Source organism: Meriones unguiculatus, chromosome 7 (assembly GCF_030254825.1).
Source record: "Meriones unguiculatus strain TT.TT164.6M chromosome 7, Bangor_MerUng_6.1, whole genome shotgun sequence".
NCBI lineage: Eukaryota > Metazoa > Chordata > Mammalia > Rodentia > Muridae > Meriones > Meriones unguiculatus.
Genome location: NC_083355.1, coordinates 22963892 through 23084694, shown reverse-complemented (window position 1 = coordinate 23084694; position 120803 = coordinate 22963892). Strand labels below are relative to the sequence as shown.

At 43.0% G+C, this 120803-nt stretch overlaps 2 protein-coding genes across 7 annotated transcripts; both read right to left on the bottom strand.

Moving 5' to 3' along the window:
• Positions 1-802: 802 nt before the first annotated feature.
• On the bottom strand, positions 803-70464 carry Fbxl20 (F-box and leucine rich repeat protein 20). Of its 2 annotated transcripts, none has more exons than XM_021646823.2 (15): positions 69981-70464; positions 42525-42586; positions 31278-31332; positions 28884-28958; positions 26868-26962; positions 25214-25282; positions 20316-20411; positions 17739-17865; positions 16255-16329; positions 15025-15155; positions 12783-12843; positions 11259-11303; positions 10445-10501; positions 8901-9113; positions 803-7774 (listed from the first exon to the last, which is right to left on the bottom strand). In XM_021646823.2, the coding sequence occupies exons 1-15, from the start codon at positions 70026-70028 to the stop codon at positions 7667-7669; spliced, it is 1317 nt and encodes a 438-aa protein (XP_021502498.1). In that variant the 5' UTR covers positions 70029-70464; the 3' UTR covers positions 803-7666. The 2 variants fall into 2 exon arrangements, with proteins under 2 accessions (XP_021502498.1, XP_060242796.1); XM_060386813.1 differs by lacking the exon at positions 69981-70464 and adding an exon at positions 69482-69747.
• Positions 70465-71824: 1360 nt separating this feature from the next.
• Positions 71825-113974, bottom strand: Med1 (mediator complex subunit 1). Of its 5 annotated transcripts, none has more exons than XM_060386807.1 (18): positions 113728-113974; positions 109634-109740; positions 104123-104201; positions 101052-101106; positions 100815-100947; positions 99866-99894; positions 93324-93395; positions 91730-91804; positions 90787-90860; positions 88666-88755; positions 86290-86401; positions 85220-85344; positions 84608-84726; positions 82767-82968; positions 80356-80451; positions 80144-80249; positions 74813-78117; positions 71825-74536 (listed from the first exon to the last, which is right to left on the bottom strand). In XM_060386807.1, the coding sequence occupies exons 1-17, from the start codon at positions 113750-113752 to the stop codon at positions 74880-74882; spliced, it is 4737 nt and encodes a 1578-aa protein (XP_060242790.1). In that variant the 5' UTR covers positions 113753-113974; the 3' UTR covers positions 71825-74536; positions 74813-74879. The 5 variants fall into 5 exon arrangements, with proteins under 5 accessions (XP_060242790.1, XP_060242791.1, XP_060242792.1 ...); XM_060386808.1 differs by having other exon boundaries at positions 71825-72774; XM_060386809.1 differs by having other exon boundaries at positions 71825-72674.
• Between the last annotated feature and the right edge of the window lie 6829 nt (positions 113975-120803).

Below are 120803 nucleotides of genomic sequence, written 5' to 3'. Positions count from 1 at the left end.
GGTTCCAACTTAAAAAAGGGGACTTAAGCTGGGCAGTGGTGATACATACTTTTAATCCCAGAGTGAGTTCCAGCAGAGAGAGAGAGAGAAACAGAGCGGGAGGGAGATTTATTAAGACCAGGCACGGTGGCATACGCCTTCAATCTCATAACTCAGGAGGCAGAGGTGAGCATTATCTTTTGAATTTGCTGCCAGCCTGGTCCACATATGAAGTTCCAAACCAGTTAAAGCTACAGAGTGAGACTGTCAAAAGGGGGGTGGGGTGGGGCGGGTGAGCTGGAGATGGCTGAGGTTTTGAGTGCTTGCTGCTTCTGCAGAGGACTCACACCAGTTTCTAGCAACCACATCTGGCTGACAACCATCCATACCAAGGCACACACTTGGTGCCCGTGGAGGCCCGAAGAGGGCATCTGATTCCCCTGGGAACGGAGTTACAGGCAGTTGTGAGCCACTATGTGGGTGTGGGAGTTGATCCCTGGTCCTTTCCAAGGGTAGCGAGAGCTCTTACCTGCGGAGCCCCCCGCCGGCCCTCTGGGTGACTAATTAAGGCAGCTGTGACTTATGCCATGTCCTTCATGTCCCTTCAGCTCTGCTGGAGCTGGGACACTACATGAAAGCCATCGGAAGAGCACTGAGTAGAGTTCTAGAGTGAACTGATGAGATCTAAGAGAGTAAACACTGTGAAAAGCAACAACGTGCCCCCAGAAGTCCATTCAGCCCCCAAAAGCCTTTGCAGTTCTAGGATCCACGTTTAGGAATCACAGCTTCGAGTCAGGCTGTTTCCACAGGAAAATAAAAAGTCTTCACAGCTTATTTTCTTTAATTACATCATAAAACAAAATTAGAACATACAGGAAACAATAATAGTTACATAACAATTTACTTTATATATTTATATATATAAAAACATATCTTTAGTCCAAAGATTTTAAAGCAAAAAGAATCGTCTACTGCCTCCTTGAATTTTATTTATTTAAAACAACCCTCCTCACCCCCACACCCTTGGATGCTGGGAGTACGAGGCGCGCGTACAGTCACTCAGCTAATGGAACGTGGTGTTACGTCCCCACTGGGGAACAGTGAGAGGCCTGGGGAGGTGTTGGTGCAGGCCTGGTGAGAAACAAGCAAGCAGCAGCCCCCACGCCACACAGTCCAGGTCAGCCCCAGCAGCCAGGGCACAGGGCTCACACCCGCCCTGCTACCCCGCAGGGAGTCAGCAGGAGTGGGGGTGCAGGGGCGAGGATGAGAGTTCCGCAGACAGCACCGGGTACCAATCCATCTCTGTCCCTGAGCAGCCTGGCAGGAAGGGTCCCCACAGTGCTCTGAGCGCTGCACAGGCCACATCACCCAGGTCTGTGCTCTCAGGGTCACTGGAAGGTGGGCGGCGGTAAACAGCCACCAGGAAATAGTAACTGGAAATAACTCCTGGGAGGAAAAAGGAGGCAGCCAGAGTGGATAAAACGGACGCAGAAAGTAAGCTGGAGCCTCTTCCAGATACCTTTTGGAAGGTGATCACTGATTCCTGGGGTCAGATCACAGGGAGAAAGAGCTGGCTTAAAGATTGGGGGACACGTGACAACAGGATCTAGGAGTTAGTATGCCATGTGTGAGCGTGGTAAGGAAGAAACCAGACTCACCAATTCATGTACTTGTTAGAAATTAACAGTCGTCAGCAATATGGAAGAGACGATCCTGACAAGGGACAAACCTTCCTACGCAAACCCTGAAAGCAGCAAGGTTCCACATACAGAAGCCCTGCTGCAGCATGGGGGGTGGGGTTGTTGTGAGCTAACTAATGAGCCATAGCACTCACAGTTGACTTCAAGTTGATTTCCTAAGACTCTAGAGGTCCCCGTTCTCCAGCGCCACGGAAACTGAGTGGATGAATGTTTTCAGGAGCCAAGAAGAAACACGTGTGAGCAGCAATGTGGGGTCAGATCCCACGTAGCAGTAAGTGGAGCAAAAAGGATGTTAACTTCGAAGATCTCGGATCTCATGGTTCTCGGGATCTGACAGAAGACACCTGTCTCCCATTACCTTTTCCTAGGGAGACTTGCCCACTGTCCCACACTCCTGTCCTGGTACTAGCGCTGTGCCCAGAAGCAGCAAGGAAGCCATTCTTGCCGAGAATGGGTGTGATGTTGATGAGATGAACAGTAAACGTGTCATGTGGGAGGTGACAGTCCTGAGCTCGGGACAGATGCTCTTCCTGAGGCAAAGCATCCCAGTTCTAGCCTGGCCTATCCTTCCTCCACGCCAACTCTTGGGAGAACACAGGAGAAGGGGGTCACTGTGTTTCTGCTTGTTCGTGGTTCTTGTTCTACAAGCCACCCTGGCTGAGAAGCACCAACATGCTTTTGTAAACTCAACTCCACAAAACCTTAGACCAAACACCCATGTGGCAGAGATCAAAGAATTGCAGGTGTATTTTTCTCCAACATTCCATGTGAGATTTGCATAACGAAAGCTTTTTTGCTCTTGAATATTGTACTTTCTTGAACTCACAAGATTCATTTGGACTCAAAAGAGAGGCTTATGACTAAAAGCCTAGGGATCAAAGCCTCCAGAGATGCAGAAATGATGTGCTGAGAAATCACAGTGGAAGGTGGGTAGATCTGGCTCTAATGGGAAGCTGCAGAAGCCCTTCGCATAAAAAAACCTGCCCGCCTCCTAGGGCAGTTTCTGGTAGGTACAAGAAAGAAGGCAGGATCACAGCAGCTGGTGCTTAAATAGCTTATATTCTTTGCTGGAGAATGAAGGTGTGAAGCCAGGACATTTGGATATAGCATTTACAGCCAAATTTTATTCTCAAATCAGCAGGGCTAATCACATCCTATCGATACACTACTTTCTGCATCTTCTGATGCAGATTTAAGATGAAAATAAAGGTGAGCAAGTCTGAGAAACCTACACCCACTCATCCTTAGGATTAGAATTTTTTGTCCCCAGGTCATATAAGGGTTTCTGCTTCAAGACCTCCAAGCTCTTCTCAAGGCTGGACTTATCCCCTGGTCTGTCAGCAGGAACCACAGAACAGAAACCCACCTCTACAACGTGGAAAAGGTCCAACAGGCTCTTTCCATGCCCACCCACTCACTGATGACGAGGTGAGCTGCCTGATCTTAAAAGCAACAAACCTTACTTTTAATAATCTTTTATTACCGTAGTGTATCTGTGTATGCACGTGTGTGCCTGTATGTGCGGCGTGCACAGGAAGCCAGAGAACTACTTCCGGCTGTCAGTTCTGTCCTTTCACCGTCACAACTCAGGTTGTTGGACTTGTCTGGCCAATAGCCTTACGGGCTGAGCCACCTCAACAGCCAAGATCAGTCATGATCTGAGGACTTCAAGTCTCAACACTGTCACCTAAGAGGCTGCCCACAGTCAGGCAGGAAGTCACTCTCGCCTTTCCAGTGACAAGTCACACTTCCTAACTGTCAGGTCAAGACATGCTCCAAACACATTTTACAAGACAACTGAAAAAAAAAAAAAAAAAAATCAAATGGGCTTTAGTGGCTCACAGCTACCACAAACATCCCCAATAGCACAGAATACGCCAAACAAAGCATGGTAAGCTCCTCACCAACTTTCCTTGGAAGCTTCTTAAAACTCCGTTTCTGACTTATGGGTCTGCTAAGTCAATCTAGCAGACACAGACATCGGACCAGAAATTTACAGAATGATTTGAGGGATACTTCTGTATCCAGAAAAGCTGTAGAGGTGAGAGTAGGAGCAGTAAAATACGTTTACAGAAAGGAAACAAATACCGCTAAGCAGCCTTCATATCCCAAATTCCCCGAGGGAAGATGGAAGTTAGGTGCCCTCACTCCTTAGAGCCACCAACTCAGCTTCAAACTCAACTCAAAGCCAAAGCCAAAGCCCAAACTTCAAGGACCATCAACTAACAAGAGCCACTTCCAATCACTGCATACTGAACAGCTCGCTGGGACCAGGGAAAGGAGTCCAAAGCCGCTGGACTGAACATGTCCGACGACGAGACAGCGCTATAAATACAGGGTGTGTGCCAGGAGAACAGGGGCTGTCGGTAACCACCGCCGGAGCGCTAATAACGATGCCGCAGCTAACGGTGGGGGGTGACAGACAGGGGAGGGCTGCCTGCAAATGAGATTACCTGTACTCTCAAGCACTGTCCCCAGACATATTCCAGGGACCTCTCCTGGCCACCCGAAGGCTTGGGACAAGATCCTTGAGGGTGACGTACTCTTCTTAACTTGGCTGGCTGTATAGTCACGAGGCTGACTTCAAACTCAAGAGCCTCTTCATCTCAGACCTGAGACTGTAGGGACCATCTCAACTAGCTCCATCTCGCTCTAGATCTGTATTGTGGTACACTTTCTCCCCCTGCTGTAGAAAGGTGTATTTGGAGTGGGTGTAAAATTAGACAGGCAGACCAACAGGCTTCCCCCCCCTGCCCCCCACAGACAGTCCCCTGCTGTGTATCCTAACCTTGTACTTGCAGCAATCTTCCTGCCTCTACGTCTTCTGTGTTGAGATTACAGGCACAGAACACTATACCTGGCTCCCAGTGTTTTTATTTTCTTCCTAATTTCACATATGCCGCACCTTGTATGGGGGTCAAAGGACAACTTTCTGGAGTCATTCTGTCCTTCCAACCTTGGTGAGGCCTATGTGCTCCGGGATGGCTGCCCTCAAGCTTCTGGTCTACTCTAATGTTTCCCCTCCCATCAGGAGATCTTTTAGGCGGGTTCTGGAGGTCAGACTCTATTAGGATTGCATGGCATGTGCTTTTACCTTCAGAGTAATCTTGGCAGCTCTTAATAGGCTTTTTCAAAGGGGAAGTTTTCATGCTAAGCTTTATGAGGGCTGGAGACACAGGTTGGTAGAGCACTTGCTTAAAGCATGCAAAGACCCCAGGTTCCATCCACAGCCCTAAAACACAAACCCAACCAACCAAACCAAGACCTTTCTGAATCCTTAGAAATGTTCCTCAACATGAGAAAAATCACCTGTTTCCCTCCCGAGCATGGTGGCCTTACTTAACTTGAGAAAAGCTATCTCATGGCTGACCGTAGGGTTGAACACTATGCAGGCCTCCTTTTGACTTGTGATCTTGGCCCAGAAAGGTTGGAATTTGCCTGACCAGCAGGGCTCACCAAGACAAATTCAATGATCGTGCCTGTGGCAATACACTCTGAGGAAGAAGACAGTGGCGTTTTTAAGACGACTGACATACTGGTGAGTATTCAAACTTTCTTGGAAAACAGAAGTACTTGAATGACTCAGGACCAGGGCAATTCAAATCTCTGTTCACTAATTAGTACTCAGGTTTTACTGTCAGCTTGTTAGGCACTTAGGGGGGAGAATCAAACAACATCGTTTGGAGCTGACAGACCCTAGGTTTCTCTTGGTTTTGTTTGAAAGAACCAGGGATCTAAATCTACACACACTTGGAAGCGTGGCTATGTGTGTGTGCTCATTAAGTCTAACTTGTTTGGTGGGGTGGCTCACGCCTATAATCCCAGCGCTTGGAAGGGTGAGGCAGAAGGACAACCCCAAGTCCCAGGCCAGCCAGGGCCACAGAGCAAGCCTCTGTTTGGGGTGCACGGGCACACACATTCTGCCATGTAAAGCAGCATTAGCCACCGCAGTCCCCTTCACTCAGGACGCTGGCTGAGGGGGAGGGCAACTGGGGGCCAGGTGCCGGAGAGAGTCAGCTGGGCAACGTAACAACACGGTCTCAGAGGAAGGAAGAGGAATTTCTTGCAGGGAAATGTGAACATAAAGGGGAGAAGGAATAAAAAACACAAGTAATTTAGCTTTCAAAAGAGCATAATAAAATAAGATTTTAAATAAGTTTAATACGATAAATAAATCTGGTAATATAGAATTCTAGGACCTTTTCATCTGATTGTTTTCTACATTAATGGAGAAATAAATCAGACTATATTCTTACATATTCTGGCAGAACCTGTACCTATCGCATTAAAACAGCCCTTTTAACATCCTGGCTTGCATACCCATGTTCTAAAAGCCCCTTCACCCCACAACCCTAATAAATATTACACAAGGCTTCTACCATTGGGGTTTAGGAATATGCTTTAGAAACTCATTTGATCGCTCTCATTTTCTGCTTCTCTGAAGAGGCCTTTTCTTGACTAAGCCATGGTACCCGTACCCTCAGCTGTGTCAGGTGTGCAGGCTTGGCACAGATGCTGAGCCGCCCGCTGCTCCCTCCCTGGGCTCTCTGGCTGCCCCAGCGCCCCTACCTGGCTGCCTTCATATCCCATTCAGGGGAAGTCTGCAGAGCGTCGGCTGACGCGCTCAGGTCTTGTGAAGCGCCAACACTATAACCCTGTCAGCACGCGGGCAGTCAGCCACCGCAAGCTCCTCTCTGCCCCGGACGGGCCTGAATGTGGGAGGGGCTGGAGACACTAACTGCTGCAGAGCAAGTAGGTCAAGTAACGTCAGACCCGGGCAGAGAACACAGCCGCGCCCGTCAGCGCAGGGCAGCGCTGCTCACCTGTGCTCGAGCTTGGGTGGGGACGACACCCCGGCTCAGTGGGGATTCGTCACCCACTACACACTAATAATGCACTCACTTCTCTTAGTAAGCTCAGGGAACTGGGAAAAAGGGACCGTGCAGGGCGCACGCACTGCGCACGCCGTGCAAACGGGCGTAAGACACAACAGAAACCAAAAGGCCAAGGTTTTTTGTTTTTGCTTTTCATCCAAAGCGTTCAACTATCTTATCATAACTTTCCTGCTTTTGTTAACATTTCCTTCCAGACTGGCAAAGATTCAGGCAGGGTCCCCTAATGGCAAAATTTAGATTAAAAAAATATTTATTGATGCTTCTTTTAAAAATGTTTGGTAACCCCAACTAATCATCCAAAATTCAAACTGTAAACACAACCGCAGAGGAGTAACAACTGAGCGTGAGCAGCAGACGACGACCAGGGACAGACTCAACGAGAGTGCAGTAGTGAGCAAGAGAATGGAAGACGGGTGCACAGTGACACACAGTGACAAACTGAGCAGACAAGAAAGAGCCATCGCATTCGGACCCCAGTGATTTCAGTGCAGCAACTGAGAAAACCCCTGGGCCAAATACTGCAACACCAGATGAATGGACAAACGTTCTCTGTGAGCATGCTCAGCACGTCGGCATGGAAACAAGGAAGCACAGAAACTGTGTAGGCATCTCCCAATGGATGGCTACCATTTCTAGGATGCGAAGAAATTTTCTTTCTGGTCCCTGGATACATCATACATTGTTTTTCCATGCTACCGTTCACCCCGGAGGACTGCAGGTACTGTCTCAAATCCCCACAGAAACCCCTTAATAAGTAAGGAAACCACAGTAGCAGAAACGCTGGGTTTTGCTGGAATGTCCCTTCCCTCAACATGGCGTACGATTTCTTCTGGGCATGTCCAACAGGAATGGTTAAATTTTACCAATCCACTTGTTACAGCTGATATGAACTTCAGTGCCACGGTCACAGATCTACAGCGAATGGGGGTGAGGGCGTGTGTGTGCCTGTGTATGTGTGGCTCTGGGGATCTGGGCGCTGCCCTCGCTTTGTAACCACTGCCCAGAATGCTGGGGTCGCTTCCACTGGAGAGACTCCACGGCAAGTCTAGAAGTGTCATTAAATACTCAGTTCACCGGCGGCTACCTCCACTGTCATAGGATGATGCAGCATCTGCAGAAGCGCTGTCTGCTGCCCCCTACTGACGGGGGTGGAGTGACAGGTGCGAAGTAGGCGTGGACTTTAATATTGGGCAAATGGGTCTGAAACAAGACAGAGACATTACTAAGAATGCGCTTACACAGAAAGAGCAGCGCTGCTTCTCTGAGAAAGCAGCGGGGGTGGGTGGTTAAATGACGGGAGAGCAGAGCCAGGGTGCTCAGCACCTAGGATGTGTAGAGGCCCAGGTTTCTAATCTGTTCTATGGAGGGATTCCCAACTGGAATCCCATAGCTGGAAGAAGCTAGACAAGTTTAAAATAATTACTTTTTTGAATTAAAACACGTTCCTACTCTGAATACTTTAATGCAGCATGTTCCTTGTTAAGTGAGAGGTTACAAAGATGGGGATCCTATCTTTAGGACCTCATTATCTTCAGACACCTATCAAGAGCTAAGTAAAAGGGAAAATTGTTACTTGACCCGAACAATGGATCAATCTCCTGAAGACTATCTCTCAAGATAGTCAGGTCTAGGAACCATACACAGCAGGCCACGTAAGAGGCTCTTAGACAGGCATGAGGTGTAATCTGTAATCTCAGCACTAAGAGGAAGAGGCAGGACAGTTATGAGTTCAAGGCCATCTTCTACTACACACTGAATTCAAAACACCTGTAAACAAAGATGCTCTAGCTAGCTGGTGACCGTCTGAACTGGTGATGCCAAGTCCCCACTACTCTACTGAGGCACCCATCTGTGGAGCAGTGCCGTCTCCCGTATCCGTCTCCCCCTCTCAAGCCCCACCTCTCCCCCGTGTGTGCAGGGTAAGCTCTCTACCCCTGAACTACATCCTCCACCCAGCCTTTCTGGACTCTGGATGGGGAGTTCACTCTACAGTCCAGGTTGGTGTCACACTTTGGACTCTCCTCTCAGCCTCGTGATCACCAGGAGGCCTGCCGTGTCCTGCCAGGCATTTTCTCTGTCATGCCTCTCTTTCCCTTAGAACCAAATTTTGGCCTGGGTCTTTTTCAGTTGTTAGTGGGCACCATCCTGCTGCGTCCACCTCAAGTAGGGGTGGCGTCTACCCTCAGGCCTGCTTGCTAAATAGCCACGTAAATTAAAACAGAGAAACCATGAGAACTGAAATCTGGAAAAAAGAACAGAACAGGTGAGACAGAACGGGATGAAAGGAGAGACGGGGCAGGGCAGGGCTGGCGGGGTGCAGCTTTACCCTGAGCCTCTTGATCCCAGCCCGCGTGATCTGCTGGCAGTCATAGAGTTCTATCCGCTCCAGGCTGTGACAGCTCTTCAAGTGCTCCAGGGACGCGTCGGTGATTAGGGGGCAGTTGTCCAGCTCAATCACCTCCAGCTGGTCATGGGCGCAGGCCCCGTTCCCTAGGTGACGAATCCCATCATCTGTGATGAGCTCACAGTGAGAAAGACTCTGAAACCAAAGACAGCAAAGATGGGCAACCAAGTGGCTTCCGGCGTTCCTCTTATGTCAAATCTGAGTGAAGACCTTTCTGGTTGATCTTGCTAAATACAAGCCATCTTGAGTGACTCATGATTAAACAATGCAAACAAGAGTTGACGGCCTTCTGCTTTCAGCATCTATGATTGACATTTTTTTTTGTAGAATTCCAAATTTATTTCGTGAATTCATAAATGACTACGAACTATTTCAGAAAGACAGCCTTAAATTTTACCCACCCCAAAAAGTTACAGTGACATACCCCTTTAATTCCAGCAGAGGCAGGAGGAATTTTTGTGAGTTCAAGGCCTACATAGCAAGTTCTGGAGAGCCAGAGCTACATAGTGGGATCATGTAGCTGAGACAAAAAACAAAACAAAACAAAATAAAGAACCATTCCCCAAATTGGAACTTTTCTTATCTAAGGCAAAATAGGGCTCAAGCTTTTCATATCCAGAGTTTTAGAAAATCGGAACTAAAGTGAGTATCTGATTCAGGACCCAATCGCCCATTAGCTAGGATGATTTTTACAGCTATCAGGTATTAGTGTCTCGCAGACAGACAATCTGACCAATTTTCCTTACACCTTAGTTCTGGGAACTCAGAACACCTGACCCAGTTTTGCATAGTACCGAGCCACTAAACATTAAAGTGTTCTGTTCTGGACAGAGAACCATCAACCAAAACACTGTCTATAGAGTCACCCAAAGCAGGAGCCTGAGGAACTTGTCCTATAAAACAGCAGTTGATTCTAGGCATTCCGCAAACGCACACACTCTATGATCCAGGCTGGCCTCAAACTCCAGGTTATCCTCTTGAGTCCTGGGATTACAGGCGTGTACGATCACACCTGGTTAGCAATGTCTTAATTAAATATAATAAGCCATAAACAACAACACATAAAATACTCTTAAGTTGGGGATAGGGTGATGGCTCAGTGGGTAAAAGAATTTGCCTCCAAGCCTGGTGACCTGAGTTTGTTCCCCAGAACCCACAGAGGTGACAGGAGGAAATTAACTACAGAAAGTTCTCTTCTGACCACGCATCCACATACACATTATACACACACACACACACACACAAATAGATGGAAGAGAGCTTGGAGTCAATCCCCGGCACCCACATGGCTTACGACCAACCCTAACCCGAGTTCCAGGGGATCCAACAGGAACAAACACAAATGGTGCACATCCATGTGTGCATGCAAAAAAATACGTAAATAGACACAAAAAGTAAAATAAATCAACCTAATTTTTTGAATAAATAAATAAACTTAAAAGCAAAACAGTGAAAGTCAAACTCACCAATACTTGAAGTCGAGGACAGTGTATAGAAAGCTGGATTAATGTGCTATCTGTGATCTAAAAAAACAAGTACATTTGTTGTAGGTAAAATTTTATCAATTTAGATGCAATTTACAAATTATACTCTATGCAACTATATTTCTAGTTCAGGTACCATTGAGTAACAGGCTCTTAGGATTGAAGTCCCACAAGCTACTCCCGTTGGTAAGAAAACAGAGATGATGCTCAATCACCCCCAGGACTAACCTTCAGCTTTATTCAAAATTCAGTAGAAGCACAAGTCAGAGTATGTGGGCCACGAAGAAACTAACATCAAAGCACCCTTAAAATTTTAGGTATCTGGGGACCCACAAGGTATACCACCACATAGGACAACTGGAGTCACTTTTGTAACCTTGGTGGCGTATGAAAGGAACAGGAGGACACTGGTCTTTCAGAATGATCTTTGTTACGCACTCCTCTCCAACCTTTACTTCTTACACACGGCTTGAGAGGCTCTGAAGACAGGCGAGTGTAGAGGGCAGACTACTGACTCAGGGGGACTCACACTAGAAAGACCACAGAGCGCACCAGGGCGCGAGCAACAAGTGAAGAGATGGGCAGGTAACAAGTTAACAGCAAATAGGAGCTGCTACGCAGTGTCCAGCCAATGGTTCTCTTCTGCAAACACCACTCCCTGGCGAGCCTGGAAGACACCCGAGTGGAAGACAGGGCCACCGCCAGGTGCTTGGACGCTCTACACTGCGAGGCTTGCGCATTCTGCAACATGCATGGTGTTTCTGTCACAAACTCGCTGTCAATGAAACAGTCTTACCTGAACACACTCCTCCAGGTCCATCTTCTCAAGCTCATGGCAATTCTACGAAGGGCAATGCCACAGAGTTCAGTACAAACTTCCAAAACACTGGTAAATTACAGAAGCAAACAAAACCCCCAAAAAACAAAACCCCTGAGAGACTGCATTAAACACACTTGATCAAGTCATGATGTTTCAGAATTGCTGTTAGCCCAGTGCTCCTTTCTATGAGACTTTTTGGTTTTTGAAATAGGATCTTGCTCTGTGGCCCAGGCTGTCTTCACACCCATAATCCACCTGCCTCAGCTTCCCAAGGGCTGAGAATGATTATGTCATCCCTGGGATTTAGTCAGACATTTAAAAAGGCTTTGGTTGCTATAATGATTCTCAGTTATTTCACACTTACACATTGAACATTCTATAAATCCAAAGGAGGAATTTTGCTAAAAATTAATTTTAGGATAAATCAAAGATCTTTTAACTGGAAAATAATTCAATGAAAATTGTGGTTTTGGAACAGAGAATGTTTTATTCCTTCTTTTAGTTGGGTATGCCGGCCTTCACCTTATTAGTCCTTCATGGATCAGCCTGAAAGTAAATTATATTCCCTTTATATTCTTTAATACTTGCCAGAGTCAATATAATTTAAAATGTTGTTACTGAGCCAGGCTGATCTCTGAGTTTGAAGCCAGCTTGATCTACAGATGAAGTTTAGGACAACCAGGGCTACACAGAGAAACCCTGTCTCAAAAAAAGGAAAGAAAATGCTGTTATTCTACAGTGATTTATATAAACCACTGGAAGTATTAAAAACATCTAGAAATATCAAAGTCTGTTATGGCTGGTACATTATTATTTTTTTAAGTAAACTGCTTTGTTTTATTTTTTAAGATTTATTTTATGAATATGAACGCTCTGATTTCGCACACACCAGAAGAGGAAATCAGATTCCATTACAGATGGTCGTGAGCCACCACGTAGGTGCTGGGAATTGAACTCAGGACCTCTGGAAGAGCAGTCAGTGCTCTTAACCGCTAAGCCATCTCTCCAGCCCATTATTAGCAGGCCTGCATCTCTCTGAACATTTCTTTTGCTCAGTCACATACCAAATACTTGTTTTGAGATAAGGTTTCTCTGCGTAGTCTTGGCTGTCCTGGACTCACTTTGCAGACCAACCTGGCTCTGAACTCACAGAGATTCACTTGTCTCTGTCTCCCAAGTGCTGGGATTACAAGTGTAAGCCACTGTATCCAGCTTGGTGTAATTCGCTATCTTAATGAAACTGTGGGGAACTCAAACCTCCCCAAGGAGTAAGTACCACACTCACCGGCCAATGTCTGCACTTCCAAAGCTGCCTGCTGCTTCTGCAGGCACCAGGTCAGGAGGCTCAGCTGGCCACAGGTCTCCCTGTCTCACACCTTTTCTTTTTTTCCTATGCTAAGTTTCTCTTTTTGCTGCTTCCTCTGAAATACGCTGGGCACACCCCCAGCCCCACAAAAACAACCTATGAAAATCAACTAAGGAACCTAGTGAAGCACTTACCCTGGCCAGGGTAGTGAAGCCCACATCTGTTAACTGGGAACATCTGGCCACTTCTAATATTCTGTTAAAAGAACAAAGTGAAAAGCAAGTTAGGTTCTTGGTTCCTGAACCTGGTTTTATTAAAACAGCAATAATTCCAGAAAGAAACCTTTTATTCCCTATCAGCTCATAATATGGAGCGGCATTAATAACTACACAAGTTTGTACACAGATCTTGCTGTTTGTTTTCACATAGTTATCATAAAGTGGTCTGTCAATACCACATTTCAGGGTGATGCAATCAAAGAATATAGAGGAATTGTAGTCAATGCTAAATTGCATTAAAAGCCTTCTTGATGGCATACTGCTTACCCACAGAGGGTAGCCTGCTCCTAGAAAACAAAGGAAATGGAGATAAATACTGGGTTTCAAATGCTGCTGAAGTAACTGTTTTCCTTCTCTCATGTGGGTCTGTGCAGAAGAGGAGTGCTGGAGTACAGGACTGTCTCAATACGAAACCCTATGCTGGAAGATGCCTGTCGCTTCCCACGGCTCTTGGGGCATGCGAAGGAAGCCAGGATGGCAATCATTCTACTATTCAGCAACTGCCAACCTCTGACCTCATACCACCCACCGGACTGGGAGACCAAAAGTTGCTGTCTGTGTACAATCTAGGGCTGTGCTATATATGATGGCACCAAAGATTATTTCCTTAAAATCCTTACAACCAGAGTTAAAAAGTAAAGTCAAAACACAATAAGTAGGGGGCTGGAGAAATGGCTCTTCCAAAGGACCCAGGTTCAATTCTCAGCACCCACATGGCAGCTCACAACTGTCTATAACTTCAGTTCTAGGGATTCTAATACCTTTGTACCAATACACAGAAAATAAAATTAAATAAATTCTTTAAAAAAAAACAATAAATCATAATCAAATATCCAGAAATTAAGGCCACAGGGAGAACATGGTCTGACAAGACAGCCTCTGACCACCAAAGCTGAGCCTTGACAGTCTCACAATAGAAGGAGCACACAGGAATCGCAGCTGGAGCCCTGGCTTTAAAGGGAGCGCTAACACAGACTGACTGTCTCCTGGAGATCTGATCACTTCTTTGCTCCCCGAGAACTCTCTCTGGGCTGACGGCTTTCTGGTGAAGAACCTCCACACTTTCAGCCACTGTGGTCAGCCCATACTAACAAACGGTCTTTAGAGCTGCTGCTTTGCAGTTGGTATTCTGTGCAAGAGAGTGCCAGGGTGCCTGTCTCAGAACTCTTGCTCACGCACTTACTGGCCGTGGGACTTGGAGCAGGTCACCTCACCCCCTTGGACCTCGGCTTTCTCTTTTATGAAATGAAGACAGAAATGGTGCTTTATGGTAAAAAACAGTATTTGTAAAGCACCTAAAACAATTCCTGTCATTGTAAGTCACATGGGGATAGTCCACACTCACTATAAAACAGCATTACACAGCCTCTTCCCAAGTATCACTAGGCTTTGATACTACGTGCACGCTAACAGGAAATTCTGCGGGAACGTCCAGACACTCCCATAGTCAAGCAGCAAAGGCCTACGGAGTAACAAAATGTTCTTCAAGACGATGAACATGGTTGACCAGGGTGGCACATGCCTTTAATCCCGGCACTCCGGAGGCATGGGCAGGTAAATCTCTGAGAGTGAGGCCAGCCTGGTCTACAGACTGAGTTCCAGGACAGGCCGGGCTACATAGAGACCCTGCCTCAAAACAAACAAACAAACAAACAAACAGCCAGCAAGAAACATAAGATGTTCTGCAGAACTAAGTTAAAAAAAACTTCTCTTCTGTAGATTACAATGGCATAATTGACCTCAGGATGAGATTTTAAAAAGTGGAGAAAGGAATTTTAAGAAAGTATTTTTTTCTACTATGACTAGTAAGATCTCTAAGATTTATTTATTTATTACATATACAATGTTCAGTCTGCATGTGTGCCTGCAGGCCAGAAGATGGCACCAGATCTCATTAGAGATGGTTGCTGGGAACTGAACTCCGAACCTTTGAAAGAGCAGTCGCTGCTCTTAACCTCCCCACCTCTCCAGTCCTGTAAGATCTCTTCTTACTCATGTCAGTTTATAGGTTGTCACAGTACAAAGTAGGTAGTCAGCTAGAAGGGCGGTGGAGCTGCAGTTGAGCTTAAAGTCTCAAAAATTCCAAGGATAAACACGGATGACAGCTTCTTCTCCCCGTGATTTTTTTTTTTTTTTGAGCTAAATAAACAATGCTTACCTAAGCCGAGGGCAGTTCTGACCTAGAGCGTTCAGGATGGCATCTGTGATGTTGGAGCACCCAGAGGCACAGAGGGACTGCAACTTATGACACCCTCTGCAAATAGTGATGAGACCTTCATCTGTGATTTGCTGAAACAGACACAACATTGGGAAAAACCAACATGCATTACTTACAGAAAAACAACACAGACCATTTCTGGGAAGCAGCAGGACTAAGAGCCAGGGCCCGAGCATCCACCGAACACCCGAAGCCCAAGCTCCCTCTCCTCCTCCTGCCCACTCAGGCTGCAGCTGTGCTCACTTTTCTCTCTGGAGGGGAAAAGTTACACTGGGATCTTCCGAACCTAACTGTGCTGAGAACAGCATGGGGCATGTCATGGTCAGGGCGCAATAAAAGTGTTAAAACCTAGAAAATGAATAAGAACAGTTTTTTTTCTTTTTTCTTTTTCTTGAGAAAGGGTTTCTCTGTGTAGCCCCGGCAGCCCTGGAGCTCGCTCTGTAGACCAGGCTGACCACAAGCTCACAGAGATCTGCCTGCCTCTGCCTCCTGAGTGCCACTATGCTCAGCGAGGACAGTGGTCTTTTGACAGGATACATATATTTACAAGCAGAGTCGGGGATTTAGTAGAAAACAAACCGTGGTAATATACTCCTACCACAGCGTGTTTATTTATAGTGTCACAATCTACCTAACTGAACAGATGCGTCTAACTCACATATAAATCAGTATTTTAAATAATTCTGAAAATTTAAAAATGTTACAATTAAATAAAACGTGAGAGTTGGGTGTGTGGGCATACACCAGTATCCAAACACTAGGAGAGAGGCAAGAGGATCTTATTACGTTCAAGGCCGTCCTAGGCCACCTAATCAGACCATGAGGGATGGAGAAACAGCGTGTGGGTCTTAGTATGCCACTAAGGCTTGCTTTGAACTCATGGTAATTCCTCTGCTTCAGGCTTTCCAACGCCAGGACCGCAGGGTCAGTTTTGTCATTATGCCTGTTTCAAACAGGGTTTCACTATGTAGTCTTATCTGGTCTAGAACCTGCTACATAGCAGAGGCTGGCCTTCAATTCATGATCCTCTTGCCAATCAGCATTGGGGTTCAGTCTGGGGATTATAGGTGTGTGTCACTACGCCTGTAAGCCAGTTTTTGATGAAACTTTTATAAAAATGTTACCAGAAGGAATTACTATTACAGAAGCACTATGGGAAGGGATGCTTACTAGGCAAGTTTGCAAGTTCAAAGTCACCAGCTCAGGGCAGTGTGCACCTATGTACTTGAGAGCTTCATCTTCTAGCTGCAAAATTTAAAAAACAAGAGATTACTGATGTTGTTTCAAAGGAGAAAGACTGCACACATTCATCAATACAGTCTCAGTATAGCTAAGCAAGTTGCAAAGGAACAAAAAACAGGAACAAAGACCATGCCTCATTCCTAGCAGTAGCAGTCACCTGGACTTCTAGAAGCCAGTTCTTGCCATACCAAATTTTTATTAATATCAAATGTAGAAAGGCTAACGTTAGGATGTGAAAGGGTCTAACTATAGTCCTGATTATCCTGGACTCCCTATGTAGACCAGGTTGGCCTTGATCTTCACTCCTGAGTGTTGGGGTTACAGGCTTGTGTCATGTTTGGATATGTATTTTATTTCTAACAAATTCTTCACGATATGTTGTGGAAATATTACAAAGGCAAAGCAGTTCTTACACTTCTACAGCCCATATACAGTTTCTGTTTTCTTTTTAAACAAGCTCCTGGGAGGAGGCGCTGAAAATGTAATTCCCCGTGCCTATCTGCTATTGTGGCAAACGTACAGCACTGGGGACAGATGGTAAGAAACTGATCACCGTGATGCATTCCAATCAATATTTTCCAGCATTCCACAAATAACCAAAAGCTCAAGCTGTTGTTTTAAGGCAACCACACATACAAAGTTCTGTTTCAAACAAAGGAACTCTTCTCACCATGATAAAACAGCGTGAGCATTTTTAGTGCCGTAGTTTATCTTTAGCAATCACTAATAAAATGTCAGTCACATCTGACTGCATCCATTCTCTGATCATTTCTTTCTAATGCTATTTAATTAGTTTATTTTTTTTTTACCAGAGAAATTGAGTTCTATTTATTTTTATTATTCCCCTTTTTTTCCCCTTGAGACAGAGTCTTATGATATACCCTAGGCTGGTTTTGAACTCACAAGGAACCTCCTGTTTCAGCCTAAATACTAGGATTACAGAGATGTACCTCCATGCCCGGGTTTGCGACCTTTTTAATGAAAAGAAGTGTTAACTTGTGAGATTACAGCATGAGGTAAACTGAACCCTTTAAAATGCAGTTGCTGTATACTTGGCACGTCTATGAACAACTCCAGCTGGTTGCACAAGTGTAAATTGCCAAGATTGCCTTTTCTGCCTATCCGGCTCAAAGTAACAAGGAATAAAGAAACTTTCTTTTCAGTACAGATAAACTGCACTCTCTCAGACACTTTGTCCCCCTTTCCCTCCACTTTCTCCCTCATTTACATTTTGATCAAATATTAATGCTTCCCATTCTTCAATTCTAAGAGAAACATCAGAACTTTTGGAAGCTCGTGTCTTCAGTTAGCAGTGTCTCCAACTCCCACTTTGCTCATGACAAACATCCTGGGAATACCTACAAAGAGCTCATAGTTCCTCTAGCTTTCACAAGCACTACACGGAGTATTACCTGAGTGCAGCCTTTTAAGAACAAGGCCTTGAGACCCCCACAGCCTCGCACTAGTGCTTGAATGCCATCCTTGGTCACTTGGTCACACCAGGAAATGTTCAACTGCTCCAACAGTGGACACCCCTCACTTAGGATAAAACAAAACGAGACAAGCGTATCACTACCTCCAATCCTAAAGGCGCCACAGCCTCATTTTTGTGGTGGTCATACAGGAGTGAACCACCAGGCAGGGTATTTTAAATCCAGTTTACCCAACAAGCACAGAGCACATAATTGTTTTTCAGATACGGATTGGAAATGGCAATTAAATGACCAAATTAAATGATGCAAATTAGATTAAATTCAGTTTGAATTTACAGAGTAACAGATTCAGATTCAAGCTCAGACTTTCCATCAGGAAATTTTAATAATATCATGGTACTATCATACATTCAATCTTTTATTTAAAAAAAAAAAATCACAATCTGTCTAGTTCCTTATCTGGGACATTTCCAGAGTACTGTTACTGCAAGCCCAAGTAAGGACAGATCGTGTTCAAGTCTCTATACTAGCTTCACCTTTGAGTCTTTCTGCTCTGATTAGTTCAGTGCTACCTGGCTTTCCTGCTGTCTAACCCTGTCAACACTGCTCCAGTGGTTTTCAGTATCCTGCCTGTAGAAAAGTCCCTAACTAAAGCCTAGATTTAGGTTTAAGCTCATCTCCAACATAAATAATCTGACTCCAGCGAAGGTAAGAGGCTTCTCTGAACCTCTCAGTCCAAGATGAGCCACATTCGTCCCAGGTTCACCCAAATGGAGACACTCAGCTCTATTACCAGCTAGCACAGCAATGCAGCGTATGCTTACAAGTGTTTTCCACCATCTACATCTCACGGCTGTTCCAGTAGTACCCAGAGCCTTACAGACATTTAGATTTTTTAAAAGTTGTAAATGCTTGTCCCATCTACTGCTTAAAGACTTGAATAAATGAGAATTGTGTGAAAGTATCTTATAAATGTTAAGTGTTACCGTATCAATGGCCTTATAAGACAAGCAGTTCAGATAGACAGATACAGTGTGTACTCACAATGAAGTTCCAGAAGGAGCCATGTTTCACATCACTTACACGAACTCTTTTTCCCTCTGAGATAGGGTCTTGATAAGCAGCCCTGGCTTAATACTCCACAGCCCAGGCTGGGCCTGAGCTTACAACACAGTTCTTGTCTCCGTCTCCCTTAATGCTGGGATTACTATGTATCACCATAATATTAAGAATTAAACTAGTAGCTTAGTTCTTAATGTATGTAAGCAGGACCAACACACAGTGGCCTAATTATTCAGGAAAGTCTAGTTAAAAAGTAGACTTCCAAAGGCAGTGAGTATTTCACTCTTTTAAAATACATTTTTATTTGGTAACTGAAGGCAGGAGTTTATCAAGTTCAAGGTCATCCACATCTAAAAATTGAGTTCAAGGCCAGCTGGAATATATGACATGCTATCGTAATTTTTTCTTTTCTTAAATCGGGCCTGGCAGCACTCTATAATCCCAGCTACTTGAAAGGCTGAGACAGGAGGATCATAAATTCAAAGCCTTCCTGGACTATAGAGTAAGTTCAAGGCCAGCTGGTCTACACTATCTAAAAAGTAAAAGACAAAAACCAATCATCCAAAAAAAACCCCACAAAAACAAAAAACCAAAAAACAAAAAAACCCACAAAAAAACAAAACAACAACAACAAAAAAACCAAAACCAAAACCAAAAAAACCCAGAGACCCCTGAAGGCAGAGACAGGTGTATCTCTGAGTTCAAGGTCAGCTTTGTCTACACAGTGAGTTCAGAGTGAGACCCTGTCTTTTAAACAAATAAAATGAGAAAGGGGAGAAAAAGCGAAGCTGGGCATTAATTTTGGTGACATCACTTGCTCAGCATGTGAGCAGCCGAAGAGTCAGGTATGGAGAAAATAAAAACCCTTCTACAAAGTACTGTCTCTCCTCTGGACTCTGCTCACTATCAAGTCCAGGCTGGCCTTGAACTAATGATCCTTTTGCCCTAGGCTTCCAAGGGCTGGGATTATTGGTGTGAGCAACCTCTAGCTTTAATGAGCTTAAATGTGAGAACACTGAGACAAAGGACAACATGTTAGGTTAAAGCACATGAAGGTATCCAACCCAAAACGGCTGGAAACAGGCACAATTTTCTGCAGTGCAGGCTGACGGTAAGGTACTGATGTAGTCCTGGTAACAGCACTACACAATTACAAAGAAAAGCTCTTAGGGCCGTGTTCAGATAACCTGGTCCAGACTCCATTTTAACCACTAAGCTGTAACAACATACGGCATCTTCTTTTCTTTTTAAAAAAGCAATCTTTTATCTGACCATTGAAGGATAACCCATACCACTGTGTTCAAAATACTAGTTTTCTCTGGACACTTCACATTGATGGAGCCTGTTGATTTTAATGTGAACAGGGACAAGGAAAGGTCCTGCTGGGAACGATAGGATACAACCTTAAGACATCGCTGTCTTCAATTCTACCTGTATTATCAGTTATTGTTTTCAGGGTATGTATTCACAGGCATACTATTATAAGAAGTTTACCTCAGTGCTTTGAGAGACATGTTTGTTATTGATGTACAGGAAGCCAAGTCAAGGTGCCTGAGTTTGGAGCAGAACTTGCTAAGGCTAGTACAGGTACTGCAAAGAGAGAGAAGAAATAATGAACACACATTTACAACAAGAACATATCTAGGCACTGAGATGGCTCGGCAGAGAGAAGCCCCTATGGCCCACGGAAGCCCTTCTCAAAAGCTGTCTTCTGATCTCACGTGTGCTGTAGCAATCGTGGGCTGTATCCCAGACACATTAAAATAAAATTTAAGTAAGGCACTTGATGATATAGATGGAAGCCAACAACCTGCATATATATCTCAAGTGCCTACTGAATCATACACCTCAATAAACACACGTGTATATCAGAACTGTCAAATTCTCATAGCATACAAAGGCAGTTATAAACCCTAGTATCTCACTGAAAAGGCAGCTAGCAATCATTTACAAAGCAAAAGAAAAGCTGTGCTGTGTATAATCTGCACCAAGATGATGGTCTTCGATTTACATTCGGAAACACTGTGAGCTGGGGACAGGACGCTAAGTGCGTGAGTGATGCTAAGAGGTCTATGTTTGCTCCACAAACCCCAAAACTTTACTTCTGTTTTTCACTCAACCTTTTATTCAGGAAAACTCTTTGCAGAGCAGCAATGAAAGACCTGGACTTTGGCAGGATATACAAAGGAAGGATTGGGACTGCGAGGCAACCAAAGACATGATAGCATTCCTGCACTGTCTTCTGACCTTTGTGTGTGTGGTTCTGGGGACCAAGCCCAGATCTTACATAGGCTAGACAACCCCTCACTGTGGGGGTGTTCCCTATCCCCTAAATGACTGTATCTGATTTGAAAATCTCACTTATCATTATGTGCACATATGATGTAGGTGAGTGCGCACACATGTGTCAGCGCGCACCCTGCAGCCCGGATGTACAGGTTAGAGGACAACTTTCATTAGTTGGTTTTCTCATGGTTTCTGGAGTTCAAGCTCAAGTCATCAGGCCTGCACAGCCATGCTGAGCCCATGAATTTTGTAAAAATATAATCTCAGGACTGAAGAAATGACTCAGCAGTTGAAAGCACTGCCTGTTCTTCTAGAGCACCTGGGTTCAATTCCCAGCACCCACTAACAAAAGTCTGTAATACCAGTTCCAGGGGATCTGATGCCTCCTTCTGGCTTCCACTGGCACCAGGCTTGTGGTACACAGCCATACACACAAGCAAAACACCCATAAAAATAAATACAGGCTAACGATTGTCTTTATAGTAAGACTAGCTTGGAACTGGATCAGATGCTTGCATCTTCTTCTGCTTGTCTTTTGAGACAGTGTTTCTCGACATAGCCCTGGCTGTCCTAGAACTGACCTGTAGACCAGGCTAGCCTCAAACTTAAGAGATCCACTTGCCTGTGCCTTCCAAGCGCTGGGATTAAAGCTTGCATCTTTTAAAAGACACAATTTTCATAGAGCTCTAGTTGGTTCAACACACCCTGGCCTCAGCACAAGTTTCTTTTTGTGGAAAAACATGCTGTTTGCCCACTGTATCCAGTTTCCTGACATGATGCTGCTTTCCCCGGGCATACAGAGAATCCTTGTCCTGATACCGTGCCCCTTCGTGGGGCTGGTGCCTGCCATATTTCTTACAGAGCGTCATGTGGGTTTTAGGAAATGTCACCATGTCTGCAGGTGCACTATCAGCACAGAAAGAAAGAGGATGGGCCAGAATTGGGAACACAGAGAAAATTCTTTCTGAGGCAAGGTCTTATTCTGTAGCCCAGGTTAGCCTTGAACTAATATAATTCTCCTGTCTCGGTCTTCAAGCCCATGCACCACAATAGTGCTGAGAACTTCTTAGAATCAAAGTTCCAGTATTCTTATTCTGTTCTCCTGCTTTGTTACTTGTTTGCTTTGAGACAGTCTTAGACTGGAAGTCCAGCTCCCGAGTCAGCATCCCTTGCAGGGATCATGTCATGCTCAGCACCAGGCTCAACTGGGGAGCTTACCCAGGGGACTAGGCCAGCAGGCCACCAAGTTCCAGGGATCTGTCCCTTCTCCCACAGGGCTGGGTTAAAAGTGCCTGCCACCAAGCCTAGCTTTTTAGTGTGGGTTCTGAGAAACTGAGCTCAGGTGTCGGTACTTAGTGTACTGACTAAGCTAGCTCCCTGTTTTATTTTTTTCCTAGAGACAGCAGGGTCTCATGTAGCACAGGCTGGCCTCAAACTCACTACATAACCAAGGATGGTCTTGATTTCCTGAGTGCCAAGAATACAAGCATGCTTCGTAATTACTGGCTTGGAACTTTTCTTAAATTTCATTTTTGCATTGTATTACTAACATACAGAAACAGAATTTTTTTTTTTTTAAGGTTGATCTTCCATTCAGAGAATTACTATGTAGTTTTGTTTTTTTTTTTAGGCAGGGGCTCACTACATAGTCATGGCTAACCTGGAACTCATTATGTAGACCAGGCTAGCCTCAAACTCAAGAGATTTGCTTGTTTCTGTCTCCTGAGTGCTAGGACTAGTGGTGTGCGCCACCACGTCCTGCCAAAGATGATATTATTATTATTTTGTGTGCAATTACTGAGTGCGGGCACAAATGTACTCCAGCATGCAGTTTTGAGATAGTGCTTCTTTGTGCTGCCCTGGCTGTCCCGAACTCCCTCTGTAGAACTCCTGATCCAATTTTTATCTTTGGCTCTCCAAGTGCTAGGATTGCAGGTGTAGACAAACACCTCTGAATTGGCTTATAACTTTGTTTTTAAATTAAAACAATTGTTTTTGTGTATGTGTGAGAGAGACACACACACAAGAGACAGAGAGACAGAAGAAACAGGCACGCAGGCAGACAAAAGCAGAAAGTTATTTGCACCTAAGTACAGGAGCTTGGAAGCCAGAGGCATCAGATTTCGTGGCGCTGACGTGGTGGTGCTGGAGGTGAACCAAGCCCCCAGCAGCACTTTCTTCCCTGCTGAGCCTTCTTCAGCCCAAGTTTATGATTCTATATGAACAGATTTGTAGGACTATTCACTGCAAATAAAGTTTTACTTCCCTGTTTGTTTGCTTATTTATGTTCCATCTGTCCAAAATGTATTGAAACAAAACAAAACCCCTCAACACTTACTGCAACTGGCTAGAAGCTCCAATGCCATGTGACAAGCAGCAGTGATGAAAGCGCAGACCCTGGTTTACTACCTGAAGCACTCTTCCTGCCCTACTCCCAGCCCTGCCCCCGAAGTAGCACAGTTTTTGCTCTTAACCTTAAGAAGGAAAGAAGTCTTTCACCACCCAGTAAAATGTGACAGGCTAGTACGTGCCTACTTAGCAGAAACACAACAGCACAGTCTTCTTTCCTTTCATAGCCTGGGGATTAAACTAAGGGCCAAACACGTGACAGGCCAGTGCGCTAACACTGACTTATGTCTCTGTAGGTCTAGATATTTTTTATGTGTGTGACAAGGTACCTGTGAGTTACCCACGCTAAGCCTGAGCTCACTCTATAGCTTAAGTAAAACCTGAACTTTCCATTCTCCTGTCTCAGCCTCCTGTGAGTTATGTGGACTCCCTCTTCAGGCATGGCAAGATTTTTACGCATGCATCAAACTGGGAAAATTTCCTAAAATTATTCAACTTAAAATAGTATTTATCTCAATTTTGGGTCAGTAATTCAGGTATTTTAGCAGGATGCCTCCTTGGAGTCTCCTAAGACTGCCCATAAACTAAGAATGGCTTTCTCTCCCCCCCCCCCCCCCCGTCCCCCAAACAGGGTCTCTCTGGCTGTCTTGGAACTCACTACCTAGACCAGGCTGGCCTCTAACTTTTCCTACCTCTTCCTACGTGCTGAGATTAAGGTGTGTACTAATGAAGATCCTTTTCTGATATATGAAAACTGTATTTAGTTGGTATCTTTTTTATTTTGTTCCTCTTTGAGATGGACTCATAGACTCCTATAAGCTGGGCAACACTGTAGCCCAGCTGGCCTCAAACTCCAGGCAATAGTCATGCCTCAGCTTCCTAAATGCAGAGACTATAGGTATGAATCATCATGCCTGGCTATCTTATTTCCAATCAGCTCAAAAGATTAAAAAAAAAAAAAAAAAAGTCTTTAACTTATTTAATTTTTAAGTTGCCCAGTCTCTTCTTAGATTTTCTTCTGTTGAAGACCTTTATTTAGTTCTCTAATAATAAAGAGAGAATACTCAGCTAATTGTTTCAGTCTTAATTTATGAGGCTTGTTTAGTCCCCTGCCTATGGTCTATTCTGGACTATGATCTAAGTGTTTAAATGTCACTTGATTTGCATTTCTACCAATGGATACTCTTGATACATACTTGTGTAGCTCATGCCTGACTGTAAGATTCTCAAAGACGAAGGACTGTTAACTTCTTTTATACTATCAGTGAGAGGCACAGTCATTTTCCTTTAATCGCATTAGCCATTTACATTTGTGGTTAAGATTTTAATCATTTTACAGAATTATCTATCATGTGGCTTTTGACTATCAGCCCTACAGTATATACATTAGCTGCAGGGTTTTTTTCCCCCCTGAGACAAGGTTTCTCTATGTAGCCCTGGCTGCTCTGGACTCATCTTTAGACCAGGCTGGCCTTGAACTCAGATTTGCCTGACTCTGCCTCCAGAGTGCTAGGATTAAAGGCATGTGCCACCACCACCCCGGCTCACTTCTTCCTTTTTAAGAATTTTCTTCTGAAACTGGGGGTGTAGCTCAGAAATACAGTACAAAGGCCTGGGCTCACCTCTAGCACCATAAGACAGAAAAAAAAATCATTCACAGAAGCAAGACAACAGTTCAGTGTTCTCAGTAACCTGCAGTCAAGGCTAGAGCAGGCCAGACTACGGATGGCGCATATCCTCTTAAACCCAATACTCACGCATCTGTCGTCTTTGTACATCCATTGAGGCTCAGTACTTCAATATTCCTACAGTTTTGTGCAAACGTCCTTTATGGAGGAAAAGAAAGTTAAAGTTTATAAATAACTTTGGCAAGATTTCAGATATAAAAACGCATAAAGTAATACTGGCCATGTTATGACATATAACGCCATAATGCATGTAATGCCATAATATGAAAAATACATATTTGGTTTTCAACCTGGTTTCCAGGACAGTGATTCCAAGACCTTTGTAATTTCCAGAGTAACAGGTGACAGGAGTATCACTTGTCCTCATATTTGGTCTTTGTAATATAACCTCCACAAAAACCGCTGAACAATGGGACCAGAGCTTCCAGGTTGGTGTGCTGGGAGGGTGGCATGCCAACTCCACAAGGACAGGGGCTCCTGTCCAGATACTTCTAAACCTTGCCTGTACAGCACTTGCTCTAGATAGTTACTCATGTGCTTTATACTGGCTGTTAACAGTAGGTACAGTTCTTTCCTGACCGTTTGGGGAAGGAACCATGGTAACGCCTGAGTGCATGGGTCGTCCACAGAAGTGCACAGCGATGTAGGAGCTGCAGGCACCACCTGAAGTACAGGGCTGGCTACTGGGACTGAGCTGGCAGCCTGCAGGGTCTGAGCTAACTTTGGACAGCTAGTGTCGGCAGTGAGTGGAAATACCCGGCCAGTATCTGAGAAATCAAAGAACTGGCTGTTGGGAGGAAGACAAACAAACTTAGCTATCTGTTGTGTGAGGTGTAGGCACAAAGCAGCCGGTGTGCCTAAAGAAATTAATTTCCTACAAACTGTTCTTTTTTTCTTATTCTTGGTTTTTCAGGACAGGGTTTCTCTGTGTAGCAGAGGCTGTCTGGATCTTACTCTGTAGAGCAGGCCAGCCATGAATTCACAGATCTGCCTGCCTCTGAGACTAAAGGCATGCACCACCACAGCCAGCTCCACTAACTGTTTTGTTTTAAAGCTGTAAACATTTTCTTTTAGTTCGCAGGAGGGTCTCACTGCTTAGCCCTGGTTGACCCTGAACTTGGAATACTGCCTTAACCTCTCAATTTCTGGGATCAAACACTATTTTTGTGTCAACAAAGCTGAAAATGAATTTATCTTTGAGTTAGCAAAAGTCTAAAAACCAACTTACTCAAGTCTGCAGAAAATACTTTACTATGGAGCATTTTGAAACCTCATCATTTTTCTATTGTACCTGCGATGTAGCCCAGGCTGACTCAGTGTCCTTCCTGAACTTGCTGCATAATAGGATTATCAGGGTATGTTCCCATGTCCCGGGCCCCACTTCCTACTGGATATTTTTGTTATAACCAATGCATATGCTTGCATTTTTAACAGCTCAGAAATTTAAAAGCTTCAGCTGAATGTGCTGATGCATCCCTGTGATCTCAGTGCTCAGGGAGGCAGATCTCTGTGAGTTCAAGGACAGCCTGGTCTACAAATGGAGTCCATGACAGCCAAGGGTTACACAAAGAAACCCTGTTTCAAAACAAAACCAAAAATAAAAAAGACCCACCACCACCACCACCAACAAAAGTATTTTAGTGTCTAGCCTTTTCTGAGTGATATGGCACTGCTTTGTTCTTTACGTCAACCTAAGAGATTAAAAGTTATTTTTTTTTCTTACCTTAATGCATTGTCTCCTACTCCGAGACACCCACGAAGACTTAACTTCCGTAAAAAGCCTCCACATCGTTTTGAAATATTTTCCACTACCCGGCCCTATAGAAACAGTTAAACAAAAGACAGCCTATGTTGCTTGTGAGAAGAATACATCCTCATTTTAAAAACAATTCATAAACAGAGAGAAAGACTTTTAAGTAAGAAAATTCTAAGAAAATTACAGCTTAATCTGAGACAGCCTTTCTGATTAATCCATCTACTAAAAACACTACTACAGTCTATATTCTTTCTTTAATTTGTAGGATAGCCTGTGTTTTAGGAATGGTACTGTCCAGTTCCTGTAAAACTCTTATGTCCATGTATAGGCTTCACCTGGATTAACCAGCTACGGAAGACGTAACCTTCCACATTTACTTTTGTGCCCTTTAAAAGAACTTACTATAATAATCCGCACATAGCAGGAACTCAATGAGTGCTTACCAGCTTGCTGAATAAACTTATGAGTAATGGTTTTTAAGTACATATTCTACGAGATGACAGAATTGTGGGGTAAATGCAGTATAGTATTAGCAAGGTTTTTAAACTTTTATTTTTAAGTGCATGGTTGCTCTTGCTGCATGCATGCCTGTGCGCTACATGTATGCAGAGCCTGGAGGCCAGAGCAGAAAGCCTGGTTTCTTTTTTTTTTTTTTTTGAAGCCTGGTTTCTTGAAACCGGAGTTACAGAGGTTTGTGAGTCGCCACATGGATGCTGGGAATCATACCCGGGTCCTCTGGAAGAGTAGCCAGTGCTCTCAACTGCTGAGCCATTTCTTTAGCTCTATTTTTGTTAATTTTGAGACAAATCTCCTGAATCCAAGGCTATGATTACTATGTAGCTGCGGATGACCTTGAACTTCCGTGTGTATGTGTGTGACGATGCGACAGTGGCAAGAGGCTGTGGTCGGGTGTTTCACTGTGCCTTCTCCCCGACCTCCTCCTCTTCCTTTTTTTAACACAGGGCTTCTCTCTGAACCTAGAGCTTCCACTACAGTGGACTGGTTGGCCAGCAAGCTTCTAGAATACATCTGCCTCCATCTGCCTCCCTCAGTTCTGCGGTTCCTGGGGTACCTCCACTCCTGACTTGTACATGGGTCTGGGATCTGAACTCAGGTCCTCATGCTTGTCTGGCGAGGACTTTATCAGTCCCTGACCTTGCACTTCCTTCTCCTGGGCTCGAGCTCTGTGCGGGGTTACAGGAGCGGGTGTGCCCAGATGCACATTTTCATTACACTTTTCTATTTAGAGAGAACCGGCTACACCAACAGATTAAATGAGGACAAGAACAGAACCCCCCCCAAGAAAATTGCTGCTCATTAGGAAAAACAATTTAGTAATTCTAGTTTTTCCATTCTTCATTTTCCATAAAATTATCTCCATTTTTGTTCCCCAAAGAATCAAAACACACACCAAAAATAAACACAAATACTATTCCAGCAAGTTTAAACCTACTTACTATACAATAAACAAATATAAAACAACCTACTTTACATGAGCAAACACAAATACTACAAAATAAAAGCTCTGGTCTCAGTTCAGGATTAATGTCATTAAAGAATTTAGTGTTATTTCAGGGAACTAATTCCACTTATCCTCAAAAACTAAAGGAAATCAGGGGTGGAGAGGCAGGCCAGTGGTGAGCGCGGCCTAGCGTGTGTAAGGCCCTAGGCTTGAGTCGTAGTTTCTGCTTCCCAAACCTGGAGAAGCACTTTGTTGTTGTGTTCATAATTTTGTTCTGAGCCAGGGTCTCACTGTGTAGCAAGGCTGGCCTCCAGCTCACATTGGTTTGCTTCATTCTACTGAGAGTAAAGGCCGGCGCCACCATGCCTAGCTAAGAAAATCTTCTCTGAGAACACTGGGTCTTCTATGAAGTTCAGCTGTACCAAAATTAGTAACTTCTTCAGTGGAAAATTTACATACGGCTTGCACGAATGCTGTAACTACTAATGAAATAAATGGGACCACACACCACATAATTATACCTCAATATCCCTCTGGAAATCAAACAGGTCAATTCGTTGCCAGTTACTGCCATCCAGAGCTAGGACATTCCAGGCCTATATTGAATAGAAAGAGGTAACAGAATGAACAGAGGTTGAAATGAAAACAGAAACAGTAATATTTAAATTCACAATTCAACCAACAAATACTTGAGGTTGGGCAAGAACGTCCTCAGTCCCCACCACCATCTCCAAGCAACCTGCTGCGTGGCGGTGCGGCACGGGGCGACGCCGCAGCAAGACTGGCGCAGCAAGACTGGCGCACTGTCTTCCTGACGGTGTCTTCCTAGTGTCAGTGCACTCACTCGGCTGTGACTCGTCATCAATCAATATTCTGTCCGACCTGACTCAGCGACAATTGTATTTTATTGTTTGTCTCACTGGGGATCAAGCCCGGGCCTTGTACATGCTAGGCAAGCATTCTACCACTGAGCTGCAGCCCGAGCTGTTCGTTTTAGGAAAGGTCTTACTGTGCAGGCAGGGTCGACCTCCAACTCTTGATCTCCTGCTTCAGCCTCAACAGTCCTAGGATGCCAGGACCAGGACCCAGTGGCAATTTTAAAACTGCAAACTTAAGACTGTTTAAGACGTCTCTTCAATAAACTGGAGGCAGCAAGAAAATTTGTTAAATTTTTCAACATTCAGGACTGGGTGAGTTCAGTAGGAGCTGATTTGCTGTGCATCATTTGGTATTTTAAAGCCCTTGAAAGTTCACCTAATTAAGTAATGAAAGTCACATGTTGTTCAATGTACAGTCTATTGCTTGTGTCTGAGACAAGGTAGTACTGTGTGGTCCTGTCGGTGTCCTCAAATCTAAGATGCTCAGGTGCCAGGATTAAAGGCATGAGCCACTGTATCCAGCTCTAGAGTGTTCTTTATCACAACAAAGTTAAAAAGCAATTTAATGAAGGCTATACTGATAGCCACTTCCCTGAAAAACAATGTTCTCTGAGACATGGTCTCGCTGCACAGCCCTCAGCCTCTGCCTCCCAAGGGTTGGGACTAAGGGCTTGGGTGGCCACGTCTCACTTTTCCCTAAAATTTCCAAAACCAAATTCTGGATATTCTGAGAAACCCCTGGGCAACTGTCATATGATCAGCAAGAAACATGTCAGGGTGTGAAGATGAGCAAGCAGTGACTCTAGTACGTGTCTCACGTGGTCAATGTTACTTTTCCCTTGTGGCTTCTGGTTTTCCTAGCGCTTTGTTTGTTTGTTTGCTTTTTGTCTTTTCTTTTTTTTTCTTTCTTTCTTTTTTTTTTAAATAGCCATGGGAAGTAACAAATAAAACTCTTACAAACCACATGGTTAAGAGATTCCTGGGCTAAATCTATCTTTGATTGTGTGCTAGTCCCTGCCAGGTTCTTCCCTGAGCAGGAAACACACTCAACTCAGCCTAAAATTAGAAACGACAGGTTCCTCCCTAGTGTCTGCATTAAAAAAACAAAACAAAAGAAAAAAACCCTCAAAGTTCTAGCAGGATGGCTCAGTGTCAGCCTGACCCAGCACACACCAGGCACTGTCTCCCTCCCAACACAATCCGTATTAACACAACAGAATACCAAGGCACCAACGCTCCAGATTAATGAGATCTGGCACAGTTCCCTCCCTTTCTTAAGGGAAAATTACAATTAAGGCTCACTTGTGAACAGCCCTGGATGACTTCAGTTTACATGGAGCCAGGGAGAAAAATGTGCTGGCTTGTAAGGATGCTTGCACTTAAAAGACCATACAGTTATTGGGACAAAAACAGCATAAAGAAACCACAACACTGCTGTTTCCAATATGGTGGATGTGCAAATAAGTGTAAAATGGAGAAATTACTTTAAAATTACTTTAGGATGGAGAAATTACTTTAAAATTACCATACATTTCTACACGAAGGTCTTCGGTTTTCTGAGGACAGTGGTAGGAGCAGTTACACTGGTGGCTTGAAAGTACACTTGGCCCACCCAACAAGGAAACTGTACTTTATGGGGTCTTCATGAGTACTGGTCTACCCCATAGCCTTCTCTTCCCCTCCTGTCATTTCTTAACTAAAGGCTAGACTACGTGGAGATAACGTGGGAATTAGATGCTCAAGAGCCTTTAGTACATCTTTGTGCTGATATAAAATGAACTATAAAAATAACAAAATATGATTTCCTTCATTAGTAGAGTTAATGCTTTCAACGTAAAGCACCCTTCTGCTTAGATCGTCCAAATGTTAGAAACACTACGTAAGACAGAAACCAGCCACGGAACGACATGGCACCAACGGGGTTCTCCGAGGGAAATAAGAGCTTCCGTAAAATATACAAGTAACACCTAAAATAACAGCCGTCTACAGAGGCTGGCAGCAGGAAAATGTTCCCTGTAACCGTGTCGGCCATCTTACCCTGGAGACCTGAGCACAGCGACACAGGGTAACAACATCCAGGAAAGAAAATATCCTAAGAAGAAAAGAGAGGGGACAAGCTTTTACCATTTCTCACTCTTTTAGGTATTCTGTATATAGTCTCTCTCCTGTCCACCTGTCATTATGCTGCCTAAGACGACCTTGAACTCAGGATCCTCGTCCAACAGCCTCTGGAGTGGTGGGCTTACAGGTGTACAATCACTATTATCTAGCTTTTTTTTTAATTAAAAAGGTTTAGTGTGCAAAATAATAGGTTTTATTATCTTTTCATTTATGTCTATCTTGTACCATTCTCAGTCATCCCTCTAGCTCTCTTGTCCTCCTCCCCCTTCTTGCTAGTCCCCATTCCACCCTCAAACAGTTGATTAGGAAGTTTCTCTTGGATTTAGCCTATAATGATGAACACATAATATCATATACACATGAACACCTCCATCACCCAGAGGCAGAAGTTTAAAAAAAAAAAATACATATATACCCTGAGCAATTTGCAAAAACTCTTCCCACATTGAAAGACACAGCAGTTAAGAGGCAGCCCAGAACCTAACTATATAAAGTGTATACGGTTCAGGAGCATTAAGTGTTGGCTCTCATTATGTAATCCTACCACCAACCTCTAAAACTTTGTCAAACTGAAACTTTATATTTAACAGCAACTCACCATTATCTCCCTTCCAGCACTTGGCAATCACCATTCTAGTTTCTCTCTGTATAAGTACTTGCTATTATTTCATTTGTAAAGTCGGATATTAGCTTATTTTATATATATAATCTGTATTCTGTACATCTATCAATGAAAAGCAGTGCTACTTTCCTCAAATGGTTACTACAAACTCTGTTCCTATGAATACAAATACCTGTATGAGTCCCTGACTTTCATTATTTCAGGTATATACCCAGAAGTAGAACTTCTGAACTGTTTTTTTTTATAGAACTCTTATTCTGTTACATATAGACTGTCCCATTTTAAAGAATCTTTTTTTTTTAAGATTTTACTTTATTATTTATACAACATTCTGCCTGCACACCAGATCTTACTATAGAGGGTTATGAGCCACCATGTGGTTGCTGGGAATTGAACTCAGGACCTTTGGAAGAGCAGCCAGCGTCCTTAACCTCTGAGCCATCTCACCAGCCCCAGATTGTCCCATTTTAAACACCTATTTGCCAGTGCAAAAATGTCCCAATGGCTCCATCTTTGTTAACATTTATTATCTCTTGTTTCAACAGCCACACTAACAGCTGTGAAGTAAGAACTGGCATTCTTTGTGCCTTTGTGGTTTGGTGTTTTGGGGGAGAAGCTCACTCTGCAGACTAGACTGGCCTCAATCTCAGAACACTTCTCCTGCCTTGGCCTCCCAGGTACTACATTTAAGTCATTACACAAAGCTTGGGAATTTTCTGTGCTTCTTGGCCATTTGGACATTTTCTTCAGAAAACCACCTACTTATGTCCGATAGTCATTTTAAAATCAGGTAGTTTGTGGGTTTTGTTGCACTGTGAAGTTCTTTGTATGCTCAAGACTACAGTCTTTCATTATATATATATTTTTTTCCACACTCAGGGTTGCCTTGTCATTGCTGTAGCATCTTTTAATGTGCAAAAGTTTTAAATTATGATGCAGACCAAATTACATATTTTTCTTTCATTTCCTGAGCTTGGGGTATCATATTCAAGAAACCACTGTCAACCAGGCAGTGGTGTCACACGCCTGTGATCCCAGCACCTGGGAGGCAGAGGCAGGTGGATCGCTGTGAGTTCGAGACCAGCCTGGCCTACAAAACAAGTCCAGGACAGCCAAGACTACACTGAGAAACCCTGTCTGGAAAAGGAAGGAAGGGAGGAAGGGAGAAAGAGAGGGAGGGAGGAAGGAAGGAAGGGAGGAAGGAAGAAGCAGCAGCAGGCTGGCCTCACACTGGGGCAATTATTCTGCCTGTCTCCTGAGCACTGGGACTACAGGCACACACCTGGAGTGTGTGTGTGTGTGTGTGTGTGTGCGTGTTTTACTTTTCTGAGACAGGGTCTTACCATGTAGCCCAGCCTGACCTCCAACTCACTCTGTCATCCAAGTGCAGGGGTTAAAACCATGTGCCTCCACCTGTAACTCACATGTGCTGGCTTCAGATTTACTTCATTTTCTGTGTATGACTGTTTTGCCTCCATGTGTGTAAATGTACCCAGAAAACAACTATGAGATGGTAAAATGAGAACAGGTGTCACAAGGACCTGGATGACAGTTTGGTAAAGTGACTGTCTAGTATTCGATCCACAGACTGAATTCGAGCCACAGAAACACACACACACACACACACACACACACACACACACACACACACACACACACCTGGTCCCTACACACATCAGAAGGCATGATGCCTTCAGAACTGAAGTGATGGGTAGCTGTGAGCCACCATGTAGGTGCTAGGAATCAAACCTTGAACTACTATAAGAATACCAGTGTTCTTAGACGCTAAGCCATCTCTCCAGACCACCTCATGTGTGGTTTCTTGTCTTTTAGGGGGAAGGGTGGTTTAGACAGGGTGTCCCAGGACCCTGACTCTGTAGACCAGGCGAGTCTTGAAATCACAGAGCCTCCTGTGCTGTATCAAGGGTGTGCGGCACCACTTCCAGCTTTCTTGTGTGTTTTAGAATTGACCCTAGCTGGGGGTGGAGTCGGCCTTTAATCCTAGCACTTGCCAGGTAGAGCCAGGAGGATCTCTGTGAGTTCAAGAGGCCAGCCTGGTCTACAGAGTGAGTCCAGGACAGCCAAGGCTACACAGAGAAACCCTCTAGAAAAGGGTTTCTCTAGAAAACCCCAAACCTGGAGAGGCCACCCCAGACTCTGATCTTGTTACTTAGGTACTTTCAGCACCACTGTTTTAACCAAAATGATATTCAGTAGCTTTGCAAGCCTCATTCAACTTACACCTTACAGAGCACATTAAATACCCTAATGAACACTGTGTTAGTCAGACTTCCATCACTGCATTCAATTCTTGGTGATCACAATTCTGGTCTCTCAACACAGTCACTTGGCTGCGCTGTTGCTTAGAGCACTGGTGAGGTGGTGAGGCAACCTGAGGGAATACGTGGTAGCCGGCAGCAGAAAGAGAGGCAGGACGTGGCCAGGATCCCAGTGTTCTCCCCTCAAGGGCTGACTGCCAATAACCTAATGTCCTTCCACTAGGCCCTATCTCCTAAGTGTTCTACCACCTAACAGAACCAAAGACTGAGGCCCAAGCCTTCAACACTTTGGCCTTTGGAAGACATTCAAGATCCAAACATAGCAACAATTAACAACCTTATCATCTAAATTACTATGCGGAACTGTCTGGAAAGTTCTATTGTTCTAGATTAAAGTAGGAGGGACTGGCTATGGCTCAGGGATTAAGAACACTTGTTCTTGCAGAGGACCTGGGTTCAACTCCCAGCACCCACAAGGTGGGTCATAACCATGTGTAACTCCAGTTCCAGGGGATCTGATGAGGACACCAGACATGTATGTGGTACACATACACACATAAAGGCAAAACACAGACAATATAAATGACTAACTTAAAAAAGCATTGGTTTCGATTCTCAGGACTCACGTGGCAACTCACAACCATGTGTAACTCCAGTCTCAGGGGATCCAAAGCCCCCTTCTGGCCTTTGCAGTCACCATAAACACATGGTACGGACATACATGCAGACAAACCATCTATGAGCGTAAAGAAAAGATAATGTGCTGTAGGAATACTAATGACATTTCTCTCTGACCACATCGGGCAATCAGTAACACCGTTTTCTCATGCTCTGGGGTGAAGGAGCATCAGCCACTGTGGGCGTCCGAGGAAGTGACCCTTATTTTTGTTGTTGTTACACTTACACGTTCATTATAATGATGATCAAAAAGGATAAAAATGAACTGATACAAAAGGCGACTGAACAGGGGAAAAGCAGGACTCTATGCTCCGCCCAGGAGCTCCTTCCCAGACCGTATGCTCAATTACCAGGAAGACCCTCCCTGAGGTTTTTTTGTTTTGTTTGTTTTTTAGGAAAAAGTAGGATGAATGACAGGATTGGTGGTGCACACCTTTTATCTCAGTTCTCAGGAGGCAGAGGCAGGTGAATCTCTTGAATTTGAGGCCAGCCTGGTCTACATAGTGAGGTTCCAGGACGGCCAGGGCTATACAGTGGAACCATGTCTCAAACAAAACAAAACAAAACAAAACAAAAAAAGGGAGAACAGCTTTTTACTGGGTCTCGGCTATTACAATTCTCATTTTCCAACTTGAAAAAAATGATAAATGTATAACTTGTTTACCTGAACCACACAAAATTATCTTTAATCCACAACTAAAACTAAGAATATTTTTAGTTGTGACATCTCACAAATGTCTGTAACTACAGTGTCTAAGAATCCCATGCCCTCTTCTAGCTTCCAAAGGTACCAAACATGCCTGCATACAGGACACATATGCGTGTAAACAAAACACTCAATACATAAAAAGTCAGGAAGCACAGGCAGGTGGACTCAAGGATTTTTTGTGTTTTTTTTTTTTCTCCCCCCCCCCCCCTTTTTTTGAGACAGGGTCTCTCTACATAGTCCTGGCTATCCTGATACTCTAGGAGTTTGAGGCCATTTTGGTCTACATCTTCAGTTCCAGTCAAGATTACAAAGTGAGATCATATCTCAAAAACAAAACCAAAAAACCCAAAACAATATTTATATTGACTTCATAAAAAAATACAAAGTTTTAATGTTTGTCCTCTCTAAAACCCATGTAGAAATTTATTGTCATTGGAGCAATCATAAGAGTTTAGGTCTGGGCTGGAGATATGGTTCAGGGTTAAGAACACTGGTTGCTCTTCCAAAGGTCCTGAGTTCACTTCCAGCAACCACATGGTGGCTCACAACCATTTGTAATGAGATCTGATGCCCTCTAATGGTGTGCAGACATACATAAAAAGCAGAACACTCTATACATAATAAATAAATAAATAAATAAATATGTCTTAAAAACAAACAAACAAAACACTTTAGGCCTTAAGCCTGGTATGGGGGTTCACCTTAGCACTCCTGGGGCTGAGCCAGGATGACTGCTGAAGGTTCAAGGCCAGTCAGAGTAACATTGGTAAGACTCTAAAAAACAACAAAACTTTTGCTGTTGTTGTTTGACACTGGATTCTTTGTGGCCCTGGCTGTCCTGTAATTGTTGTAAGGACCAGGCTGTCCTTGAGCTCACAGAGATATGCACACCTCAGCCTCTGCTGGAATTTAAGGTGTGCATTACTACTGCCCTGGCAGGGCTTCCTTTTCTTTATCTTTTTTTTTTTTTTTTTTTTTTTTTGAGACAGGGTTTCTCTGCATAGCCCTGGCTATACTGGAACTCACTTTGTGGACCAGGCTGTATTGAACTCAGAGATCCACCTGCCTCCACCTCCAAGTGCTGGCATCAAAGCATGCATGCCAGGAACTGGGCCCTTTTCTATCTTTGACTATGCTTCACTGGATTAAGAAAGTGATCACCAAGTCTCAACACTTTGATGCTGAACTTCCCAGTTCTCCAAAACTCTTGGGAGATAAGGTTCTGTTCATTATCTATTTTATCTAGGCCCAGATATGTTGTCACAACAGAGCATATGTCCCTGTGCTATCTAAACCTACACCTAAGTCTAGTAAGAGAAGCTGCACTTACAGGAATCCCAGTGAGGGGGTTCAGGCGCCCTGTGTGCCACATCCGAGGCAGGCACTCAGACCCCCCACATCCGCTCTACTCTTGCGGATTAGTCAGGGTCACTTACAGTGTCTGCTCAGGAGCACACTAACTGGGAGAAGATCCGAGAGAAGACTTTATTATAGATCAGCAGTCAGCTCTGCACTGAGAGCAAACACAGCACTTGCTGCAGCCACCAAGTGCCCGTAAGGAAAAGCAGCGTTAGGTGACTTGAGGCTGTTACCTCGGAACACAGGAAGAAACTTGCTGAAAACTTTGCAGATCCCTAAACCAACCAACTGATAGGCTGTTTGTTTGTTTGTTTTTGTATATTACTTTACATGGGATAATCCCCACCCTGTTTAGCTGGAGTTGGGAGTGATAATTACGGGAGTTGAACAACTCTAGGTCTGACACTTCATCATAGAAGCGTGTACTTCTAGATGCCAGTATTTCCTTCACTGCTGTACAGGGTGCTACAAGGTGTTAAAAACCCGTGATTAAATGTGCTACAGAACGTCATCTGGTATCTAAGTAGACTTCCATTTGGGAAAAGCCAAGAGAAGCTTTACCTTCAAGCAGTGGTAAGGCACTTGCCAGTAAGCCTGATGACTGGGCCTCAGTCCCCAGGATTCACGTGGAGCAAGGAACGAGCCGGTTCCCACAGCACAGTCCTTGGACTTCTACACTCATTTTGTGGCACCCAGTGCTTCGCCTACACAGTTATCTTCCAGGCAGACACTCCCTAGGTACTCCATACTACCCCAGCCCAGGCAGCTCCCGTCCCATGTCCATTCAGGACATTTCCTATAACTGGAATAGAGTACTAAGGCCCTTTGTGTTTGACTTCTTTCAAACACATACAGGTGAGGGAGGGACATATCCATACCGTTCTGGTTAAGGTAAAGCAATGGTGCCTGCATAGACCACATTGTTTACTCTTCAGTTGATAGACCACTGGGTTATTTATACTTTTTGACTACCGCCAGGAATGCTGCTATAACCATTCCAACTATTTCATCACATTTATTTATTTATTTATTTGTTTAGGGGTGGGGGCCCCAGAGATCCAACACAGGTTTTCACGCTTGATGGCTTTGTTCACTGAGCCATTCTATGAGTCTTCATTCCAATTATTGTTATTATTATTATTCTAACTATAAAAGTAGAAATGCTGATGACATGGTACTTCTAAATTTAGCTTTTTGAGAACTGCCAAGCTGTTTTACATTCCTACCAGCAATTTATGAGGGTGAGTTTCTCCTTCCTTACTCCATGTCCACCCAAACGGTTTTTTTGTTTGCTTGCTATTCTGTAGACAGACTCTCCGTATATAGTTCCAGGTGGCCTCAATGTCATGATCCCTGGTCTGACTCCTGCATGCTGGGCCTACAGGTGGGTGAAAGCATCATCATGTCCAGCAAAAAATAAAATAAAAATAAATAAAAAGGATGAGTTTGGGTTCTGAACTGTAACTTTTCTTTAAGTCTGAAATATTAAAAAATTTTTATTTGTTTGTTTGTTTATTTATTTATTTGAGACAGGGTGTCACTATATAGCCCCTGCTGCTCTTGAACTCAGGATCTGCTTGCCTCTGCTTCCCGAGTGCCGGGGTTACAGGCTAGTGCCACCTACCACACCCTGTCTTCCTTTTCACCTAAATGACTTCATGCCTTGGAAGTTCCTCTAAAGAAATAATTAGAAAACTTTCAAGAAAAATCACTTAGCTGTGTTACTATAGAGCAAATGAGAAAAACAGAAATCTGACAGCTGGTAACTGATTGTAAAAACTGTAATGCAGCCACAAAAAATGACACAGTAAAAATTCTATTTATTTCTCTACCTACAGGTTCATGACGTGCTATGTGAGCGAGCGACGCTCTAGATTAATAGGTTAGCATGTGGGTAAATGTGAGTACTCCTGCTGTCAGGGTATCCCATCACAAAGGCATCGACTTTAAAGTTAGAGACAAGACAAGAATCACCTCATTCAACACGACTTCAACATTCTACCTAAAATAATGAAAAAAAAAAAAACTCACAGCAAAATTTACAAATGACACAGGTGACATAACATGCAGATAATTTATGAAACAACTCAAGCTATCAGGACATACAATAAGCTTAGTTTATAGTCTTAGCACTTGAGAGACCGAGGCAAGAAGAAGACTGTGCCAGTCTGTCCTGAAGGGTCAGATCTTGTCATCAGTAAAACAAAACCAGGCTGGGAGATGCCTGTGATCTCAGCACTTGGGAGACAAAAGTACAAGGATCAGATGCAGAAGGGTAGCCTGCCAGAGACCCTGTCTCAAAAAGAGCAAAATCCAACCAAAGAGACGAACAAAACCACTCCCCATGTTAAGTTACATAAAAAGCAGTAACAGCAAACTCATTTAAAAATTACATCAGTAGGATGTGTTGGCACAGGCAGGTGGATCTTTGAGTTTGAAGCCAGCCTGATCTACATAGTGAATTCTAAGACAATCAGGGCAATGTAGGGAGAGCCTGTCTCAAAAACAAACAAACAAATAAAAAATATCACATACAAATTACCCCAGTAATGATGTAATCAAGACAAATGGACTGGGCGTAGCTCACTGGCACAGAGTCTGTCCAGCACGTCCAAAGCCTTGGGTTTGAGTCTTAGCACTGAACAAGGACGAAAAGGACAGCAAAGATTTCAACCTCTGTGCAGGTTTAACTGGCCTGAAACTTGCTATGTAGCCCATGCTTGCCTCCAACTGAGGCATGTTTTGAGGTAGAATTATATTTTCTTCTCCTACTTGCCAGCCCTCCTCCATTCCTCCCTTTCTTCATGGAGATGGTGACAAAGCATAAACGTAAGTGCTGTGCCGGGCTCCTAACACGTTGACCACCTTTGTACCTTAAATCTTCCACACAACAATACTAGTTTCAGAAGACTTTTAAAGTCTTTTAATTATTGTGTGTGATGGAGGGGGAAGGGAGAGCATGCCATGGTGCGTGTGTTTGTCAACAGGTCAGAGAACTCGGCGGTCCATTCCCTTTTTCTACTTTTGCATGGGCTCTGGAGATCAAACTCTGGTCATGAGACTTATGTATTAAGTGCTGAGCCATCCTGCTGGTTCCAATGAGAAACTATTAAACAGTTCATTGCCAGGTGTGGTGGTCTATGCCTCTAATCCAAGTACCGTGGGCTAGCCAGGGTTATGAGCCAACCTCAAAAAAGAAAAAAAAAAAAAAGAAAAGGAAAAACCCTCTCATGCTTTGACTGATGAACAGCAATATTGCTCATTATTAAACAAGAAAACGTTCAATCTCATATTAATTTTTAATTTTAATTCCATGTTTTGAGAAAGGGTCTTTGGCCCAGGCTGGCCTTGAATTTACTGTACAGCCTAGACTGGTCCTTAATACCTGATCCTCCTGCCTCCATCTCCCAGGGGTCATTAGAGTCAGCTCAGACTGATTTCTTTCTGTTGTTTTTTGAGGTAAGGTCTCTATAGCTCTGCTTATCCTGAAACTCACTCTGTAGACTAGGCTGGCTTCTGAGCTCTGCCTGCCTCTGCCTCCCAGCACTAGGATTAAAGGTGTACACCATCAAGCCTGGCTTCAGACTGATTTCTAATGGATCCACAGCCATGATGCCTAATAAATATTCAGCAACAAAAAGTGACTGAGAGCCACATGTAGCGTGGGGGGAGACAGACAGCCATGCTCTGTATCTGTGAGGACTCTGTCTGGGGCACCCCGCATGTCACCCAGTATCACCGGCCATGTGATCATGACCCTTACAGAAAGCAGAATGACAACATTTTTATAGTTTTTATGCCTTTTATCCTGAATACAGGATATTATAGGTGGGGGGACACACATGGATATAGGAACCATTTAGAAATACAAAATTTAGAAATATAAAATCTGAAAGAAAACACAAATAGCTGCAAACAGTTCCCAGAGCAAGGGAACGTAAGTTCCACCCACACTTGACTGACTTCTGAATGCTGCAGCCAAGGCCTCTACTCCAAGAAGCTAAGACTAAAACAACTGAGAAAGCCCAGGTGGGGCAGCATGGGCATCTCGATGGGGCACAGACAAGGGAAGGCAGACAAGCTTGAGGCTAGCCCCCTAGTCACTGACTCTGTTGCAAAGGTGTGTTTTGTCGTTTTTCCCCCTATTTAATCCTGGAACTTGGGTGGCAGAACTGGGGGGGGGGGGGCAATTTCTGTGTGTTCAAGATCAGCCTGCCTACACAGTGTGACTGTCTACAAAGAAGGAAGGAAGGAAGGAGGGAGGGAGGGAGGGAGGGAGGGAGGGAGGGAGGGAAAGACTAAAAAACAGCTGTCCTTGAGCACAATTTGTTAACTCTCTAAAACAAAGTGTATTTTCCTTCTCAGTTTTGATATTCTATAGAAAGAAATTCTGATATTCTAATTAAATACCCAAATACTGAAGGATCTCTGTAAACAACTCCCCAAATGCCAATTTTTTCCTAGGTAACTCTTCCCCACTCCCAGGTAATTCTTAAATCAAACATCTCTAAAGTGAAAGTTGTGTTTTGTGAGACATGGATAATGCTAAACACAGTTCCTCTAAATTAAACAAACAAACAAAACAAAAAAGATCCTGTAAAATCCTAATCCTAGCTATGGTCTAGGGAAGAGAAGAAACACTGCTTTTTACTGGCTGTCCTAATACTTGCTCTGTAAACTAGGCTGGCCTCCTGCCTGTCTCCAGAGTACTGGATTTAGCACTATCACTGCCCAGGGGCTTTTTACTTTTACAACAAGGAGCCAGGCCTAGTGCATCGCACCTTTAAACCTGGCATTTGAGAGGCAGAGGTATTTCTGAGTTTGAGAACAGCTTAGGCCATGCGGGAAACCCTGTTTCGGAAAACAAAACAAACAACAAAAAATAAAAAGTGCAAGTCTGCCGGAAAGAAGGTATAAAGACACTTTTAAAACAAGGAGCAGCTGGGCGGGGCAGTGCACGCCTATAATCCCAGCACTCAGGGAGGCAAAGGTAGGTGGATCTATGTGAGTTCAAGGCCAGCCAAGGCTACACAGAGAAACCCTGTCTCAAAAAACTAAAACCAAAACAAAACAAAGCACAAAACAACAAATAAACAAACAAAAAACAAGGAGCAAAGAACAATAGCTCTTTCTGGAGTCCCCAGCACAAATAACATTTTAATACAAAGAAGAAATGGTATGGCAATCACTCAAGGAACTGAAAATTTCCTCTACGGCAAAACCAAAGGCAAGACACAAAATCATATACAAGTTGAAACACTGCTATTAATTTTTTTTTATAAACTGTTACAATAAATTTTAGATTCTAAATATAGACCAAGCAGGTGTAACCTGTGACTTTCTGACACATGATCATCCCATGAAGGCTGAGAACGCAGCCTAACACATTTGTAGATGGCAATGTCAAAAGGCCGGATCTCCTGATAAACACTGCAAACAGAAACTAGCAACAAGCTGCTATTAACATACAGACATGAGGTACACTGCTCTGGAACAGAACTAGGCCTCAGACTTACCTTAGCAGAAGTTCTTTGGGAAGTTTTTTATTGATTACAGCTTCATCACTGTTTGAGAACATCTGTAAAATGAAATTAATTTAAATTAAAAAAAAAAACACTGCCATCAGTAGTTACCATTTTATCATGCTCACAATTCCCTCAGGAGAAAGGTTTAAAAAAAAAAAAAAAGTGGGGACCCAGCAAAATGGTGTAGGAGGTAAATGCTGCCAAGTCTGATGATCTGAGTTCAATCCCTGGGAGCCACAAGGGAGGAGGGGAGAATCAATGGCTGAAAGTTGTCCCCTTACCTTCCTCACAGGCACCCACATGTAAAAACTCAGTGGGGACTGGAGAGGTGGTTCAGAGGGAATAGACAACTTGATCTCAGGAACCACAGACAGATAAAACTGCCCCAAGGTATGGTGGGACAATCCATCAGCTTCCTAAATCAACAAAGCCTGATAACCAGTCTGGTGCCTCCAGGAACCTACGAACCTCAGAGTCTCCTCCCCTAAACTCAGAAGTTCCCTGACTATGATCACAGAGGCACCTCCTCCCTGAAGTTGGTGACAGGGACGCTCTTTGCTGTTGGAGCTCCTAGCCCCGCGTTTCCAGCTGTGCTGTCTGGGATTATTGAAGGGCATGATTAACTGAAATCCTCAGCAGTCTCTACTGAACACTCTTCCCAAATACTGGAATGTTGTCTGGGCTTGAACTCGGGGAGATCCGCCTGCCTCTGCTGGGATTAGAGGTGTGTGCCTCCAAGGCCAGTTCCTGCCCTTTTCCCTGAGGATAGCCTACTGCAGATTTGAGCAGCAGTGTCTGGTTGTTTCTGTTGTTGCTAGCTCGTGATTTTGATGTGCCACGGAAAACTCTGCATAGCTAAACTCACACAGATTTCCTCCTAAGCTTCAGTCTGGGAGCCTTGTAGGCTCTGTTCTCACACTTAGGACTATGATTTCATCTTTGTATCTAGAATGAGGAAGAACCCAGGCATCCACTTGTACATGCAGATACTAACTGGTTCACCATCACGTATTTGACTTTTCCCCTTGGCTTCTTTTTTACAATCACTTGAATCAAAGTGAAAACATTGTTTCTGGATTCTCAATATGGTTCCCTTTAACTATATAAAATTTACATCAACTGCTTATTATTAATATAGTTACATTTTGAAATTAAGATCTTTAAGGGCCTCTATGCTTTTTCAAAGTAGTTTGAGCTATTCTAGACCTTAAATTTGGTTTATCAATTTGGGACTGACATGTCAACTTCTGCAAAGATCACTGCTGAGAACTTTGACTAGTGAGTGTACCACACAGAATTGGGGGACACTGCTGTCCTCAAATGAATGAGTCTTCAAAATTAGAAACATTGATTATGTCATTTATTTCAGCTTACTTTGATTTTTCCCAATAATTTTGATATTTTTCAGTGCATAAGCTTTTAATGTTTATTTCTAAGAGTTCTTTATTCTTTTTTTCAAATATATTTAATTTGTATGTACACTGGTGTTTTTGCCTGTATGAGAGTGTTGGATCCCCTGGAATAGGAGTTACAGACAGTTGTGAGCTGCCATGCGGGTGCTGGGAATTGAACTCATGACCTTTGGAAGAACAGATGGTGCTCTTAACCACTGAGCCATCTCTCCAGCCCGTTTTATTCTTTTTAATGTGATTGCAAATGAATCAAATTTCATTCTACAATTACTCAACATTAGTGTACATAACACATCATCCTTCCATGCTTCTGTTTTCAACCAATCTGTGCCTTTGAGCCCCAAATGTATTTTTTCTACATAGCATGAAGTTCAACCTTATTATCTAATCTTCTCAGAAAACAAAACAACGAAAATAAAAACAAAACAGCATCTCACTATTGTAGCCTTGGCTGGCCTAGAATTCACTACACAGAACCACGCTGGCCTTGAATTCCCAGGGATTCACATGCTTGTCTCCTCAATGCTCACATTAAAGGGAGGTCCAACCAAGCCCAGCCTATGCCTTTTGACTAAGTATCTGAGTGGGCACGACTCCTATTCTACTTTACTTGCTTTCTGTATGTTTTATTTTATTCTTCCTAGCCCACTGACTGCCATCTCTTGTTTTTTTTTTGTTTTTGTTTTTTTGTTTTTTTTGTTTTTAAGATTTACTACCGTAATTCCCTGTTCTGCCTGCAGGCCAGAAGAGGGCACCAGATCTCATTACAGATGGTTATGAGCCACCATGTGGGTACAGGGAATTGAACTCATGACCTCTGGAAGAGCATGCAGTGCTCCGAACACTGAGCCATCTTTCTAGAGGCCTCTCCTGAGATTCTTTACAGAATGGTTTTCCTTCAGCAATGCTCTTGGGGGTAGTACCCGATTTTGTTGCCAGCTTCTAAGGAACTCATTGGTGAATGGGTAATTTTGCTTTTGTTTATTTTCTAGGATTTACCTGATTCTAAAAGTGGTAGGAAAAGACAACAAAGAAAACCGCGTCAGTGTGGGCACCACAACGGCAATCTGAACAAAGTCATAGTCTCTTACAGTGGTGTTTGCTCTCTTGAGACATGGTTTCTGTGTAGCCTTGTCTGTCCTGGAACTCACTCTTTAGTCCAGGCTGGCCTCGAACTCATAGCTATCCTCTGCCCCTTCCTCCTGAGTGCTGGGATTAAAGGCCTGTACCACCTCAGTTGGCCCTTATAGTCTTTATTACCCTGTCTCTGTTTTACTTCCTTCATATTCTGTTGTGACATTATAATGTCTCCGTTTTAAAGATTTACTTATTTATGTGTATGAGGTTTTGCTGGTTTGTATGTCTGTACCATGAATGTCTGGTGCCTGTGGAGGTCAGAAGGGGAAGCATGGAAGCATGGACCCCTGGAATCCTGGACGAGAGTTCTGGGCAGCTGTGGGGACCAACTGCTCCTCTGCAAGCAAAGTCTTCTCTTTTTTTTTTTTTGCTTTTTCTACAGACCAGGGTGATCTCAAACTCAATGATTCACTTTCCTCCACTTTACAAATACAAAAGCATGTGCCACCACACCCAGAAAGTTTTCTTAAGGGCTGAGCCATCTCTCTGTCCCCTAATTCCTCCATTAAAAAAAAAATTAAGTAATTTTCATAATGGTTGCTCTAGCAGTTCCAGTATTATCTTAGCTAGCCACCATCTATTTCAATTGCTCATTTCCTATAAAATACAGCACCTATTCTACAAGAGAACTCATCTCTTCTTTGCTATTATAGATTTATCTGATGAACCCCAAACTACAATTCTTAATTATGCAACTGCCTTTCAATTCAGTCAAGATAATAAAAGAACAATTTATTTATAGTCTTTTATATTTACCTCTGTAACTAACATTTATACTTTTTTTTTTCTTCGCATTACCATCTGGTACTGTATTCTTTAAGCTTGAACAATCTTTAATAGTTCATGTAAGGCAGATCTGCAAACAACAAATGTCTCAGTGCTTGCTTATTGCAGTTATAAATTTGTGTTTTGGCTTGGGTTTTTAAAATGGAGTCTTGATGTATAGCCCGAAGCATCCTTGAATTCATACACATCAAGTCCTGAGTAGCAAGTATTTGGGTTCTCCAGGGAAACAGGATCCGTAGATTCACATACATATCCGTAGATACGTATGTGTATCTATAGAATTAGATCACAAGATTCACGCTGGGGATTGTTAGCTTGTAGAGATGTAGTTCAAAAGCCCAGGAGCTCTGATGACCACGGGTAGAAAAGCCATGCCTTAGTTAAGAGGATGTAAGGGAAAAGTACCAGACAAACATCTCTTATCTAACTATCCACAACCCCCCTAAGTTGACACATTAAATTAACCATCATAAATTTATTAGCAGTTAAACACAGGGCCTTGCATACACAATACAAGCATTCTTCACCTCCAGTCCTTTAAAAGCATTTATGTATTTTAGTATGTGCATGAAGAGGTGGGTACCACAGTAACACATGCAGAGGTCAGAGGACAATTTGCAGAAGTTGGTTATTGTCTTACCCTGTATGGGTTCCAGGGAAGGAACAAGTCCCCTTAGCTGCTAAGACATCCTGTCGGTCCTTGTTTTTTATTTTTGAGACAGGGTCTCATTGATTTCTCCCAGCTAGCTTCTTGCCTCAGGCTCTGAGTAGCAGAGATTGTAGGGAATGTATCACCAAACCCATCCAATTTTTGTTTGTTTTGAGTTGTTCTTCTCTGTAGTCTACACTGTCCTTGAGCTCTGTCGACAAGGATGGCCCCAAACATCTGACATCCCCCTGCTTCTGCCTCCAGATTGCTGGGATCAAAGGCATGCGCCACCATCACTCAAATGTTTTTATGACACCAACTTCTTATTTTATATGCATTGGTGTTTTGCTTGCATATTTACCTGTGTGAGGGTGTCAGATCTCCAGGAACTGGAGCCACGGACAGTTGTGAACTGCCAAGTAGGTGCTGGGAACTTGATCCTCTGAGAGCAACTAGCAAGTGCTCCTAACCGCTGAGCCAGCTCTCCAGCCCCCTTTATGCTGCTGTTTTGAGACATGGTTTCTGTGTAGCTCTGGCTGTCCTGAAGCTTGATATGTAGACGAGGAGGGCCTCAAACTCAGAGACCTGCCTGTCTCTGCCTCCTGAATATTGGCTGGAATTAAAGGCATGTACTACCATGCCCTGGCTCTTAAAATCACCCCCTATCCCCACTCCCACCCCAAAAGAGTTTCTCGGTGTAGCCCTGGTTGACCTGGAACTCACTCTGTAGACCAAGCTGGCCTTGAACTCTGAGACCTGCCTGCCTCTGCCTTCCTGAGTGCTGGGGATTAAAGGTGTGTATACCACTGCTGCCTGCCTCTAACAAGCCCTTTTTAAATAAAAAATTTATGTAACAAATCATTTTGAAGTGTGCATTTTAATGCACTTAAAGCTGCAGGGCTATTACCATCACTTAGTTCCAAATGTTCTTAGTCCCTCAGAACACTGTGTCCATCAAGCAGCCATTCTGCTGTTCCCTTAGATTTGAGAACAGCCACTAATCTTCTTCAGAATGTGAATTTTCCAATGCCTCGTTATTTCATATAAAGGGAATTGAAATGTGATGTTTCATGTATCACTAACCTCTTTTTACAATAGTTCTAGAATTTATTTACACTGTAGCAGTACTTTGTTTCTTTTTTATAGCTGAGTAACAAAAAGGTCCCCATATACATTTTGTTCATTCATTTATGTTAGTTCTTCAGCCTTTTGGACATTCAGAATACCACTATTAGCATTCTTATGTACAGACTTAGGTGAATACTTTTTTTTTTTTTTTTTTTTTTGGTGTTTTGAGACAGGGTTTCTCTGTGTAGCCTTGGCTGTCCTGGACTCAGTTTGTAGACCAGGCTAGCCTTGAACTCATAGAGGTCTACCTGCCTCTGCCTCCCAGAGCGCTGGGATTACAGGAGTGCACCACCGAGCCCAGTGCTGAATACCTATTTTTAATTCATCTAGAAATGGGGTTATGGTCATATGTCATTTTGATCAAATTTCAAAGAGTCATTAAATTGATTTCTGTAGCCACAATAGCAGTCTGCATTTCTGTCATAAACAAGGGCTGATATTCCTCTATACTTCTGCCGACACTTGTTTGGGATAAAGTATCCAGTGCTAGGGTACAACTCAAGGCTTCCCTTCCACAAACCGGGCAAGCCTTTTACCACAAGCTCCAGACCTATTCAAATCCTCTCATCTTAAAGATAGGCTGTTTCATTGATGACAACGGTTCTTTGTATCTCCTTGACCCTAAAGCTTTATTCACTACACAACCTACACAGATGCTCCCGTTTTTAAAGCTTTTTTGTCTACCTTCCCAGGGGTGACAATACACAGATAGGTGTTTTGTTCTGTTACTGATTTCTGAGGCAGAGTCTCACTGTGTTGCTAGGGCTGCTTTCTAACCCAGGGGCTAAGAGCGACCCTACTACCTTGGCTTTCTTAGAGGTGACTTCTGGAGCATAGCAAGCAAGCCGAGCTACAATTCCTGTGTTTTCTTTCTAATGGTGCTGGGCCTGGCCCCAGGGCCTTACTTGCCCTGCCTAAGGGCTCCACTGCTGACAACCAACCCTACAAGTCGCGATCATTTTCCCCAAACACCGAGTATCAAGCTGCTCTCTGGCTTTCACTGTTCCTTTCGCTTGCCTCAGACCAGAAATCCCACCACAGTCTCCCAAAGGCTGGGGTAATGGACATATATCATTACTATTTCTATTCATATATCCTACTATTTCTGATGAAAGTCAGCTGTTAAGCATCGTGTGTTCTTTTGTATGTTAATTATTTTTTGTTTTCCAGACTCTGTCTTAAACAGCTTGATAATTTCTTCAGGTGCAGATATTTTTGTATCTTTTTCTACTTTAAGGTCACTAAGATAATGAACCATACAGATAAATATTTTCATCAAGCAGGGTATGGTAGCATGTACCTTTACTCCTAGAACTCAGGAAGCAGAAACAGGCAAATCTGTGAGTTTGAAGCTAGCCTGGTCTACGCATTGACTCTTAAGCCAGCCAGGGCTACACAGAAAGAGCCTGTCTCAAAATAATAAATACATGTATTTTCATCAAATTGTTATACATAGTTAGGCTCAGCATTATTCCCAGTGGCCCAAAGACAGATATAACCTAAGTTTTCATCTACAAATGAATGGATAATAATAAAGTGTATTAGATGAATAGAAGTGAAAGTTCAAAATTAAGGCCCTGGGGTCCCAATTCTTTTACAAAGGAGGTACCAAATGATGAAGTTATTTGGCTTTGAAGGCTATTTCTCAGCAGGCTGTGGTGGTTCATGCCTTTAACACCAGTATTTGAGAGACAGATGAAGGAGAATCATAAGTTTGAAGGTAACCTGAGGTAAAATAAAAATACTAAGCCCCAAAACGAAAACCAAACCAAAACAACACAAAAAGACCCAACAACAAAAATTGTAAAACAAGGCTGAGGAGACTGTTCAATGGCTTAGACTCTTGCACCCAAGCGGGAGAATGTGAGCTCAAACCCCCAGAATCCATTTAAAGCCAGGGGAGCAGTGCACTTGCAAATCCTGGCCCTTCACAGTAGATGGGGTGCAGAGACAGGCTCTCTTGGGCTCACAGAACAGCTAGCCTGTGTACAAAGTGGCAAACACTGAGGACGGTTGACTCCTAAGGTTGTCCTCTAAACGTTCCCAAGCCCACAGGGGCATGTGTCCACTTATACCGCACAGACATATGCACACAGATGATATCATCAATGAGTGCGCACAACACACACACAAACACATAAAGGTTTAAAAAACAAAACCCTGATAACAAATGATTTCCAAGGCATGGCCTTAAGAAACACTAAAGTACCTTCCCAAATCACTCCTGCTGTCATGTAAGGAAGTCTAGCTAGACTTCAAAACAACAAAAGATGCTGTGGAAAAAGAGAGTCAGCTGACAGGAACATCAGCATCTCATACTCTAATAACGGCCTATTACACACTCCAGAAACAGCCAAGCTGCCAGAGGACTTCGGCCTACCGAGTGACCTTTTAAAGAGAGAAGCAGAGCTACATACAGTTAGGTGTTAGACAGCAACTACTGAAAAAAATTATGTCTAGTGGTCTCATTTTCATAGAGTTGAACAAGCTTTTAACACCCATTGGCAACCTGGCATAGGTTGAATCTTATGGCGGCAGAAATACTTCGGGGAGTTTAAGACAGAATATTCATAAAGAAACACATAGCTAAAGCGGGAGTATTCTTTTTCTTTTCCTTTTTAATTTTCAAGATAGGCTTTCTTTTTGTAGCTCTGGCTGTCCTGGACTCTCTGTAGACCAGGCTGGCCTTGAACCCACAGAGATCCACCTGTCTCTACCTCCTGAGTGCTGGGCTTAAAGGGGTGTGCCACCAGCACCACCACCCGGCTGCAAAGATTTTTCAGAAATAAATTTCCTGTAAGTAGTTTTACAAGGTCATGCCATTCCCTCACTCAATCAACACCAGATGTTTTTCCAATTGGCTGGTTTTCTTGCCAATATCAGAAAGGAAAAACATTTTTATAGGCTAAATAAATCTAAAGGAAAATAAGCTTATAATTTCTCCGCCCAAGTTTTCCTTAGTAGAAATGTAATTGCTCGTTAGAGACAAACTATGGCCCGTGTATCTCCACACCAGGACTAAACCTCTCCTAACACAGACATCTCTAGATAAAAACAAGAAGGAATGCATGTAGAAAACACACACACACACAGTACTCAACAGGTCAAGCTTTCTGCACTGGACACCTTCTAACACCTGACTCAGCAGCACACACTTCATGCTGATTCCCATCTTGTTTTCTCAGCCTACATCCACGACCAACTCTTTGCTTGCACTTCAGATGAAGGCTGTTTGTGTAAACGGGGTATGCACGCGTGTGCACACGTGGCCATGGTATGCGCCAGCAAGAGGAGGATGCCTGGCGTCTTGCTGTAACTCACTCCCTTGAGACAGGGTCTCTCGCTCACCCAGAGATGTTTCCAGCTAGGCTGGCCGGGCAGAGCCCTAGTAATCTTCCTCTCTCTGTGCCCCAAGCCCAGTGCTGGAGCTACGGGCTGTCCAGGACCACATATGGCTTTTATGTGGGTGCTGAGGACCTGACCATGGGTCATCACAATGGTGCGTTACATGCACTAAGCATTTTCTGTGCCCTCTTTACACTTTCATTCTTTTTTTTTTTTTAACGTTGAGAATTTTGTCTCTTTACTTGGTTTTACTCTCCTGGGCAACATTTTGGGTGCCTGAAAACTCCAGAGTTCAATCCCCAGGACTCATACTGTGCAAGCTGTCTCCTGACCTCCATGCAGCACTGTGGCATGTGCTAAATAAAAGTAGCATTTCAATAAAATCACACAAATTGTATCATTCCTGCCTTCTGGAGACAAAATTGCATAAAACATTTGAGATTCTTACAAGAAGTTAGAAGGAAATAGTGATATTTTGTATCCAGTCACTTTGGTAGAGATGGAGAGAAATAACTGGATTTTTCCCATTCAGGTCAGGAATCTCTTTTCTTACAGGGGATGGTGGCACACAGTTTTAATACCAGCACCGAGGTGCTTTTTTGTCTGATCGTTTTCTTTTTTTGAGCAAGATCTTTATACTATGTAGTTCTGCCTTGGACTCAGAGATCTACTTGTCTCTCCCTCCACAGTGATGGGATTAAAAGTGTGAATCTTTATTCCTGACACAAACTATACAACTTTTCTCTACTTTTACAATACAGGATATCCTTAATCAAAAAATGTGAAATGCAGCTGCGTGGCGGTGGTACACACCTTTAGTCTGAGCACCTGGGAGGCAGAGGCAGGTAGATTACTGAGTTCCAGGCCAGCCTGGTCTACAGAGTGAGTTCCAGGCCAACCAGCACCACACAGAGAAGGCCCGTCTCCAAAAACAGAGTGAAACCCAAACTTTTTGAGCACCACAATTAGAAAACCATCACCTGAGATAACCTAGAACCCTGACGATGCAGCCACTTCTGATGAGAACTGATAGACTAAGATCAGAAAGGAGAGGAGGACCCCCCCATCAGTGGACTTGGGGAGGGGCATGCATGCAGAAAGGGGGAGAGGGTGGGGCTGGGAGGGGAGGAGGGAGGGGCTTATGGGGGGATACAAAATGAATAAAGTGTAATTAATAAAAGTTAAATAAAAAATTAAAAAAAAAAGAAAACCGTCACCTGACTTCATGTGAGGGGCACAGTCAAAATACTGTAAACAGCGTCTAAACTTACTTTCAGCCTACAAGTAGATATAAGTGAAACAGATCAGCGCTGGAGAGATGGCTCGGTGGTTAAGAACATGGGGTGCTCAATTCCCAGCACCCACATGAAGCGCACACCCATCTATCTCCAGTTCCAGGTGATCCGACACCCTCATGCAGGCAAAACACCAATGAACATAAAATTAAAAAATGAACCACAAAAGCAAAGGTGCACATCCCATACCTGGCTAAAAACATCTTAAAAACAAAATACATGCGCCAGGCCTAGTGGTACACATTCTTGATCCCAGCACTCAGGAGGCAGAGGTAGGCCGATCTGTGAGTTCAAGGCCAGCCTACTCTACAAATCAAGTCCAGGACAGCCAGGGTTCTATTATACAGGGAAACCTCGTCCCAAATACCAAAAAAGAAAAAAGGAAAAGAAACAGATGAATGTACTTCAAGTTGAGCCTTGGGTCCTATCTTAAAGACATTTGGTATGAGCAAGTATTTCAAAACCCAAAAAAGAATTAAACACTGCTGGGCCACATGCAGGCAAAAAATGTGTGGGGTTATTTGTTGTTGTGTTGAGACGAGGTCTAACGATGCGATCTTTAACTAGCCTGAAACCCACAGAAATCAGCCTCCCACTGCCTTCTGAGTGCCGTGATTAAAGACATAGGCCACCACCCCTGTAAGGAAAGGGCCCTGACTGCCTGCATGGCCAGAACCCAACCATGTCTCTCCATCTCTACTACAATCACCAGCTACAAAGTATCACTGCCTCCTTCTAGGTTCTTAGAATAATAGTCTCAAGCAGTGTTTTATGTAATTATGTCTCCAGGAAGCAGGAGACTGAACTTTTGAGGCAAACCCAGGGTTTTGGACAGTAGGCAGATAGTCTTTTACAGAGTTTCATCTCTGTATCAGCATGATATTTTCAAAGAACAACTTGTATGACGTTCCTCTTGTGTTCAAACAAATCCTTGTGGCTCACTTTACCAGAGAGCAATTCCGAGTGCAGAGGTCTGCAAAGCCATTCATAATCTTCCCTACCCGCCACCCACACCAGCAATTCCCACTGGTATGCCTCTGTCCTTTGTTTTTGGTCCCAGAAATTATTAGTATTTTACATATTACATGTTAACCTTTGTATCTATCCATTTCTCCTAGATTTCAAACTCCACCAGGACGATTCTGTCCATCCTTACATCTCCTGGCATTTGTAACAGCATGCGTATCATTAGCAAATGTAACTAAACTGGATGTGGTGGTACGTGCCATACATAATCCTAGTACTTGGGAAGCTGAGGCCGAATGATCAAATCTGAAGTCCAAGCATGACCATCTTAGAAACAGTATCACTGGCCAGAGAGATGATGACTAAGCAGGCAGGAGCCTGTCTGACGAGCAGTGTTGGATCCTGGGACCCGCTGAGGAAAAGAGGAGGCGTTCCGGCTGTCCTCCGACTTTCACATATGCAGTGGCACACAGACACCAGGCCCTTTTACAGACGTGAAAGTGATACACATAGATTTTGTGTATACATGTAACAGTTCCTCAAAATATATGTGCTGGGTCTGGTGACACGCATGCCTTTAATCCTAACAAGCAGGAGGCAGAGGCAGGGGGAAGAGCCGAGGCCTGGAATGAATGTGAAAGGAATGGATGAAAAGCTCCAGGTGAGGCTCAGGGGCGTAGCAGACTACAAGTGTTGTTGGAACCAGTTGCCCAGTGTGTGTAAAACTGGCAACTGTGACTCCCTCTTCAAGGTGACCACAGCCTGAAACCGCTCCCTACAGAGAACTCCCATGTCTTCATCTTGTACTACACACACTAAATGCTCTGAGGCTCCAAGACATCCAACCGTGAATAGCTGGTGCCGCTCCGCTAGAGCAAGCACGGACTAACTGACCCCAGCTTTCCTGTAGGGGTCGTTTCTTCAGTACTTTGTCCCCCCCCAACCAAGTGTCCAAGACCAAACTGTACACCGATTTACAAAAGTACTGTATAGATGTGCCATTCTTCGAACGTCAAAAGCCACCAAGGGGCCTGAGATGTAGCAAGAAGGCCCGGGCTCTCCCTCAGTACCTGCTAGAACATGCCTGTGATCCCAGACCAGCACTCTGGATGTGAGGTATGAAATCAGGAGCTCTAGGGTATCCCTGGCTATTCAGCAAGTTCAAAGCCAGACCAGGATACAAAGAACATGTAGTATTGGTAAATGAACAGATGGAATAAGAGTTCAGAATAGACCTATCTTGGGCTTATACAGTGAGACCCAGTCGCAAAAACTAAAAAGTAAAAAGAGTTGGAAATTGTCACATACTCCTGTAATCCCAACACTTAGTAACCAGAGGCAAAAGGATGAGGAGCTCAAGGCCAGCTTCAGCTATGCTGTGACTGTGGGGCCAACCTGGGCTACATGTAACCCTGTCTTAAAAGCAACAACGTTGGGAAAACAGGCTTTTGGAGCATCTGTCTTCTAATCTATCAAGTGCTGGGGGCTGGAGAGAGGTGGCTCAAGTTAGGAGCACCCAGTGCTACTGCAGAGGACCCATGTCCATTCCCAGCCCCCACGGGGAACCTCACAACTGCCTGTAACTCCAGCTCTAGGAGACATGATGCTCTCCTCTGGCCTCTGGGGGCACCAGGCACACATGTGGTGCACAGACATACATGCAGGTAAAAATATTCATACACATAAAATTTTAAAGTATTCTTTACCTAAAAGATGTTTTAAGTTCAAAATAAATCATAAATATGAAGATACTATTTTATGTGTAGCATTCATGCTCACAAAATAAAAAGAACTATTCTCTAAGTTTTTAAGTTCAAATTCAATCATAAATGCGAACTATTTAACATCAAACACTAGTAATTTATTATTCAAGGGCTGGAGATGTAGGTCAGTAGTACAAGGTCGTGTATGTGCATGTGTGTGTTTACAATGCTTGAAGCATTATGTCCAAATTACCAGGCCAACAAAAAAAATAAGTTTAAAATATTGTTACTTGAGTTAACTGTTTAAAATAGCTTTCTTTCTGGGGGAAGATCAGCAAAATATTCTATATATGAGGTTCACCATTATAGAGAATAATTCCTAAATTGTTTTAGTAAGACATATTCATTGTCTTAAAAACAAATTTTTTACAAAAAGAAAATCTCAGTGGTAAGGCATTTGTCTAGTGTACTTGAGACCAGAAAACAACAACAACAACAATACTGAATAATTACATACTTTACAATAAATTTCTAAAATTACTAGCAAGAGCTACTGCTTGGCTACTCTTCTTCTAACCCTGTTTCTTTTCTAGTTAAATCTCTTGATAGTTTGGGGTGAGCTGCTAAGGGAGGAGGGCTCTCCCTTTCTGAGGACAAGGGGACGGGATGTGGGGAAGAGAGAGGAAGGGTGGAATGGGAGGAGACAAGGGAGGGGGCTATGATCCCGATGTAAAAATGAATAATTTTTAAAAAGGCCAAAAAAAAAAAAAAAAAAAAAAGAGGAAAGAAAAAAGAAAGCAAACAACAACAAAAAGATTTAAGATTGAAAAAAAAAAAGCGTCTGGAGACTGTCTAGCTTCAGAGAAGCAGCAACTTTAAATAGTTGTCTCATTAAAGTGTGCTGTGTTGACCTGGGCATTGTGGTGCAAGCCTTTAATCCCAGTACTCAGGAACAGAGGTAGGCAGATCCCTGAGTTCAAGGCCATTCCGGTCTACAGAGTGCATTGACACTCAACCTTCCTAACGCGCATGTGTGGTGACTCCCAACCATGCAGTTATTTTCATTGTTACTTCGTAACTGTAATTTGCTATGTTACAATTCATAATGTAAGTATGCGGGATATCTGATATGCAACTGGCACCCCCCTTCCCGTGAAAGGTTCATTCGCCCACCGAAGGGGTCATGACCCACACTTTGAGAACCACTGTTTCAGGGAATGAGCACTATGTAAAAAACTTCTGTCAGGGCTGAAGAGATGGCTCAGTGGTTTAGAGCACTGTCGGCTCTTCCAAAGGACCCAGGTTCAACTCCCAGCACCCTCATGGCATCTCACAACTGTCTGTACCTCCAGTTCCAGGTGATCTGACACCCTCAGACCAATGCACATAAAAAATAAAGTTAAATAAATTATTAAAAAAAAACCTTATGTCAAATTTGAAGGCCACACAGGTTTCTCGTTTACTTTGAAAAGTGGGAGAGGTACAGTAAAGAGCTTCATCTTCAATTCTTTCACCTTAATAATATTATCGTAACTCAGAAAGCACAATCAAACAGTAAGAGTCTAGTGTTTAATTTCTAAGTAACCTCAACTTAACTCTTGTTACGACAAGAAAATGGATATTGAGCATCTGATTTTAAAGCCATAAAGACAAAGTTAAATGGTTTCCTCAGTGCTCAATGTGAGTTCACAGCAGTGCCAAGATTAGGTCCCCTGAGAGCTTGATTCCTATATTTAAAGCACAGCTTTCTGTCTGGGTAAGAGACTGATAAACTCAGATGCAATTTATGTGACTGAGCGCCCACAATCCACCATTTCAAAAATTTAAGGTCTCTGTAAATAGAAGTATTTTTCAACTGAGTGTTCTACCTCAATGGCAGAACAACTCAGTGGCAGATCCTGATGAGGCCCTGGATTAGATCTCCAGCACTGTAAAAATAAACAAACAAAGCAACACAACAAATATGATTATTCTCTCGTGTTTTTGATTTAAAAAACAAAACAAAACAAAACAAAACAAAACACAAGAAGCACTCGGTTTGAATTCACTAGACACCCAAGGCTGGTCTTAAACTTACAACAATCCCCGTCTTCATGCCCATTCACTGTTGACGGTTTTTGTCGTTTCTTTGTTCCATTTGTGAGACAAGGCCTCAAGTATCCTATGCTGACCTCAAGCTTCCAATGCAGCTGAGGACATCCTTGCACTTCTGATCCTCCTGCCTCCACCTCCCCACGCTTATGCAGTACTAGGGCTCACACCAGGGCTTTGCACATGCTGAACAAGTGTTCACTCAACCGGACCACGTTCCACCCCCTCTATTCTTTCTTAACGAATGGGCTGACCTTAGCAAAGCCACCTGCTTTTGCTGTACTTTTAAAGGCAGGTGTACATTCCAGAGGCTTCTCTAAGAGGAAGCGAGTGTGACAAAGAATACTGAATAAAGAGAGGCCTCTTATCTCTGCGTGTTACAGCTCACCATGATGTCCAAGGAAGTTAACGCATTAAGTGCATATTCTAATTTATTCAAAGAGAATTTCAAAATACCCGGTTCTACAAGTGGACTGCAGAAATAATTTGTAATGTGATGTTTTTATACATGAACATACTGAGCATGAAAACAAGTTTTAAACAGCTGATGGGGATGAGCATTGCAATATGAGCACCACAGAGCGCCTTCAAAAAGCAAACTCATCTCTTGCCTGCATTCAGTGCCATCATAGCTTTATTTTCCGCAATTGGGGAAGAACGGCCAGTCTCCGGGCTACAAGCTGACTGATCCAGTGTTTTAAAATGTCAACTTGCAACTCAGGGCCAGTGGCTCATCTCGGCAGACATTTTCCAGGACTGCCTAACAATGAGTACAGTGATGGCCCTGATGAAACGCTGCTGAATTATTGCTGCACTGCCAGGCAGACTACGATTAGAGGCACTCCAGTTTAACAAGCCCAACGGAGAAAACTGAACCAGTTTAGGAAATGGCTAGTTATACTGGCCACCGTGTAAAAGACCTGTTCCTCCAGACAAATTCTTAGAGAGTGTAGTGTCGCACACCGAAAGCACAACATTTGGAAGGTGAAAGCAAGACAATTAAACTTTTGAGGTCATTTTCAACCTCATCATAACGTGTTCTCAAAGACCCAAACCAGCTGGGTGTAGTGCACTTCTTGGGAAGCAGAGGCAGGGAGAGCTCTGCGCTGAAGGCCAGAGGTCTACACAGTGAGACACTGTCTCCAAATGCAACAGCAGCAACGACAAAACACCAAAAATAAACAGTGAGGTATTTGAAAGTACTTAGATTTTTGTTGTTTTGTTTTTTGAGATAGGGTTTCTCTGTGTAACAGCTCTGGCTATCCTGCAAGTAGCTTTATAGATGAGGCAGCCTCTGCCTCCCAAGAGATCCACCTGCCTCTGCCTCCCAAGTACTGGGATTAAAGACCACAGCCGCCGCCACCACCACCACCTAGCTAGGCATATAAAATATTAACTTTCAAAAAGCCTATTCTAAAACACTTGTATGCTTACAAAGTAACAACAGTAGGCACGAATTATCTGTATCTTCACTGTATGGTGGGCAGCTTGCTCATGCTACACAAACTCAGAATTTAGTCCTCAAAGTGGGGGTATCCTATCCCTTAGAGACACTGAAAATCAGACTCAAAGAAATTAAGCCGAATAACTTTTCAAAGGTCATAGTTCAAATCCCCGCTTCAAAGCTAAGGCTGGCAACTAGCCTCTATAAATATAAAATTCCACATTGCTAAGAGTAAGAACCACAGCATACCTAACTCCAGAACATCACACACTTAGTCCTCTCTCAGAAAAAGCACCGACTTGGTCACTAATGGTTCTGACTCCCACCCCACCCACCCCCTTCAAAAGCCTACTTTTATCAAAATTCAGGGCAGAAATGTACAAGGTATTCAAAGCATCATATTAAGATTAAAAGGCTAATTTGCTTTTCTTTACTAGGATTTACAAAGACAGTTAAGACATTGGCAGTGAATTAACCATTTCATATCTTTGCAGAATCACAGGAACCTTAGAGTTTAGACAACGGAACTCTGTGAAGGGAACTTTACTCAAAGTAATAATAAGAGTAATAGGAGAATTCCATAGAGCAACATATACAAAGAAACACAAATACACATTTAAGAATATTCCTTTTTTAATTCCATTTTATTTTTATTATGAACGTCTCTGCAGTGCCTGAGCAGGCCAAAGGAACTGGGTTACAGGTGGCTGTGAGTCACTGGACACGGGTTCTAACAACTGAACCCAGCTCCACCGGAAAAGCAGTGTGTCCTCATAACCACTGAGCCATCTCTCCAGGCCCCATACACGAACACTCTGTAAGCCTCAGCGCAGTGACACACTTGAATCCCTACCTAATTGGGAGGCAGAGGTAGAATGGCTTGAGCCCAAGAGTTCTAACAACACAGAGAAACCCTACCTACAGTGCATTTTAAACTTGTTTTAAAAGCGGTTAGACCATGGCCCAGCCCTGTTATTCTTTTGCTCCTTGAGACGGGGTCTAACTCTGTAGCACAGGCTATAAAAACTCCCACTGCCTTGTGTTGGATCATAGGCCGGTGTGCCACCACACCTAGCGAAAGTACATTTTACTAGTTCACAAATGAATAATTTCCTTTTATAAACTCTGTATGATACCTTAACATTTTAATTTTCCTGTTACAATTAATTTTAAAATTCAAATATTAAAAAGATATAGATGAGTTGGTTCAAAAAGCAGGATAAAGTGAAAACAACTTTTTGTGCTTTGCTTTTCGAAACAGGTCTTCTTCCTCTGGATCTTACACGGTAGCTCAGGCTGGCCTAGAAAACGAGGTGATTCTATTGTCTCAGCTTCTGGAGTATGGAGATTGCACTTGAGTCATCATGCCTAGCTTCACTCTCCTATCTACCCTCCCCTTCCAGGAAACTGAAAGAGCCCAATCCTAGACCAGCACAAATCTTTGCAAATCCTTGACTTGACATTTTAAATTGTTCATTAGAAGAAACTAAAAATCATTTTTTTCTTTTCCTCAGTAACTTTCATACATTTTTTTCCTTTTAATGAATAGGAGTATTTTGCCTAGATATATGTCTGTGAAACACTTGTGTGCCTAGCGACCATGGAAGCCACAAGAAGGCACTGGATCTCCTGAAATTGGGATGTATGTGCGTGTTAGAAATGGAAACCCTGGTCCTCTAGAACAGCAGCCAGCGCTCTTAACCTCTGAGATATCTCTCCAGCCTTTCTTCACCCACTTTCAAAGGATGAAGAAAACAAAGTAGTTTTCTTTGTTTGTTTCTTTGTGTAGCCGTGGCTGTCCTGAAACTCTCTCTCTGTAGACCAGGACGGCCTTGAATTCACAGAGATCTGCCTGATTCTACCTCTTGAGAAATGGGATTACGGGCATGTACCACTGCTACCCAGCTAAACGCAACTCTCATAGTCACATGAAGTCAGGATATATGAGTTGGTAATAGCCTTGTTCTGCCTGTCAACAAAGGGCCACATGAGTATAAAAACCAGTACACTTCAAACCTGGCCTAGTGCAGCAATCTTTCTTTTCTGTTTTTGCTGCCAACCCCCTCCCCCAAAATAAAATCACTCACTCTGCAAACATGAAGCGTCTAGAATAAGCTGTTTATTACACCTTGTTACTGTAAACGTTAGGGAAATCTTAGGTCTGTCGGCATCCTTCAGCGGATCATAAAGTTACATCAACAGGGGCCATCAAGATGGCTCAGCAGGTAAGGCGTGCCACCCAGCCTTCATCCCAGGGTGCACATGTGATGGGAGAGACCCGGCTCCTGCAAGTTGCCCTTTGACTGCTAAGACCTTCCAACCCTATAAGTATAATTTTATCAATATTTTTAAAGTCGCATCAACAAACATCACAGTTCTGTAAATGGTCTAGTTGATTGTGCTTTACCTGAGCAGGCATTTTGTATACTGCCAAGCTTCATCTCCATATGTAATTGCTGCCTTACCACAAAGGTATGCCCAAGATCAATTTATTACTCATTTTTTCACAATGCTCCACTTTTCTTTCTTCAGTGTGACTACAAATTCCTGAGCCTGAGGGGTAGACAGAAGAAACTGCCAATATGTTTCATAGTTAACCAATCCTTGTCTACTATAATCTAATGTAATAGGTGACTTTAACCTTAAAGCAATTTAAAGGGCCAAACAAATGGGTTAATAACATTTCTGGCTGCAACTGTCAGCTATGGCCTCAGTAAGGCCAAGACAGCACCTTAATATCAAGTTTGTAGAAATATTAGGATAATAAAGAGGTTATTTACCTATCCCTGTAATTTACATGCTACCAGTTACTTCATATAACCCAGAAAAAAAATGATTCATTAATGTAATTCTGTTCATCCAAAGTCTTCAAAGACTAATTCAAGTGGACAGCAATGTAGCTCAATAGAAAGAGTGCTTTTAAAATCACATAATTAAGAAAAAAATGAATCAAGCATAAATTACAGCCCACAATCCAATATAATCATCTACTGTTAGCTATGACTACATTAGAATCCTTTTTTTTTTTTTTTTTTTTTTTCTGAGACAGGGTTTCTGTGTAGCCCTGGTTGTCCTGGAACTCACTCTATAGTAGACCAGGCTGGTCTTGAACTCAGAGATCCACCTGCCTCTACCTCCCCAGGGCTGGGATTAAAGGCATGCACCCCCACTGCCCAGATATATTGGAATTTTTTTTTTTTCTAATGTACATTGCCGATTGCTGTTTTGCCTGCATGTGCCTGTATGAAGGTGTCAGATCCCCTGGAACTAGAGTTACAGACAAGTTGTAAGCTGCCATGTGGGTGCTGGGAATTGAACACGGATCTTCTGGAAGAGCTGCCAGTGCTCTTAACCGCTGAGCCGTCTCTCCAGACCCTAGAATTTTTATCAAGTAGTCTGAAATGCATTATGAAACAACACTGTAAATTACAGTTGGATGTCCGGTTGTTTCTGAGTTAGCATCTGGGTGAGGCCTAACCCAAAAGTTCACTGAGCACAAAGATAACTATGCATGAACACTTAGATTTGGTCGGTGTAGGAATGTTCTTTTTTTCCCTCACTCCCTTGGGTTTCCCTGGTATCTTAGAATATTTCACTTTGAATGCCTAAAAATACTATTCCAGAACCACAGTGCTCTATTAGCTAGAGCACTGAAAAATTAAATTTGGTTTCTAACTTGTCACAACTTAGGAAACAGTACTTCAAGGAATAGGAATGCATCTTTAGCCAATAACAAAACTGCTCATTAATTTGCAAGTAAAATGAGGCCAAGGTTTGAAATGTAAAGAGCTTTAGAGATTAAAATGTTTTTATTTTTGCACAGTGGGTATCGAACTGGGCCTCACTCACGCTAGGCAAGTGTTCCATCACTAAGCTGCAGAATCAGCTCAGAATGCAAGGCCTCTCAAGAGAGCTTGCTCTTTCAGAGGGCTTGGGCTCAGAGAACACTTTAGTTCTCAGCACCTACCACATCCTTTGTAATTCCAGCTCCAAAGGATCTGATAATCTCACCTAGCTTTCTTGGACACTAGCATGTGCGTGTGTGCGTGCATACGCGCATGTGCACACACAAATACACACTCTAAATTTTAAAAAAATTCAAAAGCCGAGTATGGTGATGGACACCTTTGATCCCAGTAGTCCAGAAGCAGAGGCAGGAAGAGCTCTGTGAGTTCGAGGCCAGCCTTGTCCACATAGTAAGTTCCAAGCCAGCCAGGGATGATCAGTAATGCTCTGTTTCAAAAACATAAAAACATACTCAACAGCACTGCCTTCCCGGTATGGTGGTGCACGTCTGTGATCCCAGTTTCTGTGGAGTACATGAGGATCCATGGCTCCAAGATCCAGAGAAGGCTCAAGGTCAGCCTGGACAAGTCAGTACGACCCTGTCTCAAGAAAAGCAACAGGGCTTGGCTCTCGAGTATCAGGAAAGCAGTGTCAGGTATGGGAAAAACACATTTAACAGTGCCGCTAATCCTAACAGCATACTGATAAATGACCTAAAATAAAAGGGTACCAGAGTCTGAAGGTGTGAATACTTCCAACATAAATAATGATTTACAGCATCTGGGAGGCTCAAACTCTTTTCATCAGTTTCAGGAAAAGGATCATGAGTTTGTAGCCATCTTGGTCTGTGAGTCCATGCCAACCTGAGCTATGGAACAGGACTCTATCTCAAAAAAGGCCAGTTAGGCAACAGAAAATAAATAAATAAATAAACAAAACAAAGGAAAATCTTTGGCATACAGATTGTACCTAACAGAACTTAAACATCAAGAATTCATTTTAGAGCTGATGGTAGTGCCCGGAAAAGAGGCAGGCAGGCCAATCTCTGAGTTAAAAGCCAGCCTGGTCTACAGAGGGAGTTCCAAGACAGCCAGGGCTACACAGAGAAACTCTGTCTTGAAAAAACAAGAGCAAAAACAAAACAAAACAAAACAAAAACGGCAACAAAACCAAACCCAAAATTTGTGGCGTTTTTGCCCAGTTGAAGACAGTAGTTGGGGAATGCAGTTCCGGGAAGAGGGACTGACTAGCATACATGCGGTCCTAGGTGTGATCCCCAACACTGAAGAAAGGATGGACAAATTGACCCAAGATAACTGTCTCCATAATCAGTCTCAACAGTGTTCAAAACAAATTCCTGCCACGTGTTGGTGCCACACACCTTTAATCTCAGGCCTCTCGAGGCAGAGGTAGGCAGAGCTGGGCTGAGTCTGAGACCAGCCTGCTCTGTACAGACAGAGTTCCCAGGCTACAGCATAGTGAGACCCTGCTTCAAAACACAAAGAGAAAACAAACGACGACAAAGGCGGCCTGGCAGCTAATCCTGCAACCCCGGGCCTTGCGAGGCTGAGGCAGGAAGAGCAGGAACTCAACACCACCATGTCTCAAAACAAAACCCAGGGCTGGCCAAGATGGCTCAGCAAGCAAAAAGAGCTTGTCTGCTCAAGCGTCACAATTCAAGGTCAGCCCTCAGAGCCCAGAGGCCACAGGAAGAAGAACACACTGACCGATACACCTACAGGCTGGTACCTGTAGTCAGACACATACGTACGTGCACGTACGCACAAAATGAAAAGAGGCGGCTGGAGAAATGACTCAGGAGTTAACAACGTTTGTTGCTGCTCCAGAGGACCCAGGCTCAGTTCCCAGCACCTGTGTGCTGACTCACAACCTTGCAATTCCAGTTCTGAAGCCCTCCTCTGGCCTCAGAGGACCCTGGCACGTATGTGGTGCATTTACACACATGCAGGCAAAACAATCCTACACATAAAAACAAAATTTTAAATTGGTAAACATGGGTAGTATGTAGAACGTTCTTCGGAGGGTATGGAACCTTAATGGAATAAAAGGGGCATTTGACTGCTTTGGGGGTTTGTGTTTTGTTTCGTTTTTAAAGCAAAGTGAGAGCAGCGCTGTGAGACAGAGGCTGCCTAGGTCTATGCTGCCTGGGCTGATTTTCACCGGCTCCAGTGGTCCTCGTACTGGAGCACTGGAGAAGAAATGATCAAGGACACCTAGCCTTGTACAATTATTATTATTATTTAAAATCACAAATTCAAAGGGTAATGAACCAAAAGGTACTTAAAATAATTGCTGTTAGCTCCCTTGTTTATTGGGAAAGAAAAAACTCACCAGGTCAGATGAATTAAGTGATGATAGTTCCTGGGAAAACTCAGATTAATAACCAGATCTCTAGGCTGATATAGTATGCTCTTTCTGCATGCAATACTACAATTTCTGTTATGTTGGATAACAATATAATGCTGGAGTTAAGAAAATAACACAAACAAACACACAAACAAACAAAACAAAACCAAAAAGCCAAGACCTAGTGACACGGAAGTATGTGGCACTATGTATTTATAGGTCACTGAAGCATAATGAATACAGATTCAAAACTTCCAAAAGCAGAGCCTTTCCTATCTCCTGCTATCTATAAAATATCTTAATGTCAGCTAATAGAAACACTATGCTGTTTTTAAAATGGAAAGATTTTTCTTTTTTTAAAGCTGGGCGAGGTGGCACACACCTATAATCCCAGTGCTTGGGGAGGCAGAGGCAGGTGGACCTCTGAGTTTGAGGCCAGCCTGATCTACAAAGCAAGTCCAGGACAGGCATGGCTACACAGAGAAACCCTGTCTGAAAAAGCAAAAACAAAACAAAACAAAAATTCTTAAATTTCCCCCAGGCTTATGGTGTCTTAATTATAGAGACTTACTAAAAGTATGACAAAGTAGAGACTGAACTGGAAAAAAAAAATCTCAATTTGGATCTAAGAGCAAGACTAGGTATTTAAATGTGTCTCTTGTTAATCTTGCTGAATGTTAAGGTAATGTTGGTTAACACACTTAAAATGAAAGACACTCATTAATTTGACAGCATATATAAAATAAAATATATTTGTAAAGTTTCAGGAAAACCACTTCACACATTTAATGGGATCTATGGTAAGTTACACTAAAAATACAAGAAGATAAACAGACTGAATGTAAACTATAGAGAGCCAGGAGGTGGGACAAATTTTTAATCTCAGCACTCAGGGAGACAGAGGCAGGCAGATCTCTGTGAGTTCGAGGCCAGCCTGGTCTACAGAGCAAATTCCAGGACGGCCGGGGCTATACAAAGAAAGCCTGCCTTGAAAGCAAAGCAAAACAAAAAAAGGTGAGAGACTAGAGGGCCGGAGAGAGGACTCGGTGTTTAAGATCACAGTGGTTAAGATCACGTAACTGCTCTCGGAGGGGAGCAAGCTTGGTTCCCACCCACATCAGGCAGCTCAGGATCTCCTCTAACTCCACTCGGGGGGGGGACCCTACTTCTCTGATCTCCATAGGCGCCTGCTGTACATGCATTCACAAAATGGATCTCTAAAAACAATGAAGAAGCCCTGAGGTTAGAATCCTGGTCCTCTACTGTCAAACTGCACAACTTCAACACCTTAACAATGTAAGACAGGATTATAAGAACCAAAATTCAGACAGCCCCTGTGGCGTCCGATGTAAGAGGAGTGTTCCAAGCCAGCCTGGGTTACTCTGAGTTTCGGGCCATCCTGGGCTATGTGTCAAAAACAAGGTGGGGCTGGAGAAAGGACTTGGTAGTGAAGAGCACTTGCAGTTCTTGGAGAGAGCAGGGACTCAGTTTCTACGGCACACATGGTGGCTCACAACCATCTGTAACACCAGTTCCAGGGGATCTGATGGCAGCTGCTGACCTCTGTGGGCACCAGGCAGGCATGAGGTGCACACACACACACACATGCAGGCGAAACAATCGTACACAAGTGTCTTTAAAATGTTTAACAGGACATGAGTGTGCACACGCTCGCACGTGCACACAGGTTAACAGAGCAAAACAGAGTTTTACATCTCTAGCACTCTTTCATTCTCTACCCTAACATCACCTGCTTTGGCTTTACATAGATGCTGCATATCTGGCTTATGTAACCGGTACTCTCGATTGGTTTCAACTTTAAATTTTTCCTTTAGGGACAGTAGGGGAGGACACAGGTTTGAACAGGGTCTCCCTCTACAGCTCAGGCTGGCCTGAAACTCCCTCTGTAAAGCAGAATGATTTGTGCCAAGACCACGGTTCCCAGCCACTAGGCTCTGTTTCACGTAAAAGCTTCTCCGTATCTCTGGCTCTGAGAGTAACATATAAAGCCTGTGGCCTCTGATCTCAACAGTCAAAAGGATGGACACTGTGGCACATGTCTGGAATCCCAGCACTCAAAAGACAGAAGAGGATCACTCCAAGTTCCAGGTCAATTTGGGCTAATACTGAGAACCTGTCTCAAACAGAACAAAACAAAATACAGGCTGGGGGGATTGTAGTTCTTGTGGGCCTTGTGCTGGGTCCCCAGTACCACAAAGACAAAACAAAACCACTCCAAGAGAACATTAAAACACTACCCAGGAAGAGGTTCTAACACATCAAGAATGCTGAGATCTAAGTGTCTCTCAAAAGGGGCGAGGCAACACATGTATTAGTCAGATCACCAGCTGAAATCAGCTATTTTTTTTGTGTGTACATATTTCCCGAACTCATAAGAATTCTCATTCTGCAATAACGTATTTGGAAATAATCAGCCCCTTATAAAGGATTTTCTTAGTTCTAAGGATTTTTCTATTGTTTTTATTTTGAGACAGGATTTCCCCATGTATCCCTGAGTGTCCTGGAACTCTTTTATGTACACACTAGCCTGGCCTCAAATTCACAGAGATCATCCTGCCTCTGACTCTTGAGTGCTGGCTGGACTTAAGGGTGTGCAAATGATAGCCTGGCAATTTTGAGGGCGTAAAACTTTATGAAACAAACAGGGTGGTGTGGTGATTGCCTTTAATCTTCGGGCAGAGGTAGAGGCAGGATGATCTTTGGGTTCGAGGCCAGCCTGGTCTACAGAGCAAAGTTCCGGGACAGCCAGGGCTACACACACACACACACACAACCCCTGTCTTGAAAACAAAAACAAAATAACCAGCAAAACAAAAATCATAAAGCAGAGTATGGTGGCTCACATCTGTGATTCTAGCACTTGGGAGGTAGAAAATCACCTCAAGGTCACAGGCTACAGGAGACCCCATTAAGGAAAAACAAACAAAAAATTAAGTATTTGAAAATAACAAACAGCAATGTAGTTTTAAACAAATGGCAGTTAAGTCTTTCCCAATGATCATTCCATAGCTTAAAAGGGAAAAGCAAATTGGTAAAGGGCTCGCTTAAGTTCATAAGGTTCTACCCCACTACCCCACTCAAATCGTCATCATTTAGGACTCTTTTGGGTGCCCCTAAACCGCCAGGAGTCTGGTTAGTAACTTCAATGGTAAGGACTTTATAGTAGCGTTGAATTTGAAACCAACATAAATTAATCTTTTTTGGGACTCTCTACTTTAGAGCAATACTCTAAAGTATTAGACTCTCTATTGTCCTGCATAGGTAATTTTATTATGCTTCTCCTTGGCCTCACAGTCCCATTAAGTTACACATTAAAACTCTAATGTATCCAGTGACTTCAATTTTCTCCACTCCTCACTGCAACTTAGTACTGTTAAGTCTGAATTTAAATTTCCTTCCCAGCTGTCTTACCTCGATCTTTCTTTGTAACTAAATGTTTCTTTCTCATACCCTTAAAAACCACAAAGACTAAACAGAGGTTTCTATCCTAGGTAAGACTTTCACCCCAAGCCCATGAACTTGCCTCATTTTCATCTTTTAAAAGGAGCTGAAGGAAAACAATGAGTGTTTAGAATACAAAGAGAGAGGCGGGAGGTTGGGGGGGGGGAGAGGAAAAAACAGCAAGCGAGATGTGCAGTGAGCCTGGAGTGACCCCAGGTCAGCCTGAGTCCCTGCCAGAAAAGGCCAGGTAACATTTACCCGTGTTGTCTAAGTTTTTTTGTCTCTCGGCCTACAACGAATCTTCTTGCACACTGCTACACAATTGTATTTCACCAATAGTTACAACACTTCCCAAAGGAATCCCTTTCCCCTGGAAGAGCTTTCCGACGACCCGCGGTTCAATTCCAGACCACAAACCTCCCTTTCCAGAGGACAAACTTAAGACAAAAAGAGGAATGGGATTCTCCGAAGGCCCTCGGACCTTCCTCGCATTTCCCCTGAACAGAAACCCAAGTTGCCAGTAACAATGAACCACGAAAAGTGTAGCCTAAACGGGGAAGAGGAAGTACTGGAACAGTATCCAAGCAGCGCCTCCCGGTCGCCTCGATCATCCCAGTTTACCCACCCCCAACTTCCTATTCCCACGGAGGACTCATCGATTCCCGCCCGGGAGGTGATAAAACGGATCACACGAAGGCGGCAGGCGAGGGCCAGCCGGGGAAGCGGGTGCGTGGTGGAAGGAGGCTAGCCAAGGGCTGGGCGAAGAATGGGAAGATGGGTGTGATGGGGGGGGGAGGAGGGATTGAGGACGCCAGGGCTAATCCCGACCCGGGGCCCGCGGCTGGAAGGGGCAGCGGGCGGACCTCCCCCCCGGAGGGCGAGCGACCGGGTGCGCGGGGCGCTCGGGTCGCGAGCAGGGGAGGCCGCCGGGGGCGGGTGGCGGGCCGCACCGGGGAGGCGGCTCCGGGAAGGGCGACTGTTTGGGGTCCCGGCCGCCCGAGACCCCCTCCGAGCTCACACCTCAAACCTGCTCTTGGTCACTCCGTTCACGTCCCTCCTCATGGGGCCAGCGGGGTGCGGCCCGGGCAGGGCGCGCTCGCTGCGGCGTGCGGAGTGCAGAGAGAGACAGGGGCCAGGGCAAGGCCCGGGAGTTCCGGGAGCGGGAGGCGGCGGCGGCGGCCAGCCGAGGCCCGCCCGCCCGTCCGTCCGTCCGTCCGTCCGCCGAGGAGAAGCCGGCTCGGGTCCCGCGGGGGAGGGGGGCGGGGAGGGAGGGGGCTCCACCACCGCCCGCGGCGTCCGCGGCCGCGACGGCTGACAGTCGCTAGCTCGGTCCTCTCCAGAGCCTCAACTTCAACCCAAAACAAAAACACTCCCCACCTGCCAGCAACGCCGCTCCTCATTGGGCAGAGCCGCCGGGGCCTCGGCACGCCGGGGGAGGGGAGGAGCGCTCGGCGGCGGCGGCGGCGCGAGCCCGCCCCTCCCCCACCGGCCGCCCGCCGCGACGGCGAGCCCGCGAGCGAGCGAGCGAGCCGGGACGCGGGTCGGCGCAGGGAGGCGCGGGCCCGTCAGGACGAGGAGCGAGGCCGGGAAGCGCCCGAGCTGTGCGTGTGTCTGTGTGTGTGTGGGGGGGGAGGCCGCGGGGCGGGGGCGAGCGCGCGCGTGCTCGCGGACCGACGGCGGGGAGCGCAGAGCGGGGACCGGACACCGCCGGGCCCCCCGCCCCCCCCACGCCGCCTCTCCGGGAGCCGCCGGCGCCCGCCCACCCGCGCGGGGCACCTGAGCGTCCGGCCCAGCGGCCCCCAGCCCTGACCTGGCCGCTTGCCCGGCGGCCCGAGCTGGCCCCCCCTCCCCCCCACCCCCGTCCTCTGTCACTCACTGTCGCCTTGAACCCAAAGTGCAGCAGGCGGTCCCTGCTCGGAGCCATTTTCCCCGTCTTTCTAGACGTCTCTAGGTTGGGGCAGCGCCGCCGCCGCCGCCGCCTCCTCCCCCGCCCCGGTGAATTGCATTCCGGGGTGCTGCGGGGAGGCCTGGAGGGACCGCGGCGGGGCGGCCGCCTCTCTCGGCCGGGCTCCGGGAGGCGCCGAGGGGCGGGCCCGGCGGCCGGCTCTGCACAGCGGCTGGCGGCGGGGATTGCACCCGGGGGTCGGGGGGTGCAGTGCCCCAGCCGGGCACCCACTGCTTGGGCCGGGGGAGGGGCCCGCGGCGGTGGGGGTGGGGGCCGGCCGGGCGCGGGGGCCCTCGGCTTCCCCGCCCCTCCGGCCGCTGGCGCCCAATGGGCTGAGGTGGCTGCCCACGCTCCAATCAGGGCCCTGCTTGGTGAGAGCTTCAGCCTGACGCCATTTCGGCGGGAGAAACAAGCGTGGAGGAGCGAGTAGGCGGGGGCGTTTGCCCACACCAAACTGTGACTTTCATTGGCTTAGGCTCCTAGCATGGAGGCTGGTGTGTGTCATCTTATTATTTATGCGAGCTCCAGCTTTCAAGACTCCTAAATCTATAACCTGTTTTCCACGAATTATGAAACAACCGAGAGTGAAATTGTTCCTTCAAAGAGAAACAAGCCTGAAATATTAAAGTCATGAATCCCAGCCATCCTCAATTAGGGCACAATTCTGCTTCTGATTGTATACTCAAAGCAGTTTGTCCTCAGAGCCTTTATAGCTAGTTTTAATCAGAACCCGACCAAGGTGAATATTTAAGAGCAAAAAGTGCTGCAAACTTTTTTTCCCCCCAGAGCTGAGGACCAAACACTGGGCCTTGCGCTTCCCTAGCGCTCTATAACTGAGCTAAATCCCCAACCCCAAGTGCTGCAAACCTTTAAAATTTTTTTTAAAAAAAATTTTAGATTACATTTTGTCCTTAAAAGTACTTTCTATTCTTTTTTCTATTTTGAGACAGAGTTTGCATAGCCCTGGCTTTCCTGAAACTGGCTGTCCTCGACTCTGTGTCCCCAATTCCAGCATTAAAGGCATTTATTTGTACCACATCTGGCCAAACTTTTCCCTCCCCCACTTAAAGCAGCATTCCTAAACACACTAGCTTCAAATAACACAGTTCTTGGGCCCACAAAAACCTAGGTCCACACGTTACATTCTCACTGAGTCCCACATGCTTTTAAGCATTTGCTTCAGCCTGTGAAAAACTGCAAAGATCAGTGGCCTCCAAAAGCTGTTTTCTCCCAGCAAGAATGTGTAACAGCTGCAAAAATCAGGAAAAAGTGAGAAAGCGGGCACAGAGACAAAACTGTAAAGACAAAAATAAAACCCGTGGCATGGTGCTACCAACTTTGCATTGCTGAGAACCCATTTAGAATAGTACTCAGGGAAGCTGTTGGTTTCTAATTAGGATTTTTGACAGGATCAATAAATGAAAATATTCAGAGGATAAAGTTTTATGGTGATCATTCGCACCTGTAACCCCAACAGTCTGGAGGCAGGGGCGTTAAGGAATGCTTGAGTTCAGGATCATACTGGGCTGGCTAAGAGACACTGTCACAAAGATACAAATCACAAACAAAATCCCATAAATCCAGTACAGGGGGAGGGAAGACAAGCTAAAGAGTTCAAGGCCAGGCTTAGCTACACAGAGTTAAACCTCCTCTCAAAAACAGTCTGGCCTGGTCTACATAGTCAATTTCAGGACAGCCAGGGATGCATAGTGAGAACCTGTCTTTAACCAAACAACCCAAAACCACAAACAACAAAAACCTACACAGAGACATAATACTTTTTATCAAAGAAATTTTATTTGTGTGTAAAGAAAGTTTTATTTTTGTATTGTTTTAGGGGGAAAAAATCCCACAGATTTTTGTCTACTTTCAAAAAAATGAGAAAAAAAATATTTACAGAACAGCCATACACAGAAAATCAAATTAGAAATACTTTTAAAGAAAAGACCCTTCCCACTGCTCCTGATGTACATTTTTAAACTCAAAATTTAAATCTCAGCTCTAGAGCTGAACATGTTTCCCAACCTAGTTTCTAAGATAATACTTCCTGCCCCTCCAAAAATTAACTTCAAGACAAAGAGTTGGGGGGCAGGGCCAAAGATGAATATACAATAGAATATATGATTACCCAGGGATCCTGAATGTTTTCTATACTGACATCTGCTGTGATCAATGTGGATACTATGTGACTCACTGGCTCTTCTGAAAATTCATGATATTGCTAGTGGCCTGACAAAAGGAAAATCCGATTCAAGAGTCATCAACTTCAAGCTGGCTTTGGCAATTACATCAGGTCCCCTTCCTCACCTTGAAAACACTTGTTTTAAGATACACTGAATTTGAATCTGAAATATTGTACATCAGAGCAGATTTTGTCCAGAGACCCTTAACATGAAGCCAAAAGACAGAAGAATCAGGTCAAACTAAAAATACATAAACTCCAGCAGCAGCAAATGGGTAGCAGTTGACTTCATGTCCTTGCCGTCTTTTGAAACAGGAGACTGTACACCTGGATGGGAGGGAGGCGTCCTGGGTGTGGCTTATGCTGCCTCTTCTCCTCCACCCTGTGGAGAAATGCAGTGCTCCCTGGTTCCCAGGCAGGGTGAAGCAGTTTAGCCCGGCTCCCTGTTAAGCAAGTTCAGATGCTGGGTCATTGGGTGGGGCGTGCCCATCGACAATTCAGGGGCTTATCCTTCATCCAGATCCTAACTCGGGATTCTTTGATCTGGGATGAAGACAGAAAGAGAGAAAAAGCTTCCCAGTTTACTCATTTTGGTATTTGTTGGCTCTGCTTGGGGGGACTGAGCCCCTTATACTATGCAGTACATTTCCCCAGGAGACTGTCCCCACCCAGAACAAACTGAAACACCATATAACTTTAACTCTTCCTGCAGAAACTAAGAGCATAGGATTCAGAACCAGGTGGCAAACTTCTGAGAACTCCAACCCAGCTGTGTATCTGAGACAACGTACGGCTTCTGTGTCAGCAAAAGAGAAAGCACTCCACTATCACCCAGCACTCATGTCACCTAAGACACTGGGCTCTGGCAGGGTGACACGTAACCTTTCTTGCTCCGCTTTGCAATGTTTTGTTTCCTATTTATTGCCTTGGGACACAGACATGGCAGAGTTGTTGAGAACCGATGATCAGAAAAGGGAGAACACCAAAGGAAACAGAAACAGTCAGGAAAGAAAGCCACAGTAGATTTTCCAAGTCTATGCTAACTCCAACCTGCAGAGTGTTGGATACTGAAATCGTCCGTATCTGATGAAGTCACTCCACTTATAACACGTACAAACATGAATCACCTGGCTTTTTTTTTTTTCCTTTTTGTAATCCAGTAGAGTTGTGCTGGGATTATGCCCCATCCCGCTGATACAGATCCTGAACGGAATCATCAGGAATGGCACAGTGCAGGTGGCAAAATCAAAGTAAGGCCGCAGATTTTTGAGAGGACCCTCCAAATACTGAGAACTTCGGTTGCACTCAAAATGGTCTCCTGGATTTCTACATTTATGAGAAGGGCTTCTTTTGATGTCCCTCAGAATCCAGACTCAGACCTGTTTCTCCAAAAAGGTCCAATTGTGTGCTACACAGTAGCAAGGTTTATCTTCATGCTCACTTAGCATTCCAGGCCCCTACTTAAGTCAAGTGAGCTTGAAATTGTTTTAAGTGAACTATGGCTGCTTTTTTTTTTTAAAAAAAAACAAAAACAAAAAAACAAAAAACTTTATCTCGGGGAGCATACAGTGGAGCATTTAAGTCTGAACTCTTTCTTATGATGAGAGAAATGCGAGTCCAGCTCTTAGGAATGGCATTAGCTCTCCTGCGAACAAAACGCTGGGATGTAGACTTTTGGCACATTGTGGAACTAGGAGAACTATTAATTCTGTAATGGTTTTTATACCATTGGGTATAGAATCTGAAAACATATTTATACCCCAAAAAGCCACCCTTCCTTTTTAATGAAAAAAGGTAAGTCTTTAACTGCATAGGGAGGTCACTTCTAATATTCCTATGATGTCTGAACCCTGTGAAAAACCTCCAAAGATAATAGTTTTGGTTTTTCTATTTAACTCCAGAGACAGGCTCTGGTTAGCCTCTGTGGGCGTGCTGCTGCAGCACCTGCAAGAGCAGCAAGCTCCCCACCACCAAGCAAACCTTGCCCGTCCTGCCTCCTATCACTATGAACCATACCCTTCATAGATTTAGGAACAAACATTGCATAAAAACAAACATTAAAGATTAAAATATTACAAATAAATAGCTAAAATAATTTTCCCTCCCCCAATCACTCCTAAGAAACAGACACCAAACATTGCTTTAAGTGTCCAAAACTGCCAAAGTCCTTCCTTTGCCCATGCTTCAAATGGACAACTACCAAAGGTGAACAACCTTCATGCGAACGCATCAAGGAATGTATTGCTTTTTTCATTTTCTGCCCAGCCCTTCAAATACATGCACTAAAATGAGTTTAAAGCATGTCCTGAAAATGGAAAAGGGGAGAAAAAATATATATGAATATTTCCCACAGCAGTTTCCCCACCCTTCCCTCTCTATACCCTTTCCCACCACCCCCTCCCTTTCTTAAGCAAGTAGTTTTTTTTAACATTTCTTTCTGGCAAAGAAATATGACTTGTTGTTGAACAACCAACCCCATGGTCCCTGTTGTAGGGTCTAGATATGCTTTCATGAATGTACCCAGCTTGGTATAGAGGCCATGCCTGTTAAGATTCTTAAGCACACATCAGGCCTGACTCACCCCTTGTGTTGGTTTACATGTAAATGCATCATTAGTTTCTTCTCTGGACATAATTTAGAAAATAAGGTTAGTTGCCAATCAGGGCCACATCCATAAGATCATCATCTTCCTCCCCAATCATAAAGTCAGGGCTGAGCCTAGAAGGCCTGTCTGCAGGTAAGATTGGATTATTTGTCATAGACAATGTCTGATCAGATGAAATGGGAGATTTAGACCAATTCTCTGGCTTGATGCTGTGAGACTTTTTCTTGTCTCTGTCTTTGTCTCGGTCTCTGTCTTTGTCTTTTACTTTCTTCTTTTCCTTTTTGTGCTTCTTATGCTTCTCTGTGCTGTATTCTGGAAGTGGCCGGACACCATCATCTGAGCTGGGACTGTTCTGGTAGGATTTCTCTGCTATGGAGGACCCTGACTCACTTTCACTGTCCACATTCTGGGGTGTATATGCTGGTGACTTACTGTGGCTGGGAGAACCCCGTTCATGCTTTGGAGTGGAACCACTTATCAGTGGAGAACCGTAGCTTTTTGAAGAGGCGATCTGTGGCCTGAGCCCTTCTGCACTACTTTCCCCGGGTTTCTGCAGGGTCACTTTGGCTTTAATGCTCGGGGAGCCCCCGTCGTGCTTGCTGATGATAATTTTAGCAACACCTGTGCTCCCCACACTTTTTGACTCTGAGGTCTTCTTAGAGGAATCCACTGATCCTCCAGCAGTAGAAACCTTTGATTTGTCTTTATCGCTTTTCTCACGCTTGCTCTGGAACTCCCCCCCTGACATGTTATGTTTGGAGGACATAGGATGGCTAGAAGAGTTTGTGCTTACTCCCATCTGACTGTCCATTGGGTCCTCCCCCCCAGGCCCACTGGTTACAACCCCATGCTTTAGTTTATCTATGACAGCTGTCAAGGAAGGCTTCTTATTTCTACTGGGAGATTTCCCTTTGGAACTGCCATGCTGATTCTGAGAGGATGACATGGAAGAACCACTTGAGGAAAATGAGGAGGAAGATGGTGTACAGGAATTAGATGCTGGGGGAGTTTTCTGAGACAATGAGCCTGAGGATCCTGAGCCTGAAGATGACTTCATACCAGAGCTTGAACTAGTTCCTGACATATGAGAACCACCAGAACCTGAACTGATAGGGGATTTGGCTTTGGAGGATGGGGGAGTCCCAGGAACAGGCTTCATTGGAGAGGCAAGCTTATCTGAGCCTCCAGGAGGCCTTGAATGAGAAGGGGATATGTTTGGTTTACTTATAGAAGGGTTCATAAGTGATGATGGCTTGCCTTGAGGTTTCATCTTGGTGCTACTAGAACCACTGCTCAGTCCATGTTTGGTAATGGGAGAGGAGCCTGGCTTCCCCCCAGTCTGAGATGAATTTTTGGACTGGCTGGATCCAGAAGACCCTTGGCTAGAATACAGACTGCCACTTAGCTTGGAACTTGACGAGCCTTCTGATTTACTGCTTTTCATCTTGCCTGAGGTGGAAGCAGAGGAGGAGGAGGAGGAAGAATGACTATGGTGGCTTTTGCTGCCAGAGGAAGACACAGAACCGCTGCTGGTATACTGACTATGGGAGGAAGGCTTGCCTACCATCACTGTCCCTTTAGGGATCTGAATAGTGATTTTCGGGATGGGTGGTGTGGCAACACCTGGGGGAGTCTGAGATCTTCCTGAACTGCCTGGAGATTTGGAGCCACCTGTACTGGTAGGTGGGGTGAAAGGCCTATTAGAACTGTGAGATGGAGACTTTCCCTCAGTGTCTGCCTTCTTCCGCTTTGGAGGCTTATCTTTGCTCTTACCATCATTGGAAGGAGTGCGGCTGCGCTTGCCAGGCTTACTGTCTAACCCTGGGCCTGACACACTGCTGGAACCAGTGCCATTGCCTTCTTTTAGCCTCTTCTGAGTTTTTTCTTTCCCTAATTCTCCAGTGGTCAATAAAGGACTCTGACTACCACTGTGATGCTCTATAAGATCTGTAGGACCCAAAGCCTTACCAGCTACTGATATAATACTGAAGTCAACTGTGTCAGCTTGGCTGCCACCCTTAAATTTTGACTCCCCATTATCACCTCCAAGGATTGGCATCCCCAAAGTATTTAGTGCCTGAGATGCAAAACCTTTGAAATCATCATTATCTCCACTTTGACTACTTTCATCAAAATATTCTTCTCCAAAACCACTTTGGCTTTGGCTGTTCAACAAGTCAGGGTTGAAATCCACTCCATCGGGGAAGAGCTGATTGCTAGGAGAGTCACTACTAGGGCTCCCAGTGGCATCCGCAATGAGGTCGGCTGGATCCGTGTAGGGGTTTTCACTATTATTAGTTTGAAAGACATCAGAGTCAAAGAGGGCACTCTGAGAATGCCCAGAACTTGAAGAATCTCCAACAGGGGTGCCAATGGGCGGGCAATCGTCACTAGTGCTGGGAAGCTTTGAGGCTTCTTCTGCAATGTCGGAAAGGATATCCGTTACATCTGGGCCAATGCTGTCTGAACTGGATAGTCGGACCATCCTTTGAATACTGGGTTGGGGGTGAGGTACTGGTTGTGGATAAGTTGTTGGGGGGGTACTACACTGGCTTGGAGCTGGAGTGATATGAGGTGTATCCAGCGCATCAGCCGTCATGCTGACATCAAACATAGGGTTCTGTGAGTCGACATCCATTGAAAAGAGCTCCCTCTGAAAATCATCTTCAGTCTGGTGCTTGGGTTTGTCAGGTGGTACTCTTGATGACTTCTTCTTCTTGGTCTTGTTGCTCCCTGAGCACATTTCCATCCGGGGTGATCCGGAAGAGGAGTTCTGCCTTTCTAAAGGGCTGCTTCCATAAAGGGTTGAGAAATCCTGGGCAGGGTTATCTTTAAGAAGGTTCATGAGCATCGGGTGGTTCTTGGTGTTGCCGGCCATCGAAGAGACAGGTGGCGGCGTGTGATGAGGAGGGGTCGGACTCGAGCCAATGGTAGACCCCCCGTTCCCTGTGATTTGCAACAAACTGGTAAGAATTGGGTTCTGAGACACCTTGCTGAAGTCCTCCCCATGGCCCACCGACTCATGCCGATCTTTGATGCTCATGCTCATATTAAACAAGGTGGTAATGGGACCCCCCGGAAAGGTGTTGGTTGGTGTAGTGGTACCACTCATTGGGTTGTTGCCTGTGGTCATGCCATACCCTGGGCTGCTAGCCGGGGGCAGGTTCTTTTTCACCATGTCTTCAACTGTCTCTGCAATGAGGGACAGTGCTGGCGTGTCAGCCTGTATGGTTTCAGCCTTCCTCCGAATAGCCCTCATCGTCACAGGGATGGACATACATCTGTAAGATAGGAGGAAAAAAAGCTAAGTTAACACCTCTCTGGCTGATGAAAGATTCTAACATTTATTTGGAACAAAGAGCTCTACTTTGGTCTGTGATTTAGAAAAGCCTCTTAAGCTTGCAGTTAGCAGTTTTCACATAAGGCAAGTAATCTGCAAAATAAGAGTAATTTATCAAATGCCAAAGCTTTGGGTATATTGATTCTAAAGAGAAATTCAACACATCAGGAAATTATTAATTGCTTATGAAACCAAACCAGAATCTGAAAACATTTTACACTAAACTAAAAGAAAGTCCTTACGCATGGGTATCACAAGAACTGTGTGTTTGGACTACAGTCTCAAAATGAAAAACATGGAAGAAACAAGGGAAAGAAATGTAGTGATAATGGAACTTAGTAAGAAAATATCTTCCTTTTGGGGGGCTTCACATGATCACAGGTAATAAATATAAAACCACTAAAATAGAGCCTGACTATTATAACACCGAAAGTCACTCTTATGCAAAGTTGTGTTGCTGATATGCAGTACTGCTTATCTTAAAGCATAGTACTAACTTCTGGGTAAGTTTAGACTATAAACATACTTTTGAAATTTTGCTTTACTATGTATGTCAGCAAATTTTGTTCTGAGCCAATAATGATATTTTGGGCATTGTTAACTATAAATGGTGTGTCTTAAAGATTTTGACATTTTTGCTTAAAAGCTGCAGATATGTAAAATGAACAGCAGTGTTCCAATAAATTATTGACAATTTATTAAAATCTATTTTGAGGCTGAGGATGTGGCTCAGCTGTCACAGTGCTTGCCTAGCTTGCCACAGCCCTGGATTTCCTCCCCAGCACCAAATAAACAAAGTGGAGTGGCCCATGCCTCTAATGAAAGCACTGATGACTGGGAGCTCAAGGTCATTCTTGGTTACATTTTCATGGTCATCTTGGAGGCCCTGTCTCAAAACTTAAGTAAGGGCTGATCCTGCAGATCCAAAGCTGCAGGACCTCCATGACACAGGGCAACAGCAGGGTATCTGAAGATTCAGTATTGATAGTATAGCAAAACACAGAGGCTTCACACCAGACCAACGGCTCACTGCAAGAGCCATTTGTGAATAAAACTATTTGGGCAAAAGGGTGTTTGTGTGACACACCAGAGCTTCCTCAGCGAGATGCCTTTTCTCTCTTTTTCTGTTTTGTTTTCTTTGGGGGCAGGGTTGTATGGGTGGAGGGTGGATATGGAGGGATGGGGAGATGAGTTGAATTAGGGTACATAATGTGAAATTAACAAAAGATCGAAAAAGGTTTTAAAAACCTTAAATAGATAAAATTTATTTTTTAAAAAATGGGCCATCAGCTCCCTACTTTAGAAAGAAAAATTTCAAAATTTTTAATGTTTCCAGGAAGCTCACTGGTTTAAATGTTAACTTCCCACTCACTGCCATGTGAAAGAAGAGGACAGGTTAAAGAAAACAATAATTTAGGCAGGGCATAGTGATGCCTACCCTCTCATCAGCACTCACAAGGCAGAGGCAGATCAATCTTTGAATTCAAGGCCCACCTGATCTAAACAGCAAGTGCTTCTAAGTCAGCAATAGTGAGATCACATCTTTAATAAGAAAGTGAGCTCTCTCTCACTTTAAAAGTATAACAAGGCTTGAAATTACCAGCCATATCTGTACTGCTTTCATAGTAATATTTAAATAACAAACAAAATTCACATTTTATTAACTCAAAGCATAAAGCAGTGAATTCAAACGATGGCAAACTTTCTCTTTTACTTTTAACTCATGTTAAAAAAACAAAAGCATACAGTTGGGCATAGGAGTGCACATCTTTATTCCCAGGACTGGGGAGGCAGAGGCAGGCAGACCTGAGTTCGAAAGCTAGCCTGATCTACAGAGCCTGATCTACAGAGTCTTCCAGGACAGCCAGAGAAACCCTATCTTGAAAAAAACCACAAATAAGCAAATAAAGGCACACACATTTTGTACAAGTCTTAGCAGAATTCTTATGGAAAAGGGCTACCGCTACCTTTGAACAACTTTGGCGATGAAGTCATCAGTACAGATCAGAGCATCCGACAGCCCCTTGTAGAGTTTACAGCTCACATGTGCCGAGTCCTGCACATCCATCACCACTGAAAGACAAGATGTAGAGGAGACACTGGTGATACACCCGGGTTCTCATTTTTAAAGAAAAGACACAGCATCCCAAGAGAGAGCTTTGCCAGCCACACAACTCACCACACACAAGGGAGTCATTCACAGGGTGCTGAAAAGACACACTGAAGCGGGACTCTGACAGAGGACACACTTCAAACTGGAGGAGGCCAGGAGAATCTGAAAAGCAAGAGAAAAGATCATCACTACACTTATGACATTAAACAAACACATAATTGTCTTTATATGGACAATAAATAGCCAGGTGACCACCACTGCACTCAAGGTACACACATACACAGGCAGGGAAACACTCACGTATATAAAATCAATAAAACATTTAAAAACAATCTTAAAAACAATTAGTAAACAAACTGCTTTGAGAATGAACTCTGAGGCCAAAAATGGCCAAGAAAAGATTTTTGGTTTTTGTTTCATTCTGTAATTTATGGTCTTGCTGTATAGCTCAGGCTACCCCAAGTCCTCTCATCTAAGCCTCTCTAGCACTGAGTTCCAGGTACTCAGCACCATGCCCAGCTCTCAATTAGCATGCTTCCATTGCATCTGACAAGAAGCCATCCAATAATATTATCATAAAATTTACTTTTCTTGGTTGGTTGTTTTTGGTTGTTTTCTGATAGAGTTTCACCACAGAGCCCAGGCTCACTATGTAGATCTAGATCTATCGGCCTTTGCTTCCTGGTGCCAGGATTAAAGTCACATACAGCCTTAGCCAGAATAAAACCCACTTTCTATTAAGCTATCTAAATATCTGTAATCCTATGCAGCACATAGCCTGGTAAGCAGAGAGGGAAGGACTACAATATAAAATGATACATTCAGCTGGGCATGGTGGTACACACCTTTCATTTCAGCACTTGGGAGGCAGAGTGGATGGACCTCTGTGAGGCTGAGACCAGCCTAGTCTATATAGCAAGTTCTGGGCCAGCCAGGGGTATACAGTAAGACCTTATCTCAAACAAAAGACAATGCACACATACAAACACAAGTACAGCAGATGCATATAATCCTGCCATTAGAGATTTGTTTTAGTTATTGTTATAGATTTGGCTTTATAATGCTGACAACTGATCCCACAGTCTCACCAATGGGAGGCAAATATACCTACAAACTATAACTTTAGCCTGTTTCTTTCATTCTTTCTTTTTTTTTAATTGTTACTTTTATTTTGAGACAGGGTTTCTCTATATAGCTCACAGTTCCACCTACTTCTGCCTGCAAAGTGCTGGGATTAAAAGCATGCACCACCATACCAGAAAATCTGGTTCTTAAGTCAAACATTCTAGTGGCACAGGCTAAACTACCCACTCATACATATCACACACACACAGAATTTTTTTTTTTAAATTCTTACTTTTAAATGAAAATGGTAGTACACACCCATAATCCCAACACTTGGAGGATAAGGAGTTGAAGAGCTGCTTTAACTGCACAGCCAGTTCAAGCTTGTCTGGGTACCTGAGTGCCTATCTCAAAACAAAACTGTCTAAAGCAGTTCCTGTTTCTTTTTGCCTACAGCTCTACTGATAACATATCTAACACTAGATAGCCATCACTAGAATGCTATGTGACCAAGGTAAAAAATTAACTGATCAACTAAAGTAGCCAAAATTTACATGAAAGCTTCAAGTAACCAATTGTTAGAAAAACATCCATTTAGAATCCAGAAAGAAATGATCATAGGTCTTAGATTTTTAAAGTTATATGACTAAATTCCCCAAAGAATGGGGGTGGGGTGGCATACTAAGGACTAGATCTAGCACTGAAAACAACCTAAGCTTTAGTATCAGGAAACCATCTATTAACCAGGCAGTGGCTCAGAACTTTCATCTCAGCACTCAGGGAGGTGGAGGCAGGTGGATCACAGTGAGTTGGAACCCAGCCTGGTCTACCAAGAGAGTCCAGGAAAGCCAAAACTGCACAGAGAAACCCTGTTTTGAAACACAAAAGAAAAAGACACCAGCTATCTCAGTACAGCAAAACAAAAAAGTAAAGAAACCTGTGATGTTACTATTTAAAACAAATGGGCAGGTGTGGTGATATAGATCTTAATCTTAACCCATGAAAGACTGAAGCAGGATGATCACTTCAATTTCCCACTGGAGAACACAGTGAGTTTAAGGCAAGCCTGGCTGCAAAATGTGCTCCTCTCAAGAATAAAAACAAAACAAGAAAAAATTTTTGAAAATAAACAAGAAAACATTAGAAAAGGTCTTTCTCACATACAAACAGTGACAGTGGCTTTTATTTTAAATGCCAATTATAACAACTTATTTCCATCAAAATAATTTGTGGTGACTGAATTGAATTCCCAATTGTTTACACTGACATTCTAATTCTTTTGCTCTAGGTGTGGAAATAAAACATCTGTAATCTTTAAAGCTATATCGGTATCTCAGAACTATTAAAGTTAAGAGCCACTGCACAAGTCAATACTAATACTCCAGTAACTTTATCAAAAAGAAACTGAGTACCTTCTTTTAAAATAGTTCTTTTGACACAGCTTCCAATAAGGGTGTTATAGGCCACTTGGTGTCTGATCATATTCAAGATAAGAGGAACTCGGCCAGGGTGCTGAAAGGTGATTTTGCTGACCAGCGTTCCCTGCAGGCTCTGACCATCTGGAAGAGGAGCATCCTTATTGAGGAAATAGCAGTGCTGCTGGCCTGGAAGAGCCTAGTAAAAAGAAGAACATAAGAGAATGACATTTACTTACCACGGCACCAAGTCGCAGACTGTCCTGGAGGGGATGGGAGGAATACTAAGGGGGAAAATGGTACACCAGAGTGTCGAAAGTAGTAAACTTCGCTTATCCACACAGAACTGTGTCAGTAACTGATATTACAAATGCTAACAACTTACTCCTTTACCTAAAGGTATCTGTTTCTGAATTTACTAGTAAGGAGGATTTCTAGTATAACACACACACACACACACACACACACACACACACACACAATCACCTCAGAAATTTACTCTAGTGTTTCCTAAAGAATTACAAAAGTGTATTTTAAATAAAACATCCTATATAGTTATAATCTAGCTAGAACTGGAGAGCTTCTATGTTGTATAAACTTAAACATTCACATGAAATTCAAGCCCAGATGAAAGCCTTTCTCATTCTAGCTCTTAAGTGGGCTGGGGCTGAAGAGACAGATAGCTTAGCAGTTAAGAGCTTTTGCTGCTCTTTCAGACAACATAGGTTCCAGTCCCAACACTTATCCTAATGGCAGCTCACACAGTCTGTAACCCAAATTCCAAGGGAATCTGACACCCTCTTCTGGCCTTCATGGATGCACAAATGTAGTACACTTAAGTGCAGGGAAAACACTCATAGACACAAAAATAGTAGATTAAAAAGAAAAAAAAAATCTCCCCTTCTAAGACAGGATCTTACTGTTCACACTTGGCCACAGAAGTTTTTGTTTGTTTTTTTTTTTTTTTTTTTTTTCCTCTCCCCGAGACAGGATTTCTCTGTGTAACCCTGGCTGTCCTGGAACTTTCTCTGTAAACCAGGCCAGCCTAGAACTCACAAAGATCCACCTGTATCTGCCTCCTGTGTAGCAGGATTAAAGGTTTATGACAGCATGCCCTCAAAAAACTGTATCTTTTAACCTTCTAAAAGCTCAACATGGCATTAAAAATTTTTCAATTCTGATAAAACTTTAGATTTTTGGTTTTGTTTTTTTTTTTTTTTTTTTTTTTTTGAGAAAAGGTTTTGCTACATAGCCCAAGTTAGCCTCTTGGCCTCTAAAACAAGGCAATCCTTAAGCCTCTACCTCCCAAGTGCCATGTGCTACCAGTCCTGCTTTCTCTGAAGTTTCTCAGCATGCACAGTCATAACTGTCTAGTCTGGCATAAGATCGCCCTCTGCTAAGTTCAATGCCAGCCTGGGTTACACGAGAACCTACCCAGAAAAAAAAAAAAAAAAGGAAGAGGAAAAGAGAGAATACTCCTTGGTCAATAGCCACCTGCTCTTCCAGAAGACTCAGGGTCAGTTCCCAGCACCCACACGGTCACTCACAAGTGCCTATAATCCCAGTTTAGGTGACGATCTTACGTCCTCAGACCCCAGACATGCATGTGGTGTATATATTTACAGGCAAACCAATGATACATATGAACCTAAGTAAATAGATACGTACAGAAATGTACATGGTTGCTTAACTCAAAATCTCATTTCCTTTTGCTTCAGTACATTTCAGATGACTATTTTTCCCTAACTGTGGATGATTAAGTAATTTAAAAGAAAGCTATCAGACCTCAGTAGTGCTATAAAGAACCAATATTGTTCCAGATCAACAGGGCTACTTACAGCATAAAATCGCATGTTGTGATTCAAGGGTAGGGGGTCAGGATCTTTCGACAGCTCAAATTGAGTGATGAGTTCATAGAGGGGCATGTAAGTCGGTGGAGTGTCAAACAATGGGATTCCTGGGGGGAATAAAAAAAGGACTGATTATAATGATCACACTAAGATCAAAATAATTGGGCTGGAGAGATGGCTCAGCAGTTTAAGAGCACTGTCTGTTCTTCCAGAGGTCCTGAGTTCAATACCCGGCAACCATATGGTGGCTCATAACCATCTATAATAACATCTGGTGCCCTCTTCTGGCCTGCAGGTGTACATGCAGACAGAGCACTGTATACATAAAGTAAATAATCTTAAAAAGATCAAAATAGAGATCCATTTTCCTTTTATGGCTTTTCTATTTATTCACCCATATATTCAACAAGTACTTACAAAATATTTACTCGTATTTACCTAACTGTACTTATTCATCAGTACTTCTAGGGCTAAAGGACTTCAAGTTGTTTACGATAATCTGAAGTTTCCCATTATATTTATAACAAATAAGTTTTATCTTAATGGGTAACACCTACCTATATTAAGGTCTGGCAAATATTCTAAAAACACAGAGCTTACCTGTGCAGTTTTGCAGTTTCTGAACAAATGCTTTAGATACTGGAATTGGCTGGGGAAATTTCAAGAAGAAACAGGCGGGAAGATCAACACTGTTGGCACTAGTTACTGCAGAGAAAGAAGGGGTCCTTCAAAAAAAAAAAGGGGAAAATTTTCTATTTTGAAAACCATGAACACCTTTTCTTAAGACATGTATATTAGATAGACCCATAAAGTCTATCAAAAGCTTGCTTTTCTACTATTCTTACCACAATTTCCAAATTATCTTGTTAATTATGAAGTATTTAATAAAAATTTATAAAGGGGCTCAGGTCTAGCTCAGTGTGAGGTACATGCTTCTCATGTGTAGCCCTAGGTTCCATCCCCAGTACCAAAAGCCAAAAGCAAACTCCCAATAACTTGCAGAGTGTGGTGGCGCATGCCTTTAATCCCAGCCCTCAGGGAGGCAGAGGCAGGCCTATTGATGTGAATTTGTACACCAGCTTGGTGCACAAAGCAGTCCAGGACAGCCAAGGCTACAGAAAGAAACCTTGTCTTGAAAAAACAGTAAAAAAACAAACAAAAAAATCCAATTAACTTATTCAGAGCTAAGAATGTGGTCTATAGGAGATGCTGACAGAGCTCGGTGATGAATACTATCTGATATTCTAAAGGGCCGTAAGCAATTCCCTGCACCCACACGGCAGCTTATACCATCTGTAACTCCAGCCCCAGGGTATCTGATGGTCTCTTTTGGTCTCTGAAAGCATCAGGCACAAACATAAATGTAGGCAAAACACACACGCACAGAATTTAAAAACTAAATCAATTAAAAACAGACTTGTAAAAGTATGTGTTCTGTGAACAGATGTGTTGCAGTAAATATAAAATTAACATCTAAAAACACGGTACACAAGACGCTCTTCCAACGTAGATACCAAATAACATTCAAATAGATTTCAGGAATTCGTGGATAGACGCAGAAGGGCAACATCTAAAAAATCCAAGTAAGAGAAAAAAAACAAAGTATGTTTCCCACTGGGCTGGAGGCTGAAACAATGGCCTTCCCTACTTTGAAATGTCATTTAACTTACCATTTGTTGTCAGCTGGATGTGACCCCATAATTAAAGGGGCAATTGGGAGTTTGTACATAGCAGAGGTTCCTTCAATTGTCACTGATGCATTCATGCCCAAAGATCGAGGAACTGGGAACACAAAAAGAAAAACAAACAAACTGTTCCTTATAATAAATATTACAAAGATCACAATAAAAGAAAAAACAATAGACAAGAATGGTGGCCCTGTGTCTGTAAACACAGCGTTCTAGAGAATGAGGAGGGAATATGGATCTGAGTCTCAAAAACAGAAAAAAAAACACAAGGAAAAAAAAAAAAAGCCAGAGGAAAGCTCCACAACTTCAGGACCCACAGAGGCTATGGAGTGAGTCTGCCGCCAGCCTAAGGGGCTAGATCTTATTTTTCAAAAGAACCAAAATACCAAGAACAAAAATGTTTAAAAAAAAAAAAAAAAGAAACCAAAAACCTGGGATTATCATTCACAACTAATCTAGATACTCTAATTACTACAAAATTTAGAAAAGCTATGAGCTGGGGCTGGAGAGATGGCTCAGCAGTTAAGAGCACTGGCTGCTCTTCCAGAGGTCCTGAGTGCAATTCCCAGCAACCACATGGCAGCTCACAGCTGTCTGTTCCAGGAGATCTGACAGGCTCATACAGACATACATTCGGGCAAAACACGTGAAATTAAAATGAAGAAGGAACAAGCCAGGAAGCACTCCATGCACTCTTCATCAGTTCATGTCCAGCTTTAAAACGAAAACAAAACCCAACCAAAACAAAAAAAGGCTACAAGCTTATAAGTTCATGCTACCCTTCCACAGGAAATCAGTATTTCTTTCTGCTAATGATTAAAACAATGTAGCACAAGGTGGGGGGTTTCTAAAGAGCTCACTATCACTATTTACTTTCACTCACAACCTCACAATATACTTAAATGAGCTTTTGTTTTGTTTTGCTTTCTGCGCAGCCCGGGCTGTCTTCGACTATCCTAGTTGATCAGGCTGGCCTCAAATTCACAGAGACCCACTGCCTCTGCTGCCGCCAGTGCTGGGATTATAGGCCTGTGCCCCCAAGCCCAGTTGAATGGGTTTATAGAGACTATGACTGAAGTTATACTAGGTCAAATAAAGTACTGGACTAGTTCTGCTCTTTTCCTGTATTAGTCCAGACAAAAGCCTGGTGTGGTGGTGCCACCCAGACACTAAGAGAAACAGAAGCCACAAGCTCATTAGTAGTTAAATTACAAGTCTGAGGCCAGTTGACTCCTTCTGCCCTGCCCTTCCCCACCCCCCAGCTGGGGCTACATGATGTCCTACCTCAAAATACCAAAAACAAGAAGTTAAAATCCAAAGTGCCACTGATTACTGCAGTTTTAGTAACATCCATCCATCCATCTCTCTGCCTATCTATCTAATCTTACAGATTAATTTATTACATATACAGTGCTCTGCCTGCATGTACACCTGCACGCCAGAAGAGGGCACCAGATCTCATTATAGATGGTCATGAGTCACATGTGGTTGCTGGGAATTGAACTCAGGACCTCTGGAAGAGCAGCTAGTAAGTACTCTTAACCTCTGAGCCATCTCACCAGCCTTATTTTCTTATTTACTTACTTATTTACCTCCTTATTGCTTTGTTTGATCACCAAGAGAGTGTTACGACATAGCTTAAATTGGCCTTCAACTCAGGTTTTTCTGCCTGATCATCCTCATTGCTGGCATGTCCACCAAACCCAGTCTTCTTTCCCTTTTTTATATGCTTAGATACACATATATATATGTGTGTGTGAGACATATAATATGTGTACATATGTATGGATATGGATATATGAGGTATGTGTTGTATCTGGTACACAATATAGAGATAGGAAATTCATTAAGAAATATTGCCCCAGGCATGGCACACCTTAATCACATTACTTTGGGATTAAGTAATGGGACTAAAACACAGATTGCTCTGAGTTTGAGAGCAGCCTGATCAATAAAGCAAGTACAGGACAGCCAAGGCTACTTAGACAAACCCTGTCTCGAAAAGCCAAATGAATGTATGAACACCAAATTATAAATATTGGTGAAGAAGGCTGGGCATTCAACTTTACAAATATTTTCAACACATCAGAGAAACCTGGTGTATTCCAATTAAGAGGCAGATGTCACCCTGAAGTATATAGCCAGTTGAGGTCACCCTGTCTCAAAAACCACATCTAGCTGGGAACAGTATTTCATACCTATAATTTCAGTTCTTGGAAGGCTAAAGTGGTATGTCTGATCACTACACTATAAGTCTGAGAGGCAGCCTGCGTTACATAGTGAGTTGAAGGATGGCATAAGATACAGAAAGAGATCTGTCTCAAGGCACAAGAAAAAAAAAACCAAAGCAACACTTACCGTTCTTTTCATGCAAAATGATAGGTGATGCAGTCTTATCATCCAGCAAGTCAGAAGGAGAGGCATAGTATTTCAGATTCATTAAATGACCTATCATAATATTAATTATGGCATCTTTATTAATAAATTATACATTTAAACAAGCATTCATACCATTTGTGGTGGTATTCACCTATAATCTCATCACTTGGAAGGGACAACAAGCTAAGGAGTCTTGACTATATGAAACCTTATCTCAGACTAAAAGAAAAGGCTAGGGATAGCTCACTGGAGAATGTTAATATCCCTCATACTTTTCCCAATACTTCTACACAAAGACACATACACACACACAAATATTTAGTGTGGTGGCTCACACTAGTCTAAGATTACAGGAGGAATGCCAAGCTGTTATATAGTGAGTTCAAAAAAACCACCTTGGAAGAGAGAAAGCCTGATTAAATCTTAACAAAAAAAAAAAAAAAAAAAAAAAAAAAAAAAAAAAGGAGTGGGTTAAAATTTAATTCAGTTGACAGAGTATTTGCTGACCAAACCTGAGCCCTGGGTTTGAGCCCCAGCACTGCATAAAACCCAGAATCTGGAGCTGGAGAGGAGGCTCACCAGTTAAGAGCACAGAGAACCCATAAGGTGGCTCACAAGCATCTATATGTAATTTGAGCTCCAGGGGATTAAATGCCCTCCTCTGACCTCTACAGTAACAGCATGCACAGACATCTATACAAACAAAATGTCCATCTTCATTTAAAAAAAAAAATTGGGGGCTGGAGAGATGGCTCAGCGATTAAGAGCGCTGTCTGCTCTTCAAAAGGACCCAGGTTCAATTCCCAGACCCACATGGCAGCTCACAACTGTCTGCACCGCCAATTCCAAGGGACCTGACACCTTCACACCTAAAATAAAATTATTTTCTTTTTAAAAGTTGTATGGTAGCCTACATCTATAAATACTCTGAGGTGGAGGCAAGAGAATCAGATCAAGATCAGCATCGGGTACAAAAAAACTGTCTTTGGGAAAAAAAAATCATTATTTTTCTGGCCATCATGGCACATACCTTTAATCCCAGCAATCAGGAGGCAGAGGCAGGCAGATGTCTGATTTTGAAGCCTGCCTGGTCTACAAAGTGAGTTCCAGCACAACTAGGAACTGTCCGGAAAAACCAAAGGGGGGGGGATGCATTTCTATAAGCCCATATGCAAAATAATAATAATAATAATAATAATTCCATGGGTCCAGTGAGCTAGAATACCAGATAAAGATATTTGCAACTAAGTCTGAAAACTAGAGTTCTCTGGGACCTATTATGCTAAAAGAATAAAACTGACTCCAATGAATTGTCCCCTGACCACCACAGACTTCATACATACATACACACACACACACACACACACACACACACACAAGGGGGGGGGGGAGAAAGAGAGCGAGACAGGAGAAAGACAAAGAGAGACAAAGAGAAGACAGTTGCACATATGTAAAAAGTCATAAAGTCATGTTCTAAACCAGCTTATGAAATATGACAAAAGATCACTGATTCTGTGAACAATATATCTCACACAAATAAAAAAGGGGGAAAGGCAAGTACTAACATTTAGAAAAGTCATTACAAATTACTGGTAATTTTTTATTGAGCTTATGTCTTCACAAACTCAAGGTAAAATGAAAGGTAATATTTCCTCAGAGCTGGGCAGTGGTGAAATAGCTGGCCTAGCAAGCACAAAGCTCTGGTTTTGTGTCCCAGCACTGCAAAAGAACAACAGAAAGGTAACAGGGAGCTGAAAAAATGGCCCAGTGAGTATAAGCATGCTTGCAATGCAAGCATGAGCACCTGAGTTGGGATCCCAACGCTCACGCAAGGCAAAACACCAGGCATGATAGTCTGAGCTACACATGGGCAATCCTAGCACCATGCAGGGTAACAACAGGAAGGTAACTGGCAGCCTAGGTCCAGGATCTGAGAACCCCTGTCTCAAGGGAATAAGGCAGAGTAGAAGAGTAGGCTGCCTGTCCTCCTCTGGCCTCCACACACAAATATGCACATTACATTCACATACTCACTAAAATACAAGTGACCCTTAAGCTAAAACTAGACATTTTCTAAATAATGAAAATAGGGTAACGTACCCCCACTCCGTGGAGTGAGATAGCCCACACTTCCATGAAGAATCTTATCCAAGGGAGTAGCATTAGTTGCCTTCCTACAAGACAAATGATCTATGTGTGACGGAAATCAGTACCTGACAGTTTCAGTCAACAGTTTCACACCGAGTTAAGTTCATGAAAGTTTTATAATACTACCAAAATTAATCTACCTTGTAATTGCATATATGAAGTACATCTCACCTTTAATAAAAGGGGCTATTTTCAAATAAACATCAGTATGTAATGGAGAAAAAGGTAACCTAAGGTAGGCATGTACATGCCCACAATTCTACAGCTAGAAAGGGTTATACTGGTGCATCCCATGTCAGCCAGTCTGGGTGTCCTAGAAACACTCCATCTCAAATTAATAAAAAATTACACTGGACAACTATCAGATAATGAATCAAAGTTTAAAAATATTTCAGATAAAATCTATGGAATAACAATCAATAATTCAGTGTTAATTGAGTTATCTCATAATTATCAATGAGTTTCTGAGTAAACATACTCAGAAAAGGAATACAATAATCATTTGGGAAGCAACAGGAAATGGAGAGTATGTATAATAAAGATATATGCAACATAAGTCTTTACATAGTTATATGTATTTACATAGTTACATAGTTATATGTAATCTTTGTACATCTACAAATGTAAAATTTAAGACGTTAAAAATGCCCTGGATTGGGGGCTGGAGAGAAGGCTCAGTGGTTAAGAGCACTGGCTGCTCTTCCCAGAAGACCTGAGTTCAATTCCCAGCACCTACACTGCAACTCACAACTACAGATCTGACACCCTCATACAGATAGATATATATGCATGTAAAACCAATGCACATAAAATAAAAATAGAATAAATAATTTTTTAAAATGTCATGGATGAGAAACAAAGAGAGTTACAGAATGGCCTCACTGGCCAGTCTTACCAGTACATAATTGCCATTTTAGAAAGGTCTTGTTCTAAGGATTGGAGAGCCAAATACATTTTAGTCTTCAGTTTGCTAGAGAGTAGATGAGGAGAAAAATGAGAAAAACAGTTGAAAAATAAGCACATACAAGCACTGTCACTAGCCAGGCATGGTGGCACACACTTTTGATCCCAAGCACATGAGAAGCGGGGGCAAGCTCATCTCTCTGAGGTCAGGCCAGCCTGAGGTTAGTGAGACTCTGTCTCAAAACAACACCACCAACAAAACCACTGACATGGAAACCCTCAAGGGTTGGAACCAACTAAAATGTTTTACTCTTAAAAAAAAAAAAAAAAAAAAAAAAAACTCAGTAGGGCACAGTGGCACAGGCCTGTAATCCCAGCACTCAGTGAGGAAGAGGTAGGCAGGTAAGAGTTCCAGGCCAACCTGGTCTACAAAGGAAGTGAAAAAACAAAAAAGCAAACAACAAGGTGTAGCTTGTACACCTTTAGCCCCAGCACTCAGTAAGCACATCTCTGGGAGTCTGAGGCCAGCCTGTTTGGTCTACATAGTGAGTTCCAGTACAGCCAGAGCCACAAAGTGAGACCCTGTTACAAAAAGAAAAAACAAACAAATAAATAAATAAATAAAATAAAAAACCAAACAAAGCTGGACATTGCATCACATGCCTATTACAATCACAGCATGTGTGATGAAAGAATTCCAGTCTATCCTCAACTACATATTGAGGTCAAGCCTGGGCTACTATACTTCTTTCCTCAAAAAAAAACAAAAACAAAAACAAAAACAAAAAAAAACCAAGGTTTATTTTTAGAACTACCAGAGCTCATGTCTAAAAGGGCCAAGCAGTTTAATAGAATCCAGTTAGGTTAATGAGGAGAGGAAACTAGCCCCATGTCCTGGAAATCAACACACTGAAGACATCTTAACAAAGTATATTCTACCTTTTCAAATTTAAAGTCATTAAAAGCAGGCAATGCCCATTTCAGATAAATACCTTAGGAGACAGAAAAAATTAAAAATAAAATAATTGGGCTGGAAAGATGGCTCAGTCCTGAGTTCAATTGCCGGTAACCACATAGTGGCTCATAACCATTTAACTGACATCTGATGCCCTCTACTGGCATCCAAGCATACATATAAGACAGAACACTCACACATAAAATAAATAAATAAATTTTTAAAAAGTAAAATAAATAATACTTTAGGGACTAGAAAGATGGCTCAGTGGTTAAGAGCACTAACTGCTCGCCTGGAGGACACAGGTTCAATTCCCAGCACCCACAAGGTAGCGCATGACTACTATTATTCCAGTTCTATGGGATCTGGCCTATTCTGGTCTCCACATGCACAGATTATATACACAGACATACATGTAGGCAAAAACAAACTAACAAAAAAAAAAAAACAAAAAACAAAAAAAAAGACCAAAAAACACAAAAACAAACCTAAAGTCAAAAGTTAAATTATAGATTACAATATGAATAGAAACTAGGAATAAACACACAGCAGAAAAAAATGTATAAATCAACCAACAACCAACTCACAAACTTATACTTTTTTCCAAAATGGAATAAATGAAATTACTTACTTGTCTCCTGGAAGGTTATACAGATTAACAAGACCCTTAAGATGCTTAGAAAACTCATCAAAATTCTTTTCCCTATAGGAAGTTCAGGTCAGGAAAGTGGGGAAAAAAAAGAGAATACAACAGGAAATTACTACTTTATTCTACAAAAACATGGCTATATAAAACTCATTTTGATAATCTGGTCACATCATTATCCCCAGAAGTTTCTTTCTGGATTGGTTTGGTCTTTTGTTTTTTAGGGTGTGTGTGTGTGTGTGTGTTTTTCATGACAGGGTTTCTCTGTGTAGCCTTGGCTGTCTTAGAAATCTGTAGAGCAGGGTGGCCTCCAACTCAGGAGATCTGCCTGTCTCTGCTTTCCAACTGCAGGGATTAAAGGCGTGTGCCACCACTGACTGACTCCCATTGGTTTTATATTCAATCAAAAATAGAAAAAAATTGAGGCTGGAGAGATGGCTCAACAATTAAGAGTGATGTGTAGTGGAAGTTTTGGTTTCTTTAAAAACTCAGTTATGTTAATATAAACAGGCTTTTCTTTCAATCCCAGGTGTAGGATATGGACTTGCTTTTAGTTTAAAGCCTCCAGCAGGCTAGGAGAGGCACATGATCTTTGTCAGCTGTAAATAGTTTAATTCTGAGGAGACTGTATAAATATGAGAACACAGAGTCGTAAGAGGAGATGGACAGATGGAAAGAAGGCTTTGGGGACACTGAGAAAGAGGATGCTGGTTACCCAGACTGCCGGATATTCTGATGACTGAGATTGGTATTGCCCCCAAAGAACTTGACAACCCTAACTAGCCGGAACTAAGTATAAAGGGGCCTACGTGCCCCTTTCCATTTTAACCTTCTTTCTCTCCTATCTATGATGGGGGGTGGGAGGTTGGAAGGGAGTAGGGAACCCCAAATAAACTAGAGTTTAAAAACCAGTGCCTACAGTGCTGGCTGCTGGCACCAGAGAACCTGAGTCCGGTTCTTGGCACCCTACACTACAACAGTCTGTAATTCCAGTCACAAGGCAGCTGATACCCTCTTTTGACCTCCACAAGCACTGGGTGCTTATGGTGCAGACAATTTCATACACATAAAATTTAAAAACAGAAAACAAGAGGCAAGAGAGTTGGTGAGAGGAGTGTGGATTCATGAGAGGTGTGTGAGTTCATGGAATCCGAGGCAGGAGGATTGTGAGAAGAGAGTGAATTCATGGAACCTGAGGCAGGAGGATTGTGAGAGGAGTATGAGTTCACAACCAGCCTGAGCTACAAAGCAAAACTTGATCTCAAAGCCAAAGAGAGAAGGGAGAGTTGAGGGAAAAGGGGGTGGGGGGGAGAGAAAAAGGAATAGGTCGAAAGCTACAGCTGAATGATACCAGTGCCATAAATGAAAAAGTGAGTCTAAGAGATCCAGTTACACGGTAGAGCAACCAGCAAGTCAGAATGGAGCCCCAGGTTCAACCCACGCATACACACATAAAGTCATGTTTAGCCCCTAAACAATGAACCTAATTTAAATGAATCATGTTTGTTTGTTTGTTTTTACTTTCCCTTTTTAACATGTGCCTAATGCTAGGTCCACAAAAAATGTTTGATAGAAAATGTGATAATGAAAATACATGAACTGGAAAAACAGACTACAGTCATATACTACCTACATGCAGGAAGATGGCAGTGGTTATTCTAGAAGCTGATCACATACTAAAAACACTCCTGTGTTCAGATACATGACAGAATAATGAATACATTCCTGTGATGTCTGCTTTCTTTGATCCCTAGATTCAGGCTTTAAATTTTATTCAAATGAGCTTCTGTAGATTAGAACTCAGAATGCAACACATGGTAAGGAGTAGGAAGGAAAAAAAGTCATCAAATTTAACAACTATCTGTTTCAATCTTTGTTGTATTTTTTGAGACAGGGTTCCTCTGTGTAGCCTGGCTATCCTGTAACTCACTCTGTAGGCCAAGCTGGCTTCGAACTCAAGATCACTTGCCTCTGCCTCCTAAGTGCTGGGATTAAAGATGTACACCACTGCCACCAGGCTGGTTCTCAATCTTAAAGGAAAACAAGCCTATAACAAACTAAACCTCACAACAATGCTAGATACTTCATCCTCCATGCTGTAAGCATTTAAGCACAATAGCCCAGGGCCATTAAAAAGAAACAGGAGCAGAAGCAAGATATATTCCCTAAACATACTATTATTATGCATACTGTGACTAAAAATATGAGGTAAAGGTAACTTGTGTTCTAAATCTCCCCCTTCTAAACAGTTACAAATTAGCTTTAGAATATCACCAATTCCTAAATTAATACAATCTTCTACTCCAGGTGACAGCAGGAAATATTCTCATATTCTGGAGTATTTTGACTACAAATTCTATAAAGTAGGTACATGTAGTGAAAACTGTGAATTTTGGCTTCATTAAAATACACAGAAATGAGCCAGGTGTAGAGGCGCACATCTGTAATCCCAGCACTCGGGGAGGTAGAGGCAAGTGGATCTTGTGAGTTTGAGGCCATTCTAGTCTACAAAGCAAGTTCAGGACAGCCAAGGCTACACAGAGAAACCTTGTCTTGGAAAAAAAACAAAAACAAAACAAAACAAAAAAAACACCACAAATATTATGGGAATATGTTTTTGTTTTAATCCCAAGTGTAGGGATATGGAACTGCTTGAAAGCAGCTGACTATGATTTGCCTCTTGCTCTAACAGGGGCATGGTTTTGCCAGCTGCACAGTTTCTGGGAGTGTGATGTTTGGAATTCTGAACTCTTCGGAGGATATATCAATGCTAGAGCCCCAAGACGAAGGGTTGCTGTTGTTGGCTGGTTGGATGCTATTGGTTTCGGGTTGTCAAAAAGAAATTAGATATCCTGACAGAAAAGATCAATCTTGCCCCAAGGAACTCGATGGTCCTAATCAGCAGGAAGTAGTTTAACAACAGCATCGCTCCTTTCCCCTCTATCCTTTTTTCTCTCCTATCTAGTGTTAGAGGGTTGAAAGAGAAGAAGTAAAGGGGTGGAGAAGGGTGGAAGAAAGGAACCCACAAAGTAGCAAACGCCAGTTAGTTATATAGTTTATTTTACATTACTACCTTTTATTTTTTTATTATTTTTATTTATTTACTTTTTTTAAAGATTTATTTATTTATCATGTATACAATGCTCTGTGTGCATGTACAGAAGAGGACACCAGATCTCATTATAGATGGTTATGAGCCACCATGTGGTTGCTGGGAATTGAACTCAGGACCTCTGGAAGAACAGACAGTGCTCTTAACCTCTGAGCCATCTCTCCAGCCCTTTTATTTACTTTTATGTGCTTTGGTGTTCTGTTTGCATGTATGTCTGCCTGTCTTTGTGAGGGTGTCAGATCCCCTACAACTGGAGTAACAAACAGTTGTGTGGGTACCAGGAATTGAACCCCCATCCTCTGCTCTTAACTACTGAGCCATCTTTCCAACCCTAATGTTTGTTTTCTTGGGCTACTCTGATAATATGTAGCCCAAAACTTAACTTGGCAGCAATTCCCCTACACTGGCCTCTGGAATGCTGGAATGATTACAAATGTATATATATACCAACATGTTTGATCATATTACTGGTTTCCGGTTTTGGTTTTTCTTCTTTCATTTTTCTTGTTTGTTTGTTTGTTTTTCAAGACAGGGTTTCCTGACTGTCCTGGATTCAGGTCTTTGTAAACCAGGTTGGCCTCGAACTCACAGAGATCTTCCTGCCTCTGCCTTCCAAGTGCTGGGATTAAAGGCATGTGCCACCATCTCTTACAGAGAACCCACGTTTACTTCCCAGCATCCACATGGTAGCTCACGACTGTTCAAAGACACATATGTAATAAGCATTCATGTATGCAGGCAAAATACTCAATACATAAAATAAACCTAAAAACCAAAAATTTTAAAGGTTGAAATTTGGCATATTTGGCCATAAATACAACAAACTGCTAATGGAGAAGCCTGAATATAAAACCTACTTCCTCAAAGTGAAAAATCTTTCTATGACATCCACAAGTGGTACCTGAGCATTCCATTATGTTAATGTTGGAAACAAAGTTGAACTTCCTCAAATTGCCAGAAAGTCTTAAGTTTGGGTTTAAATTTAAACATGAGAATCTCACTCAATTCAAAGGGAAAAATAAAGATAGTAGGAAAGGCAACCAAAAGATAAAAGCCTGTCCTCAAGGCTACTACTTTTATTGTGATAGATTACAATATATACAGCTTTTTCTCAAAGTTGAAGTGAAAGGCTGTTCTTATGGTATAGATTCAATGTTGGGGCTCTGTGATGGTTAATCTTAATTCTTAATTCAATGGCATTTACAATCACCAGGGAGACAAGTCTACACCTAAATGTAAGGGATTATCTAGGTTAAATCACCTGAAGAGGCAAGACCCCTTATAAGCTGTAGGTGGAATTACCCCATGAGCTAATAAGGTCCCAGACTGAATAAAAGAAGAAAAAAAGGAAAAAGAAAAATGAAAGAATTAGAAAGCAAGAGAGGCATGGTGGCAAACACCTTTAATGCCAGCACTGGAGGATCAGAGACAGGGTTTCTCTGTGTAGTCCTGGCTGTCCTCAAACTCCCTACTCTGTAGATCAGGCTGGTGTCAGACTCAAGAGATCCACCTGCTCCTGTGTGCTGGAATTAAAAGCATGTGTGCAACCTAGCATGCCTAGTGTTCTAGTCACTTTTGAGCCACAAAGAATTCCTATTAGGTGAAAGACGCTGTTCAAAGATTCTATTAATACTTTTACCCAGCTGTAATTTTTGTCCTGCAGGACATTTGACACTGTGTGTATAGATACACAGGTATATACACATAAACAAAAACACAATTATGTATGTGTACGCATAGTTTTGATTTTTTTGTTGCTTGAAGAAACTGAACCAAGGTCTTACACACTAGTCAAATGCCCCACTACTAAGCTACTTCTCTAAATCATACAAAAATACACAATAGAGTCGATACTATTGGCAACTACAAAGAGAGGCCAGGGATGCTGTTCAATGTCCTAAGTTTAGCAAAGCAATGCCAGTAAGGCAATTGTGCTTTTAGTACTTAGAAGAGGGAGGCATGAGAGCAGGAGTTCAAGATTACCCTAGCTACAAAGTGAGTGTGAGCCTAACATGTCTCAAAAAGACACACAGCAGGGCTACTGGCACACGCCTATAGTCAAGGTACTCCAGAGGCAGACGCAGCTCCGTGTGAGTTTGAGGGCAACCAAATCTACAAATAAGAGTTCCAGGCCAGCCAGAGCTAAGATACCCTGCCTCAAAAATGAAAGGGAAAAAAAAGGACACAAAATTACCTACAATACTAACGGTCAGAGATTCCTTTTTTTTTTTTTTAAAGACTTCTTTCTTTATTATGCATACAATGTTCTGCCTGCATGTGTGACCACACAACAGAAGACAGCACCAGATGATTGTGAGCCACCATGTGGTTCCTGGGAACTGAACGGAACCTCTGGAAGAACAGCCAGTGCTCTTAAGCCGTCTCTAAGCCGTCTCTCCAGCCCAGTTCAGAAACTCTTTAACACGGGTAAAAATCATCATGACTCAAGGCTGAGTGTGATAGTGTTTATAATCAGCATTCTAGAAACAGAGACAGGAAAGTTCAGGAGAATTAGGAGTTCAAGGTCTGAGGTATAGAAGACCCTGGATTCAATACCAAATACACACACACACACACACACACACACACAAGGCCAGGCATAGCGGTGGTGCACACCTTTAATCCCAGCACTTGGCAGACAGAGGCAAGCAAGTTTGAGGCCAGTCTGGTCTATACAGTGAGTTCCAGAACAGTCAGGAGACTATGTAAAGAGACCCTATTTCAAAACACCAAACAAACAAACAATAATAATAAGGTTTAAAAAAAGTTAAAAATTCAAGGCCAGCCTAGACTATAGAGTAAATTTTTTATGGCCAGTCTCAGCCACATACTAAGACCTTACCTTAAAAAGAGCTAAGAGTAGTCGAACATATCTCTAATCCCAACATTTAAGAGGTAGAGGCAGGATTAGGAATTGAAGATCATCCTTGGCCATACAGAGTTCTGAAGCCTGTCTAGACTACATGAAACCATGTCTCAAACAAGAAACCAAAAAAAGTTAAATTAACTCAATTCTAAACACAAACAGGAACAGAGAAAGGCTAGTCAAAAACTAAATTCATAGCCAGGCAGTGGTAGCGCATGCCTTCATTCCCAGCACAGACAGGCAGATCTCTGACTTTGAGGGCACCCTGGTCTACAGAGTGAGTTCTAATACAGCCAGAGCTAAACTAGAGAAACCCTCTTAAAAAAACAAAATGAATGAATGAATGAATGAATGGATGGATGGATGAATGAATATCTATCTCACAAGTCCAAATGATAAAGAACAGAAATGGTATACACCTTTAAGTGGAGGCATGATGATGTGGGGTTCTGGGCTGGACAGGACTATAAAGCAGACCCTCTATCCGTCTCCCTCCAAAGAGGAGCAGGATTATGTGCCGGATTACCAATACTAATATTATCTCCTTACCTTAACTGCTGTACAAGCTCTGGACAGCTCTGAAATAAAAAAAAATATATGTTAAAGCAATAAACTAACAGAATTAAAAACCTCAAAAGTTTAATATTAATAGTGCATGCTTTAAAGCAAAAACCATTAAAGCTACAGAAAGCCCTTATATTAAGATATCAAAAGCTATGTGTGTGTGTGTACATGGAGGCCATAGCTGTCGTTTTCTATCCCTCTCTTTCATATGTTCTGAGACAAGGTCTCCTGCTGAACCTGGAACTTACCCTGGGACTTGGTTTCCCTGAGGCTAGCTGGCCAGCAGGCATCCAGGACCTGCCTGTCTCAGTCCCACCAGCTCCTAGCACTGGGGTTAGAAACACCTGTCACATGGTGCTAAGGATCTGAACTCGGGTCCTCAGGCTTATGCAGAAAGCACTTTACCCACAGGTTCATCTTGCTAGCCACTCAAAAAGCCTTTTTCTACTTGCAAACCATGAACTTGGGTGGGATATTAAAAATCAAAACAAATGAAATCATTTGTAAGAGTCACTAGTAGTTTGTTTAAACATTAGGATCTTTCTTCCACATCATCTCTGGAATCTATAATCTATTTTACATCCATTTCTATCATAGGATTTTTCATATTATCTGTCTTGTTTATAATCACTTTTGATAGGAACTGAAAGACTGTTTCTGTATCCTGAGCATTTATTGTTCAACCCAAGCTCTACGTTGTTAGTATGAAATAAAGAGGGAACTTCCAGTTAGGAAAGCCCTTGGATGGTGTCAGAGAAGAAGGACCTATTACTCTAAATTGTATTCTAAACCTACCAAATGTAGCCCATCACATCATCTCTACAGTGGCTCACGAAAAAACCCTAAAAGCCAAGCTATACAGACCCCCAACAATATATTTTTCATTATTCTCCTACATAAACCCCATAGATTCCAGTGAAATATCGACACATACCACAGGATTCTCCCCATGGTGAGCCACTTTTACATCACAAAGCTGTCCTGCAGGATCTAACTGCACTTCCACATAGAACATATCTGACGTGATGTAACATTCAGTGCCACTGGCACTGAGATGAGAGCCCAGTCTAGCAAGAACAAATCAAAACAAAAATTAATAGAAGATACATAATAAAGCTACCCAAAATCAGCACTGCATTGTACATGTCTGCCCACAGATAAAATTACATACCCATTCTGTCTGGCTATTGATTCCAAACGATCAGTCATTGCTGGCAAAGATGTGACTATGGAAAAATGAGGGGAGAAGGGGAAAAGGAATTCATAAAGAATATTCCAAATAAATGAGTATATCCGTCCTTCCAAAGCCACAAGTATATTCAATAGTTCAGACACTTATACTCTGCAGCAAGTTTATTATTAAGGCTTAGATGAGAGCAAGTAATGAGTGAAGAACAGGGTAAATCAGTGATAAGAGCATAAGACTGATGCTTAATCTTCATTGCCAATCGGACTGGATTTAGAAGCACCAAGGAAATATACTACTGCACGTATCTTTGCGGGTTTCTACAGAGAGTTAACTGAGGAGTAAGACCCACTTTGAATATGGGTAATTAAAAGTCCTGGACTGAGCCGGGCACAATGGTGCACGCCTGTAATCCCAGCAGCTCAGGGAGGCAATGGCAGGCGGATCCCTGTAAGTTCAAGGCCAGCCTGGTCTACAAAGCAAGTCCAGGTCAGCCAAGGCTACACAGAGAAACCTGTGAAAAAACAAAGTTAAAAGAAAAGAAACAAAAAGTTCTGGACTGAATACAAAGACAAAGGAGAAAGAGCTGCACACCAGCATTCATCGCTGTATCTGGCCGCAGTCGCACTGTGACCTGAGCATCTGCCTAACACTCTGGTCACCATGCCTTCCCTCCAACTGTAAGGCAAAAAGCAAACCTTCCTTCATAAAGTGCTTTTTCTAAGTAATTTTATCACAGAAATAAAAAGTCAATATATAGATCTACTTGAAAAATTACGGAGCTTACAGTGGTGGCACAAGATTTTAATCCCAACTCTCAGGAGGCAATGGCAGGCCTAAGTCTAAACAGAGTTTGAGGACAGCCTGGTCTGCAGAGCGAGTTCCGGGACAACTAGGACAACTGTCTTGAAAATTAGTTAATTAATTAGAAAGAAAAATTACGGGGCCAAGGCAGGCGTGCTACCACACACCTATAATGACAGCTAACTAACATTTGACAGAAACAAAGGAGGATCAAGAGTTCAAAGCCAGCCTTAGCTACAGAGTAAAACCCTGTCTCAAAACAGAGAACTCAGCTTGGTGGCGCACACCTTTGATCCCAGCACTCAAGGGGGCAGAGGTAGGGAGATCTCTGTAAGCTAGAGGCCAGCCTAGCTTACAGATCTCTGTAAGCTACAGAGTGAGTCCAGGACAGCCAAGGCTACACAGAGAAACCCTGTCTCAGAAAGGTAGAAGCCATGGCTCAAGAAGAGTGATTGCCTAGTGTGTGAGGTCCTGACTTTGACTTCCCCACCAAACAAAATAAAGACGAAATCAACCCAAGCATCTATGAACAGATGAATCAATAAACAAAATGTGGACTGGAGGTGAGGCATGATGGCCTTACTGATACAGGGCCAGCACTTAGGAGGTAAAAGAAAAGGTGATCAGGAATTCAAGGTCATCTTTGGCTACATAAGGACATTTTGGCCTGCCTGGATTATATGCAACTCTGTCTCAAAAGGAGCAGAGAGTGGCTGGAGAAATGACTCAGCAATTAAGTGCTCTTGTTGCTCTTGCAAATGACCTAGGTTAAGTTCTCAGTATCCTGATATGACATGACGGTTCCCAACCATCCAAAATACCAGAAGATCTGACTACCTCATGACCTCCACTGGCACTATATACTCTGATAGTACACACATATGCATGAAGACAAAACAGTCACACACACAATAAATAAATCTAAACAAATTAAAAAATAAAACAAACAGAGGGCTAGAGAGATGGCTCACAGGTTAAGAGCACTGTCTGCTCTTCTAGAAGTCCTGAGTTCAATTCCCAGCACCTACATGGCATCTCACAATCGTCTATAATGAGATCTGGTGCCCTCTTCTGGCCTGTAGACAGAATACTGTACACATAATAAATAAATAAATCTAAAAAAAAAAAAGTACAACAATAAAAGGTAGTATGGATATAGTAGTATTCCTCTCCTTTCCCCCAGTACTGAGTGCCTTGCACATACCACTCAAACATTATTATTTAATGCTTAAAAATAAAGTTATACTACTGTATGACAGCATACACTCATAATCCCAGCACTCAAAAGATAGTCAAGGGGCTGGAGAGATGGCTCAGAGGTTAAGAGTACTGCTTGCTCTTCCAGAGGTCCTGAGTTCAATTCCCAGCAACTACATGGTGACTCACAACCATCTATAATGAGATCTGGTGCCCTCTCCTGGCATTCAGGTGTACATGCAGGCAGAACATTGTATACATAATAAATAAATCTTAAAAAAAAAAAAAAGAAAAAGAAGATAGTCAAGAATAAGGACTTGAAATAGTGAGACCCCATCTCAAAAAACCAAAAGTAACAATAGATAAATGTGTCAAGCCAGGATTGATGGTGCACACCTTTAATTTAAGGGAGGCAACTTTCTGTGAGTTGAAGGTCTACACAGTGAATTCCAGGCCAGCCAGGGGAACACAATGAAACCCTGTCTCAAAAATAAAACAAACATACATATATAATAAATGCTTCAAAAATGAGATAATTTTTGAATTGGAAAAATACTTACCTTGCAGGCCTGACAACTGAACCAGAACCCACAGCAAAAAGAAACCAACTCATTTAAGATTTTCAACCTCAATGAGCATTGTTACATAAGAACATTAGCATATACCACACACATACAGACAGACATACACGAATCAGAAACAAGTCAAAAATTTTAAAACTTCAGAACAAGCTAATTTCAACTCCATAAATAAAAATAAAAGCAGCATCTAGCATAGATAATTATCTACTGTAATATATATTTCTATTTAAGTTTTAAAAATCTTCCTTAATGTGAGTTTTAAGATCAGCCTATTTCAGCCTAGTGTGGTGGTACTCACCCGTGGTCCCAGCACTCTGGGAGGCAGAGTCAGGTGGATCTCTGTGAGTTTGAGGCCAACAGGATCTATAAAGTGAGTCCAGGACAGCTAAGGCTACAACAAGAAACCCTGTCTCAAAAAAACAAAACAAACAAACAAACAAAAAAGATCAACCTATTTCAAAGGTGGGTACAAACCTTTGAGAGCCTTCTGCAGTGTCTCCAAACAGCTGACCAAATGCTGATGCCCTCCAGAACTCATTACGACCCTCTTCTCCTGTATCAAATCAGGAAACCAATGTTTCAGATAAACATACACGTTATCCTTTTAGACTGAAAATAGACTACAGATTTCTTTTCTTTTGAGACAAGGTTTCTAGCCCAGGCTGTAGCCAAGGATGACCTTGAACTGATATCCCCATCTCCTGAGAACATTGGTTTTCTTGGATGGGGTGGGGCAGATTTCCTAACTTTTACATTTGTAGGCATGAGATAAAAAGGTGTGTGGACACACGGAGTTAAGAGTAAAATGCCTAGTTTGAGTCTTCCCTTCTGGGTTCTGGATTCTGGGTTCAAATTCAGGCCACTACCACTGGCAGCAAGTCCTTTAACCATTGGACAATAGCACCAGCCCAAAGTGTTTCAGCTTCTTTACGACACCCCTCTTATAGCCTAAAATGGCGATCATGCTGAGATTGGAGGTGAACACCACCAAGCCCAGCTAGTCCACAAACTCTTTTTTTTTTAATTTATCTTTATGCATATTCTATCTGCATGTACACCTGTGTCAGAAGAGGCATCAGATCCCATTATAGATGGTTCTGAGCCACCATGTTTGTGCTGGGAATTGAACTCAGAACCTCTGGAGGAACAGACAGTGCTCTTAGCCACTGAACCATCTCTCCAGTCCATCTACAGACTCTTAACTGTTATCATCTATCTAAGGAAGGAAAAGTTCATATAGATAAGTACATCCATAATAATATGTGAGAGTAAAATAAAGCTATTTGAGCTTTTTAAGAATCCAAATGTCATCATGAGAGCTGCTGCCTCCAGGGAGACAACATCGACAGGTGTGGTGCTGCGTGCCTTACTCCCAGGAGGATGGTATCTGTGAGTTTACGGCCAGACTGGTCTACATGGCCAGTTTCAAGACGACTGAGACCCTGTTTCAAGAAACAAAATACATGGCTGGCGGTGGTGGCTCACTCCCCGAATCCCATCACTCTGGGAGGCGGTGTCGGAGGCAGGCAAATCTCCTGTGTTTGAGGCCAGCCTGGGCTACACGATGAGTTCAAATGACAGCCAGGGCTAGCTCCAGAGAAATCTTGTCTCAAAATAAACAAACAAACCTAACAACACCTTACATAGCCCAGAAGAAAGAGCAGCACAGACCACAACTCAACATAGCTTACCTAACCTCACCAGGGAGGAAGGCTCTCCAAACATACCAGTCCCGAGAAATAACATTATGGTATAGCACAGTTTTAAAAGATTTTTTTTTCTCATGCCTTACATAAATCTAGCACCTGGCCTTGCACTCTTGGCAAACCTGTCTCTTCCAGTGAGTGCTGGGATGCAAGTATGAGCCACCGCACCCAACAATTATTGATGATGACATTTATAGGCCTAAATTTAAGTATCTGAAGCTGCATATCTGGTAAGTACACACAAGAAGCCATGGTGACCAAACTTCAAGATACTATTATCACAAGAAAAATGGGAATTTAATAATGATTTGGCATTCCCCTTTCATATCATGTCTCCAATGACAGTATCTCTATTTTTAGTGTTGGGAACTAAGCTACGGCTTCATGTACAGTAAGCCAGCACTCTACCACTGAACTATATTCCTAGCCTGACAACACCATTTACAGAAGACTTTTTACCAGGAGTGGTGGCGCAAGCCTTTAATCCCGCAACTTCGGAGACAGCAGTTTGAGGCCAGCCTGATCTACAAAAAGTTCCAGGACAGCCAGAACTCTTACAAGAGAAACTCTGTCTTGAAAAACTCCAAAAACAAACAAAAGAAACCCTTTAGGTATGGTTTCCTTGGAGTGATGAGGAATTGTCAGACTAGAAAAAAAGACACATTTATTTGATAATTTTCTAAAATTGTTACTTACATGTTGATGTGTACCTTTATGAACATATACCATGTATGTAAGTGCCCGTGGAGGCAATGAGCTTTCAAACCCCAAGAGACAGACATATAAATATACATTTTGTTTTTAAGATAGGGTTTGACTGTATTGCCTTGGCTGTTCCAGAACTCAATCTGTAGATCAAACTGACCTTAAAATCAGAAACCTGCCTACTTCAGCCTCCTGAATGCTAGGATTAAATACGTGCACCACCATTGCCCGGATTAAATCACTTTTAAAAATGTTTTCTGGGAAGTTAGGGAAAGGGTTCAGTGGTTAAAAGCACTTGCTGTACCTTGCAGAGAGCCAGGGTTTAGCTCCTAATACCCACGTGGTAGTTCAAAAACCTATAACTGGTACCAGAATTTCCAAAATACAGGCAAATACTCAGAAACAAAAATAAAAATAAATTTACAAGGCATGGTGGCACAAAACTTTTATCCCAGCATTTGGGAGGCAGAGGCAGATCAATCACTGTGAGTTCAAGACCAGCCTGGTCTATACAGTACATTCCAGGCTATCAAAAGCCAACATAGTGAGACCCTATCTCAAAAAAAAAAAAAAAGAAAAAGGAAAAAAAAGAAGAAAGAAAGAAAAGAAGGAAAGGAAAGGGAAAGGGAAAGGGAAAGGGAAAGGGAAAGGGAAGGGAAGGGAAGAAAAGGAAAGGAAAGAAAACAGGCTAGAGGGGCTAGAAGCAATGGCTCAGGAACTAAGAGCACTTGTTGCTCTAGCAGAGAACCCAAGTTTGATTCCTGGCACCTCCAAGGCCTCTCACAATCGCCTGTAATTCCAGTTCCATGAGACCAAACAGATGCCCTCTTCCGACCTCTGTGGCTACCAGGTATACAGTGCACATAGATATAAAATAAAAAATAACAAAAACACCCATACATATAAAACAAAATAAGTAAACTAAAAAATTTTAAATTAAAGGCATGCTGTGGTGGTGCATGTCTTTAATATCAGCACTCAAGAGGCAGGGGCAGGTGGATCTCTGTGAGTTCCATGCCAGCCTGGCCTACAGAGCTAGTTCCAGCATAGAAATAGCTACACAGAGAAACCCTGTCTCGAAAAAGCAATAAATAAATACAGACAGACATAATTTTTTTAAAACTCCATTTTTAAAAGGAAATTGGTCAGCAATTATGAGTGTTTGCTGTTCTTGTAGAAGACCTCAGTTGAGTTCCCAGCACCCATATCAAACTACACAGTAAAACTGTCTTAAAAGTATATAAATGTTATTTTTAAAACTTAATGGAACAATGATACAAGCTTTGAATGCCAGCACTCAAGAAGCAGAGGCAGGAGGATTACATGGCTGAGATCAGTTTGGAATATATGAGATCCTGTCTCAAAAAAAGCAAATTACGGAACAACAAAAAGAAAAAAACTAAAAATAATTTTTGTATGCAAATTAAATGAGGATGCATATGCCTTCATTTACAGAATTCAGTTTCAGAAAGTTTTACCAGGGTGGAGATATAGTTCAGCTTGGAGAGAAACGGACCAGCACGCACAAAGCTCTGGCCTCAGTCTCCAGCAAGGCAGTAACCAGTCATAGTGGCCTTTGCCTGTGACCACAACACTCAGAGATGGGAAGGAGTATGTGGATATAAAGGTCATTTCAAGGTCACAATCAATGTCTACATATGATTCTTACAACAAAACTATTTGGAAAAGCAAATAGGGGCTGGAGAGAATAGCTACTGTTCTCAGCAGTAAGAGAACAGAGGACCCAGATTCGATTCCTGGCAGCCTGGTGGTGGCTCACAACCATCAGTAACTCAAGTTCCAAGGGATCTGATGACCTCCCACTTCTGACCCCCATGCACACACATGGTACAAAGACATACATGCAGACAAAACACCCACACCTACACAATAAAAAAAAAAAAAGAAAAACTTAGATAAGCAAACTAGCATTATATGCTTCCATGAGGAAACAGAAAATCATAAGAGATCATATAATTTGTTCAAAATCACATAAGTACAAGTACTGCAATGGAGCCTAAAATACAGCGGTTTGGTTTTGGCTTATTTTGTCTGTTGCTAATGCAAAAACTATGTACCTTACACATGGTAGCAAACACTTGACCACTGAATTAGTTACACTTCTTGCCTCTAAACTACAGTTCCTTATTAATGAACTTAGTTATTCTACTAGCAATAGTCTGATGGTTGGTCAGATAAATGGTAGTAAAGATGGTTAACTAGACTTACCCTGGAACCCAAGTAAACTTTTGTGGGAGGACAAAATATTCTTCTTTTTTAATTTTTATTTTTTTATATTAATTACAGTTTATTCACTTTGTGTCCCAGCTGTAGCCCCCTTCCTCATTCTCTCCCTCCCTCATCTTCTCCCCTGCCCCTCTCCAAGTTCACCTATAGGGGAGGTCTTCCTCCCCTTCCATCTGACCCTAACCTATCAGGTCTTATCAAGACTGGCTGTACTGTCTTCCTCTGTGGCCTGGTAAGGCTACTCCCCCCTCAGGGGGAGAAAATATTAAAGAATAATTTATACATAGAAAAGTTAAAACATTAAGTGAAACAATCACAAAATAAATCACTGTTCTTTGACTATCCCTGAGTGATGTGTGTGAATTTTTAGCATATAGCTACCAGGCTTTTCCAGTACTCCGCCTTCCAGTGCACTTAAGCAGTTCAAGTGTCACCACAGTGGTTCATGACTCAGAGGCAAGTAACTGTACTACAGGGAAAGACATTAACAGTGAATGGGTACCAAGCAAAATTACGAAAAACCAAAAAACACCCAAAAAGAATAAATGAGACCCTATTTCAAACAGACCAAAGAAAAGCTGAATCGAACAGGGGGCAGTGGTACAAATCGTAATCTCAGCACCTGGGAAGTTAAGCTAGAACAACTGCCTCAGATATATAGCAAGGTCAAGGCCAACCTAAGCTACACAGAGGACCTGGACTCAAAGGACCATATGATAGTGGTTACTTGGGAAGCTGAAGCAGAAGGATGAGTGCTCAAAGCCCACCTGAACTAAGAACAAAATCCACGGCAGCATGGGCAACTGCTTTACCAAACCAAAGTTAACCAGAGAAGAACACATAAGACTGCTTCTAAATAGAAAAAATACTGGTCTGTACTGACAATGAGCACCACAGCATAAAAAATATCTACAGGTTATTTGTATTGTTTAAGTATTATAAGCAATGTAGAGATTAGTTTAAAGTATATAGGAGAATGTTCATAAATAGGGTGCAAAAACAGTGCCTTTTTGTTGTTGTTGTTTCTTTGAGACAGAGTGTCTCCGTGTAGATCTGGCTTTCCTGAAATTCACTCTGTAGACTAGGCTACTCTTGAACCCAGAGACCTGCCTACCTCTGAGCTGTGAGGAGTATATGGGAATTCAAGCTACCTCCTTCCTAAGGCACTTCCTTCCTAAGCTGGCCTCTGAAATCCATGGCCACCAGGTGGTCAGCTGTTTGAGGAAAAGCAAGGACATAGAACCGTAACTACTAACAATTACACACGTACAGGCTGGTTTGTTAAGTACTCCTCTTAGTACTTGATCCATTCAGCCACAATACTCACCATGACTTGACGCACAAGCTTAATGGTTTCACTCCAAGGTCTATTTTGGTTAAATTTTGCATGGAGCCGTTCCAAGAGGGAACTCATCTTACTCAGCTTTTCTGACTCTGCAGCATAAAGCAGAAAACATCATTAGACACTCTGACCTTCTACCATTTCTCTTACAAAAAACAAAAACAAAAAAAAACTGTGTTCCACATCAGGAACTGTCAAAATATTTTTTCTATCATTTACTCCAAAACATAGAAAGATAAGCAGGGCTGTCCACATCTTCAATCCCCGCACTGGAGACACTGAGGCTGGAAGTCCATGAATTCAGGGCCAGCCTGAGACACCCAGGAAAACTATGTCTCAGATGTATACACAACACACAAAGTTTTCTAACTTTCATTTCCTAAAAGACAGGATCTTACTATATTGTCCATTTTGTTGGCTTTGAACCCATAGGCCCCAACAATTCTCCTGCCCTACCCTCCTGAGTAGCTGTGACCTTATGTATACACTGTGTCCAGCTTAGAAGATTGCTTTTAATTTTTATTTTTATGCCAAGCATGATGATGTGCGTCTTTTATCCCAGCACTCAGGAGGCAGAAGCAGTTAGATTTTTGAGATGTCAAGACCAGCCTAAACTACATAAGACCCTGTCTAAAAACAAACAATAAAAATCAAGAGAGAGATGGCTCAGTGGTTAAAAACACATGCTGTTCTTCCAGAAGACCTGGGTTAGATTCCCAGAATCCACATACCAGCTCACAAACACCTCTATCTCCAGTTCCTGGGAATGTAGCAGTAACAAAACAAAACAAAACAGGCTTTACTATTTGTGTGTGGATGTCTACATATGGTGTATATGTGTGAATATAGGTATGAACTAGTATAGTGCCTACGGAGGTCAAAAGACAACTCCAAGCTGTTCTGCCTTTCTCCCATGAGTTCATGGGATCTTCCAGGCCCAGATGTGTTTTGTTTGGTTTTAGACAGGGTGTAAACAGACTGGCTTTGAATACATAAAGATCCACCTGCTATTGCCTCCTGAGGACTGGGATCAAAGCAATGTTCTACAATGCCCAGCCTACCCTTTTAAGAGAACTAATTGCTAAAAAAGAGGATCCAGGTTCAAGTCCTAGGACCCACATGGCAGCTCACAGCCATACGTAATTCCAGTCCTAGAAGATCTGCTATCCTCTTCTGACCTCTCAGGGCACCAGGCATGCACTTGGTACAGAGAAATATATGAAGACAAAACCACCATACACACGGAATATATATTTTTATAAAAAAAAAAAAATTATCCGTTACATGTGAGGGTTTTTTTTGTTTTGTTTTTTTGTTTGTTTGTTTTTTTGACTCATGTCTGTGCACCATGTCTGTGCAGTACTCATGGAGGCTAGAAGGCACCAACACCTGGGACTAAAATAACAGATGGTTGTGAGCTGCCATGTGGGCATGTTTTCTGGAAGCTAAACCCTGAACTTATGCCAAGAGCAGCAAGAGCTCTAACTACTCAGCCATATCTCCAGCCCCATCCCCTCTCTTTACTTCCATTTTGAGATAGCGGCTCACAACCCAGGCTGACCTTCAAGTCCATCTGGCTGAAGATGGATGACCTTGAGGGCTGACAGACTGCTCAGTGAGTATAAGCATCTGTTCTAACCAAGACAACCTGAGTTCAATACCCAGAATCCACACTGTGGATGGAGATAACTGACCCAAGAGCTGTCCTCTTGCCACACTTGAACGCTGTGGTAGATGCCTCACCTCCAAATAAATAAAAATAAGGGATGACCTCCTGATGCTCCTACCTCTAACTCCAATGTGCTAGGATTACAAACTTGAGGCACCTCCCGGGCTTGAGTTATGGCCCAGACTATTCTCAAACTCATGTTCCTGTTTCCTTTTCTTCAGCACCTACTATGGGTGTGTGCCACTAGAAACAGACACCTCCTTCCTTTTTTTTTGTGCTTTCTTGGAAACAGGGATTCTCTGTGTAGCCTTGGCTGTCCTGAAATTCTTTTTGTAGACCAGGCTGTCCCAAACTCACAAAGATCTGCCTGCCTCTGCCTCCCAAGTACTGGGATTAAAGGCATGTGACATCACCACACAGCTCTCTCTCTCTCTTTAATAATTTACTTAATTTTATTTTATGTGCATTGCTGTGAGGGTGTCAGATCCTATGGAACTGAAACTACAGTTGTGAGCTGCCATGTGGGTGCTGGAAATTGAACCTGGGTCCTCTAGAACAGCAGCCAGTGCTCTTAACCATCTCTTCAGCACCCAAAATTACTTTTTCATATTTACTTATTTTATGTATATAAGTATGCTCTTTGCATGTATATCACATAACAGAAGAGGGCATCCGATCCCATTATAGATGGTTGTCAACCATGTGGTTGTTGGGAATCGAACTCAGGATCTCTGGAAGAGCAGTCAGTGCTCTTAACTTATGTAAAATAAAATAAATAATAAAATAAATAAATCTTTTGGGATGGAAAGATGACGCAGAGGTTAAGAGCACTGACTGTTCTTCCAAAGGTCCTGAGTTCAGTTCCCAGCAACCATGGGGTGGCTCACAACCAACCATAATGTGATCTGGTGCCTTTTTCTAGCCTGCAGACTCACATGCAGGCAGAGCACTGTATACATAATAAATAAATAAATAAATAAATAAATAAAGAGATGGATAGACAAATAAATAAATAAATAAATCTTTAAGCTGGGTATAGTGGCGCATGCCTGTGATACCAGCACTTAGATACAGGTGGATCTCTATGAATTCCAGGCTATCCTGGTCTTCAAAGCGAGTCCAGGACAGCCAAGGCTAAACAGAGAAACCTTGTCTCAAAAAACCGAAAAAAAAGAAAAAACAACACCTGTGCTTTAACCACTAATCTACATCCCCAGTCTCTAAATTATTTTTTAACATGCAAAGTAACGGGAGGTAGAGGAAAGTGGATCTCTGTGAGCTCAAGGCCAGCATGGGCTACACAAAAGAAACCCTGTCTTGAAAAACCGAGAAAAACAAAACAAACAAACAAAAAAACGCTTACAAAGAAATGGGTGTTATTTTGGCATTCTTATACATATAGGACATTATACTTTGGTTTAAGTTCTCTTCCTCTCAGACGGCCAACACTGCCCAATCTCCAAACTGCCAGTCTTCCATTTTCATGTCATAGTCCGTTAGCCTTTCTTCCCTTAAGACTGCCTCCCCACATGGTTCCATATTTTCACACCCAACACACACAAATACACAAGTCTAGGTTCTTCATAAGAGAAAATGTGGTATTTGTCTAAATACGGCTTATTTTGCTTATCATCTATTTTCCTACAACTGTCAAGACTTCACTTTGGGTAAGCCAGTCTATATAAGTTAAGGCAGTGAGGGGAGTATCTAAACCAAGATTCAGACTCTTAGCTGACCCGGATGGTGTAAGAGGCAACTGGGGCGGAGACAGGAAGCTTGCCTTGAGTTGAAGACTAGCCTGGGCTACACAGGAAGACCTTGTCTCAAAACAAAACAGCTCTCTTCCTTTCTCTTCCCTCAACTGGGAAATTGGTTTGGGGATTGTTCCTGCCAGGTTAGAGTTCTGAATACATTTCTCCCAGCTTCTCTTTCAAGACGTTATTCAAGGTCAACTGAAAGAACAGTTTTAAAATAGACTACACAGAATTTGAACTAGACATTCCAAGAAACTGCTATCTTTTATTACCATAAAGACCTAACATGCCATTCACGCTGAGACACCCTCCATTACTTTGACACATTGTTCTGTATTACTGTCTCTAGTGTCATATTCAGATCTCTCTAGGAACAAAGCATAAACAAGTTTCAGTTCCGCTCTCTTGGTGTCCCACCAGGTGAAGCCGGTCTTCAGGTCCTGCAAACACCTTTCAAGAAGTGGGGGTGGGGGAGCACCACTGAGTTGGCCATCTGTAAGACACGGTAAGCATCTAAAACACATTCCTCCAGGATTCAGTTCCGTGCAAAGCGGGCCCAGAGGGGCGTGCGGGCCCACCTCCTCTCACAGATTGGCTCCCCACAGTTGTGACCCGCCCCTTCTTCCCACCCCCCACCAACCTCCTCAGTCACTCACCCTCGGTTTCCCCCTGAGCCTTCATCCTGACAGCGGTGAGGTCTTGGGTCGGCCACAAGAGGGTAAGCCTCTCCCCACCACTGAAAGGGGAACCAAGTTAGCTTGAGCTCCGGGGTTAGTGGCGCTCCAGCGGCCCCCACTCTTCCGGGGAAGGCTCAATCTGAAGTCCCCGGCGGCAAGAAGAGAAGGGTGCTCGCGGCCGCCGCCATCTTCCTCAACGGAACTTCCCAAAGATCGCGAGATTAATCGTGTTCCTGCGAGACAGAGGAAGACGGAAGAGCGCCAAAATCTCGCGAAATTTGCCGATTCGCTCTTCCCGCGGGGTTTCTAAGAGACCTCTCTGCGATTGGCTCTCTTCCTACATCTTTGCATCTTAACATCTGTGTCGGGTCGGCTTTCCTTCGAGATTTTTAGTTTTCATTTTGACAGGTATACAGTTAGTAAATTAAAAGCGTTAGGTCTTTGGCTGGGCGGTGATGGCGTTAATCCCAGCACGGGGGAGGCAGAGGCAGGAGGATTTCCGAGTTCTGGGTCAGCAGGTCCACAAGGCAGGGAAGTTCGAGGAAAAACTACACAGAGAAGGCTACACGGAGAAACCCTGTCTAGAAAAAGGAAAACTTTACCCGTTTTTAGCACGTCCAGAGAGTTGTCACGTCATCTTCCCTTCCTGTAATCCCAGTATTCAAACGCTGAGGCAGGATGCTCGCAATTTCATAGTCTGCTCAATCTCACAGCCGTGCGCAGTGTTGCATGCCCGTTAATGCCAGCACTCTGGGAGGCAGAGGCAGGCAGATCTACAAAGCGAGTCCAGGACAACCACGGCTACACAGAGAAACCCTGTATCAAAAAATAATAATCATAATAATCAGCCCCTGGAAGTGGGTACTGGAGAGATGCGTCAGGAGTTAGCACTGGCTGCTCTTCCAAAGGACTCGGGTTGGATTCTTTGGATTCCCAGCAACCACAAGGCGGCTCACAACTGTCTAGCTCCTGTTCAGAGGATTTGCCACACTCACACAAACATGTACTCCCCACGAAGGATTGCCAATGAGTTTTGGTGTCAGGAATGTCTTGGCAAAGATAGTAAGATTTAGCGTTGGTGGTGCTACCCAACAGCACACAGGTGGCAGAGGCAGGCAGATCTCTGAGTTCGAGGCCAGCCTGTTTTACAGAGAGTTCCAGGGCAGCCAAGGCTACCCAGAGAAACCATGTCTTGAAGCGGGGGTTGGGGTGGGGAGTGCGATTTGTAAAATGACTAGTGCACGTAACTAACAACAAATGCTTAGTATGCCCAAAGTCCTGAGTTTAGTGCCTAGGAAATGTGAGAAGGTGAATTTCCTGAAGAACCACTGGCAGTTATTATGTTGCTTAAAAAATAAATAAATGAAAATGCTGCTGGGACCTGCGGTGTAATTCAGTTGGTAGGCTGCTTGCTTCCTTTGCAATGCAGAAACTCTGGGAGTGATCCCCAAGACAACAGAAAACAAGCTGGGTGGCTTATGCTTGCAATTCTACCGCAGAGAGGTTAGGCAGAAAGATCAGAAGTTCAGGTCATCTTCAGCTACATAGCAAGTCGGTAGCTGTTACGAGCTTCAAGACGGTTTCCCAAAGAAGTGGTAACAGGCTGCCAAGATGGTTCAGTGAGTAAAGTCACCTGCTGCCAAGTGACCTGAATTCCATCCCTGGAACACACTTGGTGAGAGGTGAGAACTTGCTCCTGAAAGTTTTCCTCTGACAAACATGTGCTATAGCACAGGAACCCAAAATAAGATGGAAGTTTAAAATAAATCATTCTTGGCTACATAAAAAATTCAACACCAATCTGAATATGTGACACCCTATCTAAAAGAAGTTCAAAGTTGTTGGAGAGATAGCTCATTTATTAAGAGCATTGTGTTTTTTCTTTTTTTAAATAATTTATTTAATTTTATTTTATGTGCATTGGCGTTAGGGTGTCAGACCACCTGGAACTGCTTACAGACAGTTGTGAGCTGCCATGTGGTTGCTGGGAGTTGAACCGGGTCCAGTAGAAGAGACAGCGCTCTTAACCACTAAGCCATCTCTCCATCCCCAATCATTGTGTTCTTGAAGAAAAGGACATGGGTTCAATACTCCATTTCCAGCACCCACAAGGCAGCTCACAGCCACCCATAGCTCCAGGTCTAAGGAAACCATGACCCTCTTCTGAAATCTATAGGCACATTTCGGGTCCATATGCATAAATACAAAACAAACTTTTAAAAATTTCTTTAAATCCAGGTGTGGTGGTGCACACCTGTGATCCCAGCAGAAGCAGGTGGGTCTCTGTGAGTTCGAGGCCAGCCTGCTCTACAAAGCAAGTCCAGGACAGCCAAGGCTACACAGAGAAACTCTGTCTCGAAAATAATAATAATGTTAATTTCTTTAAAGGAACAAAAAAACTGGTACTATTGCACACATGTTTGTGTTTTTTTCTTTTTTGGTGTGTGTGTGTGTGTGTGTGTATGTGTATTGTTTGATTGCTTACAGTATCTTCCCTTCTAGACTGAATCTTTAAGGATAGCACTGTTATGTAACTTTGTATTTCTGTACCTGTCTCTAATACACAGTAGATACTTAAAGAATGATTTCATAGACTGGAGAAAGGGCTTAGAGGTTAAGAGCACTGGCTATTCTTCCAGATGGTCCTGAGTTCAATTACCAGCAACCACATGGTGGCTCACAACCATCTATAATGAGATCTGGTGCCCTCTTCTGGCCTGAAGGCAAAACATTGTATACATAATAAATAAGTAAATCTTTAAAAAATGATTTCACATACATAAAAATGTGACTTTGAAAAATAATAACCTAGTTTACCATGTTGAGCTTGGCATTGTACAGAAATTAACTCATTTTGATCTATGTTAAGCCAAAAATTTTTCCCCATTTGTACAGAGGTCAGGCGCTACTTATAGTAAATAAGGAAGGACTTACCTATATTGAGGACAGAATCTATTAAAGTAGTAACTAAAATTCTTAAAAAGGTGATACCAGTATATTTAGGGGGTTTATTGTTTTCTTGTTTTTGAGACAAATTATGTACCTCTGGCTGTTCTGGAACTGAATGTGTAGATCAGTCTGGCCTTAAATTCACAAAGAGCCACCTGATTCCTCATCTGAGTAGGGTTCTGTTGGAGGATGTTTTTGTGTACCGTGTATTCAAATGCTGATTTTGTTTGGTTTCTCTGTGTAGCCCTGGCTGTCTGGAACTCATGTTGTAGACCAGGCTGGCCTCAAGCTCATGAGATCCACCTGCCTCTGCCATCCAAGAGCTGGGATTAAAGGCGTGTGCCACCACCACTCTGCTTCAAATGCTGATTTCTGTATCCAGAGATCCAGTTGCAGTCCCAACTTTGGAACTGTCATTATTATGAAGCATCTCCTCACTCAGTATTTTGTAAAACAGTGTTCACCACCTGATTGATCAAATAAAGAGCTGAACAGCGAATAGCTGAGCAAGGGAGGAAAAGGCTGTACTTTCAGGCCTTTTCCTCAGGTGGGGACCAGAGAGTCACGAATAGGTCACCTGGCTGGGAAGCAGGCCAGGCCAGTACAGTTGGGTTAGAACCTACCTAGCTATAGTGCCTGAAGCTTTTAATAAATATACTAGGTCTCCGTGTCATTATTGAGAGCAAGCGTGGTACTAGAAAAACTTTTCAGTTACAAGATTCAGCATCACCATGTCTAGATTCTGATACTGCTGTTTTTTACACACACTGAAATCCCGTCACATATAATTGAAGTTTTAAAAATTTTATAAGTATTGAAAATTCTCTTAGTATTTATGGGATTTTATATTAAAGCAAATTTATTCCTATCAATACATCTGATTCTACTATGTACTATCGTGCTGTTCATTTTTAAACACCAGTGAAAACATGCATCTTAACTTGTTCATTACAATATAAATCTGCACAAACAAAATTTCAGGAATGCTGAGGCATTCGTGGCCCCTGGAAGCAAAGACAGACTAAAATGCAACAGTGAAATCAATGAGTGAACAAACATTTTTAGTTTGTTTATTTATTTATTTTTGGGTTTTGTGAGATGGGGTTTCTCTCTGAAGCCCTGGCTGTCCTGACACTCACTCTTGTAGACTAAGCTGGCCTTGAACTCAGAGATCCTTCTGCTTCTGCCTCCCAAGTTTTGAGATTAAAGACATGTGACACCACCACCCAAAACAAAACAAAACAAAAAAATTATGTACTTTTACTGTCCTTGAGAATAACTGCTTTTTAAGTGGTAGATTTTTTTTTCCTAGTTTACTGAATTTTAATCAAGCCCCTGTATTGTCAAACACATGTAGTCTTTTTTGCTTTGAGATTTTTATTTTTGTTTTATGTGTATGTATGTTTGCCTGAGTGTATGCCTGTGTAACCAACCACATGAGTGCAGTGTCACTGGAGGGCAGGATAGGTATCAGCTCTCCTGAGATGGTTGTTACAGGTATTTGTGAGCATCATATGGGGGCTGGGAACTGAACACCAGTTTTCTGGGAGAGTAGCAAATGCTCTTAGCTGCTGAACAATCTCTGGAGCCCCAAATACATGCAGTCTTAGCACTCTGCAGGGGAATTATAAATTCCACGTCTGAACTGGGCACAGTGGTACAATCTGTAATCCCAGCACTCAGGGAGGCAAAGGCAGGTGGATCTCTGTCAGTTCAAGGCCAGCCTGGTTTATAGAGTGAGTCCAGGACAGCCAAGGCTACACAAAGAAACAACAACACAAAAACAAAAGAGCTGTGCATAGTGTCACATAATTTTGGTTTTTTGTTTTGTTTTGTTTGAGAAGGGGTTTCTCTGTGTAACCCTAGCTGTCCTGGAATTTGCTCTTGTAAACCAGGCTGTCCTTGAACTCATAGAGCTTCCTGCCTGTGCCTCTGGAGTGCTGGGAGTAAAGGTGGTGCGCTATCACTGCCCAGTTTGTGTTGAATCCTTTTAATCCTGGCACTTTGGGGACAGAAGCCAGCATAAACTGTAGAGGAAGTTCTGGGCCAGCCAGAGTTAGGTAGAGAGATCTGCTCTCAAAAATACTTAATTTCAGTTTCTAATGCTAGTCAGAGCCTGGTATGGTGGTGCACACATTTAATCCCAGAGGCAGGTGGGTCTCTGTGAGTTCAAGGCCAGCCTGGTCTACAAAGCAAGTCCAGGATAGCCAAGGATTGATACATAGAGAGACACTGTCCCTAATGCTCCCCCCACCAAAAAAAAAGGGAGGCTGGAGAGATGGCTCAAAGGTTAAGACACTGGCTGTTCTTCCAGAGGTACTGAGTTCAATTCCCAGTACCCACAGGATAGTTCACAATCATCTATAATTTGATCTTCTGGCTTTCAGGTATACATGCAGACTGAACATTGTTTACATAATAAATAAATAAACAAAAAAAGTGCTATTCAGGCTGGAGAGATGACTCATGCTTTTTATCCTAGCACTCAGGTGACAGAGACAGGGAGATTCAAGGCCAGCCTAGTCTACAGAGTGAGTTCTAGGGCCAGAGCTACAGAGTGAGACCCTGTCTCCAAACAAATACTATTCAAATAGTTCTCCAGATCCATCCTCAGACAGCGTGGTTCAGACAAGCAGGAGCAGCTGGACACAATTAGTAAGAAGAAATCTTTGTAAATATCCAGAAATGTTCTTAGTGTGTTTGTGTATTTGTGATGTGCATAGGGTTGCTATTATGTGATAACACTTTTGCTCAGGAAATGCAACACAAGTCTACTCAACCCCAGAAAGGTAGATCACTACAGGATAGGACCAAAGTCCAACTTGGTGAACCAATGCATTTTATTAGGGTTCTTACGAGAACTCACTCAAAGACTCAGCTGCATCACCAAGGCCCACCCCAGGGTGAGTGAAAGCTCACAAGAGCTGGAACTTAAGAGCACACTGCACAGCCTATAGGCATTTCAACACATTAGTGTCCTTTCCAGGTCCCTCAGAGGGTCTAAACCTCTTCCATGCAGCTAAGCTGCTCTGGTCTCAGAATCCTTGCAACTTAGCTCTACTGAGAGTGTTCTTTGCAGTTTGGTTTCTCTGAGAGTGACAAGTGTTCTTTGCAGCTTGGCTTGCTTACTCTTGGGAACAATGGACTTAGTGAATCTGCTCAGTTTCAGGGATTTCCTAAAGCTATTTTGAGATACTTACCTTCATGTTTAAGGAACTTCTCTTCAGGATGGAATTATATCCTCTCCACCCCACCCCCAGAGTTTCTCTATGTAGCCCGGGCTGTCCTGGAGCTCACTATGTAACCCAGGCTGGCCTCTAACTCCCAGAGTTTCTCCCGCCTCCACTCCCAGAATGCTAGGATCAGAGGCAGGTGTCACCACACTCTCACTGAATACAGCATTTTAAGTGCTCTAGAAACTACTATTGAGTTATGTTCTCATCAAGATCTTTTTTTCAATCGCTATGTCTTTCTAGACAAAAGAAGTAAACTTCTATAATCTCCAGCTTCCTTGAGGTCTTGTTAGAATCTATGTTTTATACTGGAGACATGGCTCTGGCAGATCTGGTACCATTCTTGCCTAGCATGTACAAGACCCTAGGTTCAATCCCTAGAACTGAAAAAAAAAAAAAATCAGTTTCTCTCTCTATGTGTATTCAGGTATATGGAGCCCAGAGGTTGATGTTAGGCATCTTCTTTAGTCACTATTTTTTGAGACAGTCTGTCACTGAACCCAGAGCTTGCCTGTCTGGACTGGCTGGCCAGCAAACTCCAGAAAAAAAAAACAAAAAAACAAACAGGCCTTCAGGATTGTGCAGTAAGCACTTTACCAAGTGAACTATTCTCCAGCCCTTTTTCAAACCTTTTAATAGGACTTGGCAATCAAAACTGTGTGCTGACGTTCAATGCTTGCCCTTGCCAGGAAGTGCTACACTAGGTCTCTTTGTTTGACTGCTTGCCCAGTGCCTTCCTTGCGCCCACACAGAACAGCCCCCAATGGTGACGGTATTCACCAGAAAAGACCATTAGGCAGCATCATCAGAGAAGGTAACAGAAGCTTTTAGTTTATGCAAAAGGTCTTGTCCCAATCAGTGCTCTGTTGGGCA

Excerpts from the sequence above, each read along its gene's own strand:
- Fbxl20 (XM_021646823.2), bottom strand. The coding sequence starts at position 70,028 with ATGGCTCCGAGCAGGGACCGCCTGCTGCACTTTGGGTTCAAGGCGACA. Across the intron at positions 28,959-31,277 it reads GCTGTGCTCAGGTCTCCAGG|GCCTGGAATGTCCTAGCTCT; the intron begins GTAAGATGGCCG and ends TATTCAATATAG. Across the intron at positions 7,775-8,900 it reads CTGGGATCAAGAGGCTCAGG|ACCCATTTGCCCAATATTAA; the intron begins GTAAAGCTGCAC and ends GTCTTGTTTCAG.
- Med1 (XM_060386807.1), bottom strand. The coding sequence starts at position 113,752 with ATGAAGGCTCAGGGGGAAACCGAGG. Across the intron at positions 99,895-100,814 it reads ACCATGGGGAGAATCCTGTG|AGCTGTCCAGAGCTTGTACA; the intron begins GTATGTGTCGAT and ends TTTTTATTTCAG. Across the intron at positions 91,805-93,323 it reads TATAACCTTCCAGGAGACAA|CAAACTGAAGACTAAAATGT; the intron begins GTAAGTAATTTC and ends TCTACTCTCTAG.